The sequence below is a fragment of the Gorilla gorilla genome, chromosome 6, assembly GCF_029281585.2.
Source record: "Gorilla gorilla gorilla isolate KB3781 chromosome 6, NHGRI_mGorGor1-v2.1_pri, whole genome shotgun sequence".
Classification (NCBI taxonomy): Eukaryota; Metazoa; Chordata; class Mammalia; order Primates; family Hominidae; genus Gorilla; species Gorilla gorilla.
The window spans coordinates 153,241,483-153,363,378 of record NC_073230.2 but is presented as its reverse complement, the minus strand read 5'-3'; the positions used below and the strand labels follow the sequence as shown (position 1 = coordinate 153,363,378).

The window sequence follows — 121,896 nt, the reverse complement described above, 5'->3', positions numbered from 1 at the left end:
ATTGGACTTACAGTTCCATGTGGTTGGGGAAGCCTCACAATCATAGTGGAAGGCAAGGAAGAGCAAGTCACATCTTACATGGATGGCAGCAGGCAAAGAGATAATGAGCAAGACATGAAAGTGGAAACCCCTGATAAAATCATCAGCTCTCATGAGACTTATTCACTACCACGGGAACAGTATGGGAGAATCCACCCCCATGATTCAATCATCTCCCACCTGGTCCCTCCCACAGCATGTGGGAATTATGGGAATACAATTCAAGGTGAGATTTGGGTGGGGACACAGAGTCAAACTATATCAAACAGTAATGAATATTACAGTCCCAATCTTGCCTAAAAGATTGCAAAACAACATTGCAGTCACTCTAAGCCACTTTGTGCCATGTACTTTTGTCGCTCCTTGAGAAAAATTCTTCAAATGCATTAGAGAAAGCTTTAAACTAGATTTGGTAAGAAAATGGTGAAGAAAGTTCCTCAGATTTCAGGGCCAGATATCCAGGATTCTTATATATTCCCAAAGGCATATGCTTTTTTTTTTTTTTAATGAAACAGGGCACCCAGTTCTCCATCTTGTTTTATGGGAAGTTGAGCATTTGTTAGTTTATAATTGCACAAATTCCTTGATCTCAAATATGACTGTTTTCTCCTGTGCACAGAAAGAAGGACAGATCTCCCAGTCTTGGTCAACAAGTACCAAATATTCCACAGTATTCTCAGTGTATCAAAGAAGGTCTTTGCCATTTGAGTAAAATTAGAATTATGCCATAGGCCATGTAGGGCCCCGTATTGGGGATAGAGGATGAAGGGAGTAATACTCACTGGTTCTGAACATCTAAGATGCTAGTTCTCTGATGTTCCCAAATCTAAAACTGTTTTGCAGATGCATTTGATGATTTCCTTCCTCAGGGCAGTCTTATTTCCAACACCAAGCATTCAGAATATTATAATAAACAGGAACAGTGTACTGAAGTTATAATAGAATCTAATTTTAATGAAGACTATGAATTAAGGTCATATTTTGGATCTGCAAATGGTGTGTTTTTAGGGAGAAACAAGAAATAAGTTATACATGAAAAGGGGGGTGCAAGTATAGAAGTGGAAGGGGCATTGTCAGAAGGAGGCAAAGAGTGCAGGAGGGTATGCAGGGACAGTGGAGGCACGCACATATGTGGGGTACATGTAGGTGGGGTTTTGCACCACAGAAAAGCTATCATGGCAGAAGGTGAAGGGGAAGCAAAGCACCTTCTTCACAAGGCGGCAGGAAGAAGTTCTGAGCTAAGGGGGAAGAGCCCCTTATAAAACCATCAGATCTTGCAAGAACTGTCTCATTATCACAAGAACAGCAATGGAGGGAACATAGCTATTCACTGTTTATCCCATGAGAAGCAGGTAGTGAGAGGTGACAGCGTGCTGGCAGCCCTTGCAGCCCTCACTTGCTCTTGGTGCCTCCTCGGCCTTGGTGCCCACTCTGGCCACACTTGAGGAGCCCTTCAGCCCACCGCTGCACTGCGGGAGCCCCTTTCTGGGCTGGCCAAGGCCGGAGCTGGCTCCCTCAGCTTGCAGGGAGGTGTGGAGGGAGAGGCGTGGGCGGTGAGACCATCACCTATTGCTGAGCAGCAAGACAATTGCCTATTGCCAAGCAGTGAGTACCATTGGACCCCTTTCGCTTGCTATTCTGTCCTATTTTTCCTTAGAATTTGGGGGCTAAATACTGGGCACCTGTTGGCCAGTTAAAAGCGACTAGTGCAGCCGCCAGATTAAAGACATGGGTGTCAGGTTTTCTGGGAAAGGGCTCTCTAACAACCCCCGACTCTTCGGAGTTGGGAGCGTTGGTTTGCCTCGAACCAGCTTCCACTTTTCCTGTACTTCTGGGCTGAGCCTAGGGTTGACAGAGAGGAAAGCCATGCAGCTCCGGGGTCCCGACAACAAGTTGGTTGACCCTGCGGCCATGAGCGGAACTCTCAAATGCATGTTGCCCAAGCAAGTCTCGCCCATCTATCCTATCTATCCTGACCCTTGCTCCCTGGGTCCTAATGCCTGCCAGACAAACTTCCTCTCGCCTCTCTTCTCCAAGGTTAGTCCCGCTTCTAAAAATTGCTACCTGTCTCTGGTGCTTTTCTAGTTTCTTCTATAAGAATGATTGCTAGTATAAACTCCAGGACTTTGTTACCTTCTTTAGGCACCTGGGCTCACCAATCAGAAAGACATAATTTTTGCCCAAAGCCCCATTGTACTGGGGACTACTTGGAATTTAAGATCCCTCCTCAGACTAACAAGCCTAACAAAACCTATTCCTGAAGCTAGGATATGGGGAGCCTCAGAAATTGTATCCTTCCTATTCATATAAGTGAGGACAAAAGGTGTCACTATTCCAACCCTGGAGATCCCTTCCCTCCCTAAGGGTATGGCCCTCCCCTTCATTTTTGGGGCATAACTGCTCTGTAGGACAGGGGTAAAGTCCCAATACTAACAGGAGAATGCTTAGGGCTCTAGCAGGTTTTCGAGAATGTGTCGGTAAGGGCCACTAAATCCAACCTTCCTTGGTCCTCCATGTGGTCTGGGAGGAAAACTAGTGTTTCTGCTGCTGCGTTGGTGAGCACAACTGTTCTGATCAGCAGGGTCCAGGGACCATTGTGGGTTCTTGGGCAGGGGGAGAAACAAAACAAATCAAAACCGTGGGCAGTTTTGTCTTTCAGATGGGAAACACTCAGGCATCAACAGGCTCACCCTTGAAATGCATCCTAAGCTATTGGGACCAATTTGATCCACAAACCCTGAAAAAGAGGTGGCTCATCTTTTCTGCACTATGGCTTGGCCCCAATATTCTCTCTCTGATGGGGAAAAATGGCCACCTGGGGGAAGTACAAATTACAATACTATCTTGCAGCTTGACCTTCTCTGTAAGAGGGAAGGCAAATGGAGTGAAATACCTTACATCCAAGCTTTTTTTTCATTGAGGGAGAATACACAACAATGCAAAGCTTACAACTTACATCCCACAGGAGGACCTCTCAGCTTACCTCCATATCCTAGCCTCCCTATACCTCCCCTTCCTATTAATGATAATCCTCCTCTAATCTCCCCTGCCCAGAAGGAAATAAGCAAAGAAATCTCCAAAGGACCACAAAGACCCCTGGGTTATCGGTTATGTCCCCTTCAAGCTGTAGGAGGAGGGGAATTTGGCCCAACCTGAGTACATGTCCCCTTCTCCCTCTCTGATTTAAAGCAGATCAAGGCAGACCTGGGGAAATTTTCAGATGATCCTGATAGGTACATAGATGTCCTACAGGGTCTAGGGCAAACCTTTGACCTCACTTGGAGAGATGTCATGCTACTGTTAGTTCAAACCCTGGCCTTTAATGAAAAGAATGCAGCTTTAGCTGCAGCCTGAGAATTTGGAGATACCTGGTATCTTAGTCAGTAAATGATAGAATGACAGCTGAAAAAAGGGACAAATTCCCTACCGGTCAGCAAGCCATCCCCAGTATGAATCCCCACTGGGACCTTGACTCAGATCATGGGGACTGGAGTCGTAAACATCTGTTGACCTGTGTTCTAGAAGGACTAAGGAGAATTAGAAAAAAGCCCATGAATTATTCAATGATGTCCACCACAACTCAGGGAAAGGAAGAAAATCCTTCCTTCCTCGAGCGGCTATGAGAGGCCTTAAGAAAATATACTCCCATGTCACCCGAATCACTCAAGGGTCAATTGATTCTAAAAGATAAGTTTATTACCCAATCAGCCACAGACATCAGGAGAAAGCTCCAAAAGCAAGCCCTGGGCCCTGAACAAAATCTTAGAGGCATTATTAAGCCTGGCAACCTCGGTGTTCTATAATAAGGACCAAGAGGAACAGGCCCAAAAGGAAAAGTGAGATCGGAGAAAGGCCACAGCCATAATCATGGCCCTCAGACAAACAAACCTTGGTGGTTCAGAGAGGACAGAAAATGGAGCAGGCCAATCACCTGGTAGGGCTTGTTATCAGTGTGGTTTACTAGGACACTTTAAAAAAGATTGTCCAGTGAGAAATAAGCTGCCCCCTCATCCATGTCCACAATGCCGAGGCAATCACTGGAAGGTGCACTGCCCCAGAGGATGAAGGTTCCCTGGGTCAGAAGCCCCCAACCAGATGATCCAACAACAGGATTGAGGGTGCCTGGGGCAAGCGCCAGCTCATGTCATCACCCTCACTGAGCCCCGGGTATGTTTAACTATTGAGGGCCAGGAAATTGACTTCCTCCTGGACACTGGTGTGGCCTTCTCAGTGTTAATCTCCTGTCCTGGATGACTGTCCTCAAGGTCTGTTACCATCCGAGGAATCCTGGGACAGCCTGTAACCAGGTATTTCTCCCACCTCCTCAGTTGTAATTGGGAGACTTTGCTCTTTTCACATGCCTTTCTTGTTATGCCTGAAAGTCCCACACCCTTATTAGGCAGGGATATATTATCCAAGGCTGGAGCTATTATCTACATGAATATGGGGAACAAGTTACCCATTTGTTGTCCCCTACTTGAGGAGGGAATCAACCCTGAAGTCTGAGCATTGGAAGGACAATTTGGAAGGCAAAAAATGCCCGCCCAGTCCAAATCAGGTTAAAAGATCCCACCACTTTTCCTTATCAAAGGCAATATCCCTTAAGGCCTGAAGCTCATAAAGGATTACAGAATATTGTTAAACATTTGAAAGCTCAAGGCTTAGTAAGGAAATGCAGCAGTCCCTGCAACACCCCAATTCTAGGAGTACAAAAACCGAATGGTCAGTGGGGACTAGCGCAAGATCTTAGACTCATCAATGAGGCAGTAATTCCTCTATATCCAGTTGTACCCAACCCCTATACCCTGCTCTCTCAAATACCAGAGGAAGCAGAATGGTTCATGGTTCTGGACCTCAAGGATGCCTTCTTCTGTATTCCCCTGCATTCTGACTCCCAGTTTCTCTTTGCCTTTGAGGATCCCACAGACCACACGTCCCAACTTACGTGGATGGTCTTGCGCCAAGGTTTTAGGGATAGCCCTCATATGTTTGGTCAGGCACTGGCCCAAGATCTAGGCTACTTCTGAAGTCCAGGCACTCTGGTCCTTCAATATGTGGATGATTTACTTTTGGCTACCAGTTCAGAAGCCTCGTCCCAGCAGGCTACTGTAGATCTCTTGAACTTTCTAGCTAATCAAGGGTACAAGGTGTCTAGGTCGAAGGCCCAGCTTTGCCTACAGCAGGTCAAATATCTAGGCCTAATCTTAGCCAGAGGGACCAGAGCCCTCAGCAAGGAATGAATACAGCCTATACTGGCTTATCCTCACCCTAAGACATTAATTGTGGGGGTTCCTTAGAATTACCGCCTTTTGCCGACTATGGATCCCTGGATACAGTGAGATAGCCAGGCCCCTCTATACTCTAACCAAGGAAACCCAGAGGGCAAATACTCATCTAGTAGAATGGGAACCAGAGGCAGAAACAGCCTTCAAAACCTTAAAGCAGGCCCTAGTACAAGCTCCAGCTTTAAGCCTTCCCACAGGACAAAACTTCTCTTTCCACATCACAGAGATTGCTGGGATAGCTCTTGGAGTCCTTACACAGACTTGTGGGACAACCCCACAACCAGTGGCATACCTAAGTAAGGAAACTGATGTAGTAGCAAAAGGCTGGCCTCACTGTTTAAGGGTAGTTGCAGCAGTGGCCATCTTAATGTCAGAGGCTATCAAAATAACACAAGGAAAGGATCTCACTGTCTGGACTACTCATGATGTAAATGGCATACTAGGTGCCAAAGGAAGTTTATGGCTATCAGATAACTGCCTACACCCCAGGCGCTACTCCTTGAGGGACCAGTGCTTCAAATATGCATGTGCGTGCTCCTCAACCCTGCCACTTTTCTCCCAGAGGATGGGGAACCAATTGAGCATGGCTGCCAACAAATTATAGTCCAGACTTATGCCACCCAAGATGATCTCTTAGAAGTCCCCTTAGCTAATCCTGATCTTAACCTATATACCGATGGAAGTTCATTTGTGGAGAATGGGATATGAAGGGCAAGTTACGCCATAGTTAGTGATGTAACCATACTTGAGAGTAAGCCTCTTCCCCCAGGGACCAGTGCCCAGTTAGCAGAACTAGTGGCACTTACCCAAGCCTTAGAACTGGGAAAGGGAAAAAGGATAAATGTGTATACAGATAGCAAGTATGCTTATCTAATCCTACATGCCCATGCTGCAATATGGAAAGAGAGGGAGTTCCTAACCTCTGGGGGAACTGCCATTAAATACCACAAGGAAATTATAGAGTTATTGCATGCTATGCAAAAGAAAAGGAGGTGGCAGTCTTACACTGCCAAAGCCATCAAAATGGGAAGGAGAGAGGAGAACAGCAGCATAAGTGGCTGGCAGAAGTAGGGAAAGACCAGCAAGAAGGAAAGAAAAAAAAGAGAAATTCAGAGAAAGAAAAAAAGAGAGGAAGAAACAAAGAAGAACTTGAAGAGAGAAAGAAGTAGTAAAGAAAAAACAGTGTACCCTATTCCTTTAAAAGCCAGGGTAAATTTCTGTCTACCTAGCCAAGGCATATTCTTCTTATGTAGAACATCAACCTATATCTGCCTCCCCACTAACTGGACAGGCACCTGCACCTTAGTCTTTCTAAGTCCCAACATTAACATTGCCCCAGGAAATCAGACCCTATCGGTACCTGTCAAAGCTCAAGTCCGTCCGTGCAAAGCCATACAACTAATATCCCTATTTATAGGGTTAGGAATGGCTACTGCTACAGGAACTGGCATAGCCAGTTTATCTACTTCATTATCCTACTACCACACACTCTCAAAGGATTTCTCAGACAGTTTGCAAGAAATAATGAAATCTATTCTTACTTTACAAGCCCAATTAGACTCTTTGGCAGCAGTGATTCTCCAAAGCCGCCAAGGCCCAGACCTCCTCACTGCTGAGAAAGGAGGACTCTGCACCTTCTTAGGGGGAGAGTGTTGTTTTTACACTAACCAGTTGGGGATAGTACAAGATGCCACCCGGCGTTTACAGGAAAAGGCTTCTGATATCAGACAACGCCTTTCAAACTCTTATACCAACCTCTGGAGTTGGGCAACATGACTTCTCCCATTTCTAGGTCCCATGGCAGCCATCTTGCTGTTACTCGCCTTTGGGCCCTGTATTTTTAACCTTCTTGTCAAATTTGTTTCCTCTAGAATCAAAGCCATCAAGCTACAGATGGTCTTACAAATGGAACCCCAAATGAGTTCAACTAACAACTTCTACCAAGGACCCCTGGACCGACCCACTGGCACTTCCACTGGCCTAGAGAGTTCCCCTCTGCAGGGCCCCTTCTTTGCCCCTATCCAGCAGGAAGTAGCTAGAGTGGTCATTGGCCAAATTCCCAACAGCAGTTGGGGTGTCCTCTTTAGAGGGGGGATTGAGAGGTCACAGCGTGCTGGCAGCCCTCACAGCCCTCGCTCGCTCTCAGCGCCTCCTCGGCCTTGGTGCCCACTCTGGCTGTGTTGAGGAGCCCTTCAGCCTGCCACTGCATTGTGGGAGCCCCTTTCTGGGCTGGCCAAGGCCGGAGCCAGCTCCCTCAGCTTGCAGGGAGGTGTGGAGGGAGAGATGCAGGCGGGAACCAGGGATGCACACGGCGCTTGCGGGCCAGCATGAGTTCCGGGTGGGCATGGGCTTGGGGGGCCCCACACTCAGGCAGTGAGGGGCTTAGCACCTGGGCCAGCAGCTGCTGTGCTTGACTTCTTGCCGGGCCTTAGCTGCCTCCCCCTGGGGCAGGGCTTGGGACCTGCAGCCCACCATGCCTGAGCCCCCCCACCCCGCTGTGGGCTCCTGCACAGCCCAAGCCTCCCTGACAAGCACCATCCCCTGCTCCACGGTGCCCAGTCCCATCGACCACCCAAGGGCTGAGGAGTGCGGGCACATGGCGTGGGACTGGCAGGCAGCTCCACCTGCGGCCCTGGTGCAGGATCCACTGGGTGAAGCCAGCTGGGCTCCTGAGTCTGGTGGGGACTTGGAGAATTTTTATGTCTAGCTAAGGGATTTTGAATGCACCAATCGGCACTCTGTATCTAGCTCAAGGTTTGTAAATGCACCAATCAGCACTCTGTGTCTAGCGCAGGGTTTGTAAATACACCAGTTGACACTCTGTATCTAGCTAATCTAGTGGGGATGTGGAGAACTTTTGTGTCTAGCTCAGGGATTGTAAGCACACCAATCAGCACCCTGTCAAAACAGACCAATCAGCTCTCTGTAAAACAGACCAATTGGCTCTCTGCAAAATGGACCAATCAGCAGGATGTGGGTGGGGCCAGATAAGAGAACAAAAGGAGGCTGCCCGAGCCAGCAGTGGCAACCCACTCAGGTCCCCTTCCACACTGTGGAAGCTTTGTTCTTTCGCTCTTTGCAATAAATCTTGCTACTGCTCACTCTTTGGGTCAACACTGCCTTTATGAGCTGTAACACTCACCGCGAAGGTCTGCAGCTTTACTCCTGAAGCCATCGAGACCACGAACCCACCAGAAGGAAGAAACTCCGAACACATCTGAACCTCAGAAGGAACAAACTCCAGACACGCCGCCTTTAAGAACTGTAACACTCACTGCAAGGGTCCGCAGCTTCATTTTTGAAGTCAGTGAGACCAACAACCCACCAATTCCAGACACAGTAGGACATTGCGGGAGTTGCTTACATACATCATCTCATTTAATCTTCCCATTAGCTGATAAGACTGATATTTTGTTTTATATGAAAAAAACTGAGATTAAGATGAATATGTTCAGAAATGCAATGCAAAACTAAGTCTTCCCTACTGCAAAGCCCAAATTCTTTTCTTCGGCATTTGATAAATTATATTTTTGAGAGTCTTATATATATCAAATATCATTAATTTTCCCCTACCAATATACAGTTCATGTTGTGCCCTTCTCCAACCTAAATCAGGTATGCCCCGTGCCCAAATTCAACATGGGATAAATTACATGATCACATCTATAAAAGGACAATTTTACACTTATAGCTACATGTGCATAGAAGAAGTCAAAACTGAGTGTTGGGTTCATCAAGACTGTTTCCAATCAGATGAAGTCACTGAACAGCCATGAACTTTCAGCAAGCCAACATCCCAAGCTGATAAAGGACTCAGAATTGTGAGTAATCTGGTATGTCAGAACCTCAGTGTACCAAAGTACAGATTACTTTCTAAAATGGGGCATGATTAAGCCAAACATGTATGGACAAGAACTCATTTTTTTCCATTCAGAGAGGGAGTTTTCAATCACTACTTAGTATAACCACCTTGAAGCCCTTTTCTAGTGAATAAAGCCTTTTGATCCTCACCCTGACCCCCTCCCATTAAGTATTCAGTGAATTTTGTTGACAGTGTATACTCCTTTGTCTGGCAGGCAAGTAAATAGACTCAGAAGAGAGAGAGAGAGTAAGAGTGTGTGTGAGTGTGTGTGTGTGTTTAACATTCTGGTGGACTTTGTTTTATTCAGAGACATATCTGATTACTCTTCTCCATCTTGAATAAGGAGGTGAGCTTCTAAAATGTTTGCTCTTTCCTAAATTGTTAGCCTTCAAGAACAGTTAAGAATCTTGAATCCTTAATATACATTATCCTGAGACACATGCCCCAGGCAGTTCAGGGCATACCTGAGACACAGCTGTCTAAGATACTGGCTTCAGTCAGGCCAGAAGTAGCTGATTCCAGCTCTTTCAGTTGAAGCTGATGCTTTGGAAGTGATTATATTCCCTTTATGGAACTTCCAAGGAACAACTCTTCCTGCACTTACCTCTCCCAGACATAAGTCACAGAACTCCACCATCTGTGAGAGAAAAATCCCAGCTATTGGCTATGAATTGTTTTAATGCTGAGATAAAGGCTTAGAAGGGAACCAGCACCTGCCCAGCATCCTCTGTGATTAACATAACACAGAACACCTGCTAGACCATGGCGGCTATTCCAGTCCAAGTTTTATTTTTTTAATCATTCCCACATGCTTCCAAATAAGCAAGCCAATACTATTTTCAGAAAGCAAGATTATGCACTATGACAGGGCATTCATTCAGAAGTAGACATTTGCCAAGAACCTAAGTCAGGCACTAAGCTAGGCTGAGAGATGAAAATGTGAATAAGATGTCGAGGTTACTGCCCTTTAGGAGATGAAGACATCTCCATCAGGTGTGTAAGTCAAATAAAGACACTCTATAATAGTGTTATAAGAACATAATAAAATCATATCTTGTAGCAACTAACACTCAGTTCTGGTAAAATTTAACAGAAGAACTGGTAATTGAGTTGGGTCTTGAGGAACAAGTGGGATTTGGAAAGATGGAAGATACAGGGGAATAAAGTCATCCTAGACAAAGACAAGAGCATGTGCAATGCACTAAGACGTGAAAAAGTATGGATATGGTCAAGAGGTGGCATGCTGTCTTGAGTTACTAGAAGTGGGTGAGGTGTGGGTAGGAGATTGTCATGAAGTCTGCTTGTAATGTACTAAGTATGCTAAACTAATGAGTCCGAACTTTATCCTGTACACAGTGGAGAACTAGTCAACATGTATAGTTTGTGGGCACTTCATCTTCCAGCCAAAATGGGCAAACAGAAACCAGATTTACCCTACCATCCCAAACAATTAGAACACTTTACAAAATATGTAAAACAATGGTTTTCAGATATTGCACAACAGCCAGTACAAGACAATCATTCTTGAGAAAAAGGAAACAAGATGAGCCCACAATTACTGTGGCTTATTGTCTAGAGGAAAGTTCCAGATTTCAGGCCAGAGGGTGGTCTAGCTGAGTTGAGGATACAGAATTGAGAATTTGGGAAGACGAAGGTGGGTACTGGGAAGGAGAGCACCACCCGGAGAGGAGCTGAAGGAGAGAAGGATGGAGAAAGAGAACCCTCAGCTGGGTACTAATTACTACATGTGTGTGAGGAAACTACCCTAGCGTGGAAAGAACCAATGAAAAAGAAAAGGTAAAATAACCAGTGAAGTTCACACAGGGCCAGGAATAGTTTGGATTTCTACCAGCCAGAGTGGAAGGACATTGTAATTCATGGGGCATTGGGTGGAGTATTTAGAAGATATTGCTTTGGCAGGGAAAATTAGCCTTAGTTGGAATCCCTCTCTATCTTAGAAAACTTAAAAGTAAGTCTTGAAAAGGTGATAGTACTTCCAAGTAACAGGATACAGAACAAGCACACAAGCACACACACACACTTACATATACACACACCCTCTCACACAGTAAATCCGGTAAGGTAAAATTCACAATGTTACAATGTCTAGCATCTAGTAAAACACTTCCTGCTACGCAAAGCAGCAGAAAAAAATGAGCCATAATCTAGACAAAAGTATTGATAGAAATAGATATAAAAATAGTAGACAAGGGCGTTAAAGCAGTTACATAATTTTATTTCATCTATTCAGGAAGATAAAGGAGAATATTTGCATGTTTAGACATTGAAGATATAAAACACCCAAATCAAATGTCTAGGGATGAAAAAAATTAATGTCTGAGATGACAAACTGGATATAATAACTACAGACACTGAAGAAGAAAAAAATACAAAACTTGAAGATATAGCAATAGAAACTCTCCAAAATGAAACACAGAGACAAAAAAACAGTTGCCTTAGGGAACCATAAGGCAACTTCAGAAGGCTAATATCTGTAAAACTGGTGGCCCCAAAGAAAGGGAGAGAGAGAAGGATGGAAAAAAATATTTGAAGAAATAATCAATGAAAAAAATCTCCTAATTTGATGGAAACTATAAACTCACAAATTCAAGAAGCTAAATGAATCCCAAACACAAGACACATAAAGAAAACTACACTAAGGCACATCATAAACTATTTAAAATCAGTGATAAAAAGAAAATATTAAAATCAGCTAGAGACAAAAAGTCACCCGTGCAGAGAAACAAAGATAAGAATTGTGATAGCAGCTTTTTCTTTAGTGACAATATATAAGGTAGAAGAAAATGGACCAACATCTTCATAGTAGTATTCAAGAAACAACAAAACATATCAGCATAGAATTCTATACCCAGCTTTCAGAAATGAAGACAAAATAAACACCATTCACAAATATAAAAGCTGAAAGAAATTGTCACCAGATTTTTACTACAGGAAATCTTGAAGACATTGCTTTAACATGGAACATGATATCCTTTGGATATATCCAAAGGATAGAGCACTGGAAATGATAAATATGTAAGTAAATACAGAATACTCTTTTTCCTTATTTTGAAAATATTTTTTAAAGATAACTGACCATTGAAATAAAAAGTAACAATGTGTTGTGGGGTTTGTAACACAGAGAAGAAAACTGTATAATGATAGCACAAAGGCTGAGAGGGGAGACACAGAAGTCTAATGTTGTCTGTAATCCCAGCACTTTGGGAGGCCAAGGTGGGCAGATCACCTAAGGTCAGGAGTTCAAGACCAGCCTGGCCAACATAGTGAAATATTGTCTCTACTGAAAATACAAAAATTAGCCAGGTGTGGTGGTACACACCTGTAATCCCAGCTACTCGGGAGGCTGAGCTGGGAGAATCACTTGAACCCAGGAGGTGGAGGTTTCGGTGAGCTGAGATGGCACAACTGCACTTCAGCCTGGGCAACAGAGTGAGACTCTGCCTCAAAAAAAAAAAAAAAAAAAAAAAAAGAAGAAGTCTAATGTTGTAAGGTTCTTATATTTCAATGAAGCGATTTAATGTCACTTTAAGGCACATTCTGATAAATTAAACATATATCTTGTAAGTCCCAATGCAATCACTAAAAAAAAATCAATGAATTTTATAAATCAATAATATACTCAATAACCAACAAATGAGATAAAATTGAGTCATAAAAATATTCAGTGACTCAAAAATAAGAAGAAAAGAGGAAATAAGAACAGGTGTGACAAATAGAAAAAGAGCACTAAGATCATAAATTTAAACTCAACTATATATTTTTTTTTTTTTTGAGACAGAATCTCGCTCTGTCACCAGACTGGAGTGCAGTGGAGCGATCTCAGCTCACTGCAACCTCCACTTCCCGGGTTCAAGCGATTCTCCTGCCCTGCCTCCTGAGTAGCTGGAACTACAGACTCACACCACCACACCCAGCTAATTTTTGTATTTTTAGTAGAGACGGGGTTTCACCATGTTGGCCAGGATGGTCTTGATCTCTTGACCTTGTGATCCACCCACTTCGGCCTCCCAAAGTACTGGAATTACAGGCTCAACAACTTTTATATGTGGTCTAAATGCCCTAATCAAAAGGCAGAGATTGTCAGACTGAATTTTAAAAAGCAAGATTCAACTATATGCTGCCTACAAAGCCATTTTTTGGTTGTCTGTGCCCATCTTTGAAGACTGTAACAGCCTTAATGGGCTGTAGCTCTGACTATCCCTTTTTTTCTCAGCCTCTGAAAAGCAATGGCCTCTGGTGACTATGGACTTTACCAAAGTGTAATGCAAGTCTCATTGTATTCTCTAGAATGGACATTAAAATGCCACATTTTATCCCTAGTTTCTGGATTCTTCAGTTCTCAAAATGGCCAATCCATATTTTCAGGAAGCATTATAACTTAATGTGCTTACCAAATACCTGTAATGTATCAAATTGTGAATTTCCCAAAACTGCAATTTGTGCCATGAATCTGATAATTTTCTCTTTCTTCCAACTAAAAGGTCCACATTGTTAGTTCATTTATTCATTCAACAAACAGTTAACACTTAGAGCCCAGCCACTGTGCTAGATATGTCCTATCCACAGGTATACGTTGTTGAAACAAACTGGGATAGTTTCTGTACCCATGAAACTTAAAATATAGTAAAAGAGATAGATTGTAAACAAATAAACATATAATTACATGTTGTGTTAGGAGTTGTAATGGAAACAAAAAGAAAGTATCAGGAGGCAGATGTTAAGCAGATAATGTGGCTGAAGGACTTGACATTGAGGGATACCATTTAAACTCAGTCCTGGCTATGAACTAGTCACAAGAACAAAGAGAAGAGTTTGGCCAAGCACAGGAACAGCATATGTGAACACCTTGAAATGGGAAAATTTGATCTATTTCAAGTGCTTGAAGGATCAGAAGAGTCACCTGAGATGAAGCTGGGGTGGTAAACTGGAGCCGGATCACACAGGACCACAGCAAGAAGTTTTAATTTTCCTGTAAGTACACTGGAAAATCACTGAAGCATACAAATGGGAGAAAAACATATGTGACTTAATTTACTTTTTTTTTTTTTTTTTTTTTGAGACGGAATCTCACTCTGTAGCCAGAGTGCGGTGGCGCCATCTCGGCTTACTGCAAGCTCAGCCTCCCAGGTTCAAGTGATTCTCCTGCCTCAGCCTCCTGAGTAGCTGAGACAACAGGCGTGCACCACCATGCCCTGCTAATTTTTTTGTATTTTTAGTGGAGACAGGGTTTCACCATGTTGGCCAGGATGGTCTCCATCTCTTGACCGCGTGATCCTCCTGCCTTGGCCTCCCAAATTGCTGAGATTACCGGCATGAGCCACTGCACCCGGCCTTAATTTACATTTTAAGACTTTCACATGCAAATCTCTGGAAAATGGGTGACAGTGGGCTGGGAGTAAAAAGAGGGCAACAGGAATAATCTGGCAGTTTCTATAGACGCTGTGTGTGAGAGAGAAATCAAGGGTGATTCCAGCTGGGTGGAGGATACAAAGATGGGGAGGACAGGAGGAGTGACAAGTTTGGGGGTGGGAATCAGGAATTCAGTTTGAAAATCAGGTTAAGTTTGAGAGATGAGTTTCCCTTGCTCAGGAGCCCACATCAACAGAGAAGCTGAAGAACTGGACCTTGGTGCAGGATCTCTAAGAGCTCAGAGCGTAAACTAGGTCTCCTGACTCAAGAATGCATATCCAGTGATATCTAGTACATCTCTAGTTCCAAATATGGCTTTTCCCTCTCTGTTGCTCTGCTCTCCTTTTCCTTAGGACTGCTCTGAATGAGAGCCTGACTGAGCTCCAGGTTGCCCGCTCACAACCTACACTGCCTTGCACCACCTTAATAACATGTGCAGCATACAGCAATGCAGCTTGTAAAACAGAAACGATCAGAAGCCCTTTGCAGAACAAAGGCTGGATCTCATAGCCTATCCAGTTTGATTGCTTCCTTCCAAGCAACGGAATGACAGGTTTTGCAGGCCTAATTGTTTGTCAGGTAATCAATCTAGTCTGCTATCATTGTTTAATCTCTACGCCTCACTAAACGCAAGCCTAATATTTCACCATTCTCTCCTCCGTGCAAAGGAAGCTGCTCCCAGCTTCTAACCCACACTACTGATCTTGCCCTTGATTGACATCAAGCAAAGGAGATATTTAAAGACAAGCTCGAGTATCTTCAATTTTACAGATCTAGAATTGTCGCCATAAAGTTAGTGAGCTTAAAGTTTGTTGCCCCAAAAGGATAGAGGAACCTGCTGGCCATGACATGGCTCTCCTTTTGACACTAACATCACCAGACCTGGAGGGTACCTGCGACACCAGAGACAAGGATGGCTTCGAAGCCCAGGAGGGTGAGCTCATGTCCTGGAAGCAACAGCAAAATTGTGAGCACCACACTCTGAACAGAACACAGAGTTGTCTTCCCATACACTGAGGACTCTTGGTAGAGCATCCCCTGTTGGGAGCCAGTGACCCTAGACTCAAACATTGGAAAAATCTATCAAGCCACCAGCAGAACTGGTACAGCCCCAAGATACCAAAGGAGGAAAAAATACCTTGTTCAGGGACATTTCTTGCCTCTCACTAAAGCTGCCCTGCTGGCTGTCAAGTTTACGACCTTAGAATCCCGGACCCCTTCTTAAAGTTACCCTTAGCTATCCACTTGCCAGCCAGGCAGCGTGTCTATTCCTGTGAAATAAACAGCCTCATGGCTTCTCATGGGCTTGGGACTATTAAAAAAATATAGAGGGAGATGAATAACCAAGTGGAAGAGGTTTTTATTTTTTAAAAGCCATTAAGGGAAAAAGATGCAATCTGTATTTCAAATTTGCCTTTTTAATTTTTTAAAATGTATAATATTTAAGTTCAAAAGATTGCTCCAACAGTTGAAAAATAGTTAAATAACAGTACTGCCACTCAATAAATTCTGAAGACTTTGAAACAATACAGAACTGTGCTTTTCATAGTACATTTTAAGGGAGACATGCTTGAAATTATATATGGAGTGTAATTACAATCATGAAAATCATATACAAAACAGCAATAATGGAAAAAATGCTGTGAGGAAATGTGCCAAATTGTTAATAACTGATACTGTTGTTTGATGAGAAATAGCATCTTTTTCATTTTCCAGTTGTTCGGTATTTACCCTTTTTTCTAATAAATTTGCATTCCTATCATGAGACATGTTATTGTTTTACTTTTAGAACAAATTAGATATAAATTCTTCTGCTTGCTCACCCACACCCCTGTTAAAGGTGTAGATATCATTTAAATCTATATTTTAAAGTTACTATTAAGCAAAAGTTAATAATGCTACTATACCAAAACATTATTTCTGTGAATTATATTTAACCAAGTCCAGGAGAACCAAACTTGTGGTCAGAACACTGGGATCAACTTTTTTCCTGCTTTTTGAGATAATTGTAGATTCACATGCAGTTGTAAGAAATAATACAGGGATTCCATATACCCTTTCCCCGTTTTACATCTTCTGTCACGCCAGTACAATACCACACCAGGAAATTGACTTTGATACAGTCTGTGACCTTACTCAGATTTCACCAGTTTTCATGCACTGGTGTGTATTTAGTTCTGTGCAGTTTTATCTTGTGTGTAGACTTGTGGAACCACCACTATAGCCAAGATTCAGAACAGTTCCATCACTGCTACTACGCTTTTGAACTCACAGCCACTTCCCTCCCCTGCTCCCTAACTCCTGGCAACGGTCAACTTTTTGTCACTGAACAATGATCCATCCCCCATGCGGGATTCACTATGCCAGTATAGTGATGGATACAATCAAATAAACAGTGTAGCCTAGTGTTTAGGAGTGCAGGCAGGAACCAGACTAACTGGGTTCAAATCTGAGGTGGCCACTGTCACCTTCGGAGAAGTATTAAACTCTTTATGCTACATTTTCTTCAATAAGATGGGGATAATCATATAATAGAACTTCATAGGGTTGTTAGAATTCAATGAGTTGATACTTAGAAAGCAAGAAGAAAGCACCGGGCCTGAATAGATGCATGTTACCATCTAAGAACTCCCAATCCAGTGGAGAATACACAAAACGCTAATCAGTTCAGCCTGTATGCAGTGATGTAATATACATGTAAACACAGTACAAGGGGAGGACCTAGGAGGGGGCAGTTAATTCTGGCTGTGGAAGGCTGAGCCAGGCTTCCCCAGAAAGGGAATATTTGGGTTGGGTTTTGGAGGATGAGTAAGACTTTGCCAGGAAAAAAAAAAAAAAAAGTTTCATGCTGATATACAGCTTGATCAGTGACCCTGAGAAGGCATGGCCATTTCTAAAGGGTAAAAGCTTGGAACAAAAACCTGGAAGAGTGGGGGAGACTTTGGGGGTGGGGCAGGGGAGTGGTGGTGGCCAAAGAGGAAGCCTGAGTGAAGGTTGGGGCCGGGTTTTGAGGGGTCCTTGAATGCCATGCTATAATTAGCAACAGCGATTGCAATCCTGGAGAAGACTAGAATAGAATAGAAAGAAGAAAGTGCGTCCAAAACTCAGGCACATCAGGAGAATTACAATGGATGTAAAAGTACATTCTAAATTACAAAACACCAGCAGTGGCGATTAATTGTAAACAATAGCAGCAGCAGCAGAATGTTTAAAACACAGTCACCATTCTTGTTAAACGCAGATTATCCTGAGTGTCTGGGGCAAGGGCATTAGAAGTTACAACGCTAATTCACGCCAGAACTTGTCCTCGCCCTGCCCGGCAGTTTCCACTCTAGCCAGGTGTTCCTAATTCCCTTCACAGGCAACCTGAAACCATCCTTTACTGGGCTTTCAAAGGAAGCCCCTGGGCAGATACTTTGGCAGTTGCCAGTGTCTCTCCCAGTCTCTGGGACCATTCACTTTTTCCCTGTCATCGGTCCCCAGTATTTATCCAATCATCCGGCCATTTGCCCGGGCTCTGGCAGTGCCGGTCCCTGAGCACGTGCCTGGCTCAGGCTTCCCTTCGCTCTCTCTGCTTTGGACAGGTCATCTCTTCCTGGTGGTTTTCCAGGGGCCCTGACCTCCCATACCTTGCTGTGACTACGATCTCCCTGGCTGTGACTACGATCTCCCTGGCTGTGACTACGATCTCCCTGCAGATTTCTGCCTGTCTTTCACAACTTATTCTTGCCTTTCTGGTCCTAGGTGTTCCAATGACCTGATGCTGCCTACACTGGGGTGTGGCCCATAGAACAAGAACACATTACCTTGTGGTTTTGCTTCAAAAAATGTTCTCAATCAGCCGCCTTCTTCTGGTTATTTTTCTCATTATAGAGAGAGAGGGAGAAGGATCAAGAACACTTATTTCACTTACTCTTCATAGACTGAAAAAAATTAACTACTTTTTTTTAGTATCAGACACCTTTCTTTTTGTTCTGGCATTCTCATATCTGTGAGGGAAAAAAAGATTTTGGAAGAAATGACTCTTGCTAAGTGCATGGTGGTAATGGTGTAAAGTCTAGCTCTGAAAACTAAGAAACCAAAAAAAAAAATTAAAAATTAAAAAAAAACCTCCCTGTCCTCTAAACAAAGTTGAATTAGTCTATGAACTAGTCAGCTGATCACAAAGATGAAATACAACCAAACAGGACTTAGGAAGAAACAGCCCCAAGTTCCCCTAAAACAATACCTTGTTGTCCTCTATATAATTGAGCCGTCTCTTTGCTCTAGCCAGTATTTTAACTTCCATAACAAACCTCCTTCACTTGAAGTTGATCCATGGAAGATATGACTTAACAAGATATATCAAAAACACAACACCTTCCCAACAAAACTCACCAGACATTTTCCCATGCAATGTACATCTTAGATAAAATTCACTTGCAGCCAATAAAATTCTTCATGTAAATAAACAAAACATCCAACTATATTATTTGTGGAAAAAAAAAAACTTATTTCTGTGTTTGGAAAAATGCCAATTTTTTTTCTTCTTTTTTGTCACTCTGTCACCCGGGTTGGAGTGCAGTGGCATGATCTCGGCTTATTCCAACCTCCACCTCCTGGATTCCAGCAATTCTCCTGCCTCCGCCTCCCAAGTAGCTGGGATTACAGGCGTGTGCCACCACGCCCAGCTAAATTTTGTATTTTTAGTAGAGACAGGGTTTCACCATGTTGGCCAGGATGGTCTCAAACTCCTGACCTCAGGTGATCTGCCCACCTTGGCCTCCCAACGTGCTGGGATTACAGGCACTGTGCCCCACTGGGAAAATGCCAATATTTTAAATTCTCTAAGTCCCTATGCCAATCTGTTGTAGAGTCAGACCCTGTATCTTTCACAGTTTGTGGAAGGGTGCCATACAGCCTATGGGCAATTTGGATCTTTGCTTTCTGACCTTCACCCTGGCAGAGGGGAGCCAGCTAGAGAGAGGAAATACGACATAAACAATGGCAAAGAAGGATGACTTATTTTCGGTTTAATGTGACAGGATAATCTGTTAAGAAGTTAATTGCACCCCACTTCTCACTGCAGCAGACACCTCAGTAAAGGGCAAAAGGTCATTTCCTTTCCCCACACAGGCCCCTACCATCCCTTGCCCCTACTCCTATCCCCAGGATAGTTTTTAACTGACTTAGTTTTTGCAAAGTCTAAAAGTGTCTCAAACTCTGAAACGCACAAAAATTACCTGAGGAGATTCAAATGGATGTTTCTGGGTACCTCCTTGGACCAACCAATTAAGATTTCTGGGGATTGGAACCCCCATTTTAAACAAATTCCCTAAGAAATTCTGATCCAGGGGTTTTAAGAACATTCTTTGAGAAACATTAGGCCAAAAAAGACATACACACACCACCACTGAAATACCCAGGTGGGCAACACAGGGGAGCTGAGGATCCAGGGGAAAGACCCAGATCTCAGGGCTTGCCGTTCATCCTGGCAGTCAGGGGACACTGTCAGGTTTTAAGCGGAACTGTGATGTGGTAAACTCCACAGCTCATAGCCCACGTGTCGCCTTCTCCAAGAAGCTTCCATCCTAGTCCAGAAGGGGTTCCTGCTCCTCCGTACTCCATAGTAGCCTTTCATACTTCTAACTCACCACTGACCACACTACCCTGACATGATCATTTGATCTCCCCTCCACCAGTAAGCTTCTGTGAGCAAGGACGTGCCTGGGTTCCATTTACCATGTCGCCACCAAATGGTCCTGATTTTTCACCATCAAATTATCCTGGAAGCAACGTCAGTGCCCCACAACTGCTTGCTCACTTGTCCTGGAATGCTTCATTTCTAGCACAGAAACTGGGCCCCATCTATCTGAATGCCTCATAAAACAGAAGCTATCCGCCTTATGGAAGGCATCAGAATGAAACAGCAGATACCTGAAGTCTTGATCATATTCGAAGTTAATTAGTTTACATTTTTGTGTTTCAGAAAGAACTAAAGCTCTCACAATCCTCCAAAGTCCACATGTGTAGGCCAAGCCCCTCAAGGCAATTAAAGGAATAGGAAAATGTACCCACAGCTGATTTCAGCATGAAAGCACGTGGTGTCCAGAGTCTTTTAAATCCTTAAAGCAAAACACCTGGATTCTGTTCCAGGCCGCCCCGCTCCCCACCCAGCTCCAAGCACCTGTTTCTATCTGACCAGCCCTCCGACTTTCTACCCCTCCCCGCTCAGGAGAAGAGGCAAGAATTTTTAAATTCTGATTTTGCTTGTGTAAAGATGGTAAGAAACATTCCGTGAACCAGGAATCATAAGGCAGCACCCCTGTGAGATCTCCCCTAAGAAAGTCTCTTCCATTTTCAGATAATAAAACCGAAACACCAAATGGATGGAAACAGTAACCACACCGTCCCTGGCAGGGCCGCCCCTGGCTGTACCTGAATTTCCTCTGTGTGGACTGTACCCGATCTACGGAGTCTGTGGCTCTTTCAGCTCCTTCTTCATCATCTGGTGCAGACCTTGTGCGCTGGAGACCCTCCAATCAGTACGGGGGCCGAGCGCTGTGGCTCACGCCTGTAATTCCAGCACTTTGGGAAGCCCAGGCGGGCAGATAACTTGAAGTCAGGAGTTCTAGCCCAGCCTAGCCAACGTGGTGAAACCCCGTCTCTACTAAAAATACAAAAAATTAGCCGGGCGTGGTGGTGGGCGCCTGTAGTCCCAGCTACTCGGGAGGTTGAGGCAGGAGAATCGCTTGAACCCGCGAGGCAGACGTTGCAGTGAGCCGAGATCCCCCACTGCACTCCAGCCTGGGCGACAGAGCAAGACTCCGTCTCAAAAACAAAAACAAACAAAATCAGGAAGGGGACTTTGAAGCTCCTTAATACTGAGGCTTGGAGGGGCCCTAGCATGGGAGTTGGGCAACCCAGCGCTTCCCCTTTGAGGAGTGGCTCTAGAAATCGCCTTCCACAGTCCACAAGGAAGGGCTTTAGCCACGATCCAGGACTGAGTCCTCCATAGGGTGTGGGTGAGCCCCACGGCTGGGCCCAGCCCCCCGAAGACCACCGGGTAGCCTCGCTCCCGCCCCCAACCCCAGCCTCGCCCTCCAGCCCCGCCACGGGAGGGGCCGCCTGGAGGAGACCCGCAGCTGGGCCTGGGCTCCTGGCTGGCGGGGAGCGGAGCAGGCGGCGCCCAGGCCCGGGTCCTCCCCGCCCTCGCAGCTGCCCCAGCCGAGCCTCCTGGGCCGGCCTCGCCCTGGGGGTGGGGGTGGGGGTGAGGGGGCGCAGCCTCGGGCTACGGCTCCCCCGGCCCGGCCCGTGCGGGCTGCACACCTGCCCGCCCGGCGAGGCTTCATTAGGCCGCGCCGGTGCATCACGGGCCGGCCGCGGCTGCGGGAGTCCAGGCCATGGAACCCACAGAGGATCCCTGCCAGGGACCGCTGGGTGAGTGTGGAGACCTCCGTCGTGCGAGGGGGTCAGGCTTTGGGGGTTCGGGGAGGGGGGAGGCCTGTGATCACCAGGTCAGCGTTAGCCGACCTAAGAGCTTCAGTAGGCCGAGGGCCAGGTGGAGTCGGGTGGGGTAGGGTGGGAGGAGGCTGACCTCACTGCGTCCTGTGCTTTGGGATTGCAACCCCTCTCCCCGCTCCCCCGCGCCCCCCCCCCCCCCCCGCCTCCAGTCTCCCAGCGCGCAGGGGAAAGAACCCTGGGAGCCCCAGGACCCTTCTAGTCTTAGGTCTGACACCCGTCCCCTTCTTACTAGCGCACATCACTCCCACAGGACACGTGCTTACGGAGCACCCACAGTGCTGGGTACCAGGCTTTTTGCTACAGTACAAGCTCTCCTAAAATGCTGTAAAACAAATTTGTCCCTGCTTCCCCACACCACCAGCCAGCTTTGTCCCTTCACTCCATAGAGGCCTGCTCACCCTCTTCACCAGCCCAGACCCTCTCATGCACGTCGGGTCCAGCCTGTGTCCTAGGAAAGGACTTGGAACAGCACCCTTGACCATGACCTTTTTCCTTGACACTCTGTTACAAAGTCATTCCTAGGGCCAGGCGCAGTGGCTCAAGTCTGTAATCCCAGCACTTTGGGAGGGCGAGGCTGGTGGACTACCTGAGGTCAGGAGTTGGAGAACAGCCTGGCCAACATGGCAAAACCCCATCTCTACTAAAAATACAAAAATTAGCTGGGTGTGGTGGCACACACCTGTAATCCCAGCTACTTGGGAGGCAGAGGCACGAGAATCGCTTGAACCCAGGAAGCCGAGGTTGCACTGAGCCAGAATTGCACCACGGCACTCCAGCCTGGGCGACAGAGCGAGACTCCATCTCAAAAAAAAAAAAAAAAAGTTATTCCTTAAGACCTATGTCATGCAGTTTTCATTAAAGTAACAGTAGCTCTTAGTCGTTACTTAGCATTCATTACAAATGTTCCAATTTAGTTGGAAATAATAAAGCAGCTCCCTGAGCTGAGGGTTCTTGGAGTTATGAGTCAGTTGGGAGGTGAAAGTGAGGGGATCATTTGATGGCCCCAGGAAAGACTCCATGTGGTGATTAAGTACACAGAGTACGTGCTCAGGGTGCTGTGTGATCTTGGACATATTACTCTGCTGTCTCATCCTCATTTCTTCATCTGTTAGAAGGGAATATTAGCAGTGCCGTTCTTGCAGAGATTAAATATGCACTGTGCTAATCTTTGAAAGGTGCTTAGCGCCATGTCTGGAACATGGTAAGCTCCCAATGCATCAGTCAGCTCACAGAAAGGAAGGCAAGCTTTAGGGATGAGTGGTAGGGTTTTTAGTTCTAGCTGGGTCCCAGTTTCCTTACTCGAAAGAGAGGTTGACCAGAGAGTGAGATTCTGCTTTGCAGGGAGCAGGAGGAAGTGGATGTGCTGGATGGTAGTGGGGTGGGGGTGCGGGCGGGGGGGCACGTAGGGAGCTGAGGAGAGTTGGCAGAGACAGAGTTCCATGGTTCTCCCTGTTATCTATTTTGATGCTCTTGCCTCAGCTGCTGGAGACAATCGAATCCTGTCTTGTCCCTTCTCCAAGCAATAATGCCTGTTGTGCAGCAGAAACAGCATCCCGCCTTGGGAGAAGCAGAATCTCTGTCAATCTGTTTCTCTTTGTCTTCCTGGTCCATCCCCAGCCCCAACATGATCCCTTAGAGATACCTGAACAGTCCCTCAAACTCATACCCCTGGTGTCTGGGAAAAAGGGAACTCACAGGGAGTGAGTACCCCCAAATTAGGAGATACCATGAGCTAAGGCCATCTCAGAATTGCATAAATTTGTCTACATTTTTCAGAGAAGTTGAGTTATCTGATTTAATCCTCACAATAGTCAAGCTAGGAAGGTAAGTGTGGAATTATTACCCCATTTGATAGGTAGACAAATTAAAGCTTAAGATCAAACCGTTTGCAAAGCAGGAAGCAGCACTTCCTCTTGGTCCAGTTCTTCCTTCTCCCTGGTGCTAAGGTCAGTGGATGTTGGCTCCCCACAGGCCAGAAAGCTGGAGAGAAGCCCCTGGCTGCAGGACCCGGGGAGGAGGAACTGCTCCGGGGCTCAGCCCCTCATGCTCAGGACACTCAGAGTGAGGAACTGCCACCCTCCTGCACCATCTCAGGAGAGAAGAAGCCGCCAGCAGTCTCTGGAGAAGCCACCGGGGCTGATGCTGGGAGACTGTGCCCGCCCCCCCGCTCCAGGGCTCCCCACAAAGACAGAACTCTAGCCCGCTCCAGGCCCCAGGCTCAGGGGGAAGATTGTTCCCTCCCAGTGGGAGAGGTGAAGATAGGAAAGAGGTCCTATTCTCCAGCCCCCGGGAAGCAGAAAAAGCCTAATGCCATGGGTCTGGCCCCAACATCATCCCTGGGTGCCCCTAACTCAGCCCGTGCCACACACAACCCAGTGCCCTGTGGGTCAGGCCGGGGGCCCTGCCACCTGGCCAATCTCCTCAGTACATTGGCGCAGAGCAACCAAAACAGAGACCACAAGCAGGGGCCCCCGGAAGTGACCTGCCAAATTAGGAAAAAGACACGAACCCTATACCGCTCAGGTAAGTCCCTAAAGAGAGGAAACTGAAGAGATCTGGGGTTATCCTGGGGAAAGGTGGGGCTGTGTGAAGAATCTACCCCCAGGAGACCTGAGGGATGGGGTTAGTTTGTATGTCACTTCGTCCCGGATTCTCTCTTGGGCCGTGGTAATGCAACTATCTCTGACCCTCAGAGGGAAGGTTGGGTTATCACATCAGAAAATGAGGCTGGAGCCAGGCACAGTGGCTCATGCCTGTAATCCCAGCACTTTGGGAGGCCGAGGCAGGTGGATTACCTGAAGTCAGGAGTTTGAGACCAGCCTGGCCATCATGGTGAAACCCTGCCTCTACTGAAAATACAAACATTAGCCAGACATGCTGGCCTGTGCCTGTAATCCCAGCTATTTGGTAGGTTGAAGCAGGGGAATTGCTTGAACCTGGGAGGCAGAGGTTGCAATGAGCTGAGATTGCGCCACTGCACTCCAGCCTGGGCAACAGAGTGAGACTCCGTCTAAAAAAGAAAAAAAGAAAATGATGTTGGGACCAGGGTAGAGGAGTAAAGAAAGTAAACATACTGCTCTCTGCTGTAGCACCCAAGAGCGAGAAGGCCTAGCCCAATAGGAAAAAGGCTTTGGGAAAGTGTTGGGTTAGGGGCAGTGGCCCCATCTGTTGGAGATACTTGGTGAGCATCTCTCTTTCTCTTCACCTGCCTGTCACTGGCATTTGTCCTCCTCACACAAGTTTCTTCTTCTTTCAGATCAGCTGGAGGAGCTAGAGAAGATATTCCAAGAAGACCACTATCCTGACAGTGATAAACGCCGGGAGATTGCCCAGACGGTGGGGGTGACCCCCCAGCGCATCATGGTAAAGGGGGCCGGCTCACTGGTGGCAGGGTGGAGTGGCGGAGGGCCCACCATTGAAACACTCGAATTGCAGAGTGAGTGCTCAGCGGTAGCCTGGGTAGGAGCTGAATTGAGGCCTCAGATGTGGCTGTGTCCCTGACTGTTTCCAGAGTGCCACAGCCTGAGAGCATTAGGAGAGGAAGGCACTACAGAGACTTTTGATAAAACCAGCCTGACAGAGGGCTCAGAAGCAGAGTGCTGGAGTGACCTTCCAAAGTCCTGTAGCTCCTTGTGCAACAGCCAGGACCTAAGCCTCAGTCTCTGCCCCTCTTCTCCAGTTCTTCAAGCACCTTTCCCCCCATAGGTGTGGTTCCAGAATCGCCGGGCCAAGTGGCGAAAAATGGAGAAACTGAATGGGAAAGAAAGCAAGGACAATCCTGCAGCCCCTGGTCCTGCCAGCAGTCAATGCAGGTCAGAATTCCTCTTCTTTCTGTATCATCCCTGTGGGTAGAAGTGGGGTCCAAGCTGGGATCCTGAGGGTCTAGAAGGAGAGCATTGGAAGGCTAGGCATGAGTCCTAGGGTTGCCAGCTAAGATTTAGAGGGATTTTGGCTGCCATGGGATCAGGAAGTTGCCGGTGCCCTGTAGGAGGCAGAGTTTGGGAATTGGTGTCTCTCCTGGCAATGAGGCACCTGTGCAAATCCAGAGACCACCAAAGCTACAGTCTTCATTCTTCCTGACTCCAGCTCTGCAGCTGAGATCCTACCTGCTGTGCCCATGGAGCCAAAGCCTGACCCTTTCCCTCAGGAGTCCCCTCTGGATACCTTTCCAGGTGAGTTCCCACCTTCAGAGCTGGGGGAAAATGGCAACTAAAGATAGTGAAGACAGGCTTTGTTTGATGGAGGTGGGAGTGACTGGAGTCCTCCAGTGTTTCGGCCAGCAGGGCCTATTCAGGGGGGACCTGGGCATGGCTTGTGTCTACCATTCAGCAATGCCAAACCTGCCTCCCATTTCCTTACCGTTATAGCCCCTCTTTGCCTTCTGTTCCTAGAGCCCCCCATGCTGCTGACTTCTGACCAGACTTTGGCCCCCACCCAACCCAGTGAGGGTGCTCAGAGGGTGGTGACCCCCCCACTCTTCAGCCCCCCACCTGTGCGAAGGGCCGATCTTCCTTTCCCCCTTGGCCCTGTCCACACCCCCCAACTGATGCCACTGCTGATGGATGTTGCTGGCAGTGACAGCAGCCACAAGGATGGCCCCTGTGGGTCCTGGGGGACAAGGTAAGGAACCTACGGGGGTAGGTCACTCTAGTTATCTGGGCGGGGGTAGGGGGGTGTAGATGGAGAGAAGATAGACACAGAGAGGAGAGGGTTAACTGAGAGGAGCACAGAGTAGTACAGGAGATGGGGATGAAAGGGATAAGGGCATCTGGGGAATGACCTAGGGGGATCACAGCAATAGAGCAGAAACAAGGGCAAGATGCTAGGAGCAGGAGGGGGGAGAAGAGGCAGCTGCAGCAGCCTTGCAAGGCTGGGCTTACCATGGAGATGAGGAGGAGGTGAGAGGTAGGGACTCAGCTACTGTGGTAGGAACGGGGAGCTCCCCCACCCCTGCACCTCACCAGCTGTTCCTCTGTCCTTGCAGCATCACCCTGCCACCCCCCTGTTCATATTTGGAGGAGCTGGAGCCCCAGGATTACCAACAGAGCAACCAGCCAGGACCCTTCCAGTTCTCCCAGGCTCCACAGCCCCCGCTTTTCCAGTCCCCTCAGCCCAAGTTTCCCTACCTCCCCACTTTCCCCTTCTCCATGCCCAGTTCACTGACGCTTCCACCATCCGAAGACTCTCTGTTTACGTTTCCCTGTGGCCCCAGCGGGGGCACATCGCAGGGCTATTGCCCAGGTGCCTCCTCAGGACAGATCCTGATGCAACCACCTGCTGGGAATATGGGTGAGTTGAGGCTGGGAGAGAAGGTCCCCTTGAGATTGAGGAAGGTGGGAGGGGAAAAAGAGCCAAGTTATCTGGAGGGTAGACTGAGGCAGGTCATGGGTGGTGAATGAATCCTTCTGTTTGCCCCTAGTTCTCTCTATTAAGCTCTTCTCCCTCGAATTCTGCAGAGGCTGCAGAGCACAGTGAGGGTTAGCAGAGAACTCTGGAGTTTGGCATCAGGAAAACAGGCTTGAAGTCCAGCTCAGCCAGTTACTAGCTCTCCTGAGTCTCAGTTTCTGGGACTCTGAAATGGGACTCACAGTTCTATGTCAGGGAGGGACTTGGTGAGGATTAGATACAATAGGAGTGAAAATATTTGGCCTAGAGTAGATGGCAGCTAATATTCTGCTGGGCCACTTGGACCTCTGAAATCCCAGAAACATCTGTCATATTAAAACTAGATTCTAGCAGAAGGGGAGGAAAGATCAGGTGGTTCCTGGTCTCCTTGTTGCGTGTACGAAACAGCATTGGCCTGATCCATGGTTCACTTTGTGTCAATGTTACTAAACCACAGGACCTTGAGTGCTGGAGCCTGTGTGGTCCTAAGGACAGAGCCCGAGGCTAGAGTTGGACCCAGACTTGCACTGAGGTCCTAAGCTGCGTCTATGTGTGTTGGGGCACGGGGGGATCTGTTGTAGAACACAGTTAATGATAGTTGATACTCTCCATCCTGTCTGGTAATTCCTACACCCTCCGACCCCACAGGTACAGCCTCCTGGAGTGACCCCTGTTTGCCAGAGCTGCCCTTCCCTGGTCCGTTCTGCCCACAAGCTCTGGGGCATCCTGCAGGAGGGGATGGCTACTTTCCTGATCTATTTCCAACTCCCTGCCCCCAGGCTCTGGGCAGGCAGCCTTCGTCAGCTCTCTCATGGATGCCTGAAGGGGCCAGACCAGGGACTGGGCCCTTACTCAGCAAGGTAAAAGAGGAACCACCAGCTGCTTCCCTGGATCAGCCCTCAGCACTGGAGGAGGCCAGAGGGGATGACAAGAATAGCCATGTCCCCTAGCTGGGGGGTCAAAGAGTGAAAAGAGGCTGCTTGGTGGGATAGGATTGGGCTCGCTGAGAGGACAGGGGTTGGGGGTTTGGGAAAGAGTGTGGACTCTGTAGACTGAGGGGAGAGTTAGACATTTCCCCTGTGTAGGCTCGTCTTGTTGATATGAGAAGGAAGAAAGAGGGCTGGCGCTTCCCTTTTCTTTACACTCTGTGTGGGGGTCCTGAAGGAAGCAGGTGGCCTGTGTTACTTCTGAATGTTGTATCAGGTGTTTTTGTTTGTTTCCTATCCTTGCTTGACAAATGAGCTGGAGTGTCCACCATAAGCAGTAAACTAGTCCGTCCTGCGGTTTTCTCTGTGGTTATGTGTCTCCATTATGTGTCTCCACACTCACACTAATGAAGAGCTCCATTTTCGTCCTTTTATTCCACTTGGCTGAGCAGTTACTGGATGCCATTCTCAGGTGGGCACCACCGGGCATGACCACATGGAGGGCCTCTTCCCTGGGCTCATCTCTCCCACTAAAGAAGGAACTGGGCATCTTGGGCTTTTCCTTCGGTCCTCACATTTAACCATATTCTATTCCCAAACCCATGACTGACCCTGAGCAAATCTGAGTCTGGGCCTTTCTCTGGAAGTTGGGCCCCATAGGGACGGGATCACAAGAGAAGCCTGAGAATATCTGAAGTCACTTCTCTAGTATTGTGAACTATGACTTATTTTCCCACAGCTCTTGTTTTTGTGTATGGGGGGCGGGGCTGGGGAGCACTCCGAGGATAGCAAGTAGACAGTTCTCTCCCGCACAGGGGGATGTGACAGCATCCCCAGACTATAATGGCCCAGACCTCACTGGGCCAGGACGAAGGGTCCAGAATGTTCTCTGTCTCTCCCACCCTAGCTTGCAGAGGCACCAAAAGACACTTTGCTAAGCACCTTGAGAGATCACCCCCTAAAATGATCACCAACCATTTCATGCTTAACTCTCACCCATAGACTGCAATTTTACCTCCTCCATTTGTTTATGGTTACCGTTTGAGGTTGGGTGCTAATCTCGGGAGGTTTGGTTATAGGTTGAGATGTAGGAAGAGGAGGGAACAAGAGAGAACTTAACCAAAGATGGAGAATGCTCCCTAGATGTCTGCACAAGGGGTCAGGAGCTCAGGAAAGAATGGACACTGACTGAGGATGTACCACCCTCCTGTTTCATTGCACAGAGTGATTCTGCATCCACATTGAACTCGAATAGCTTCCTTCTGTCCTCTGGTGGTGAGCCAAATTAGGCAAATGACAAATTAGGCAATGAAGGAAGAAACATCAATTAGACCTTATTGGTTCTATGCTTGAGATCCTGCTTTAGTATGTTAAGGGCTAAAGGGAGCATGAGAAGGAGGGTAAACAACCAATTTGTATAAAAAGAGAACTGGGTGGTGCCTGGGAGAAGGGCGAGATGGGACTGAAAAGGACCAGAAAGATGAATGAAGGGTGAAGACAGTAGTATAAGCAGTAGCAAAACATTGACTGGGTGATGAAAGAGAAAGATAACCACAGAAGAAAAATCTATCCTAAAATACATCTAAACAGAAAAGAAAAGGTAAGGCACAGATCTGGAGATTGGAGGAAAGGGACCTGAGGGGTACTAAAGTAGGAAAGAACAGGTCAGGAAGGGAACAAAGGAAAGAGGCTAGGGGGTGGGAGAGACAGGAGATGACACATGAATCAGGAAGTGGAATGGAAAAAGAGCAGAGAAAGGCTGGGCGTGGTGGCTCACGCCTGTAATCCCAGCACTTTGGGAGGCCGAGGCAGGTGGATCACGAGGTCAGGAGATTGAGACCATCCTGGCTAACATGGTGAAACCCCGTCTCTACTAAAAATCCAAAAAAAAAAAAAAAAAAAAAAAAATTAGCCAGGTGTGGTGGCGGGTGCCTGCAGTCCCAGCTACTCAGGAGGCTGAGGCAGGAGAATGGGGTGAACCTGGGAGGTGGAGCTTGGCTTGCAGTGAGCCGAGATCGCGCCACTGCACTTCAGCCTGGGAGACAGAGCGAGACTCCATCTCAAAAAAAAAAAAAAAAAAAAAAAGCTGAAGGGACAGGAAGATGAATATGAAAAGGGGGAGAGTCAGTAAATAGTTATAAAGATCAATGTCCTCCTAATAGATAAAGAAGAGTAGTGTTTAGGGATTAGAGAGGTGTGATTAAAACAATAGATATGTGCAAGCCAATGAGAAAATGTCTCTGAAAGAATGCAGAAATCCACCAGAGGGGCAGAAGTCAGGAGAAAACCAGAAGGTCGACTTGGCGGATATGTGATGGAGATTGTAATAGCCAGGTTTCAGTACCCTTAATTTAGGGATTAGGATATGTATTTGTTAAATTATGAAATGTTTTATGATGCATAACAACTGAGTTTTTAAAAGTATATATTTACATATCTCATTTTGTTTTCACATTCTGTCTCATGAGGCTCATGAAATGAACAGCCTAAAGACAGACATAGGGCAAAATAGATGGAAGACTGTAACTGCTCTTTCTATTAATCACCAGAGAATTCTGTTGCTTTCAAAGCCCTACATGGTGGCTGGATATTTTCTCCTCCAGATCTTAATTGGTTCATGCTCCCGCTATTCAATGATTAGCAGCACCTTTGTATAGAGCAAATACAGCATCTAACACCAAGAATCGAACGGAAATCAACTTTGACATCTGTCCTTACATGCAACTCTTAGATAAAAAGTGTTGATTTAATAGTATACTAAAAATAAAATGAATTGAGAATTAAAAACAAACACTAAACAAAGAGAAAATCGTGAAAACTTCTTAGAAGCATGGAAACTTAGGGGTGAAAGAAAAAATCCAAGCTCCTGACTTGCAGGAATCTCTTCTACCCACCATTGATGGGGCATCATTCAGTATTGTTTTCCCAGTGGAGGGCCCGGGGCTTGGGGCTAACTCCCTTTCACAAGAACCTGCAGAATTTTTGAAGAGCTTTATTATAAAATTCTTCTACTAGAAATAAACCAATATCTTGTTTGATTGATCTGGGTTTTGTTTTCCAAGTACTACAAAAAATAAATCACAAATCTAAGGACTGTATATCATTCCTATTATAAAAGCTTTGCCTTCTACAGGCGATGGTGGGAGCTCTGTCTGCTAGCCCTCATGGGGCTCGGGCTCCAGGCTCTTTGCCACCCTGTATGCCTCTTTTCAAATAAATGTGAGTTTGCCCATGTTCCTTTTAGGAGTGGTGTCAGAAATGAAGCCTACTTTGAATGTGGTCTGGTCAACATTTTGGTACAGCTGTCATCTCCGTTAAATAGGATACCCTACAAATGGTGTCTCTATTAAAACACATTAGCATTTTTGTGCAGCTGGTTCATATTCTTGGTCCAAAACTATGACCTCTAGGTCATTTAAATAGAAGCTGTTTTAAAGGCAGTTCACCCTCCTCATTTTGCACTTGGAGGATTAACATTTCTAATCTAAACATACAGAGATTTATATGGCCTGTTCAGTTTCGTTTTGTTAATTTTAGCCCAATATTGAGCTTAAGATGCTCTGGAGTTCTTATATAATATTAGCCATTTTTTTTGCAGTTTTGTTCTGCCTGCAGATCTGATCAATATGTTTTACATATTTTATAATCAAATCATTAATAAATTAGTAAACAGAATATAGGTCAGCACAGGACATTTTGGTACTCCTCTTTGAAAATACTCCATTAATGGGTACTTTTTTTTTGTATAGAGGGTTAAACTAGCTACAAATCTTCCTTAACTGTATTATCATCCCATACCATCCTTTACTATCTCCCTCAAGGATTTAGGAATAAAACTCCTGTATGATTCAATAAAATCAAAAACATATTCTCTGTATAGCACTCTGATAATACAACATTCTTGTAAACCTAAATATATAACAAATGAGACAGATTAGTTTAGAACACCTGTTGTCTTTTCTGGCTATTTTTTACCTAAGTGTTCATAAGCCATTTTTCAAGAATCTCATAGAATTCCATAAGATTTTACATTAAATTTATTGTCCTTTAGTTTCAACAAATCATGTCATTGGAAATTAGGATATTTGCCTCTAGTAAGTCTTAGAAACCCTCTCTTGTCCTGTACTAGAAAACATATCGGATGATTTAAAAGTTATAAGGCTCCAATTTGGGTTTTTAAGTCCATCTTAGTATTATTTTTTTTTGTCCAACTCTTTTTTTTTTTTTTTGAGACAGAGTCTCACCCTGTTGCCCAGACTGAAGTGCAATGGCATGATCTTGGCTCACTGCAACCTCTGCCTCCCGGGTTCAGGCGATTCTCCTGCCTCAGACTCCCGAGTAGCTGGGATTACAGGCACGTGCCACCACGCCCAACTACTTTTTGTATTTTTAGTAGAGATGGGGTTTCACCATGTTGGCCAGGCTGGTCTCGATCTCTTGACCTCGTGATCCACCTGCCTCGGCCTCCCAAAGTGCTGGGATTACAGGCATGAGCCACTGCACTGGCCCAACTCTTTTAATTTCTAGAATATATTCATTTCTTTGGGAAGATAGTCTGAAATAAAACTCAAGTGCATCTGCTGTGTTTGTATTGTATGTTGACATTATGATGTCTGCCCGCAGGAGTACATTTCTCTTTTCTCTCTCCTTCCTGTCCCAAGTTTGGCTTTATTATTATCATTGCTAGTGTTACTGTTCGTATTGGTCTTCAGCATGCTTGCAGAGCGGAGTTTCTTCCAGGCTTCTCACTTTGAGATACCGTCTTTGGAATTCCAGTGTGTGCTTTCTTTTAACTTTTGCATTTTTTCAACCTTTTCAAGATCTGAGCTTGCCTGTGTAGCCAGCCACACTGTCACCTTTTGGATGACTTCCTTTGTCGCTGGTTGTAACGATGAGTGATTATATCTTTAGAATTTTGTTTCTGATAGTTCCACATCACTTTGAGCCATCCTCAGGTGGAAGAATCTTGCGCTTCTTACAGGAAGCTCTAGCTTTTGCTCTGGTTTTGCGTGGAGAGGGAGCAAAGTTTCTGCATGCTGGAATGGAACAATGGTCCAGGCACTCTGCTTAGAACACGAGGCAAATGCATTTCAGCCTTGCTCCTATTCCATCTGCTTCCTACCCTCCCTTCCCCCCACCCACATCCTCCTCGTCTAACAGTGCAACCTCAGGACTTTGCAGTTGGCCAGAGCAGAATCCTTCCTGGCAAACTCCAGAAAAAACAAACAAACAAACAAACAAACAAAAAATCTGTCCAGTCCTCCAATTTTAGCTTTCACTACTAATATCTTTCCACTAGATGGCAATCTACCACCAGTTTCACTGTGGCCCTAAACTACTCTGGTTGTTTACAGCAAGAGTCCATGCGAATCTTCCTGAATTCTTTCTCCAAAATGGCCCAGAGCCCCATCCTGTCAATAATATCGGGCTCAAAGTTGTTGAAGTCATTTGGGTTATAGCTTGGTTTTCCAGATTAAAAAAAGGATGTGCAGTTAACTTCGAATTTCAGAAAAACAAATAATTTTGTAGCATAAGCCTGTTCCCTGCACTATTTGGATATCTTGCATTTTTAATTTTTTTTTTTTTTTTTTTTTTTTTTTTGCTAAACCTGGCAAATCCTAGTTGTAGCACTTTGCTAAGGACATCTACATCCATGTTAGTTTTGCAGTTCAAACAGATAATCCTGAAGTTGGCCTCCATGTTTTACCCAACTTTCTTACTGTTCAGACGCCTAGGCAGTCCTGGGTTCATTGCTGGCATTTTAGTAACTCCTCACCCCATCCCTCACCATTAGGACTCTCATACAGGCTCTGCAACTGTCCAAAAAAATCATTTCCTTTCATGTTCTAAAACTGTTTGATCCCCATTCTATTTTTTGTTCCTGTAGGCTGAATATTTTTTTAATTTTGAGACAGGGTCTCGCTCTGTTACCCAGGCTGGAGTGTAGTGGTATGATCATGGCTTACTGCAGCCTTGACCTCCTGAACTCAAGCAACCCTGTCACCTCAGCCTCCCGAGCAGCTAGGACTACAGGCAAGCACCACCATGCCTGGCTAAATTTTTGATATTTTGTAGAGTTGGGGTCTCACTATGTTACCCAGACTAAGCTCAAGTGATCCTCCTGCCTTGGCTTCCCAAAGTTCTGGGATTACAGGCCTGAGCCACCTCACCTGGCCCTGAATCTTTTATATTAGTTATTCAGATAATTTTATGAGATAGCCCATTAGAATTAATTTTAAATGTCTATTTAAATATTATTTGCAGAAATGGAACACAAAACAGAAACAGGCTACAAAAGACAGTTAGGCTTTTGTTGGCCCCACTCCAAGTAAATGGTCTTTATTAGTCAACAGCAAATCTGCTTCCCTGGAAATGATGCACCTTCTTCAGTCACCCCCAAGTGCTGATATTCGAGTCCAGAGGGCCAGTCCGGGAGATTCAGTGTTCTTATGTTTGTAGTTTAGTTCATACTGTTCTTTCATAAATACCCTTTCATTTGAGTTTATAACAAAGCCCTGAGATATAGGGCAGACATCCATTCCATCAGGTGACAGGGGTTTACAGGCACAGACAGTACTGGGTGAGCACAAAGATAAACAAAATCTCGTCTCAGCTTTCAGGGAACTGCCACTCTCTCTGGGGAGTCTGACAATCACATGACCAGTTACAATACAGGGGGCCAATGCTGTGAGGTGCCAGCCTGGGAACAAAGAGTGGCAGGAACTCAAACGGAGGAAAAGCCACGTAAGAAAGCTCTAGAGTCTAAGACATTAAAGCTAGCTCGTGAAGGAACAGTGGAATCTGGATAAGCAGAGGAAGGAAGGATATTTCAGGCAGAAAGTATAGCCAGTATAAGACCACTGAGATTGGTAAAAGGATGAGAGAGATGCTCAGAGTGGTAGGGTTTGAGTGGAGGGGCTGGGGTGGCAGATGAGGCTGGCAGGGAGATTGGGAAAGGCCTCACACAATGCTGAGTGTTTGCATGTATTCTTTGGGCAAACAGTGGCACTGGCAGTTTTAACTCATGGGCATGACTCGCCCACATTTGTGTTTTAGAAAGTTGAACAGGCCGGGCACGGTGGCTCACGCCTGTAATCCCAGCACTTTGGGAGGCTGAGGTGGGAGGATCACGAGGTCAAGAGATTGAGATGATCCTGGCCAACATGGTGAAACTCCGTCTCTACCAAAAATACAAAAAATAGCTGGGCATGGTGGCATGTGCCTGTAGTCCCAGCTACTCAGGAGGCTGAGGCAGAGAATTGCTTGAACCCAGGAGGTGGAGGTTGCAGTGAGCCGAGATCGCTCCACTGCACTCCAGCCTAGCGACAGAGCGAGACTCTGTCTCAAAAAAAAAAAAAAAAAAAAAAAAAAGAAAGTTGAACAGAGAATGAGATTGATAGATGGAAAGAGGAGATGCAGGGACATAATCCAAGGCTGCTGAGACAGCCTCACTGAGAGATGTGTAGAGTAGGGCAGGGTGAAGAGAGAAGAGCGAACAGACTTGAGGAATATTTTGAGATGGAGTTTCGCTTTTGTTGCCCAGGCTGGAGTGCAATGGCACTATCTTGGTTCACTGCAACCTCCACCTCCCAGGTTCAAGCGATTCTCCTGCCTCAGCCTCCGAAGTAGCTGGGATTACAGGTATGCGCCACCACACCTGGCTAATTTTGTATTTTTAGTACAGACAGGGTTTCACCATGTTGGTCAGGATGGTCTCGAACTCCTGACCTCAGATGATCCACCCACCTCAGCCTCCTGAAGTGCCGGGATTATAGGTGTGAGCCACTGTGCCCAGCTTTGACGAATATTTAAGTCAGAATCAATATAATGTGGTAGATAATTAACTGAAAGAAAATAAGACTTTGGTAACTAAGAAATGCTATAATTGAGAAAAAATAATGGAGATTGTATTATGCCATTTTTGCATTGCTAGGCTGGGTAAATAAAAGAAGTTTAACTGGCTCACGGTTCTACAGGCTGTACAGGAACCATGGTGGCGGCATTTGCCTGGTGAGGGTCTCAGGAAGTGCAGGGTCATGGCGAAGGCAAAGGGAGAGCAGGAACAAGCAAGGGAAGAGGAGGAGGGTGCCACACTCCTTTAAACAACCAGATGACCATATATGGCATGAAATCAAAGCGAGAACTCAGTCATGATTGCAAGGCCGCACCAAGCTATTCATGAGGGATCCTCCCCCATGACCCAAACACCTTCTACCAGGCCCCACCTCCAACATTGGGAATTACATTTCAACGTAAGATTTGGAAGGGACAAACATCCAGACCATATCAGAGATGAAGCAAATTTAGGGAAAAGGAGAGCTTCGTTTATATATGTTGAGGATAAAATTCCTGTAGTTATCTGGTTAGATAAGTGGTTATCTGGGTAGAGTAGGGTCTGTAAGTTCCCCCCATAGGGTAGAACTTACAGATCTTTGTTGTAAGAAAAATATAGAACTAGGGTCTGTAACAGAGACAAGGACTAAAAAGACCAAAGGCAGCTCTTAGGCCTATTCAGCATAGAGAACACTAGTTCAAGTCAAGAGAAAGTCATGCAGGCACAGCACGTAGCAGGAAGAAAACTGGTCTTAGGCAGACTCACTATGTTTCCTACGGAAAGAACAACATAGTGAAGGAGCATTGGGCAGAAGAAAAAGTGGCATTGATAATGGGTCAGGGACAGCCTGAGAGTACAAGTAGAAAGAGCTCCAAGAGGTGCTGGATTGGGAAATGATCAAAAGCCCAAACAGGGCCGTAGGTCCTGGGGAGGGAGGTTGAACAGGTGTGAAAATATAAATGCAATTATCCAAATTCACAGAGCAAGAAACAGGTTTAAGTGATTACCTAAAAATGCCTTAACCAAGGTCAGGTGTGGTGGCTCATGCCTGTAATCCAGCACTTTAGGAGGCCGAGGTGGGAGGATGACTTGAGTCCAGGAGTTCAAGACCAGCCTGGGCAATATAGCGAGACACCCCTCCCCCCCGCCCCCCCGTCTCTATTTTAAAAATTATCTTACAATTATCTTTTAAAAAAATGAAATTAAAATAAATGCCTTGACCAAGTCTAGATAGAAGTCTTTTAGTTTTTTATTCTCCACTTCAGCAAGTGCAGATAGAAGAGTCTTGCTTTGGGAATGCTAATATATCTTCGAAAAAACTGAAAGAGCCTTAACAAGTAAAAGGCTATAAATGATAGCCAATTTTGTGTGCTTGTATGTTTTACAAGACCATCAGGAGCTGAAATAGCTTACTTAATCCAGAAATTGGTCCTTAGGCAAAATATTAATGATGATGCTAGCTATTTATTTGGCATTCATCGTGTATCTAGCTCTCTGCTAGGTAATTTTATTTCACAACCACCCTATAAGGTATTCTTTATTTGACAACTGAAAATCTGAGACTCAGAGACATTGAAGTTATTTGCCCAAAGTTGCAAAAGGAATACATTCTGGACATGATTTAAGCCCATTCATGAGGTGTCAACTGCAATAAGCAATGTCTAGTGATAGTTTTAGAAGGAGGTGTTAAAGAAGGTCAAAAGCTGGGATTGGGTGGGACATGTCAGAAAAGAGTGGGTATAAGCTAGATTTGAGTTAGAATCAAATCTTTCCACAGGCCTTGGGTCTGTGTTTAAATAACTTAAATACTCAGTACTGTTTAGTTTGATTTAAAAAGAAATAGACACATTATTGTGATATGTAAGAGGGAAGAGAGAATAGTCGTCAAAGGGAGCAGGAAGCTGAATGTTCCAAAACTAGAAAGGGAGTTGGGATGTCTGAGAAGAACAGGTAGTGAGGTTAGTGAACGTGTAACCTAAGGAGCAGTGTGAGAAACAGAGGGGGCTCATGGACGCTGGATGGCTAGGTTGGGCCCAGCATTATTACCTGGTAGACAACGAGAGGGGTAAATAATATAAAGTCAAATTTGAGACTGTGGAACACTCTTCCAGATAGATTGTGGGTGAAAAGACTGAGAGTAGATGGACCAGTGGGGAAGTCATTCCAGTACCCAGAGATGAGGGGACCGAGACCAAAACAGCAGTAGGGAAATAGGAAAGCAGTCAATGTGATCAATGCTGCGAAGAAATCAATGAGTTGACTGCATGAGTGGGGAGGAGAGAATGTCAAACGGACTCTGGGTTTCAGAGCCCAGGCATCTGGGAGTAAGATGTGCAAAATACACAAGCCCAGGGGAGGAGTTGGTGTCAGACCCAGGGTTGTGGCATCTACACCTTACTTGCTTCTTCATTCTGTAGCCTTTACATTTTATTTGTTTCTTCATCTCATTACCCTGGCAGGTTGCCTCACATACATTCCTACTGCCACAGTTTCATTATCTGAGAATGGAATTTCCACCCACAGAGATTCCAGGGTGCTTTCTGGTACACTTTCATTCTATTGGTTTTTATGTCATTCTTTCCACATAATTCTACCCAACGTGCCCCTTCTCAAGCTCCTGCACCCTTACCCCAGCCCATATTCTTCTAGCCTGCCAGGGATACAATCCTCTGTTTCTCAAAAGCCCCTTCATCTGAGCTACCAACCACAACAAGCATTTAATGTTTCCAAGCATTCCAATTTGACTATTTCATTATTTCACTTCATTGCCCCATACAAAACAGATTGTTCATTTTAGTCTGACTTTTCTTACTTCCTATAAATTACTTAAATTGGTGAGATCAGGTATATTTTCATACCCGATAAACAAAAAATGTTCCCAGAACCATATTCAAAAGATGACTGTCAAACGCTTTAAAAAAATATACATTTGGCAGGGTGCAGTGGCTCATGCCTGTAATCCCAGCACTTTGGGAGGCCAAGGTGGGAGGATCACTTGAGTTCAGGAGTTCAAGACCAGCCTGGGTGACATAGCAAGACCTCATCTCTACTAGAAATCAAAAAAATTAGTTGGGCATGGTGGCACACGCCTGTAGTCCCAGCTACTCTGGGAGGCTGAGGTGGGAGAATTACTTGAGCCCAGGAAGTCAAGACTGCAGTAAGCTGACATTATGCCACTGTACCCTAGCCTGGGCAAGAGTGACATCCTGTCTCAATATATATATTCATTTCTCTTGGTTTCTTAACTGGAACACACCTTATCTTTTTTCCCTTATATTTGTTAATGCAAATATTATTTTATTTAATCCATTTTTTTGAGACACGGTCTTGCTGTGTTGTCCAGGCTGGAATGCAGTGGCGTGATCATGGCTCACTGCAGCCTCAACCTCCTGAGCTCAAGCTATCCTCTCACTTCAGCCTCCCCAGTAGCTGGGACTACAGGTGCATACCACCACACCTGGCTAATTTTTAAATTTTTTGTAGAGATGGGGCTTTGCCATGTTGCCCAAGCTGGTCTTAAACTCCTGGGCCCAAGGGATCTGCCCACCTTAGCCTCCCAAAGTGTTGGGATTACAGAGGTGAGCCACTGAGCCCATCACAAGTATTATTTTATTTCGGGGAGGAAGCCCGGTCTTACTGCATAAATCCCATTTCTCCCAAAGATCTGTTTGTACTCTCCTCCCTTGAATCTAAGCAGCCACCTCTATACACACACACACACGTACACACACACACACACACACAGAGGACTCTTCAGTTCTTTAAGGCCCTGCTTGTGCAAGGACAATGAACTGCTTTGAAAACACCACCTTGATTCGTGTTTTCTGGATCATGTTGCCTGACTAAGCTCAATTCCGTAACCCAAACCTGCTTATTGACAATTCCACAAGTCTGACCACCACCTCCTCCTGCTCTCTCAAAAATATTCTGCCTGTGCATTTTCTGTTCACTCAACCTTTGCAGTGTATGGCAAGTCACCTTCACCCTTTGGGTGACGAGCACAAGCTCAGCAGGTCACTTGCTTACATCCTAGCAGTGGACATAGAGCTGGATAAATCTGTCCTTTATAAGCAACTGGCTGTATGACCTTAGGTAAATCACTTCCCCTCTCCAGGCCCCACTGTAACCAGTGAGGGTGTTAGACACAAAGACTTTCAAGGTTCTTTCAAATCCAGCAGTGGATAATTTTCTCATTTGCACCACACGTTGATCTCAATAAGAAAGTACTTTAGAACGGGCTGGCTGAGTCCCACTGAGGGCCCATCATTTCTTTGCTTTCTGCATTTCCCTTTTCTCCCTGAGACTGTCTGCTTCTGGGATAGACTACAGTCTGTCCTGTTGGGCTGCTATGACTCTCCCACAATATCCCACGGTCTGTTGCTCTTGCCCACCTTTTCCCCAACAGTCTGAATGTTCTCCCTGGTGCTCAGGAGCCCCTTGGTCCGAGCAGATGCAGAGCCCCCATCTCAGCACACCATGTGGACTGGCTGCCTCTCTCCTTCTGGGTTTCCATCTGCATTGTTCAGAGCTAGTTCCCTCTCTGAAATGCTCAGGTAAACTGCCGGAAAATATTCATCTGCCCCTTGGTGCTCCTGGAGAATGCTGTGAGCCAGACGCAGCCCCTCCCTAGAGCAAGTTCTACCCTCAGCCCATGACTCATTCATGGAGCAGCAGACACCAGCTACCCCCACCCCAGCAGCGCGGAAAAAGTTTGTAACGCACACCAACCCGGCTCCTTTCCTACACAGATGCCCCACTCACAGCCACTCAGAATCAACACCCTCACTCACTCACCTTCACCTCCAGAGTTCTGTCTGCGCCCTTAGCCTCGTTTTTGCGACGCTCCTTGGGAACTGCAGGGTGAATGGATGCTCTTCCAAGGAAGAAGCTAGGGAAATTTCCACTCCATGACTGTCATTTACAATGGGCGGGTCGGAAAAAATGGGTCAAAGACTATTAAGCATAGAGAATGTTTTCTAAATCTAAGCAAGAAGTGCATTTGAATCATGACTGAGTTTGGCATCTGTCTCTCTTCAGCTCATTTACTCATAACCTTCGGCCCTTCCACACACCTGACTTCAGAGTTAGAAGATTACCCTTAACTACAGGCTTGGAACTGCTGTAATCACACAGCTTCTGAGTCATGTTTACAGCCAGTGTGGCTCTGGGGTCACTGGACTGTGTTAGTGATAGAGCAGAGTTACCACCACAAAAGATATTTACGTGTAAGTCTGAAACATCAACAAGTATAAACCCGCACAAGTCTCAGTGGTGTGTCTTGAGGGGATGGGTGGGGAATAACTGTCTGTGAAGGGCCACTATATCAAAACACTGGAATTCTCATTTGACCCCATAAACAAGAGGAGTTTATGATAAGGGCAACATCACTAAATACTTAAAAAGCACACAGACTATCAAGAATAGACCAGGCCGGGCACGGTGGCTCACGCCTGTAATCCCAGCACTTTGGGAGGCCAAGGTGGGTGAATCACGAGGTCAGGAGTTCGAGACCAGCCTGGCCAAGATTGTGAAACCCTGTCTCTACTAAAAATACAAAAATTATTTTGTGGCATGCGCCTGTAATCCCAGCTACGTGGGAGGCTGAGGCAGGAGAATTGCTTGAACCCAGGGGCCGGAGGTTGCAGTGAACTGAGATCGCTCCACCGCACTCCAGCTTGGGTGACAGAGCAAGACTCCATTTCAGGGAAAAAAAAAAAAAAGAACAGACCAACATGAGGTCCCTCAGGGAATCAAGTTTATTTAAGGGGGTAAATATGTGTGCAAAGGAAGGGGGTAAATATGTGTGCAAAGGAAGGGGAACCAGCAAATGTAATCAGGGTTTTAAAAGACATTTTGTTGTTGTTTTTTGGGGGATGGAGTCTCACACTGTTGCCCAGGCTGGAGCGCAGTGGCGTGATCTCAGCTCACTGCAAGCTCCACCTCCCGGGTTCACACCATTCTCCTGCCTCAGCCTCCCGAGTAGCTGGGACTACAGGCACCCGCCACCACGCCCGGCTAATTTTTTGTATTTTTAGTAGAGACGGGGTTTCACCTGGTTAGCCAGGATGGTCTTGATCTCCTGACCTCGTGATCTGCCCGCCTCAGCCTCCCAAAGTGCTGGGATTACAGGCGTGAGCCACTGTACCCAGCCTTAAAAGACTTTTTAACCACTTCTATCCTAAAGGCTAATTTAAAACAAAATCAGTCATAGAACTCAGATTCATTTTATCTGTCATGGATATAAAAGTTATTTGAGACAAAAAACAAAATTAGGGAAAATAGACACATATTAAACTGTGTGCCTTCCAGATACTTGCAGGCTGGTCTTATTAAAATCACTATAAATGGCCAAGACAGAGCAAGTAGTGCACAGCTAAAAGCTAAAGGTCATAGTTAACTTTAAGTAAAAGTTGGTAGTAAAAATAAACTTTAAAAAATAGCTTTCTAAGCTGTGTGCTTAGGCAAAAATGACAGAAGTCCAGTGTGGTCAAGTGCACAAATAAAATAACTGAGCACACATCTGTATGATTTTAAGCTCCAAGCATATTACAATTCAGAAAAGGTTCTATGAATAGAACTATTTTTGTCTCCTGAAGACACTACTCAATGCATTGTTTTGCTTAAGAAAGCAACAAAATACTATATAATCATACATGCTTCAAATGCAGTTCTGTCCAAAAAGTCTTGGTTAATGATTGTTTTCATAATCTCTTTTAAGAAATGGCCATGTAATGGTTCCAGTAATCACTGAAGAAGTTGAATTCAATTCTGGAAATTTGAAGACGGAGAGGACAATGAGTGAACCTATATTCAATTTTTCTAAACCTATAGTTCAGTAATTCAACCGAAGAGACATTACTCATATCTAAATTTCTCTTTTTCTTTTTTTAACCAAGGACTTAAAAGACAAGTAAAGCCTAATGCTTTCTAATGTCCCAGATTAGGTGAGTATAACCCAATTAAATGAATACATATTAAAAATCTAAAGAATAGTTTTAGTTAGAAGTCTTACAGAACTTATGTTAAAAGGATGAGAAAGCCTTAACAACTTCAAGCAAAGCAGCAGCCATGCAACTCAAAAAATTATTTGCATTCAGAAGCTGCTATTGTACCTCTCTGAGAAAATAATGGAGAATTTGCCTTGAAAATAATATAGGGCTGGATATGGAACTGTTTGAGCCATATGGCCAGTATTCAAATACTGGTTTGTACAAATAGTTTGGATTATAATTATTGTTATTGCAATCAATATGAATCAATTATTATTTTATATGTTAGTATATGCAAATTATAGCATATACAAATAATATATATTATTTACTTTAAAAATCTGGCTTTTTGAAAAGAGTGAAAAACCTCAATTGAACTTCTCTAAAACCATCCTGTTTTGGATATTTTAGCAATGTCATCTTGTTTATGATAAAATAATATTAGCCCACAACTTTTTTTTTTTTTTTTTTTTGACATGGAGTCTCACTCTGTTGCCCAGGCTGGAGTGCAGTGGCACAATTTTGGCTCAGTGCAGCCTCTGATTCCTGGGTTCCAGCAATTCTCCTGCCTCAGCCTCCTGGGTAGCTGGGATTACAGGCACGCACCACCATGCTCAGCTAATTTTTGTATTTTTAGTAGAGACAGGGTTTCACCATGTTGGCTAGGCTGGTCTCGAACTCCTGACCTCAGGTGATCCGCCTGCCTCGGCCTCCAAAGTGCTAGGGTTACAGTCGTGAGCCACCACATCCAGCCTAGCCCACATCTTAATGGTTATAGTGATAATTTTTTTCAACATAAAGTAAACTGGCCAAACACAGTGGCTCACACCTGTAATCCCAGTACTTTGGGAGGCCAAGTCAGGAGAATTGCTTAAGGCCAGGAGTTTGAGAGCAGCCTGGGCAGCATAGCAAGATCCTGTCTCTACAAAAAAATTAATTAAACTTAAAACATTTAAAAATTAAAAAATTAAGCAAGCTAACATGTTGGGATATATTGAAAACAGTGTGTATTATTAAAAGGACGACAAATATGTCACATCATTGTTAAGTGGGCCTAGGACAAATTTTATAGCATCATTCTTACCTTTGTACAAGGCTGCAATGCAATTATACTTTTGAGCCTCCTAAATACGAAACAGAGTAGTAGAGTGTCAAAGGAAGGACTATTATAGATGAAAAGATGGCACAAAAGATGACTATGGTATTGTTATATACGGATGCTAATGAGAAAAAAATTTAGTCATATTCTTCAACTGAGACAGGCAACCTGAAAGAAACTAGAGAATAACACATTTGTTAGAGTTAAGTAGGGCTTTGGACGTTACTTGGTTCAAGCCCACGTTTTACATTTCAGGGCACAGAGACACAGAAGGGTTGAACTGTGGCAGTGTGGGGCCTGCAGTTTGGGTCTTGTGACTTGGATCCCAGGCCTCTTTCCATTCTGCCTTTCACAAAGAAGAAAGCTAAAGCAGCTGAGAAGATATTTTCGCAATAATTCAGGTCACAATATAAAATCATGGATGGTCGGAGTCAGATTTGCCCAATCCACCCAAACTAGTCTATACGTATACCTTATGGGTACAGCAAAGATGGGGTTTTCATCACCTATCAATTACTTCTAACTTTTTCTACAACCTCTGAAGCTGTAACAAGCAGAAAATCTGTCCAAACTCTCAGGGGTCAGAAAGCAGGAGTCAGGAACTGCCATCACCTATGCACCACCTTAGACTTTTATGACACCTAACCCCAACAGGCAGGAACTCTTGGGATTCCATGTTTTGAACCTTTTTCAGTGCTGAGGAGTTTGAGAAGAAAATACTCGGAGAAGTGCCAAGTTTATTAGAGTGAGAGAGTATCACCCTCACATTGCCACTAACAGACATAGATCTCAGAGACACACTGACCTTGCACCATAATTATGGCGAATTTCTAGGTTGGAAGATACCTTAGAGGTTACTGGGCTGACCCTCCCATCTGATGTGTTAACCCCTCTTAAACATCTCCCTCCAGGAGACTGAGGTGAGATTCTGTTTAACATACGGCTATCACTGAAACTCTGGCCAGCTCTGAATCTGCACCCTGGAGGCGGAGAATGTTTAAGCACTATAAGGCAGTAGAAGGAAAGTTCCTTGGCTCAGGCCCCAATGGTCCCCTTTTTTTTAATGATGAAAGGTTCCCAGAGTCCAGTGCAAAGTCCCTCGAAATCCCCCCCACCAAGCACAAAGCACGAAAGGAGGCCTGGGCCGAGGGACTGGGTTAGCTGGATTTTGTCCTTGAGCTTTGAGAAGGCCTAGTTCTCCATCCACAGAAGGCCTCTCTTGCAGGGTTCTGGGGCCAGCCCTTGCCATGAGCAGCTTGTTCTTCAGCTCACGAAACTCCTCTCAGAGAAGACTTAGGCTTGCTGTTCCACTAGCTGTAGTTTGGCAGTCTTGACTCGATGAGCTTCCTTCAGGTTCTGCGCACGGACCTCTGGGTTGGAAATGAACTCCACCTGCTGCACAGGAAACCAGCCTCGCTCCCCGTCTGAGAGCCTCACGCCCTCCAGCCAGCCTGTGGGCACAGGGTGAGTGGGAAGAATTACCTGGGAAAGGCTCACGATAGCTTCTCTGGATCACCTTCCTGGAGATTTTTCTGAATCCTCAGGCTGAGTGAACTGGGGAGCCTCCAGCATAAACCCAGCCTCCAAGTGTCCTAACATGGCGGCCCTGGGTGTGGCCAAGTCTACAGCTGTCCATTCCTGAGCCTTCACCACTGTTATGGTTGCATCGTGTCCCTCCCAACATTTATGTTGATGTTCTAATCCTCTGTACCTCAAAATGTGACCTTATGGGGAATGAGGTTGCCACAAATATAATTAATAAAGTTAAGATGAGGTCATACTGGAGTAAGGTGGCCATTAATCCAGTATAACAGCTGTCTATATAAAGGAGGAAAACTTGAGCTGGGCGTGGTGGCTCACGCCTGTAATCCCAGCACTTTGGGAGGCCGAGGGGGATGGACTGCTTGAGGTCAGGAGTTCAAGACCAGCCTGACCAATATGGTGAAACCCCATCTCTATTAAAAATACAAAAATTAGCCAGGTGTGGTGGCTCATGCAGCTACTTGGGAGACTGAGACAGGAGAATCACTTGAACCCAGGAGGTGGAAGTTGCAGTGAGCCAAGATTGCGCCACTGCACTCCAGCCTGGGCAACAGAGCAAGACTCTGTCTCAAAAATAATAATAATACATAAAATAAAAAAATAAAGGAGGAAAACTTGGACACAGACACAGGAAGGCAGCTAGCCACAGGAAGACAGAGGCAGAGATTGGAGGGATGCTGCCACAAGCCAAGGAACAGCTGGGGCTACCAGACTGGAAAAGGTATGGAAGGATCTTCCCTACAGGTTTCAAAAGACGCACGGCTCTGCCCACACCTTGATTTGGGACTTCTTGCCTCCAGAACTGTGAGAGAATGCATTTCTATTGCCATAAGCCACCCAGTCCATGGTACTTTGTCACGACAGCTGCAGGAAGTGAACACACTCCCAGCACTGCCCTGCCTGCAGTGCCTGGCCTGCTGCTCACGCATGCTCCCGCTTACCGTCACTGCTCTGCTGAGTCACCATCACCACGTCGGCTTTCTCCAGTGCCAACTCGTCGTTCTCTCGGGGCTTATAGGCTCGAAGGCACTGTACCTGGGGGGAGTCTTTGGAAGAGAAGAGTGTGAAGAGAGGTTAGCAGAGGCAGGGGATTGGAACACAGACAGGGACTTGGAGGGGGGTGGCGTGGGAGGACTTGAGATAGAGACAGATTTGGGCTGTTGAAAGTCACAGACAAAAGAGGAAATTTGAAAATGGTTAATAAAGAAATAGACATACCAGAAATGAAATGGACCAAAAATTCCACTTCTCCAGAGGAGACGGGTTGAGAAATACATTGTGATCATCTCAAATACCTGAGATCCAGCTAATGACCCATCTTCCCTCTGAAACCGTCCCTGACTCTAGTCTTCAATGGGTTCTGAACTCTTTTAAGACTGCTTGTTCATGCCAAGGCATTTATCCCTTATTTAACTGCTACATGGATGTGTTTTGCCTCTCCAACTGGATTATAAAATCTGAGTCTGTGTCTTATTCTTCATTTTCTTCCCAGCACCAGATGTGGAACCAAGAAAGACTTAACTAGTGGTGTCCCAGGTTTGACCTGGAGCTTCAGTTTCCTCATCTATGAATGATCAAGATGGTTATTGATCAAGGTTGATCAGATGAATCTTGAGGACATTCAAGATTTCTCTATTTCTATGTTTTTGAGAACTAGGGGACATGTCCATAGATCTGAAGCTCAAGAAAACAAGCCTCAGAGAATGCTTCACCTCTCAGTATTCCATCATATGTGGGTTTATGGCTCTTTTATGTTACCACACTGCCTTGATTCTCTTGTAAAATAAACGGAATACTGCACTACTATTTGCTTTCTCAAGATCCTCCCCATCTGCCATTCACAAGGTCAAAATGAAGGAGGAAGAATGCTCCTGCCCTCCTCACCCACTGGGGAATTGAAGCCAGCAGATGGAGTGCACAGTGAGCAAGTTAACAGCGTTCAGTTACTACATGGCTCTCCTACTTCATTCCCAGGGTTCCTTGTAGTTGTTTGTTCTTTTCAGTCACTAAAGGTCCAGGGTTGAGATCAGATTCTCTCTGGATTTAAATTAGGGAATCTTTGCTGGAGGACAACTGTGGGGCTGACATGAGAGGCATAAGAAGCCCAGTCTTGGTGTGAACACAGACACATACATAATGTGTGTGTACCTGTGGCTCCCCATGGGCACCCAGAAGCCTGGGGTAGGTGACCTCAGGTCATCCTCTTAGGAGAAGTGTGGTCAAGATAGATCTGGGGTGCTATCCTCCTGCACACCTCCCACCACTGTCAGGCTTTCTTCCCCTACCCCCACAAGACCTTCAAGCAGGTAAAATCTAGGCAAAATAATGTCAGTTTAGACTTAAGGGGGCAAATATTTTTAAAAAGAGCAAACTATTGCCCAAGGAAGGGAATGTATGGGGAAGGGGGACTGCCATAGTGATGAGCAGTTTTAGGCGATATATTTCAGGTTTTTAAGCTCTAGAGGCCAATCTTCCACCCTGACATTTTACGGAATATCAATAAACGGAAGCCTAGAGTTCCCACCCAGCCCTTTAAACTCCTGTATCCAAAGGTGACATCTGACCCTGCTTGCTTTTCTCTCCCTCTTAGGCCCTCACTCACTGTAACACTCCAGAAGGTCCAACTCCTCTCTTGGCATGGCCAAGGCTGAGATCCACCGAAGCTTTTCACTTCTGAGAAAACAAAGCAGGGTCATAGCATCAATTGTGGGGGTGTAGGAGGAGGGCCAAGGATGGGGATGGCAAAAGACTGTGGGAAGGACTTATCTAGTTCCATGACTTCTATCAAAAACTATATAGGACTCTTTTTGGTTGGAAACATGACACAATCTTGAACTATATGTGAATGTGTCTTGTCACACTTTACTTTTCCTCTTCTCTTTCCAGAATTATCCTCCTAATGCCTTCTCATATCTTCCAAGTTGGGGCGTAAAGTTCATTAGTCATAAAGTCTGGAGATTTTCTGTTTTGGAAATTGTGCTAAGCGAAGTGTTCATGTCAGTTTAGATTCCCTCCATCATTCTGCATGATTCTTGACACTCGCTTGCCTATCTCCCTTCAACCAAATATCTCAGAGATGAACATTGTTTCATAATAATAATTAGATCAGGGAGATATGTCTACTGTTTTATTTGTTGTTTTTGCACGGTGTAATCCAAGCTTAGGTTTGTAATCATCTGAAGGTTTCTGCATTCTGTTAGCCTCTGTGCCCAGTTGTGCCTAGGTAACTGGGAACGGACACTATTACTGTTCCAGGCACAGTGCCCAAAGCACCAAACCAACAACATGCATCTGCACCTGATTATTTGACTTATGTGCTGTTTTGCACACAAACTCCGATACTAGTCCTTCTGTTAAATAAATGAGAACAGGTGTTATCGGTCCCACTCTGAAGTATCTTCCAAGGGACAAAACTGAAAAAGTGTCTACAACATAGGGATCCTCAAACACTTAGATACGTCAAACTTTTAAATGACTGTTCATATATCTTTTATAATAGCAATAACACCTACAGGCTTTTACATGTTCATTATTGCAGGCACTGTGTTCCAGATTTTATAGGTACTATTAATACTCTCAAAAATGTATGTCTGTGTGAATGTATTTTATTTTATTATTATTGAAAACATGAGCAAATCAGCATTCTCAACACTATGGATTTCTGGTCAATAGAGGACTGGTTTGGAAGATGGGAGCACAGAAAGTAAAAGTCACCCAGCACTTGTCTTATTCACATCTGTGCCCACCAGCTGGGGCATAGAAGGGTTTCTGTCTCAGGCATGGAGGCATGTGCTCACAGATACCAGTATTCCAATTCCTTGCTCACTCCATACCAGTCCTTCTCCTTTCTGATACTACACAGACCTTGTCCTTCTGGAGTAAAGAGTATAAAATAGATGCTAAGCCTCGGTGGTGACTTTGTACCCTCTCCCACCTCAATCTCCTGCAAGTTATCCATTAGTTTTAGGAGTCTGAATTTCTCTATGGTGGTCCCCAGTCCAGAATGGGCTAAACGAGGCTGTGGCTGTCTTCTGGACACATTTTCTGCCTTGGTCTCACTTCTTTTCTAGGCTGCCCATCTTCCCCCACCCCCAGCTCCTCTGCCCAGCCCCATCTCACTGAGTCTCCGTGCGGAAGAGGAACTCGGCCTGGGCGCCCTGAGTGTTCTGCCGCAGAAAGAGTCGGAACAGGTTTTTGTGAGGTCCATGTAGCTTCATTTCACACTTTTCCCCCCGAATGGAGGAGAAGGGAGCATGGTCAAATACCAGGAATCGGCTACCCCTGCAAAATACAAATCTTTTCAACCTGATTCTAGAGTTTCCATACTTCACCTACCCTCATAACCTTGGGTTCGAAATCCCTACATCTACAGCCTGCAAATTCCCACAAAAACCATAAGATGGTCCTAACTTGCTCCCAAGATGGTAGCTCCAGGGTCCTCAGGGATTTGTCCTAGTCTGGCAAACCACACACCTAGTGCAATGGATACATTACCACTTTAAAGAGGTGAAGAGATGGAATTTATATACATTTCCCAAGAACCTTAAGACCAGAGACTTAAGATCTGGAATTAGCTAAGTAACTCTAGAATAGCTGGTTGAGGCCAGTCCAAAGAAGCCACAAATAGACTCATGTGAGAATGTGATAAGCTAATTTGCTACATTTTGCTCTGTGTCTATACCATATTACATGTCCTGCCATGTGGTCTTATGATATAGTTTGATGGGATCCCCTTTTTGCTTTGGGCTTGTTTTTCTCTTCTCTAGGCTATGACCTGGGCTCTATGGGTTAAGCCATTGAGAAGGGCTCTTCTAGGAACATGACCCTTCTCTCTCCCTTTCAGACTCCCCTCTTTCCTCATCCCCTTCCCCTCTTGTGCCCTGGCCTGCCACTCCAGTCACTGACTCTCGGGGCCGAGACAGCAGCAGACAGTCATTGAAGAGGTGCAGGTGGACTGGACGCGTGTTCAGCTTCCTTCGTAGCCCTGGGGAAGCACTGAACTCCAAGGCTGTCAGCTCCCCACTTTTCACCAGCCAGCGTGACTGAGAAATGAGCGGGAATATCTACAGGGTAGAGGAAGAGAGAGAAGGCAGTGTCACAGATGGGAGAAGCATGAGGTTTGCTCCCAGTCCCACCCTCCTCCTCATGCCACTTCCATGCAAGTTCCACCTTGAACAAGCATCTCTTCCACATCTGCCTTCTGGCTCATAACCCATCACTTAGATTCTCTCTCTCTCTGAACCCTCTAACTACCACTGTCCACTGGTGTGTGGCTCCCATGGTCGTATGCTCAGGCAAATAGAAGATGCCTATGGTCCAACTCAGGATAGTGAGTGTGTGGGACAGCTCTGCCCTAGAAGCCTGAACTGAAGGAGGGATGGAAGAGTCCAATCAGGGTATGTGATGGAACAAGTCAGTGAACACTATATGTGTCTTAGAGGTTAAAATAAAACATTAGAGGCAGGTCTGGTATCAATTCCATTTTTTATACCAGAGATATTTGAGCAGCTGGAATCAAACATGGGGCTGAGAAGAAGAACTAGGTGGGGCGTCTTAGAGCTGGAATTTGGTTAAAGATGAGGGTGTGGTCTATGCTTAGTATGTGAATAAGGGATTTTCCTTCTTTTTCAGGAGTGTAAAGATAGTATGTGTTCTAAGCACGGGCGTGGTGGCTCACACCTATAATCCCAGCACTTTGGAAGGCAGAGGTGGGCGGATCACTTGAGGCCACGAGTTGGAGATCAGCTTGGCCAACATGGTGAAACCCCATCTCTACTAAAAATACTAAAATTAGCCAGACATGGTGGTGCAGACCTGGAATCCCAGCTACTCGGGAGGCCAAGGCACGAGAATCGCTTGAACCTGGGAGGTGGAGGTTGCAGTGAGCCAAGATCGCACCACTGCACTCTAGCCTGGGGCGACAGAGTGAGACTCTGTCAAAAAAAAAAAAAAAAAAAAAAAGATAGTATCTGTTCTAAGTTGGAATTTGAATGTGGAATGTCTATTTTAGATTTGTATTTCAATGAGGGATGCTGGCTCTAAATTTGGATCCAATCTTATGTGGGTTTGATTATACTAGAAAGAGATTTGATAAAGTAATAAATGACTCAAGCACCAAAACATTCTTTTATAAAGGCTCATCCTGAAAAGTTCTCTCTCATTTGCCCATTTCTCAAATGCACCGCCCTTGTCCTCAGGTAACCGCTGTTCCTTTTTTTCTTGTTCTCCTTCCAGAGTTTCCTCGTGCACACACAAGCAGATACCTGTATAGATTTGTATCCTCCCACTTCTATACCAGAGGTGATATAATATACACACAATTCTTTACCTTCATCTTTTCACTTAGCAGTATGTCTTGGAGACCCAAGTAGGCCTCCCAGAAATAGGACAGAACAGAAGGTGGGCAGAAATGAGGGGAGGGGCTGGGGATAATGTGAGCAAGGTGGTTCCAGGTTAGGGGGTGATCTGCAGGACATGTTAAGGGAGTTCATGGGCAGGGATGGGGTGCATGGGACCGACTCACTTTGCACTCAAACTCAATCTTCTGGCTCAGGTAGATTAGTTCCTCTGTCCGTCGCATACTCTGGACATTGTTATTGCAGTCCCGGATCAGCTAGGGGGTGCAGAGAGTGAGGAAAGGGGAAGGGCACTGTGTTAGAGGCTTTGACCTTTGAGTCTCCTACAAGCAATCTGGAAATAGGTTATGACAGCCTCGGTCATTTTTACCAGGCTGGAATTGGGCAGGCAGTATCAAGCACAAGTCCTAGGCAACTTTGTATGACTTGGCAGAACATTCCTGGACTGAGTAAAAGTGAGACTGAATGTGGGGGTGATGGTGGAGAGGGCACAGTCCCTTGATGTGGAGTGTGCTCGGTGTGGGAGAGGTGGCCGTGGGGTGTGTATGTCTGGAAGTTTGGCGGATGCAGGGAGGTGGCTAAGCTCTCCCAACAGGGTCCCACCTCCCATGCTCCCTGGAGTCATGGGCCTAGGTGGGAAAGACCTCTCTGAGAAGAACACACAGAGGGTCAGAGCGGAGGTGGCGGCTGCCTACCTGCTCCAGGGCGTGGTGTGCCTTCGTGGCCTCTGCCTCCTCCGAGGAGCCAGGCTGTGTTCTCTTCAGAATGTTCTATTGAACAGACAGTAGGCAGGAGTGAGATGGGAGGAAGAAATGGGAAACAGGAAGAAATGATTGGGGGCTGGTGAATGGAGAAGCCCAGGGACCACATTTTAGCAGCAAATATTTCTAAGCAAGCAGGCAGTGGGCAGCAGGGAGACAGGACTTGGACACCTGGCAGAAGAATGGTTGGTCCTTTGTTGTGGGTCTTCCTGAGGGCATCCCTTTGAGTTAAGGGGAGAGGATCAAGGTAGCATCTGCCCTACCTGGAGCAGCAGTTTGAGGCGGGTGATGCGTTGGAAGGGCAGAATCAGAAAGGACTTGAGGGAAAGGCGCTGGCAGACGGGGTCGCTCTCCAGCTTCTCCAAGACCTCCCGGAAATTGCTGTTGCTATTCCTGCACGGAGAGTGAGCCTTAGGGGAGGGGGGATGTGGGGAGCAATGGGGGATGCAGTGAAGGCGCAGGGAAGGGAGGTCAGTGGAGTATCTGTGGGCTGGGAAAGAGCGGTGGGAGCTGATGTACAGGGCGCTCAGATGTGATGCTGGGGGAACCAATACAGAGGGCGGAATGGGGAAGGTGTGCTCTTGGGATAGCCCTCTGGGCTGGGGACTGGTGCATGGTCACCGCAGGGCCTACATGGGGATTAAATGGGGGTTGAGTCTCACATCAGGCTCTGGAAGGTGCGTTCCTGATAGGTCTGGTTGGTGACATAAGGCAGGTAGACCCGGCGGAAGTCTGGGGCGTGGTTCAGGACTACGTCACATACTTGGAAGGAGAAGATATTGTTCTCAAAGTTCTCTTCCAGGTCTGAAAGGAACCTGTACAGGATTTAAATGAGTCTCATAAGACTTCTGGACCTCAGCTAAGCAGCTGACTGGCCCCTGATGTACACTGAGCTGGTGACTTCTTCACTCCATTAGCCAATAACTTCTATTGACTCTCTGCTCTGAGCTCCTTGCTATGCACTAGAATTCGCTCCAAAACTGTCCTGAGTTTGAGCCTGATTTAACACTTTTATTCTAATATTCCATTTCTCATTCTTCTTTTGACCCTGTTCAGGTTTTCTGATCTTTAGATGGTTTTTCCACCTCATCTCCAATGCAGTGCATGACCACAGTAATCCAAAGCCTCAACCCAGGAAGCATTGCTCATTTACTTATCCATTAATGGATCTATCCACCCACAGGCACTCTCCTCTTCTTGCCATTCTTCTTCCTATAACCATCGGGAATCATGGAAGAAACTGAGGCCCAATTTCTTCCCATAACTGTGAAAATGAAAGGGTTTCTAAGAGGGGGAAAAATAAAGGAACATTTAAAGCCTAACAACAGTGAGGCTGAGTGAGTGGTGTTTAGGAGAAGGGGAGTCTCACGTGGCGCTGACGTCTCGCACATCCTGTAAACGAGAGAAGAGCCATTGGTGCTCCTGGTTGGAAAGTGTGGCCCGGAGTGAAGTTGAAAGTTGGAAATGATCCACAGCTATGTTTAGACTGCGCAGGTAGGAGGCCTCTGACACAATCAGCTCAAATTTGACCTACGAGGTTGGAGATGAGGAAGATTAATTAAGGATTTTATTTACCCTCTGGAATATGCCAGCCACTGTGTAATGTTTTGGGGATAGAGCGGTGAGCAAGGTCCTTTTATGGTTCACAGTCACACCAGAACCCAAGTTGATCTGCGGGGAGGGGAAGAGCATCTGAGTAGGATTTAATCTAGGGTACAGGTACAGGCCTTCAAAGGTATAAAAGAAAAATATGCTTTCAAGAAATCTAAATAACAAAAACAAGAATAAAAAATGAGTAACAAAGTGAGATGAATATGTTAATTTGCTTCACTAGGGTAATTCTGTTACTATTTACATGTAGCCCAGAACATCATGTTGTATATCTTGAATATACACAATGAAATTTATATTAAAAAAGCTAAGTAGACTGGGCGCAGTGGCTCATGCCTGTAATCCCAACACTTTGGGAGGCTGAGGTGGGTGCATCACTTGAGTCTGGGAGTTCAGGACCAGGCTGGGCGACGTAGAGAGACCCTGTCTCTACAAAAAATACAAAAATTAGCCGGATGTGGTGGCGTGCACATGTAGTCCCAGCTATTTGAGAGGCTGAGGCGGAAGGATTGCTTGTGCCTGGGAGGTGAGGTTGCAGTGATCCCAGATTGCACCACTGCACTTCAGCCTGGTGACAGAGTGAAACCCCATCTCAAAACAAACAAACAAACTAACTAAACTAAATAAATTGAGCATTTTTTGAACCAAGTGTACAGCAGTAGTGGCCAGAGATGAAGCTGCAGCAGTCGAGGAGGCCTGAAGGGTAATGTAAACAATGTAAAATTGTTTGGACTTAAGACAATGGGACAATGAAAACAGGCTTTACATAGGAGAATAACTTGACCAGATTTGTTTTTTATAAAGTTACTATTTTTTTTTTCTTTGGAATTGAGATGGAGTCTTGCTCTGTCACCCAGGCTGGAGTGCAGTGGCACGATCTCAGCCCACTGCAACCTTCGCGTCCCAGGTTCAAGCCATTTTCCTGACTCAGCCTCCTGAGTAGCTGGGATGACAGGCATGCACCACCACGCCCAGCTAATTTTTGTATTTTTTAGTTTCACCATATCGGCCAGGCTGTTCTCAAGCTCCTGACCTCAGTTGATCCACCCGCCTCGGCTTCCCAAAGTGCTGGGATTACAGGTGTGAGTTGCTGCGCCCAGCCTGTTTTTTATAAAGTTATTTCTAAGCAGAATGAGAAGAAAAGATGAAAAGAAGCAAAAGCCATCAATGTTAAGAAACTGTTGTAATAATTCCACATGAGAGATGAAGGCCTGAATAGCCATGGAGCTGAAGAGAAGTAGATTAATTTTATAATTATTTATGAGGTAGAATTGGAAGGGTTGGATTATTTGCTAGAAATGGGGCCTCAAAGAGAAGGAAGGTTCAAAGCTAATGTTTTGTACTCACAGCAAAAGCTTTTTGAGTCGGGCACCTGGGTGAATGATGGAGTCATTTACTGAGCCAGAGAACTTTGAAAAGGCATAGATTTAGGGGATGAAGGTGATGAGCTCAGTTTGAGGTTTGAGGACAGATGAGAAGCAGGAGACAGAAGCAGGATATCTGAGAACAAGATGGCGCAGCTGTGGTTTAATGCATGCCCAGCATGTGAGAACTTGTCTGGAGGTTCCAGCAGGGGGCGCTATGACTCATGACCATGCCTCTAGCTGGGCTCCTCATGCTTTTCATCCAAGCATGTGGCCTCAAGAGAGATGCCTGGATAGAAAAGAGAAAGGAGACACACTCTGGTGATGACTTGGATGACCAATGACACAGCCAGATGACCCTCCCATACAACAACCCTGAACAGGGCCACTGAAGGCTCATTTGCATCCTTGCTCTAACATTCACTACACGACTGACTTTGGGTGGCTCCTTTAACCTCTCAGAATCTCACTTTTCGTGTCCTTTTATGTGGATATAGTGACCCCCATCTCACTGTGGAAGATGTAACAGTCGAAAGAAATGGAGCCTGTGAAAGCACTTTGTGAACCCCAGAGGTACTACTTTATAAAATGAATGTGTGTGTTTAAGAGATAGAAATGTAAAGCCCTTTCTTCTCACAAACATGAGACCAGGGCTGGAATAGGAGCCCTGCTGGACTTCCCAGCATGCTGGAGTTGGTAAAAGAGAGCTAGAACTCGTGTCATCTCCCACTGTTTGGTCAACAAATATGGGGAAGATGAGTTATTTTCTAAATATCTTCTCTGTGCTTAAAAATTTGCAGCCACAACAGGGCTCTCAAGTCTGAACTTTGCAAAGTCTAAAAATGTATTCTCTCTCTGACTTGGTAAAAGCATTGTCTATCCATAAGTCCTCCTGGCCCAAATTTTACTCCTCCCTGCCTCTGAAAGGCAGAGAGTACAGCACTAATATTTATCAAACTATACATCAAATATTACTGCTAAATTAGATATGCATTATTTCATTTAAACCATTCGGCAACCCTGAAAGGTAGGCATTATTATCCTCAATTTGCAAGTGAGGAAATTGAGATTTGGTGGTGTTATAAGGCTGCCTAAGCTAGTAAATGGTGAAGTCATGTTTCAAACCTAGGTCTGGCTTACTTAAAATGAAAAGTCAACATTTTTTGAGAAATTACTATGTACCAGGCATTCATGTTTCTTGATTTCTTGCAGTAACTGTTTGTATCTCAGTTTTACAAATGAGGAAACCTCAGTTTTACAAATGAGGCTTAGAAAGATCATGTCATTTGGCCAAAGGTAAATTGGAAATATTGAAGTGGGCTCTGGGGCTGGGCTCAGTGGCTCATGCCTGTAATTCCAGCACTTTGGGAGGCCGAGGCGGGAGTATTGCTTCAGCCCAGGAGCTCGAGACAACTGGGCAACACAGTGAGACACCATCTTTTCAAAAAATTAAAAAATTAGCTAGGCATAGTGGCATATACCTGTAGTCCTAGCTACTTGGGAGGCTGAGGCAGGAGGATTGCTCGAGCCCAGGAGGTTGAGGCTGCAGTGAACAATGATTGTACCACTGTACTCCAGCCTGAGTGACAGAGCAAGACCCTGTCTCTAATAAATTAATAATTTAAAAAAAAAGTGGTCTTCATATCCAGGTCATTTCTTCCAGAACCTAATTTCTTAAACATTATTCTATTCCATTGTTCCATACTGTCTTTCTGGGAAGAAAGGTTTTACCCCATATTTCAGACAAATTAATAAGAGGCGCTCTCCATGTAAAACTTACTAATGGTAATAGCTTAGAATCAGACAAACAGCCTCTAGTTCAGTCTTGCTGTTGGGAGTAACAACCAAGCAGGGACTGATGATCACTCTAAGGCCCCTGTTAGATTGATGGACCACAGGACAGCTGCAAGGGGCCCTCTTCAAGGGACCCAACAAAGAGCCCCAGAATGTGCCTTGGCTAAAGAGGAAAACTGTAGTGTAGCCTGAAACCCTGGTTGAACAGGGAAGCTTTCCTCTACCCTGAAACAGCAGTGATGATGGGATTAACTCCACATTCCTCCACACAAATTCAGAGGCAATGGCCACCATGTATAGCCCAGACCAACATCAGGTAGGAGCAAGTGGCCTATGGCATGAGGAGGTGAGGATGAAAGGGGAGGTGGTGAAATCCAGAAAACAATTCAACTTCTTCAGAATGGACATGACCCACAGCTGTGGCATGTACACACGCCTGTGTGGTGGGGACAGCCGACTCTTGGTGGCAGTGGTGAGCAGGAGAGAAGGATGCTAGCAAACAAGACCTTGTCATCTTTTCTGTAGCCCCCTCCCCACCATGGCCTGCCCAGTACCTCTTGCAGCTTTTGGTCTTCATGGGTCATGGAGAGCAGCACGGTGCTGTTGCGCACCACGGGGATTTCCTGCCAGAGGGAGCCGCTGGAGGCCATGGAAAGCCGCTGCAGGTATGACTCGGAGGAGACCAGGGCCTTCCGAGGCTGCCGCGGAGAGCTAGGCCCGGGTGTCTCGGACAGGCTCTCCAGCCGCTGCTGGCTCTGGATCTCCTTATTCAGGACAACATCACTATACTCCTGGTAAAGCAGCTGGGCTGCAGGGCAAAGAAGCATGGGAAGGAAGAGAAGCAGGAAGAAGGGACGGTGAGCGGAGGCAGGGAAACAGATCTTCTGCAATGCCTTCTCACTAGGGACATCCCCACCCCACTGCTGACAGCCACAAGCCCCTCTCCAGTGCTGGGCAGAATGCCCACCTGGGTCTATAGTTCCACTTCAAGGTACTCACAGGAGTTGATGAGTTTGGAGCACCGTCTTGAAAAGCCTCCCATCACCTCCTTTGGTTTTTTCTCCCTGTGGAGTAAAGAAGGGCTCTGGGGTACCTACTGGCCATTAGACACAGAGCACCCCAGGTGACTGTGGGGGACAAAGTCTCTAGCCTCTGGGATGTGTGCTGGGATGTCAAGACCAAATCCCCTGGAGAGGCACAGAGTTGCAACTTGACCCACTTGGGCTAACATGGAGCTTTTGTGGGGTTTAGTTCACAGCCATAGGGCTTGGGAAGATGGATGACTCGTAGGCTCGGCTGACCGAATGAGGTAGATAAAGACAATCTCCCTAAGCTGGCATCCCGGCATCTCTCTCTTCTCCTCCTTACACCAAGAAGAAACAGGAATGAGCCATTCGGGGTCTCAGAACCCTTATCAACTGAAATCCTCACTAGGGGACTCTCAGTATCCCAAGTGAAGAGAGTACAGTGTGGCTGTTAGGGGAGAGGGTGACTTACCGAAAAACAACAGTGTCTGAGGGTCCTGGATGTTTCTCCACAGCTGGACCTCTTGAATCTAAAAGTGGAAATGGGGAAGATAACTGAGATTTCAGAGGGATAGAGAGAGCCAAAGAAGACCTACAGCAGGAGATGTAGGGGTCCAGAAGGGAAAATGGGCTTTATTGGGAAACTGGGAGGGAAGAAAGTGGCAAAGCAGAGAGCGTGAAAGAGATCAGTACCAGTGACTTCCTGAGCCACGGGTCAGGATGGGACTGGGACAAGTACAGAAGGCCTTTTCTACTACCCAGGAGGAGAGCAAGCAGGGACTGTAACTGAAGAGTAGAAGGGAGTCCAAAATAACCTTGGGACATCCAAAGAAGGTGCTGGTTGAGGGAGAGACAGGGAGATAGAGGGGAAGAAGAAGGAAGAGCATCCCAAGGAGCTTGGAGGGCACTTCGGGGCTCTCTCTGTGTTGAGGTTAGGCACACATGTGAGCGAAGCCAGCAGAGAGAATGTTAGGAACCCTAGGGACAGAAGATGGGATGAGGTGGGAAGAGCTGGGAAAAGCTTGGTCTGATGTGTCACTGTGGTCCTGGTTCTTGCTCACCTGAAGAGCCCTCAGGCAAGATGGAAGGTCTGCGCAGGCCCTGCCGGCTCCAGCCCTTGTGCTTGTTGGCCCCCTCACTAGGAACCACAGCCTGTCCACTGCTGTCCCCTGGTGGCCTCCCTGAGTCCCGCCTGTGGGGCCAGCTGGACGCCTTCTCCAGGTGCAGATGGCTGGGTTTTTCTGGCTGCCTTGCTTGGCCCACAGGTGACCTCCCTGGGCCACTGGCTCCTTGCTGAGGGGTTGTCCTTCTCAAAGGTTCTCTCGCAGGGGCCTCAGGGTGTTCTGAGACCCCTGCTTCATCCTTAGAGGTGGGTCCCTGGAGCTCCGGAGCCCAGGGAGCGGTAGGGGAAGAGGGGCATAGGAAGTTTGTCATGTTGCTGAAAGCCATGCCAGGGGACACTTCGCTCTTACTCCTGCTGGTGGAAGTGAAAGACTCTGTTGATCTAGCTGTGGCTGGGGGCCAGGAGGTGCGTCCAGCAGAGGCAGGGAGGGGGACTGTCCAGTCTTGACAAGCAGGTCTTGTTTTGGCATGACCCCCTGAGTTCATATGTCCTCCCCGAGTGCTCCTGCTCCTCCCCCTGGACTTTGGGGGCAATGGGGGTGGTTCGGTGGGAGGGTCTATGATGGGTAGTGGGGGTAGAGGCCTGTAGATCCTTGAGCTACCAGGAGCAGAAATGGGAGGAAGGTGGGGCTGTGGAAAATCAGGGGTAGGGGGTAGCGGCTTGTTGTATCTCCACCTGGGGGTGGCCTGAGCATGGTGGGAGCTGTCTGGGGTAGATGGCAGAGGTCGGTGCTGCCTGGCCACAGCGGAGTCAGAGGCTTGAGGAAGTGGGCCTTTATGGGGGGCATGCAGCCCTGAACCTAGGGCCAATGGAGGAGGGTGGCTATGCTGCTTCAGCGTGGGAACCACTACACGAGCATGGCCATCTGTCTCCACCATGGAGGGATGGGTGTCCCTCCTCTCTGGGGGAGGAGGGGGCAGAGGTTCGTGGATCCTCACATCCTCCATGGAGACAAAGGATGGGGAAGAACCGTAGGCAGGAGACTCTGTGGCAAAGGCTGGATTATGTGGGGAGACCGAGGGCTGGATGCTGGGAGGACTGCTGGGCCTCTCTAGATTTGAGATGGATTCTTGAGAGTCCTGCTTCAGCGTAGATAAGGCAGTAGGGGATGCTGAAACGGTGCTGTAGTCCCTACCACTCCTTCTGTCCCTTCTTGGGGTCACAGAGCTGTAGATGGCAGGTTTGGGGGGCCTCTGGGGCAGCTCTGAGTGGGAGCAGGAAAGCAACATTCCCACCAGGTCTGGAGTCTGCTCTGTCCTGTGAGAACCAGGGAAGGAGTCACTCCGTAAGTGCTGGACGGTGCCTGTGGAGTTGGCTGGGAGCCTCGGAGGGCTGGTCCCAGTGGAGGGGAAGCCATGGAGGGCAGCCGGGCATATCTCAGAAGTCCCCCAGGGAGATGGGTCATCCATTGAGAGAGGGGCACTGGCAGTTTCTGGAGCACGTGCAGCACAAGAGGTTTCCCTCCTGGGAAAGGCAACTGGGGGCCTGGCAGATACCGAGGCAGGTGTGATGGGGTAGGCTTCAGCAGGACTGGGAGGAGCTGAATCTGGTGTCCTTGGAGGAGTCACAGATGCACTGGCAAAGACCACCTCAGTCCCTTGGCTGGACGCTGTTCCCTTCCTCAGCCTGGATCCCTCTTGCTGGCTGTTTTGATCTATTTCCTTGTCAGGTGACTCCTCAGTCGAAAAGGAGCCCAGTAGAGAAATGGGCTGGTGAGAGCATCTGATGGGCTCTAGTGAGGGAGACAGAGCTGCGGGGGACAGTTCCTCAGCCCTGGACTCTGTCTGAGTCCCGGGAATCTGAGTCACGAGATATGAGGCACCTGGAAACAGGTCACAGTGAGGAGAGTCCTCAGGGGCTACCAGAGCGGGCATTGAAGGCCCATGATGCTCATTCTCCTCTTCCCTGCTCCTCGCTCCTCCCACTGCCCCCAGCCTGTCCCCATCCCAACTCTCTGCCTCTTTCGCCTCCTGCCCGCTGACTGGCACCCCTTTCTCTTTTACACCATGATCTTCTTGCTTTCCAGTTACTTCCTCTGATTTTCCCAAAAAGGTTTGACTCTTTTCGTCCTGAGAGTCCGCCCTATTCTCTTCTGGCACCTGCAGCTCCCTCTTCCTCTCTTCTCCCTGTTCTAGACCTCCCTGACCCTGAGCCTTCCTCTCCATATCCTCCTGCTCCCACTCACCATCATTCAGACCCTCTGGTTCCCCAGTGAGCCTCATTCTTTCTCCTTGTCTCCCAAGCATCACATCTTGTACCTGTTCCTGTTTTTGCTTCTGTTCTCCCTTTTCATCATTAACCTGCTCTATCATCTGTTCCTCCCCTACTAATAGCCCATTGGCACAAACATCCTCCCTCAGAGTTCCTTCCCCCTGAAATCCTGCTTCCTGCTGTCCCTGCTCCTCCAGAACTTGGACCTCCTGGGGATGCAAGAGCCCTTGACTTTCCTGCAGCTCCTCAGATGGCAGCTCTTCCCCCTGCCTGATAGTCCCACTTTCAGAGCCTTCATTCTGGTTGGTCTCTGCAGGATGCTCTTCGCAGGGAGAATAATATCTGGTCTGACCAGAGTTATCTGAAGAGGTTTCCTCTTCTTCTTCTGCCTGTCCAGATCCCAATGTCAAAGAAGTAAGTCCTGGCCAAAATTCCACCTCCTCTTCTTCGCTTCCCAGGTCACTGGAAAATGGGGCCATGTCTAGATGCTCACTCTGAATGGGGCAGGCCCAGAGCTCTGGGGGAGCTAGAGTCCTTGCTTGTCGGCCTGCTAGGCTCTGGGGTACTGCCTCCCAGTCTTCCGGAGTGTCACAGGCCTCAGCCACAAGGCTTTCCTGATTGGGCTCCACATCTGCAGAACCTTCCTTGGGAAAAGAGGGCATCGTCTCAATTGCATAGTCACACACATCCCTTAACTCGCTCTGCTGAGTTGCTGAGAGTCTGTGTTCCTCTCTCCACTTATAGGATGGGTCCTCATCTTCTTGAGCTTCAAGCCCCAAGGCAGAGACCTGGCTGCTCCTCATGGGAGCCTCAGGGATAATGCTGAATTCCTCTATGGCAGAGATGGGAGGAGAGGCTCCATGCTGGGCCTCCTCAGCCTCCATCAGGGCTGAATCCTAAGGAGGAATCAAAGACAAATGTTTCTAACAACTCTGCTTTTACCTATCAGAGGAAGAGACCATAAAAAAGAAGAGTGATGCATTTATTTGGTTCCATTTAGGGTCATTCTTTGAGACAACAGGTTCTCAACAAAATAAGCAATAGCCTCTAAAAAACTTGTCATTGATGTATTTATTTCATAAATATTTTCCTAGCGACCCTGTTAAGTGTGGGGCATTCAGTAGTGAATGAGATAAAGATCTTGTCATCATGGAGCCTGTGGTCTTGTGAGGGAAACAGGTCATAATGAACAATTAAATTATAGCAGAGGACCATTGTCAGAGAGTGCCCAGAAGCTCCCAGTTGTCAGTTCTCTCTAGACTCCATTATGTCATCTTCTGTCTCTCCCTGTCTACTCTTCGGACACTAGGAGTGACTCATCCTCATATAACCCCCAGACACAGCAAGGGACACACCTCAGATCTATTAGGCCAGAGAAGCAGTGTCAGGAGAGGGTCTTCCTCTTAAGCTGTGGACATCAGTTAAAATAGGCCAGGCTATGATAGCCAATGTGTGAGGTGCTATGGTGTCATCTTCTTTACAGAGGGTTTGGAGTTTACTCATCTTTCTATTTTCCATAGTGTCTACTACAGCATTGTAACTAACAGTTTTGTTTCCAATTCTAGAGGTAGCTGTTGTAAAGTGGGATGATAACAGCCTTATTGGATTAGTGTTGAACTAGACACATTACCACCTTGATGGAGGACCACAGAAGGGTGCTTTCTGCATCACCTTACTCTCCCCTTGGCCTCAGTATCCATATGAACTCTTCTCATTAATTCTTTTGACCTTCCTGTCTTTTGATTTCGACCTTCCTGCCTTTCTTCTCACTTCCAGCAGAACACCTCATCTCCTATTTTGCAAAGAAAATAGAAACTGATGGAACTGGGTTTCTCTCACCTCAATTTCTTGCGATCCAAAGCAACCTGTATTTCCACTCTTTCTATCTTCTGCCCTCAGTCAGGAAAAGACGTATCCCTCCTTTCCATACTCTGTCATTTCTAGCCTGCTTCCCCAGGAACCCTGTGCACTCATACCTTCAACATCCCTGCTGAACCACCCCTGGGGTATGGAAGCATTCCCACATTCTTCTCATCTTTCAAATGATTAGAAGGAGTTGCTCTTATCTGCTGTCTTCATACTCTCACATCCCACCTGCCTCCAACCCAGCTTTGATAGCGGCATTCTGCCAATATTCCCTACAATCGACATGTTGTTAATTCCAAAGAAGACCTTATGGATCTTCATTTTGGGTGGTTCTTGTCAGTATTTGACAGTACTGAGGTTAGAAATACTCTCTTGTTACTTGTGGTATTACATTTTCCTGGTTTTACCCCTTCAGTTTCCTCCAGTCTTTTTTTTTTCTTTCTTTTTTTTTTTTTTTTTTTGAGACGGAGTCTTGCTCTGTCACCCAGGCTGGAGTGCCATGGCGCAATCTTGGCTCATTGCAACCTCCACCTCCGGGTTCAAGCGATTCTCCTGCCTCAGCCTCCCGAGTAGCTGGGACTATAGGTGTGTGCCACCACACCCAGCTAATTTTTGTACTTTTAGTAGAGACGGGGTTTCACCATTTTGGCCAGGATGGTCTCAATCTCCTGACCTCGTTATCCACCCGCCTCGGCCTCCCGAAGTGTTGTGATTATAGGCGTAAGCCACCGCACCCGGCCTCCCCTGATCTTTTAACTAGGTTAAATTGTACCCCTCTTTGTAGCACTTACCAACTATAATTCACTTTACTTTTCCTTTGTAGCATTTATACAATTATAATTATATAATGATGTGTGTATTTTGAGTTACCCTCTATTGCAACCAATAGATGGTAAAATTTATGAGATTAAGAACTATGACTTGCTGAATTATCCATACTTAGCCTAATACTGGCCTATACTCAGTGTTTAATAAATATTTTTCACATAAAGAATGAAATTCAGGTCAGAATAAAATGTGATCCTTTTACTTCAATGGAAAATGCCCACCTTTTCCTAAAATCATGATTAACAGTTTACACAGAACTTTAAACATTTAGAGCTGTATACACAACAAATTAATTTTTCTTATTTTTCATTCTGAAACACTAAGGTTTTCCTGCATACATGTCATTAAAAATAATGAAATGCTTTTTAAAATATGTATGTGCCATACATCTAAGAGTCATCGTATAAGATGGGTACCATTATTCTGCCCATTTTACAGATGAGAAACTGAGTTTCCCAATGCACTTTATATATATAATCCTGACACTCTGGGAGGCTGAGGCAGGTTGATTGCTTGAATCTAGGAGTTTGAGACCAGCCTGGACAACCTGGTGAAACCCTGTCTCCACAAAAAATACAAAAATTAGTGGAGCATGGTGGCACGTGCCTGTAGTTCCAGCTACTTGGGGGCTGAGATGGGAGGATCCCTTGAGCCCAGGAGGCAGAGGCTGCAGTGAGCCAAGATCACATCACTGCACTCCAGCCTAGGTGACAGAGTGAGACTCTGTCTCTAAATAAATAAATTAATTAATTAAAATAAAATAAAATTCTTGTTTCCCTCCTGGCCCAGATTCCCCATATCTAATCAATCACCATGTGCTATTGACCTCATCTGCTAAATATCCCTTAAGACTGTCCACTTCTGTCCCATCCCTCTCCACTGGTGCATGCTGCTACCGTCTCGCCCGGGCCACTGCACCCGGCCACAGCTTGGGCACTGGCCTCCACCCATTTCACGCTATTCCAGTCCTTTCTCCATACAGCACCTAAGTGAGCTTCAAAAGCACCAGTTCTAGCTTAGATTCTTCGGCAGCCTCTGAACGCTCTTGAGATGAAATCTAAATCTTCAGCATGGGTTATACTCCCTGCACAACCTGGCTCTGCCTTCTTCTCTAGCAGCCTATTCACCTGTCACCATCTGTCCCTGCCCCCATCCCCCCTCTCCCACTGGCTTTCAGTGTCTTTAGCTCACTTCTCTCTCTGTCTCTCACCTGTAGGCCTTTGCAGACACTGCTCCTCTGCCTGGAATCCTCTTTTGCAACAGAGAATCCTTTGCTTCTCCTCAAACACACCTTGCACTTGTCATGTCATATTTAATGTCTATTTTCCAGGCTAGATTATGAGCACCATGATGGGACAAACACTGCCATATAACCCCCTCTGCCTGAAGCCTAGTTGGCCCTCAACAAAGATGTATTGTATGAATGAATGACGGAAGAATATAGAGTTAAAAGAGTGTGGATCAGTGTTTGGTAGTGCCTCTCCGGTATCTTTGCTGGTTTTAAGACAATTGTAGAAACCATTAAATTTATTTGAACATCCATTTTCTTATCTTTAAAAAGGAGATAAAAGGATTCCTTCACAGTTCTAGTAAAGATTAAATAAGGTAACATAAAAATGTACACTGCTATCTTTAAGGGTCATAGAAATGGTGGCTGTGGTAAATACTGTTGATCTGAGAGACAGAGAATAAGTGTAAGAGAGAAACACAGGATTCATAAAGCCGGAAGGACCTTCAGAGACACACAGAAACTGCTCAATTTACAGATGAAGAAACTAAAAGTCAAAGACCCTAGACCCTTGCTCAAGTCTCTTAAGCAAATGGTATGGGCAAACCTGAAGCAAAGTTGCTTGACTTAAGTCTCCTGTAAGCACTTAGAGGTCCTACTGAAAGAAAGCTGGAAGGCCATCAGTCCAGAGAAGACCCCAGAATTATATGGACCCAAGGCTGCACCTGACCGTGCACCGTTCTTGTCTGGTCCAGGCTTAAACTGAAAACTCACCTGCTCAGAATACTGTCCTGCTTAGCCACTGTGTACACACACATACACACACACACACACACACACACACACACACACACACACTGAGCCATCCTTACAAACTCTTGCAATAGAGCCTGACATAACCAAACAGGCAGGTCCCTAGCACACTGCAGAGTAGTATGTGACAAGATTCTGGCCATCCCAGAGACAGAGATACCATCTATATGGGGCAAAGAGATATGTCTGACATAATTGTACACAGGCAGAAGGACTTTTATGTCCTTTTCCAGTTAACTGACACCATGTGCGATTGGCTCCCTATGTCTAGCCCTTAAGTACAAAATACTATAATCCCTATGGGTGATTCTGTGATGTGGCCCTATTCTCTCAACCACACATCGAATAATATACTTGCTCACTTTAAGACACTTTCTGAAACTTGGCCTAAGGAGACCATGGGACTAAACCTGTAGTCTCTCCTCACTTACATCTCTATGGTTCAGGCCCTCTCCTCCATATACACCATCACGTCTTCAAAACAAGTAGCCTCTAAATAAAAGTGTGTTTCTGCCATATCTAGGGTATATCTATAAATACCATGCGCTACCTGGACATTTTCTGTTCCAATCTAGTGGCACAGTGCATGCCTGAACCTGCAAGCCCATTGACACCGTTCCTAACTGTCTTTTTTCATTTGGAAATATCAGTGGTCACCTGCTCAGCCACCAGTTACCGCAAAGGGAGAACATACCCCACGTTCCCTATACTTGATCCTATCTCAGTGATCCCGTTGCAATCAGGCATGACAAAGCTAAAATGTGACAAAGTGAAAGGAAATCTGTAAATCATGGTCTTACTCACGTAAAGGCATCAGGAGGGAGTTTTTTGCAATGCTCATTACGTTAGAGTGCAAACATCCTCATCTCCTTCTCCACTGAGGGTGAATAATCACTGTTTATCTGTGTACAGGCAAAGCCAGGGCATGGGATTATGGGGATACGGCCTTGCTTCAGACCACAGACATTTTGCATCCACATAACCTCACCCACATGTGACTTCTTGAGAGGCAAAGCTTCAAGTCATCCCTTTAACACAATGTGTGACAGAGCTCACTATCTTCCCTAGAGCCCCCCCCAACACCTTAGCTCTTGTCTATTTCTAGTCACTAGAAACAACACTGTATTTCAAGGATACAACCCCTCCCCAATCAAACTGCCAAATCTTTGAACTGAGACTCAGTGCCATATATATATTTTTGAGGACCATGCTTCCTGGATTTTCTAGCAAGGTTGATTTCAAATATTCTGACTTACAAATCACTAAAATAATATTGAGGTTAAAATAAGATCACCACATAGATATATAACTTTATTCACTGTTTGACATCACTGCCCTCAATACTACAAAGATATCAAAACAGGGGTAGCTTTCTGGACCACTGACTACTACAATGTGTGTTCTATCCATTGCAGGAAAGTCCCACCATGCCAGTGAACGCTGTAATACACATTTATCTATTCTCTAATGTCTGAAAATGTCACACCAACTGCCTTATAGACCAGATGGTTTATATAAGAACATTATCAGTGTCAATGCTGACTTACACTCTACAATCTCATCTGTGGTCCTGGTGGCATCCACAGAGATAACATTAGTGTGAGTGACGTGTTTGTGTATTAACATAGACCTTGAGGGTGACTTTGTTCCAGTCTACCTTGCAGGCACTATAAGTGATCAGCTCCTGCTTACTCCACAGACACTGTGAGTGACCCAGCCCCTGTCTACCCTAGAGCTGTTCGTCACCTGTTTGTCTATACCACTGACACTTGAGTAATGCTGCTCCCGTTGAACCCAAGACCCTACGAGTGACTCCATTCCTGTCCATACCACATAGCGACTGATCTCTCCAGACACCACAAATGACGTATTCCTGTCTATCCCACAGACACCACATGTAATGTGGCCACGGAACCTCAGACAGACCGCGTTAAGGGCACTGATACACTCTCAGGACCTCTAATACATGAACACTCTTCTCTCTATTGAGAATCACTATATTCTGTTGATGAGAGGGATTCCTTTGCACTCCTCCTGATTTCTCTCTCCTCCCCACTAGGACCATGACATACATTCCTCCTGCATATCAGTCTCACCCAGAACTGACACACCCTCATCCCATCTTCCCAGCTCCCCAGGACTCCTTCACTAGCCATGGCTTCAGTTTTAGGCCCACAGATTGGTTAACAAATGACACCCATTTTGCTAAGGCCTATGCCAGGAACTTCTTCATGCTCCAAATGTGGATAAAACAAGACGTCTGAGACAGAGGCCACATCAAGAGCTTTTTAGCTGGAGCTGGGACCTCTGGATTAGGCCCAAGATGTAAGGCCAGACAGTGGAGTGCAGTAGGGGAGCAAGCTAGGGAGGAAGCTCGAAAGGAAAACCACCCTCTCTCATCTGTTTGACACACCCTTCTCTCTCAACCAGACAAGAGTCCTGGCCAGAGTTCACTTCTAGGTAGACAGGAGGGCAAATCTGTCTTTGGAACCCAAGATCCAGGAAGGGAAGAAAGGGACTGAGATCTGGAAATGACGTAGTATCACAACTGGCTGTCCTCCGGTAGTCTTGCCGGAAGGCAACTGCAAAAGATGCTCAGGGGTTCTAGAGCTCTGCGTCCGCATTCTAGCACCCCGACCCCTACCTCAGCCCCCAACTCTAAATAACTTCTTTCCACCTTGCTAAGAATGCAATGTTGTGATTCACATCAAGCTTTAGGATGCTCCCCATATGCAGGGAACTGGGGTGAGGGGCAGGGCAGGATTCACTGTTCCAGGTTACGGAGCTTTGGTTAACACGGAGAGAAGCTACACATAGACTCACACAGTATGCAAATACCTATGGAGATACATAAGGAAAGGCCCCGGCCTGGTTAAGGAAAAGGAGCCGATAAAACCTCTCCAGGTAAGGAACAGCCTAGAAAGGGAATCTCAGTTATTCCTTCTGATATGGCTTAGCTTTCCCCAGGGCGCCTACTTTGAAGAAAGAGCCCTGATTATCGGCCCGGGGAACGTCTGGGGGCAGGGTGCCCATTTCCTAGGCGGGACCCGACCGGAAGCAAACTTGTAGGCAACAACATTTCCTCTAGTTCCTCTCCTCTTCCCCACCAGGGTCCTCAGCCACACACCCCGAGCCCTGCCTGCGGGCCCAGCCCCCCCCACCCATTTCCGGAGCCTGCGCCCCGGACCCAGCGGGGGCTGATCCCTGGGAAAGGCCTGGCTTCTTCTTCCTTCCTGTCCCTGCCCCACCTCCGCCGGGCTCCACAGCCGCCGGGATCCCAGGGCCGAGACGGGAGGAGGGCACCCACCTGGTCGGTGTCACATGCTGCTTCGGCCCCAGCGTCCCCTCCAGGTCCCGGCGCCGGCCGCAGTCCCCAGGGCCGTCCCCAGCGCAGGCCCGGCCGCCCCACCCGCGGCCCGCCCCTGGCCGCCCGACGGGAGGGAGGGATCGGGTTCTCCTAGGAAGTTTCAGGTGAGGAAACAGGGACACACCTTCCCGGAGGAGGGGCAGGGCCCCTCCGCGCGCGAGCCCCATTGGTGTGAAAGAAGCTCCCGCGTCAGAGCTGGGAAGTGCCGGGCCGGCGGGGAGGGGAGCCCGGGCGCACGGGCCAGGCCGCGGGCTGTCCCAGGGAGCCCCGAGGGCGCGGTGCGCGGGCGCAGGTCGGGCGCAGGCGGGGTGACCCGGGGAAGGGGCGCGCACAGAGACAGAGGGAGCCAGCCGGGCCCCGCGGTGTCCTCGGACGCTTCCGAAATCTCCCTGCGTGTTTGTTTCTTCGGAGCTTCACCGGAGCCTGACTCTGGACCCGGCCTGTCTGCCTGCTGCAGTCTGTATGTGTTTGTCTTTTGCCTTGGCCGTGCCTCTGGAAGTCTGACATCCGTGGTTGTACATGTGTCTTTATCTTCAGGCCTCAGTGGTTTTTGGTTTGTTCGTTGTTGTTGTTTTTTTTTTTTTTCTGAGACAGAGCCTCGCCCAGTTGCCCAGGCTGGAGTGCAATGGCGCGATCTCGGCTCACTGCAACCTCCGTCTCCGGGTTCAAGAGATTCTCCTGCCTCAGCCTCCCGAGTAGCTGGGATTACAGGTCCGCGCCACCATGCCCGGCTAATTTTTGTATTTTTTAGTAGAGGCCGGGTTTCGCCATGTTGGCCAGGCTGATCTGGAAACTTCTCACCTCAGGTGATGCACCCGCCTCGGCCTCCCAAAGTGCTGGGATTACAGGCGTGAGCCACCGCGCCCGGCCAAGGCCTCAGTGTTGATTTCTCTTCCGTGATGTCTCCTCCTATAGAATAAAGAGTGTCTCCTCCATCTCCTCCTCCGCTCCCTTCTTCGTTTCTCTCTCTCTCTCCCTCCCTCCGTCCCCCTCCCTGTCCCTCTCCCTCTGCCTCTTCCTCTCCCCTCTTCCTTCTCCTACTTAGGGCCTAGAAGTGTGCCTCTCTGAAAGGACATGCCCGTGTCCTTCTGTATTCCCGAGTTTATTTTAGAATGAGTGCATATCTCAGGGTGTATGTTCCTTCTAGGGCCTGTGTGTGTGTGTGTGTGTGTGTGTGTATGTGTGTATTTAAATCTCTAAGCCCATGTTTGTGTGTTTTCTTATGCCTGTATTTTTTTTTTATTCTTTCAGGGAAACGTTGTGTTCTGTTAGTCTTGGAGGCCAGGGCTGAGTGGGTTTATCTCTGTGCCCCTCCAGTGACTTCAAAGAATGCCAAAAGTCTCTCGAGTGTGCCTGTGTGCACACACAGACACACACAAAGTAGGAATCCTTTACCTGGGGGACAGAGATTTCTGTTATGTTTGGTTGAATCTGACCACTCCCCAAAGCCATTCACTACTCCAGGGGTTTCCATGGTGACATAAGTCAAGTGAAATATTAATGGACTCCTTGCCTATTTTGCTCTTAGGAATGCCATGGTCTACAGCCCAAACAGCTTGGCTAGACCATTTCCAGATCACTGTGTCCATTGGCTGTTGCCAATGATCCTGGTTGAACGTGTTCACTAGTTATTTTGAGGTGGCTGTAGAATAGAATGTAATTAAGGAAGTATAGCCTCTTCTGTAATAGAGTCCTGAACAGCTTTATGTTCAAAAAGTGTGCTACTTCTGCCATGTTACTCTGAAGGATTAAGTCTTAAACAGTTCAGCAGTTTTCAGCCTACTCTAAGCTGCCATGGAGTGTATGGGAAACAATAGGAAAAATTGGGATTAAGACTCAAAAATCTAGATTAAGAAGGGCAGGCCTTGCATGTGTCCTAGGCTCAGCAAAGGGGTAAGAACTGGGAGTACAGAAAGGCAAAAAGTTCAAACTGGGACTGGCTCTACTTCTAGGCTGGAATACAAAACTCATTCCCAGGTATGAGAGGGTCCTTGATTTATACCGAGTGAGCAAAGTGAGTAAACTTCTGATCTAGGGCAGAAACTGTTGACCTCTGGGTCGGGTGCAGTGACTCAGACCTGTAATCCCAGCACATTGGGAGGCCTTGGCTGGTGGATCACCTGAGGTCAGGAATTTGAGGCCAGCCTGGCCAAACATGGCGAAACCCCTTCTCTACTGAAAATACAAAAATTAGCTGGGCATGGTGGTGGTCACCTGTATTCCCAGCTACTTGGGAGGCTGAGGCAGGAGAATTGCTTGAACCCAGGAGGCAGAGGCTGCAGTGAGCTGAGATTGCACCACTGCACTCCAGCCTGGGTGACAGAGCGAGACTCTGTCTAAAAAAAAACAAAAAAAAAATTGTTGACCTCTGGCATATTTCATGCTGCCTACTGGGGGTGGGCAATGGGGTCAGAGGTACCAGAACTGCCTCCTGAACCAGCCTGGTTATTCTTTCTGCTTCCCTCCAGCTTCAGTTGGTTCTCCTTGGTTACAGCGCTCTCTCTCTCTCTCTCTCTCTCTTCTCATCAACTCGACCTCCTCCTGTTCTGCCAGCTCTGGCTTGTCAGCATATTTTTTTTTGAAGTCACAACCCTGGATTCTTGTGCGCTTGTCCAGAGAGTTAGCACACAAGGCTTTTCCTGACTTTTCAACTAGTAGGAAAGTTACAACCGACCATTTAGGGAGTTTGCTCTTCCCATCAAGCCTGTTCCTGTCTGCAGGGTGTATTTGCATGTGGAGGTCACTCTAGCTCTCCCAGGTATTCTTCCTTTCACTTTGCAGACTATGGTTCTCAGCATTTTATTTTTTTTTTCTTTTTCATTTCTTACTGCGTGATCTTGGTGACTGGGTTTCTTAATCAAGCCTGTCATCCCATCCTGAGATTTTGATATTTTATTTGGGCCTATATTTCCTCTATAAAGGCCTAGAGAGGAGAGAGAATGATGCCATGGAAAGAGAATGAGATTTAGATTCAGACAGGGGTAAATTTGAATTCTGCATTCCATTTACTTAATGTGAAATCTTGGGCATATTCACCTTCCTGTGCTTTCTCTGAATCTTCCTACATTTCATTTCCCTAATGTCTTAATTGGGGATAATAATATGTAATAATACCTATGTCACTGGATTGTTGTGGTGATTCAATACTGTAATATATAGAAATCACCTTAGTATAAGTACCTGATGTGTAAAGGTGGTCAAGATGGGTTAGTTTCCTTTCCTAGCAGTGCCTGTCAGTGATGCATGTGGAATGAATACATTTATAAGAACAAAGTGATAGGGGCTGGGAACAGTAAATAGATTCAAATTGAAGCTATTTTAAAATGAAAGCCCTATTAGACGAGGCTGAATAAAAATAGCTTCTGGAACTTGGGACTACTTTAATGGACAATAATGCCTTTAAGATCAAGTTATGGGGCTTGGGGAGAGGCAGGGAACAATCCTGTATAGTTCTAGGTATCAGGACTAAAGGAATGACAATGACCTTTTTTGAAGCAGGAACTCATCAGCATTATCCCTGGGGCTGTCATTGTCCTGACTAGATACTGTCATGGTGCCACCATCCCACATGACTGGCTGCATTGTTCCCACGTGGTGAACTCTCTCTGACTCTCAGCTGGTCCAGTGCTAGTTCTTGGAACACTCCTAAGGCCTTTCTGCCTCTGCTTTTTGCCTGATCCTGTGACCCAACATCGAACCTTTCGAACTGATTTTGAACTCAGTTCTTCTCTTTTTTTTTTGAGATGGAGTCTCGCTCTGTCGCCAGGCTGGAGTGCAATGGCGTGATCTTGGCTCATGGCTACCTCTGCCTCCTGGGTTCAAGTGTTTCTCCTGCCTCAGCCTCCTGAGTAGCTGGGATGACGGGCATGTGCTGCCACACCCGGCTAATTTTTGTTTGTTTAGTAGAGATGGGGTTTCACCATATTGGTCAGGCTGGTCTCGAACTCCTGACCTCATGATCTGCCTGCCTCAGCCTCCCAAAGTGCTGGGATTATAGGCATGAGCCACCGTTCCTGGCCCCAGTTCTTCTGTTAATGGGGCTGACCATGGTCTCTCCATTCACCTGTGTTGAAGCCAGGCTGGCTTGGCCACTGTGGTTCTTAGCTATCTTCTTCTATTCTGTCTTTTTGTTTTATTTTATTTTATTTTATTTTATTTTTCAGAGATGGAGTCTTGCTCTGTCCAGCCCAGGCTGGAGTGCAGTGGCACGATCTAGGCTCACTGCAACCTCCGCCTCCTGGGTTCAAGTGATTCTCTTGCCTCAGCCTCCCCAGTAGCTGGGATTACAGGTGCGCACCACCATGCCTGGCTAATTTTGTGTTTTTAGTAGAGATGGGGTTTCACTGTGTTGTCCAGGCTCATCTCAAACTATTGACCCCAAGTGATTGGGATTACAGGCGTCAGCCACCGCGCCCAGCCTATCCTCTTCTATTCTGATGAGCATAGTTTTATTTTCTATCCTTGGCTTCCCCTTATTTATTTTCTCAACCTTTGCACATTGATTGGCATGAGCCTAAATTTAATGCCATTCAAGGCATACATACTAATTGCCTCATTCATTTTTTCTTCTATTCATTTACTCAGTATGCATTCTTAGAAACCAGATATACAAAGACAAGATCTCTGCTTTCAAGAAGCTCTCAATCTGATTGAGGAGAGAAACAGGTAGCAAATAATGACAGCAGAGCATGGTAAGTGTTATGCTGAGATGGACACAAAGTACAATGGAAGCATAAAGGAGAGAATAGGTGGCACTGCTTGGGGAATCAGAGAAGCCTGAATGGATAAGGTGGATTATATATATTTTTTTCTTTTTGAGATAGGGTCTCACTGTGTCACCTAGGCTGGAGTGTAGTGGCGCAATCATGGCTCACCGCAGCCTCAAACTCCTGGGTTTAGGTGATCCTCCCACCTCAGCCTCCTGGGGCTGGAACTAGAGATGTGTACCACCATGCACACCTGGCTAATTTTTGGTATATTTTTGTAAAGACAGAGTTTTGTCATGTTACCCAGGCTGGTCTCAAACTCCTTGACTCAAGCAATTCACTCACCTTGGCCTCCCAAAGTGCTGGGATTACAGGTGTGAGCCAACGTGCCCAGCGAAGGTGAGATTTGAGTTGACTTGTCTTTTAAAAATATTCTGTTACTGGCCGGCGTGGTGGCTCATGCCTTTAATCCCAGCATTTTGGGAGGCTGAGGCGGGCGGATCACGAGGCCAGGAGATTGAGACCATCCTGGCTAACACAGTGAAACCCCATCTCTACTAAAAATACAAAAAAAATTAGCCAGGCTTGGGAGACTGAGGCAGGAGAATGGCGTGAACCTGGGAGGCAGAGCTTGCAGTGAGCCGAGATCGCACCACTGCACTCCAGCCTGGGCGACAGAGCGAGAATCTGTCTCAAAAAAAAAAAAAAAAATTCTGTTAACCTGGTATAGAGGAGGATATAGGAAAAGCATACCAATAGCAGAAGTGAAATATGCAAAAATACAAGCCTGAGCGCCCTCTGTTCAGGGATGTGCAAATAGTGTGGGTTTAACATGAGATGTGGTGAAGAAATGGCAGAGAATAAAGTTGGAAGGGTAGTCGGGCAGCCAAATCATGAAAGGCCTTGTAGGCCATTCCTGCTACTGAGTTTGGACTTCATCCTTCCGGGGATAGGCCTCCTTGGAAGGGTTTCAAGCAAGGTCATGATGAGATCAGATTATAAGGTTAGATTTAAAAAAAAAAGCTCTGGGGGCAGTTGAGAGAATGGACTGGTGTGGATAGTGAAGTGGAGGGGCAAGGAAGGCAATCAGCTGTTGTAGCAATTAGATGGATATTGTAGTCATGGAGGTAAGAAAAGAAGACACCTTGAACGAATGCAGGGGCAATGGGAAAATAAGACAGGGAATGGATTTTAGTATTGTGCTGACTGTTTTTTGAAGATAAAATGATTAAGTCAGATTTGAAGAATTGACTGTTGGAGGTGAATAAAATGATGTCCTCTCTGAGTACTTCTCTGTTCGTGAGAGGACTCCTTGAGGAGTTCTGCTCTTGATTTTGCAGGGGCTGCCTCTAGAGCTCTGTGTTTTATTTGCAGAAAGAAGCTTAACTATTAATACTTTGCAGCTTGCTTTGAACTTGCATTTCACAGCCTGGCCCTTTTTTTTCTCAATGTTGCTACTTTGCTTTCAAGATGTAGAGGCCTACTGGCCAGATAGACACATGAAAGAGCCTTGCCTAGGAGTTTAGTCACAGCTGTCATCATTTGTGTCCAGGAGCCATGGGCTTCAGCTTGCCTGGTTTAATCGGCACTACCTGTTTTTCTTTTTTTTAATCAGTAGTGGTAAGAGTGGTAAGATGGGTGGTTCTGGGAAGGGTTACTGAGGAAATGGTCTGTTTTGCTTGTAAAAAGAATGTTTCTATTAACTCAGACATTTAGAAATTCACTTATTCTCAGAGATATTAAGTCATGGGTGTAGGAAAAGGATGGGAGTTTAAGATGTGAAAGAGACTAACTCGACCTGAATGAATGAATGAATTGTGAATTTTTAATAATTCACAGTTGTGTTCACTTGTGAATTATTAATAATGTATATAACAACTAAGTGTGCGGAGGGTCTCAAAGTATAGTTTGTGGATGCGCGGGTGATCCGGCTGTGACATCTGCCACACCATAGATCAAAGTGTAGTTTGTGGTACACCTGCATTGGAGTCTCCAATTCGCTTTGTGAGTCATTCTTTTTTTTTTGAGATGGAGTCTTACTCTGTTGCCCAGGCTGGAGTGCAGTGGCATGATCTTGGCTCACTACAACCTCTGCCTCCCAAGTTCAGGCAGTTCTCTGCCTCAGCCTCCTAAGTAGCTGAGGTTGCAGGCGCCCGCCACTACGCCTGGCTAATTTTTTTGTATTTTTAGTAGAGATGGGGTTTCACCATACTGGCCAGGCTGGTCTTGAACTCCTGACCTCGTGAACCACACACCTCAGCCTCCCACGGGTCATTCTTAAGCACAGTAAAGCTTAGGACTCAGGGTGTTCCAGTTTGTATAGAAGGAAGAAGTACAGTGGACTGCAATGCCTGCTTTAAGGATATTAGGGAAACAAGAAAAGAAACTTTTGTGCCAGGCCACTGGGTATAAAGTTTTATGACCCGAGGATGGAAGGAAATTAGAAACAGGGATTGTAAGGCCAACAGGGAGAAAAGCAGAGCAAGTATTCAACAATTTCATTAGACAGTATGTGTAATCAGTTGTAGTTTAACACTGGACATGCATGTGTGATGTAATTTTTGAAGTTATGAAAGTGTAAGCAATCTTTTGTTCCGAGTTTACCCCTGGATGCTGGGGGCAATGAGGGATGAGCCTGGTGCAATGAAGAAGTAAATTGCTGCACAGCATGGTGCCTCAGGCCTGGAGCTCTTCACATCCTTTAGAGCTGGATTAAGAGATGCTGTGTTAGCTCCAGCAAAGGTCACTAGGAGTCCTTGGGTTAAATTTTTTTTTTTTTTTAATCCACAAATTCTTGTAGTTCATTGAACTTCTTTAAGAGGAGGAAAGCCCAACTTGGGGTCAATAAATGGTATAGTAAATATTTGTTCAAGTTCTAAAATGGACTATCATTTTAAAGAGTTGATTAGCAAAGTCGAAAATACCTGATATTCTCCATGGTTTGTATCTGTGGGAGATGTTTGGTGGAATGGTCAGGAGGAAGAGATAGAAAGAGTGCCATTGCCTTAAAAAAAAAAAGGACAGCCCTGGCCGGGTGTGGTGGCTCACGCCTGTAATCCCAGCACTTCAGGAGGCCGAGGTGGGCAGATCACCTGAGGTCGGGAGTTCAAGACCAGCCTGGCCAACATGGCGAAACCCTGTCTCTACTAAAAAAAATACAAAAATTAGCCAGGCTCAGTGGCTTGCACCTGTAATCCCAGCTACTCGGGAGACTGAGACAGGAGAATCGCTTGAACCCAGGAGGTGGAGATTTCAGTGAGCCAAGATTGCACCACTGCACTCCAGCCTGGGCAACAAAGCAAGACTCCATCTCAAAAAAAAAAAAAAAAAAAAAAGAACAGCCTCTTACCAGCTCTGCTGGGTTCTGAAAGATGAATAGGTTGCCTACCCTGATGTCAAGGAGCTCACAGTGTAATGGATGTGACAGATGAACAACAGTGTTGAAGTGCAGTGCACTTTATGCTAGAGGTGCCATGGGAGTTTGGAGGAGGAAAAGATTATCTCGTCGGTGAGTTTATAAACCAATGCCAAAGTGATGATGCCTCTGTGTGATGCTAATAGGTCAGCAGTTACACCATCACTCTTCCTAAGTCTCTAGACTAGAGGCTCATATTTTTCGAATCTCCTGTACAAAGACATTTTTAACTTGAGTGCGTGTATCATAGAAAAATATGTATGCTTCCAGATCTCATTCAGTTGAACATTTCCAAAACGTCTGGTACATAATGTCTGAGAATGCCCAGGTCCTCCTGGAGGCTGGTTATAGCTATGGTGAGGTGTTGCAGTCATGAAGAGGGAGTGGGTCCTTGCCTGCCTGCCCTACAGTGAGCAATCCCTAGAAGCGCTGTTATTCAGGTTGTCTTGCTTTTTGTCTTTTGAAATGTTTGGATTTGGGATGTTTTGGAAATTTCCCCATCCAAAATTTTTGGAAGATAGGGATGGGGTTGAGAATGATCCCTGTTCCTTATTATTATTATTTTTTTTTGATACAGGGTCTCGCTTTGTTGCCTAGACTGGAGTGCAGTGGTGCTATCATGGCTTACTGCAGTCTCCATCTCCCAGGCTCAAGCAATCCTCCCACCTCAGCCTCCCGAGTAGCTGGGACTACAGGTGCACACCACCATGCCTGGCTAATTTTTGTATTGTTTTGTAGAGATGGGGGTCCCACTTTGTTGCCCAGGCTGGTCTCAAACTCCTGGGCTCAAATGATCCACCTGCCTCAACCTCCCAAAGTGCTGGCAGGATTACAGGCGTGAGCCACTGCGCTCAGCCAATTCCTGTTCTTTTGAAATGGAGTCTTGCTCTGTGGCCCAGGCTGGAGTGCAGTGGCATGATCTAGGCTCACTGCAAGCTCCACCTCCCTGGTTCATGCCATTCTCCTGCCTCAGCCTCCTGAGTAGCTGGGACTACAGGCGCCCGCCACCACGCCTGGCTAATTTTTTGTATTTTTAGTAGAGGCAGGGTTTCACCGTGTTGGCCAGGATAGTCTTGATCTCCTGACCTCGTGATCCGCCCGCCTCAGCCTCCCAAAGTGCTGGGATTACAGGCGTGAGCCACCGTGCCCAGCCCAATTCCTGTTCTTAAAGAGACTATAACCAGTAAAGTTCATTTAGTGGAGTTCTGACTCTACTGTATTTGTTACCAGAAAGAGGTTCTGATCCCAACCCCAGGGGAGTGTTCATGGGCCTTGCGCAAGAACGAATTTGGGGCAAGCCCGTAAAGGGAAAGCAAGTTTATTAAGAAAGCAAAGGAATAAAAGAATGGGCTGTTCAACTGAGTATACTTACAGTTATTTCTTCATTATATGCTAAACAATGGGTGGATTACTCATGAGTGTTCCAAGAAAGGTACAGGCAGTTCCCAGAACTGAGGGTTCCTCTCCACTTTAGACCCTATAGGGTCTAAAGTTCAGACACTGCCTGGCATTTTTAAGTTGTCTTGGCACTGGTGGGAGTGTCTTTTCGCATGCTAATGAATTATGAGTAGCGTATAATGACCAGTAAGGATGACCAGAGAGGTCACTTTCATCACTGTTTTGGATTTGGTGGGTTTTGGCTGGTGTCTTTACTGTATCCTGTTTTATCAGCAAGGTCCTTGTGACTTGTATCTTGTGCCGACCCCTATCTCATCCTGTGACTAAGAACGCCTAACCTCCTGGGAATGTAGCCCCATAGGTCTCAGCTTTGTTTTATCAAGTCCCTATTTATGATGGAGTCACTGTGGTTTGAACACTTCTGACACAGTGGCTCTCAAACCTGGCAAATCAGCAAAATTTCCTTAAAATCCATCTGTCTATCTGTCTATCTATCTATCTATCTATCTATCTATCTATCTATCTATCTATCTATCTATGAGACAGAGTCTTGCTATGTTGCTTAGGCTGGAGTGCAGTGGCGTGATCATAGCTCACTGCAGCCTTGAACTCCTGGGCTCAAGCTATCCTCTCACCTCAGCCTCCCTGGTAGCTGGGACTACAGGTACATACCACCATGTACAGCTAATTTTTAATTTGTTTGTAGAGATGGGGTCTCACTACTCTCTATTTTCCCAGACTGATTTTGAACCCCTGGCCTCAAGGGATCCTCCTCCCTTGGCTTCCCTGGGTGCAGAGGTTACAGGCATGAGCCACTGGGCCTGACTGTTGTTTGTTTTTAAGATGATTACGATTAGGATGAGAAGCCAGGTTTAGGAATCCTGATAGAAAAGCAGTGGCTCTTTAGCAGAGGCTTCCATCATAATCATCTGATCAGCATTCTGAATTTGCCATTGCCCTAAACCCATGGAGTTTTAATTCTGTAGGTTTGGGGTCAAACAGAACTATTTGAAAATAGCTCCTTGCTGATTTGGATGCCTAATAATGGTGGAAACTCTCTGACCCACAGCAGTGATTTTTAAACATCTTTCATCCTACCTCCTGTCAATAAAAAAATTTTGAGCAGGCATTTCCCCAATATATGCATGTTTTATTTATTTATGAATTATATATGTGTACTTCTGTATGATATGCAAACACAGATGTTTTAAAATAATGAGGTACAAATAAATGTCATTGAAAGTTCTAATATTTTTATCTCGTTCCCCCAGTGGATACACTGAGGATCCCATTGTGTAGAACATTGAGAGAAAGAACAGGGCCAGTGGTTCCATAGTTGACCCCAACTCTTATTTAGCTGCTACTATCACGGGTAGCTGTCTGAAACAGAATCACCAGTTCCCACCCCAACCAAAGCACTCCTACTCCATTCCTTAATTTATGCAGTCATTCAACACATGTATAGGTTTAGCAGACCTAATCCCCAAATCCCAAATCCAAAATGCTCCAAATTGTGAAATATGATACTCAAAGGAAGTGTTCATTGGAACATTTGACATCTGGGATTTTTGGACTTGGGACGCTCAACTGGTTAAGTACCTGCAAATATTCCCAAATCCAAAGAAATCCAAAATGCAAAACACTTCTGGTCCCAAGCATTTCAGATAAGGGATACTCAACCCATATTGTGCAAAGCATTGAATGAGGGGCTAGGGATATAGTTTTGCACATGGTCTTTGATCTCAAGGACCTAGGTTATGCCCGCACAAACATTAAACAAATGATTATTTAATATTAAATTACTATAATTTTGATGGATGCTAAAAAGTGCGAACTCAAAAGTACCTGAGACAAGTCTCAAAGAAAGTTTAGAAAGTTTATTTTGCCAAAGTTAAGGATGTACCCATGACAGGGTTTCAGGAGGTTCCGATGACGTGCCTGAGGTGGTCAGGGTACAGCTTGCTTTTATACATTTTTGGGGAGACATAATACATCAATCAATACATGTAAGATTTACATTGGTTCAATCTGGAAGGGTGGGACAATTTGAGGGCAGGGGTAGGAGGGCTTGGAGGTCATAGGTAGATTTATAAATTTTCTGATTTGTAACTGGTCAAAATAATTATTATCAATAGAAAGGAATGTCTGGGATATGTTAAGGGGTTGTGGAGACCAAGGTTTTATCATGTAGATGAAGCTTCCAAGTAGCAGGTTTCAGAGAGAATAGATGGTAAATGTTTTTTTTTTTTTGCCAGGTCATTCAACATTTATTCAACCAAAAATACTAAGTCAGCTCTATACAAACTAATGGAAGGATACAGCTATGCAAATATAGAAGAACACTAAAGTGTTACATGACAGATGTATGAGGTAGGTATTATTTTCATGCGCGTCCGTGTGAAGAGACCACCAAACAGGCTTTGTGTGAGCAACATGGCTGTTTATTTCACCTGGGTGCAGGCGGGCTGAGTCCGAAAAGAGAGTCAGCGAAGGGAGATAAGGGTGGGGCCGTTTTATAGGATTTGGGTAGGTAAAGGAAAATTACAGTCAAAGGGGGTTTGTTCTCTGGTGGGCAGGAGTGGGGGTCACAAGGTGCTCAGTGGGCAGGAGTGGGGGTCACAAGGTGCTCAGTGGGCAGGAGTGGGGGTCACAAGGTGCTCAGTGGGGGTGCTTTTGAGCCAGGATGAGCCAGGAAAAGGACTTTCACAAGGTAATGTCATCAGTTAAGGCAAGGACCGGCCATTTACACTTCTTTTGTGGTGGAATGTCATCAGTTAAGGTGGGGCAGGGCATATTCACTTCTTTTGTGATTCTTCAGTTACTTCAGGCCATCTGGGCCTATACGTGCAAGTCACAGGGGCTTGGGCTCAGAGGCCTGACATTCCTGCCTTCTTATATTAATAACAAAAATAAAACAAAATAGTGTTGAAGTGTTGGGGCGGCAAAAATTTTTGGGGGGTGATATGGAGAGAGAATGGGCGATGTTTCTCAGGGCTGCTTCAAGCGGGATTAGGGTCGGCGTGGGAACCTAGATTGGGAGAGATTAAGATTTTAGTTTCCTGACTCGGGACATGTTGAGTAAAGCTAATTTGCCAGTCCTGGGTGGGGGCAAATCCTCGAGCTTGATGTGTAGGGAAGGAAGGGGGCCTGAATAATCCCTGAGGAATAGTAGAATAGCAGATGGAACACTGAGAAATTATTTCCTTGAGGATAGATTTCCACGATGGAAAGGAAATGAGAGGTTCTGAAAGGCGGGCTAGTGGCTTGTACTATAGCATAGCCTGCCTTTGCTGGTGTGTGGCGATTAGGCCTGGTGGAACTGCCATCAATAAATCAAGCGTGATCAGGGTGAGGAACAGGAAAGATATGGTCAATGTTTCTTATCAGGCCTTAGGTCTGTGTTGATGTTAATGCCAGTCGGCTCTTCCTGAATTCCAAAAAAGAGGAGGGCATAATGAGGTATGTCTGACCCCCACTTCCATCACGGTCTGAAACAGTTTTTCAGCTTAACTTTGGAATGCCTTTGGCCTAGAGGAGGTGTCCTTTCAGATGGTTGGGAGGTCTCAGAATTTTGTTTTTGATTTCTGAAAGTATATATATATAAAACCTGAGAATGACCTCTTCTGGAGGGTTTGAGAAATCTGTAATTTGGAGGCAGGAGTGTCATTGAAGGAAAGCTAGAAAATTTCAGATCTGGAGGACAGAGGTGGAAATCCCATAGCACAAGATGAAACTGAAGATGTGAGCAGAGACCAGGGATCACGTGGGCCTAGTAGACCATGTTAAGGAATTTGATCTTTATTTCGAGGGCAAGGTAATCCATTGAAGGATCTAAGGGAGAGTGACAGGGCCAGATTTTCATCTCAAAAAGATCACTTAAAGGTGCAGCAAGTTGTATCAATTCTTTCCCTTCTTTCTCTTTTTGAGATAGGGTCTCATTCTGTCACCCAGGCTGGAGTGCAGTGACGTGATCATGGCTCACTTCTGCCTCAACCTCCTGGGCTAAAGCCATCCTTCTACCTTGGTCTCCCCAATAGCTGGGACTACAGGCATGCACCACCACACCTGGCTCATTTTTAATTTTTTTTGTAGACATGGGGTCTCACTATGTTGCACAGGCTGCTGTCAAACTCCAGGGCTCAAGTGATCCTCCCACCTCAGCCTCCCAAGGTGCTGGGATTGTAGGTATGAGCCACTGCACCCAGCCTATTCTCTCCTTTCTTATCTTTTGCTTGTATTTAGAAACCTTTGCTTTTACAGTTGCCCTCAGATTACACTCCCCTTTTCCCTACTTTCTATGAACTCTTACAAGTCCTCCAAGATCCATCTCTGTTATCACCTTCTTGGTGAAGCCTTTTCTTATTCTCTCCTCCAAACATCCACACCCTTTAGAGCTAATGTATTTTATGTATATATTTTTTAATTTATATGGTATACATGCTGCTGAAGTGAGCACTAGAGCTAATCTCTATAAAGGCACTTTGTAGGTTTTATTGCAGTGTACCTATTTTGGTAAATTGGGGGAGGACAGTTGCAGAAAATAGAATTCCTTGAAATCTTCATGGCACGGTATCATTTGGTTTCTTTGGTTTGTTCAAGCTCCTGCCTTATTTTACTTATTTCTTTCTTATTATAACGAATTCTGCACTGTTTGTATGTGTTTTTAATTTACATAAATGCTGTCTTTTATCGACTTTACACTTTTTACTTTTTAAAATTAGGACGAGTTTTAAACATCTACTCATTTTCCTTTGTGTATGTGTAGTCTTTTGCTTCTAACCAGTGCTTGGTGTTCCACAGTCTGAATTCATCATATTTTACCTATTCTCACTTTCAGTGGTGGCCACCCAAATCCTTTCACCTTCCCTGTATCACAAATGATGCTGTAATGGGCAGCCTTGTATACATCCTTTACGGACCTGTGTGAGAATTTCTGTGGGATGTGAACATCCAAGATCAGAATTCTGGGGTTGGAAAGTGATGGTGTGCTTATTTAGCCAGATCCTGGCTGTTGCTCCCTCGAATGGCTGCACTGACTGTGTGTTCATCACAGTGCAAGAGTCTTTGTAGCCCCATGTCCCCAACAACACTGGGCATGTTTTGATCAATTGAGTAGCTTCAAAGCGGTATTACGCTGCTGTTTAATTTTCATTTCTCTGGTTACTAGTGGGTTGAGGATCTCAGTAAATTTGTTGTCATGTGATTATTCACATTGCCTATCATGCCTTTGTCTACTTTTCTGTTGAGTTACTGTCATTTTCCTGTTGCCTTGCAAAACTTTCTTGTATCCTTGCAAAACTTTCTTGTTGCCTTGCAAAAGCCTAGGTGGAAGGATGGCTTGAGCCAAGGAGGTTGAGGCTGCTGTGAGCCAGGATCATGTCACTGTACTCCAGCCTGGGTGACAGAATGAGACCCTATCTCAAAAAGAAAAGGAAAAAGAAGAGAAAGAGTAGATACAGTTTGCTGCACCCTTAGGTGATCTTTTTGAGTTGCAAATCTGGCCCTGTCACTTGTATAATCTCAATGTTAGTTATCTGTAAGTTTTAGATATTGAAAACATTGTCTCCTAGTAATCTGAACAGAAATGTGTAACAATTTTGCCACACATTAATTCTTCTATATTATCTTAACAGCTTTATTTTCCATCCTGAGTCTATTTTTTAGTCTAATGATATTGAGTAGATACTTAATTATGTCAGTCTATTATGTAAGTTTTTAAACTCCAATGTTCATCTTTTCTTGATTTGTGCTACCAACTTTATTATGTATTACATTCTTATAAGTAGATGAGTCTGTTTCTGACGCTTGCTCTCTGTTCTGTTCTACTTGTCCATTTAAATGTTCTTGCTCGAAATTGTTTCTATGACAGTGGCTTTGTAGTACATCTATGGATTTGGTTGGGACACTCCCTCCCCTACTTCTACTTTTCTCCTCTTTCTCAACATTTATTTAGTTATTTGTGGACCTTTATTTTTCCATGTAGATTATAGAGGTTTTCAGAGATCCTCAGAAAACCCAACTGAAATCTTACTTGAGGTTAATTTGGGGGAGAATTGAGATTTTATGATAATAAACCACCCTTCCCAAAAGTATAGACTGTCTCCCCAATTATTCTTCTCATCTTATATGTTCTTTAGACTAATTTAAAACTTTTTATTTTTTTATTAAATAAGGTTATCAATACTTTATAGATTTTTATGCTATTGTGAATTAAATCTTATTTTTGAATTCTGTTTTTCTAGTGAGTTTTCCTTGTCTAGAGAAATGTTCTTGATTTTAATTTATTCGCTATGCTGTGTTTCTCAAGAGCAGAGGCTGCATCTTTTGTCTCTGTATTCCCAGTGTTTAAAACATCACATGGTAAGTGATCAATGAATGTTTGTTTGTTGAATGAATGAATGAATGAGCAGGATACATAAAGCAGAATGGGCTGCTATGATATTTGGGTCCATATAGAGGCTTCATGGCAACATCCACGACAGTCCCAGTAGACACCCCACCACAAGGACCAAGGGAAGGGGCAGCCAATTCCTTTACATGGCTATCTTCCTCGGTGTGATCAATTAATTCCCCAAAGTGGCTCAATTAGCCTTAGTTGGTACCCTCCCCAGTTTTCCTCAGACCACATAGATGTTTTTGAACATAGCTTTTTGCTATTTACTATGGCTTCTTCTGGACACCCACTCTTAGCTCAAATTTACACATGCATTTTGGAAGCCTTCACTGCCAGAGTGGTGGTCAGACTAAAAAGCTTGACTTGGGTCTCCAAGCCGTAGTTATGAAGTACCATAGGATTGGTTGTCTTCCTGGTACTTTCTTCTCCTCAGAAATGAAGCAAGCACTTAGACCTCTTAACTGCTGATGAGCTGAGCTTGGATCCCTAAAAGTGGAAAAGAGAATTTGAATACCAAGACCCAGCTACCCTTAGGACTGGAGCAAGGTTGGACACAGGTATAGGTGCTCTTGGTAATGTTAGACAAAGGCAAAGGCAACACACAAAGGAAAGTTAGGCTTTTAAAATGACAGTTCATTTATTTTACAAAAATTGTACTGAGTGCAATATAAAGGCCTTTCACAGTCTGACTCCTGCCTTCATTCCTAGGCTTCCCCTTGGTCACTGTCTTTTTCTGTCTCTACCATACATGCTTTGTGCTCAAGCCATACCTGATTGTTTGTCAAACCATTATATGCCAGTTCTTTTTTTATTCCTGGATCTTGCTAGACAGTATTCTCTGTGTCTAAAATGCTCTTCCTACCTTTCTCTGTCTATTTATCAAACCTCTATTAATTCTTTTCAATGATGAATTCATGTTACCTTATCTCTGAAACTTTTCCTGACTTCTCCAAGTAGAATGGTTATCTTTCATTCTGTGGCACCTTAACGTATTCAGTATAGCCTTCTGTTAGTACATTTTTAATGCTGTGATATTGTAACTAATTTATTTTTATTTTCTTGTCTGCTTATTTTCCATTGCAAGCTTCTTAAGATTTGGGACCATACATTCTCTATCTTTGTGACTGAAAGCTGAGCATAGCTTCTAGTATGCAGTAGGTGATCAGTTAGCAAATAATTGATTAAGTTGAACAAATAATTGAGTAAGTTCACCATGAAGAGAATGAGATTTTGATCCTATACTGGTCATGTGGTTCTAGAAAAGCAACTAATCTTTCTATTCATCTGTAAAGTAAATTTATATATGTATTTGCTGAATTGTGAAGATGTTATATTAGTCATCTTGGGTTGCTGTAACCAAATCCCATAGGCTGGTTGGCTCAAACAACAGACGCTTATTTCTCACAGTTCTGGAGGCTAGTAAGTCCAAGATCAAGATGCCAATAGATTTGACTCATGATGGGGGCTCTCTTCCTGGCTTGCAGATGGCTGCCTTCTCATATTCTGCAGAGAGAAAGGTCTAGTGTCTCTTCCTCTAGTTATAAGGGCACTAATCCCATCAAGGGGGATCTACCCTCCTGACCTCATCTAAGCACAATTATTTTCCAAATGCCCCACCTCCCAATACCATTGCATTGAGGTTAGAGCTTCCTATGTGAATGGGAGGGTGGAGGAAAGAACACAAACATTCAGTTTATTACATATCTTATAAAATATTATGAATCTGGTTAAAGTATTTTCAAAGAAATGTTTTAACTATGGAGACCAGATGAGTGAACAATGAACCTTGCCATAAATATGACAGCAGAGAAAAAATGACTATCCTTGATATGATTTGGCTATGTCCCCACCCAAATCTCAACTTGAATTGTATCTCCCAGAATTCCCACATGTTATGGGAGGGACCCACGGGGAGGTAATTGAATCTGAAATGCTCTTCCTATCTTTCTATGCTTATTTATCAGTCCTCTACTAATTCTTTTCAATGATTGATTCAGTGATGAATTCCCATGCTATTCTCATGATAGTGAATTAAGTCTCATGAGATCTGATGGGTTTATCAGGGGTTTGCACCTTTACTTCTCTCTCGTTTTCTCTTGCCACTGCCATGTAAGAAGTGCCTTTTGCCTCCCACCATGATTGTGAGGCCTCCCCAGCCATGTGCAACTGTAAGTCCAGTTAAACCTCTTTTTCTTCCCAGTCTTGGATATGTCTTTATCAGCAGTATGAAAACTGACTAATACAGTAAATTGGTACCAGTGGAGTGGGGCGCTGCTGAAAAGATACCTGAAAATGTGGAAGCGACTTTGGAACTGGGTAATAGGCAGAGGTTGAAACAGTTTGGAGGGCTCAGAGGAAGACAAGAAAATGTGGGAAAGTTTGGAACTTCCTAAAGACTTGTTGAATGGCTTTGACAAAAATGCTGATACTGCTATGGACAATAAGGTCCAGGCTGAGGTGGTCTCAGATGGAGATGAGGAACTTGTAGGGAACTGGAGCAAAGATGACTGTTGTTATGTTTTAGCAAAGAGACTGGTGGCGTTTTGCCCCTGCCTCAGAGATTTGTGGAACTTTGAACTTGAGAGAGATGATTTAGGGTATCTGGCTGAAGAAATTTCTAAGCAGCAAAGCATTCAAGAGGTGATTTGGGTGCTGTTAAAAGCATTTCATTTTAAAAGGGAAACAGCATAAAAATTTGGAAAATTTGCAGCCAGTTGATGCAGCAGAAGAGAGAAACCTGTTTTTTGAGGAGAAATTCAAGCTGGCTGCAGAAATTTGCGTAAGTTACAGGGAGCTGAATGTTAATCTCCAAGACAATGGGGAAAATGTCTCCAGGGCATGTCACAGGTCTTCATGGCAGCCCCTCCCATCACAGACCCTGAAGACTAGGAGGAAAAAATGGTTTTGTGGGCCAGGCCCAGGGTTCCCATGCTGTGTGCAGCCTAGGGACTTGGTGCCCTGCATCCCAGCTGCTCCAGCCATTGCTAAAAGGGCCGAGGTACAGCTCTGCCCATGGTTTCAGAGGGTGCAAGCCCCAAACCTTGGCAGCTTCCATGTGGTGTTGAGCCTGCAGGTGCATGGAAGTCAAGAATTGAGGTTTGGGAACCTCCATCTAGATTTCAGAAGATGTATGGAATCACCTGGATGCTCAGGCAAAAGTTTGCTTCAGGGGCAGAGCCTTCATGGAGAACCTCTGCTAGGGCAGTGTGAAGGGAATGTGGGGTTGGAGCCCCCACACAGAATCCCTACTGGGGCACCACCCAGTGGAGCTGTGCGAAGAAGGCCACCGTCCTCCAGACCCCAGAATGGTAGATCCACCGACAGCTTGTACCGTGTACCTGGAAAAGCCACAGACCCTAAATGCCAGCCCGTGAAAGCAGCCAGGAGTGGGGACTATACCCTGTGAAGCCACAGGGGCAGAGCTGCCCAAGACTAAGGGAACCTACCTCTTGCGTCAGTGTGACCTGGATGTGAGACATGGAGTCAGAGGAGATCATTTTGGAACGTTATAATTTGACTGCCTCGCTGGATTTCGGACTTGCATGGGGCTTGTAACGCCTTTGTTGTGGGCAGTTTCTCCCATTTGGAATGGCTGTATTTACCCAATACCTGTACCCCCGTTGTATGTAGGAAGTAACTAGCTTGCTTTTGATTTTACAGGATCATGGGTAGAAGGGACTTGCCTTGTCTCAGATGAGACTTTGGACTACGGACTTTTGGGTTAATGCTGAGATGAGTTAAGACTTTGGGGGACTGTTTGGAAGGCATGATTGGTTTTGAAATGTGAGAACATGAGATTTGGAGGGGCCAGGGGTAGAATGATATGGTTTGGCTGTGCCCCCACCCAAATCTCAACTTGAATTGTTATCTCCCAGAATTCCCAGGTGTTGTGGGAGGGACCCAGACCCAGGGGGTGGTAATTGAATCATGGGGGCCGGTCTTTCCCATGCTATTTTTGTGATAGTGAATAAGTCTCAGGAGATCTGATGGGTTTATCAGGGGTTTCTGCTTTTGTTTCTCTCTCATTGTCTCTTGCCGCTGCCATATAAGAAGTACCTTTTGCCTCCCACTGTGATTCTGAGGCCTCCCCAGCCATGTGCAACTGTAAGTCCAATTAAACCTCTTTTTCTCCTCAGTTTTGGGTATGTCTTTATCAGCAGTGTGAAAGTGGACTAATACAATCACCCTCTTCTTTGTTCTCCTTTCTATTTCATCTCTAATTTTTTTTGGCATTTGGAGGGTGCTATACATTGCAAAAGTTGGGGACTCACTAATTCCACTACTCACTGTATATCAAGGTAATCTGTCAGGGGTTTGGTTTTATATAAGAAATAAATGAGTCCCCAGAACATACAAGTTAAGATTATTCAATCAAGGGAGGCAGTCATTACCCTTTAACCTCTGAAAGAAAACTGCAAGTAGGCATCAAACTAACCCTGAGATAGGAGAGAGTAGAAGTTCCCACACCCAGTGAATTGTAGGACATTAGGTAATTATTGGTGGGAAGTAAATTTGAGTGGGGAACTGAATTTCAACTGACTTTTGTCCTTGAAGATGGTGCTTCTATTTTCTCAAATTAGAAGGTTATGAAAATTGCATCTGAACAACAAGTTGTATTAGCGTAAGTTCTAGAAGAAACTGAGAAAGCAAGGCTAGTCTGAGGAAAATTTATACCACTCACATTTCCCTTCTGAATTGGAGAATAGAATTGAATAGCAAAATCGTAACCTACCTTTCAAAGATGCATTTTATAGTGAAGCATATTTTGTGAACTTTTATATCTTCTATTCTTATTTTTCTATTGCCCTATTTTAAAATCTATCTTGAATTTATTAAATGTATATGTCTCTGTTTATATATTTATGAGTAATATGGTAGACTTTTTGGTATCAGATGAGAACCCAACACACACAAATACATACTGACACATACAAAGATGTTTATACTGCCTCTTACATCTGTCGGAAGAGAGAGGGTTCCAAGAATTCATGTGATGAGGGCTTAAAGCCAAATATTTTTGTTACCATTTTATACATATATATTTTATTTTTTTTCTATTTGGGAGAAGCTAGAAAACACACATTACTTTTTTCTGTATCTTTTCTGTTTTAGACTAAAATCTGCTGCTATTCAAAGAATAAATTGTATCTTTGTGTATTCTGATAGACATAATAAGTAAGTTGTATAAGTAAGTTATAAGTATGTATAAGTAAGTTGTATCTTTGTGTACTCTTCTTCTGATAGACATAATAATATAAGACAAACCCAATAACAGCATGCTGTTTATTTTGAACACAGAAATGTCTTTAGTTCAGCCTAACTCTGTCCTTCCTTTTTGCTGATAGAAAGTCTTCGGCCTCATCCCTCATCTCACGTCCTTGATGCCTATTTCTTGAGGTGTTCCATCCACTGTCAAAGTCCCCAGTCAGTGATTGTTCTTAGGTATGAGTATTCTTTTCCATCCTAATTCATATTATCGCACTCATCTTCCAAAAGGCAGCCTCTACTCCTAGAGCAGCACAACAGGTTTCCTTCTCTACTCTTGATGGTGAGCCCAGAGTACCTTGTTGTCTCTGTGGCCCTAGGCTTCCACTTACCCTGCCCTTACCTCTGTGGCAGTGGAGAGGATATGGTAGCAAAAGAGAGCGGGAGTGATCCACCATGTCCAGTCATCCTAGGGGATTGGTTCCAAGGACCCTTCCCACCCCCTACAGATACCAAAATCCCCAGATGCTCAAGTCTCTGACATAAAATGGCTTAGTCTTTGCCTATAACCTATGCACATCCTCCTGTACACTTTAAGACATCTCTAGATTAATACCTAGTACAATGTAAATCCTATGAAAATAGTCGTTATACTGTGTTGTTTAGGGAACGATAACAAGAAAAAAAGTCGGTACATTTTCAGTACAGACACAACCATCCATTTTTTTTCCTGAATTTTTTGATCCATTGTTGGTTGAAGCTATGATGTGGAGCCTGTGGATAAGGAGGGCTGACTGTACAGCTATGTCACATTTTTGACTGCCAAGGCACAGAGGCACAGAATAAAATAGAGAAAAATGGAGACAAGAATAAAGATGAGACCGGTGTAGTGGCTCACGCCTGTAATCTCAGCACTTTGGGAGGTGGAGGTGGAAGGATCTCTTGAGCCCGGGAGTTCAAGACCAGCTTGGGAAACATAGTGGGACCCTATCGCTATTTAAAATTTTTTTTTTTTCTTTTTGAGACAGAGTCTCGCTCTGTCACCCAGGCTGGAGTGCAGTGGTGTGATCTCAGCTCACTGCAACCTCCACCTCCCAGGTTCAAGCGATTCTCCTGTCGCAGCCTCCCGAGTAGCTGGGACTATAGATGCCCACCACCACTCCCGGCTAATTTTTGTGTTTTTAGTAGAGGTGGGGTTTCACCATGTTGGCCAGGCTGATCGCAAACTCCTGATCTCAAATGTTCCACCCACCTTGGCCTCCCAAAGTGCTGGGATTACAGGTATGAGCCATCACGCCTGGACAGAAAAAAATTTTTTAAAGAATAAAGATGAATAGGAAGGGAGGTGCCATTCACTTCAGCAGAAACATCCTTCTATTTCCCTTGTGATGCAAATAGTCCCACCTCTATGACTCTGTCAGGAGAGGGATACTGAAGATGTTAAAGTCATTAAAACAAGATATTAAAAAAAATCAGAACAGTTTAATCCTGTCCTGTTAGAGATGATCAAACAACTCCAAAGAGGTGATGACTTAACATATTTCTAGGTCCAAGTAGTGGCCAACCGGGGCCAGCATCCTCCCAGTCACCCAGGCTGCCAACCAAGGTGGCTGAATACTTGCTTGAGATTGCCAGCATTTGTGATATCATCACTGTGCATAATTTCAAAGTAGGATCCTCATTGCTGTGGGCTATAAAATGGACTCTGCCCACCACACCCCCCAGCCAAAACTTGGCACACTTAGATGGAAATGGAAAAATGGTATTCTAAAACATTCTGTTGCATCATTATTTGTACCCCTAGGCAGGTGTGATTCATGTGGGACAGAGTGGCAAGGAAAGGCTCTATTGAAGGGGCGAGCCTTGAGCTGCCCCTGGGTGGAAGTGTGGGTGGCCATGGGAGCTGCATTTCCATGGTGATGGGAGCTCTGGGCCACTCCTCAATCCCATGTCTGACACACACACACACACACACACACACACACACACACACACACACACACACACACACACAGACAAACACACACACACCCACCCCTGATAGTAGGAAGAGCAGTATTTTGGACAAAGAGGAGGCTGAAGGCTGCATGACGCCTTGAGACATCAACTCAGGTATGTGTGGAGGTGGCGGAAAGTATTATTACCTGGAACAATCTTCACCCTTTAGGCCTAAATCAACCTCCACCTCCACCGGGACGTTTTTGCACAATGTGTTTCTTTGACAGACTCACCAGAGCGTATGCACATTTGGTTCTCAATTAGAAACATATTTTGTATTTTTAGTTCCTAAAGGAAATGTGAGTTTTGTACTTAGCAGAAGCTATAGCACCATCTTGTGGAAATAAATGCATTGGATCACAAGCTTGCTCTGAAAATTTTAGTCATCTTAAAAAAAAAAGTAAATCTTGATATGACTTCATCGCTCTAAATCACTCTTGGAATGCACAATCTATTAGTAGCAAAAGACTTCTCATATATTCTAATTGTATGAGGGTGGAGTTAGCATTCTCCACCAGCTGCAGCTTTCTTTCTGTTTTGCTTTCGAGGTAGGGTCTTACTCTGTCCCCCAGGCTGGAGTGCAGTGGTGTGATCATAGCTCAATACAGTCTCGAAGTCCCAGGCTCAAGCAATTCTCCTGCATCAGTCTCCCGAGTAGCATAGTGTGCCACTATACCCAGCTAATTTTTTGTAGAGATGGGATCTCTCTATGCTGCCCAGGCTGGCACTGGCGACTTTCTTCTTTTTAGAATAATTACTGTACTTAGGATCCAATATTCTTCCCATCTCATTTCTTTTAGAATGTGTGTCCTCAGGTTTGGATTTTAACCATGTCCCAAGGGATCTTGCCTTCTAAATAAAGGGACACTCACTGGGTACCAATGCTCTTTTCTGTCTCCTCTGGTGAATCAGACACCTCTCTTCTTAATAGAGTTCATTGATAAAGGGCTTGGGAAAAGGAGGTCCCTTCATTATTGAGAATCTAAAGCATTGGATTGGGAGCCCACAGAAGAACTGGAACAGAGGCTGAGGCAGGAGGATCACTTGAGCCCAGGAGTTCGAGGTTGTAATGAACTGTAATCGCACCACTACACTCCAGCCTGGGTGACAGAGTGAGACCCCATCTCAAAAAAAAAAATGTCCCTGGAAAAGGTTTTATTTAGAATCATGAAATCATTGAATCATTTAATAAATAATGAGTCTTTTTAACATAAGTAGTATACCCTCCAGTAGAGGGGAAAAAATGCCCAACGTTGTCAACCTTTCTTATCCCTAGTTTGATCTGCATCAAACGTGGAATTGATGTAAAGCTTTGGGGCTTCACCAGGCTCCCCTCTGAACAGTCTCAGGCTTGATTAGAATTTAAGGCTGGTGTGAATTTTGCAAATTTTAAAGATCTGTGTTTATCTTCAAGACATATTTTGAAAAAATTACACATTGACATCCTTCAAAAAAGCTAAAAGCACAGAAGTAAATGTCTGCCTCCACATGTTTCCCAGCTATCCAATTATCTTCTCTCAAGGCACCAATATTACAAGTTGTTTGTGAAATGCTTCCAAAAATATTTTGCACTTACAGGAAATATATTACATCAATGATAGTCCACAAAATATTTCAAAACTTGCATTTTTCATTTAAAAATATAGGTTGAAGATTGTTCTATATTAGCACATAGTTTCCTTATTTATTTTTCAGCTGTACAAGATTTTATTGAATGGGTGTAGTCTCCTGCTGAGGTTTTTCCCAGTAGTTTGGCAGTACAAACAATGCTGCAGTGAACAACCTTTACATCTGTTGCGTAGCACACATGCTAGTCTACCTGTGGGATATATTCCTGGAAGTAGAATTGCTGTGTCAAATGGTGCATTTGTAATTGTGGGAGACTTTGGCAAACTTTTCTCCATGGAGGTCATTTATACCAAATTACAGCAATGTATGACACTCCATGCCTCACTAAATGTATGTTTTTAAAACTTTTTTTTTTTCTGAGACAGGGTCTCACTCTGTTGCCCAGGCTGGAGTGCAATGGCGTGATTACAGCTCACTGCAGCTTCGACTTCCCAGGCTCAAGTAATCCTCCCACCTCAGCCTCCCACAGGAATGCACCACTATGCATGGCTAATTTTTTACTTTTTGTAGACAGAGTCTCCCTATGTTGCCCAAGGTAGTCTTGAACTCCTGGGCTCAAGTGATCCTCCCACCTCAGCCTCCCAAAGTGCTGATATTACAGGCATGAGCCACCACACCCAGCCTTTAAAACTTTTTGACTTTGCTAATGTAATAGGTGAAATATTATATTTCAGTGGTTACTGTTGTCATTTTTGCAATGTTCCTTTTATGAATTTGGTTATAGGAACTCAAATTTTTCATGAGGCCTGGTCACCTAGTCAGTTATCTTTCTCCAGAGCTATTTTGGCAAATACATTGATTTTTTTAAAATTAAGTTTTATGAATAGATATAAATGACTCAGATTTCAATCAGCTTTCAAAAATTTTTTTTTTATATTCTCCCTTTCCTACTTGTCCCCAGTAGTGGATTTACCATGAAGCTAGCAAAGCTTAAGCTTAGAACCCCTTCCAAGAGTCCCTTCCAAAGCTCTGAACTAATTTTGTATTCATACATTCACATTCTTTTTCTTAAAGAAGCTGCCCCAAATTGTATAAGCTTCAGGCCTAGATACGCCGCTGCTTGTCACCATCTTCCCTGTTTTCAACCTCTCTCTTCTTAGTTTCTTCTGTATTCCTCTAGAATGACTTTATGCATATGTAAGCACATCTAGATAGAGTTTATCCACCCCCTTGCTTTTTTCTTGCTTTTCTGAATGGGTCTTGGAGATTTTTCAATGTAAGATCTAGAGACCATCCATATTGTTTACTGTTGGTTGATAATTTTATGGTATTCCGTTGTATGAAGATACTGGTCTTTACTTAATCAGTCCTGTATTGGTGGAACTTAGTGGACATTTGTTTTGTTTGTTTTTTGCATTAAGAAAAGCTCCTGGCAGGTTTCAGAGACTTAAATGACAGCTAAAAATCTGGTAGGATTACAGGTTTCAGAAGTGATAAGGTTTAAAATAGATGAAATTGTTGGGGGAGCCCTAGCCTCCCTTCCTGCACACCCTCTTCAGATATCTAGGACTCAAAGTCTTATCAAAACAGGACACTTATTACCTGCTAGTCACAACCTATCTATATGAACATATACATCGGCGTGGGAAGTTTGTCTGTGATTGTGAAACAAGATTGTCTTGCTAAAGACATTCTGAATATCTGAAGGCAGGAGGGAGAGATAATTGTAAGGCTTTGAGTGCCTCTAAAATCCTACTGGATAGTTGTTGGCTTCAAAAAAGGGCAGATATCTTCTGAGGTCATAGTATTCCATCAGTGGCATTGCTACAGCCTGCTAACTGACTTTCATTGCCCACACGCTAACATTTTGTTCTGCTGTATCTGATGGGGAAGGGTTGAGCCACGCAGGCATGGAGTGCTAGATGTCTTCTGCATGCCAGAACAGTTCATTACTTAGTATTTTAACCCTTCATTTACCTGATTTTATATATTTATTTATTTTTGAGACGGAATCTCCTTCTGCCACCTAGGCTGGAGTGCAATGGTGCAATCTCGGCTCACTGCAACCTCTGCCTCCTGGGTTCAAGTGATAATTCTGCCTCAGCCTCCCGAGTAGCTGGTTTTACAGGCATGTGCCACGACACCCGGCTAATTTTTGTATTTTTAGTAGAGATGGGGTTTCACCATGTTGGCAAGGCTGGTCTCGAAGTCCTGCCCTCAAGTGATCCACCTTCCTTGGCCTCCCGAAGTGCTGGGATTGCAGGCACGAGCCACCGCACCTGGCCTTTCATCCACCTTAGTCATCACTTCCTTTCTTCTCTTCCAGTTCAATGCAAACACCATGGGAAACACATTTGGGATAGCTGGAAATTCAGCCTGTTTATTCTCTCTACCCCCTTAAAGCATGGAATGGCTGATCTCCTATCACAACCCACTTTTTGAGAACAAAGGATCATGCACCTGTCTGATTTGGTTACCTCAAATCCAGTCCTATTGCCCAGTATTACCTTTTGTTCATATGTCCTTGTTTGGCTCTTTCCTAGAACTGCCTTCCCTGGGACTAAATTGTAGTGGGTTTTAGTTTAAGATACCACATTAAATTTTTTAAAACATTTTTAATATTTGTGGGTACATAGTAGGTGTATATCCTTTACCTCTTTTATAAGTGATCAGGTAAATAATACATAGAGAAAGTAAGGAAGGAGAAAACAAAGGTGAGAGAAGAGAATAGATGGATCTCAATGCTTCATGATTAAGAATAACTTTTAGTACTTCTTTTCAGCTTACAAAGTGCTGTGTATATTACCTTTTGTGAAGCTCACATTTCCTTGAAATAAATGGGGTGGTGTCTTATCACCATTTTACAGACAGGGAAGGAAAATAAGGATAAGGCTGATCATGGCGCACCTGAATCCAGGTTTATAGGATTTCCCAACATCTTGAGACTTGATGGTTCAGGGTTGACTTTGTCTGGGTCCCTCAGAAGGTAATCAGGGCAGTAGCAGTTTCAGAATTTTTGTACTGAAATGCGGGCTAGGGGATTTGTCTTGAAGCTCTATTTGGATTGTATTTCAGATAAAATTGAAAAAAAATCTATTGTCTGATAAAATTGAAAAAAAATCAGATAAAATTGAATTCAGATAAAATTGAAATATTCAGGTAAAATTGAAATATTCAGATAAAATTGAAAAAAAAATTCTATGGAGGTGCTGATGATGGAGATCTGTGGAGGAGTCTCAAGTCTCTTGGTCCCTCCACTTCTTTTGAGTTTTACTATTGTCCTGAAGAGGCAGAGAGCTAGAAACTCAGAACCTCTGATTCCCTGTGGCACAGGCTGCTAGATGTTTATCAAAATTGTTCCTCTTATGCCTGGGTACACGGACCACATTTCTCAGAATCACTTGCATTTTTTATCGCCATGGTGACCAAATTTTAGCCAATGGGATGTGAGCAGAAATGAAGAGTCCACTTTTGGGCCAGGTCACTGAAACTTTCATGCTTTTTCTTCCTCCAACACACATGACAATCATGGGAACCGTGTGGAAATGAGGGCAGATCCATGAGGTGTAAGGACCCTGGGTCCCTGAATCACCAATTGATGGCGTGATGTCTGCTGGTCAGGAAAGCCTTCTCTGAACAAGCAATGAACATTGGTTTACTGTAAAATTTTGAAATAATGCAATATTCTTTCCCATGGTTCAGTCTACATTTTGAGAGGTCTCTTCTTTAAGTCTTTAATGTGTATTATTTTAAACATTTTCCCATGCTTCAGTATATGTCTCTCTCTCTATATTCTCACACATACACATATCTATAGGTTTTTAAGTGAATGAGAAAGCACAGTATCAATATACTTTGTTTCCTCACTTCACATTTTGTGAAAATTTTGCTTATGGTAATATTAGTTTATATGTTAACTGTACATTAATATCTAATTAGATGTTAATATACTAATAAAACTTATTTATATTAAAAGTTGCATAATATTTCATTGTATATATTTGCAATGTTTTATTTAATAACCTCACTATTGATATTAGGTTATTTATCAATTTACAAATATTGCTTCTGCTTAAAATATATTTACATGTATATATTTATGCATATGGGACTATTTCTGTAGGATATGTTCTTAGAATTGAAATTGCTGCATCAAAAGGTATGCACATTTTATTTTTTGAGGCTGGGCACAGTGGCTTATGCCTGTAATCCCAGCACTTTGGGAGACTGAGGAGGGAGGATTGCTTGAGCCCAGGAATTCAATACCAGCCTGAGCAATATAGTGAGACCCCATCTCTACCAAACAACAACAACAAAATTAGCCAGGCATGATGGCTTGCACCTGTAGTTCCAGCTACTCGGGAGGCTGAGGTCGGAGGCTGTTTTCAGCTCAGGAGTCCGAGGCTGCAGTGAGCTGTGATTGCGTCACTGTACTCTAGCCTGGGCAACAGAGTGAAACCCTGTCTCTGAAAAATCAAAACAAAACTAACAATTTAGTTTTTGAAGAGACATGACCAAATTTCCCCGAAATCTATTAAGACTGTGGGGGAAGTATCCACTTGCCTACATGCTTAGCGATGCTAGAAAGTATCCATCTTTTAATTTTTGTCCATCTAATGGGCGAAAAATGGTATCTTGTGCTTTAAAATTTATTACTTACTAGAGGAACTATACATCTTTCATTATATTTATTATTGTCTGTCACTTGTTCTACTGTAAATAGTTTATCTGTCTCTACTTGTATATGTGTGTTTTTTTCCAATAAAAAACTGGTTTGTGTATTACTATTTTGCTTGTTATATATATTGGGGACTACATTAGCTATATTTTAATCATTTTCTTAAAGCTGATTTTCTTTTCTTTGTGTGTGGTAAAGATGGTGGACTTTTTAAACGTTTTGTTTTTTTCTGCCGGGTGCAGTGGCTCATGCCTATAATCCCAGCACTTTGGGAGGCTGAGGCGGGTGGATTACCTGAGGTCAGGCATTCAACATCAGCCTGGACAACATGGTGAAACCCTGTCTCTATTAAAAATGCAAAAAATTAGCCAGGCATGGTGGTGGCCGCCTGTAATTCCAGCTACTCAGGAGCCTGAGGCAGGAGAAGCGCTTGAATCGTGAGGTGGAGGTTGCAGTGAGCCGAGATTGTGCCATTGCACTCCAGCCTGGGCAACAAGAGCAAAACTCCATCTCAAAAATAAATAAATAAATAAATAAACTTAAGTAAAATAAGTGTTTTATTTTTTAATTGACAAAATTATATGGATTTACCATGCAGAAAATGATATTTTGAAATGTATGTACGTTGTGGAATGACTAAATTGGGCAAATTACCATATGAATTATCTAACACACTTGTCATTTTTATGGTGAGAACACTTAAAATCTACTCTGTCAACATTTTTCACAATACAATCTATTGTTATTAGCTATCATCACCAAGTTGTACAATAGATCTCAAGGCTGATTTTCTTGATCCTTACTTAACTGTTCACAGAAAAAGATTCTGTAAGTCCAGGATAGAGGGAGGCCATATGACCCAGTGGTTATAGAGTCAGGCTCACCTGGATTAGAGTCCAGGTTATGTCAGATACTTGCTGTGTGACCATAGAAAAGTTTCTTACTATCTCTGAACCTCTATCTCTTCTTTTGTAATAATAATAATAATAATAATAATAATAATAATAAAAGTACTAACTCATAGAATTGTTATGAAGTTGAGACATGATAATGATGCATGTACCTTAGCACAATGCCTGACATTTCATAAGCTCTCAGCAAATACTAGCTCTTAAAAGTATATCTACAATGTGGGTAATATGGGTACAAAACTAGATATTTATGTTTTAGTCTAGTTCCTAGAACCATTCCCAATAAAAGTTATTCCTAGTAATATTCTTTCCTTAAGGTGGGCATTTCGTGTTAACTTTTAGCCAGTCTTATGAAATTTCTATTTCCCAGAGCACTAAAATAGTCAACTAATTAATTACTTCAGTATGTACTATTTTTTTTTTCCTTTTTTGAAACAGAGTCTCCCTCTGTCACCCAGGCTGGAGTGCAGTGGCATGATCCCGGCTCACTGCAACCTCTGCCTTCCAGGATCAAGCGATTCTTGTGCCTCAGCCTCCCAAGTAGCTGGAATTACAGGCGCATGCCACCATGCCTGGCTGGTTTTTGTATTTTCAGTAGAGAAAAGTTTCATCATATTCACCAGGCTGGTCTCAAACTCCTGGCCTCAACTGATCCTCCCGCCTCGGCCTCCCAAAGTGCTGGGATTACAGGCATGAGCCATTGTGCCTGGCCAGTATGTATTTTTGGGGTTCTACTGTATTTCAGGTCTGAGAGATTCAGTTAGCCTCAGAAGTCCATTTCATTTTCTCTGTATGGAATTTATTTTATACTCCTTTGACAAAAATGAAAATCCAAATTAATATGAAATGTGAAGAAACTAATAAAGACAGGGAATTAGAAAACAAGAGGTGACCTTAAAGTTTTTCTAGTTCAATTCTTTATTTTATGTGTGTGGAAATGGAAGTCCAGAGGAGTTAAGCAACTTTTCTAAGGTCACACAGTATGTGAGGGAATTGTCGTGAGAGCCCAGACATTCTCATGCTGAGCCAGTATTCTGTTGACCAAATCATACTGTGTTCAAGGATTCACTTCTTCTTTTGGCACAACATGATTTCAAAAATTAAAAACAGAGAAACACAGCTTGGAAAAACACAGATAAAAATGAGCCAATGCTATTTAAAATATATGAAGAAAGCAAGGGATGTAAGACACTTCTCTGCTGGCTGCGAAAACATGAGAGCTGTGAAGTCCAGTGAGACAGCATTCCAAATGTCTTTCCTTTTTGTCTATTCTCAAGAACCCGTATTTAACAATGGTACTCTACACTCACAGCCAACAGTAAACACCAGTCCTACAGGTCGGCAGTTGGCAATCCCTGGTCCACATGCCAAAGATGCTGCAGGTGCCAATCTAAGGTGGCAAGGAAACTGACTACAACACACAAATTCACATCCCTTTCATTTCCAGTAGTTATTGCCTACAGTTGTCTCCACCCTCTTGCCAGAGTTTTCAAGATCAACACCCTGACATGACTTCCTGTGTAGCACGAATACCATCCTGGCCTTCTGGAATCACAATTTCAGTCATTTGGCACACTTCTGTGAGAAGGCAATGGCCGTGGACTCCTACGATAAAACATAAATAAGTATTCCCAGCATTTTTAATAGTAAGTGCTAAATTTCAAACCTAAATTGTTTCTTTTCTTCTCTGTGATCCTAGAGCAATAGGATATTCTTGATTATTAATATCTACTGCATAAGAATATGCTAAAAGGATGAATTGGACAAACCAAATGCACAAGATATCCAACCTTAAAAGAATAGGCCAGGCGCGGTGGCTCGCGCCTGTATTCCCAGCACTTTGGGAGGTCGAGGCGGGTGGATCACCTGAGGTCAGGAGTTCGAGACCAGCCTGGCCAACATGGTGAAACCCCCTCTCTACTAAAAATACAAAATTAGCCAGGCATGGTGGCCCACGCCTGTAGTCCCAGCTGCTCGGGAGGCTGAGGCAGGGGAATCACTTAAACCTGGGAGACAGAAGTTGCAGTGAGCCAGTAACTGCACTCCAGACTGGGCAACAGAGGAAGACTCCTTCTCAAATAAATAAATAAATAAATAAATAAATAAATAAATAAATAAAAAGAATAAAGGGTAACACATCCCTAGGCCTATATGATGTGAGTAGAAATTTGAACACGACCACTCATTTGTTCATTTAGTCAAAGTTTATTGAGTGTCTACTATGAACAGGCCTGTTGCCAACCATGCAGGAGATGAATATCAGGAGGTCCTCTACAAGAGAGTGGCTCAGAATTTATTTACAGTCAGACTGCCTGGTCTTGAGTCATGTTTCTACCACTGAATGATTTGGCGACCTTGAATAAATTAATTAATTACACTAAACTTTATTTCCCTCCCTTTAATGTTAGGATAGTATTAGTACCTACTCCACATATTTGATGTAAGAATTTTTCTAAAGCATTTTATGCAGTGCCGACCACATAGTAAGTGCTCAATAATTATCAGCTACAATTAAATTTCTACTGTAGTATAACCTAAAATTAGAGGGATTTAAAGAAGTTTAGAAATCAGAAGATGGCTCAACACTGAAAATCTGGAAATGGGGTCAACAGATAAAGTGTGCTCTATGTATTCCATGTTTTTTGTGAGTACTCACTCTGTGTTAGGAATGTATAGGTGTAAAGAGATGAACCAGTGCTTGTCCTTCCCTTTGTGAAGCAATGAATGAAACATAATTGAGACATGTAGTGTAAATCCCAGGTTGAGGATTACAAAAAGTTGGAAAACAAAACCAAAATCTGAATTCCTTGACCATGGGAGAAGCCTCTTGTTTTTTCCAAGTGAACGGGCTAGGACCAGATTCAGAGACAGGCTCCCCGGGAGCCTTTGCCAGCTGACTCGCAGAGGTTCCCTGAGTCTGGGCCACAGCTCATGCTCCTGGTCCAGCTATGCCCTCCAAGAGTGAGTGGCCTCCTGTGCCTCTAGGTGGGACATGGGGAAGCCATGAGGGCAAAGGCGTAGGTGACCTACCAGCACCAATGCTCTTCCTGTTTAAAGAGCAATTTTGGTTCCAGATCAGAAAGTTTAGCAACCCTGACAGGATTAAAATAACTTCTGACAGCAGGGTAATAATAACAGTTTATCTTATGTTCACATAGCACTTTTAAGTCTTCAAAAAAAAAAATATGTCCATTTGCATCTTGCTTTGGGTTTTCAGTGGCACTCTGTGGTGTCCTAAACAGCTTCCATATGCATAATTTTCAGATGAAGGACTGAAGCTTAAGCAGTGTAAGGGACTTCTCTGCAAAAAACACAGCTAGCAAATGGTACACCTGGAACTAGAACCAGGGCCTCCGGTACGCACCTTGTGTATTTAAGGGGTAGGCAGCATTGTGGGCTTCCTGGATGCCTGGGCCAATCCTAAGAGAGGACTGCACACACAGAATTTAGGGTCCACACAGGCAACCGCCTGAGCATGATTTCTGCACACCATGATTTCCTGCTGCTCCTCTGGTACCAGGGGAGTATTTATCCCTTGAAACCTACCCCTGGTATTAGAGCTCCTCACCTTCGTCCTGCCACTTGAATGTATCCCTTCCCAGTGTTAGTTGCAATGCAGCATGCAGCATCTGCCGTGAAACTAAACAACCGTTTAAAAACTGTTCGGCAGCAATGGAATTACAAATTGTATATCCAGTTTGGGTACTTTTAAAAAATTTAATAAATTATTTTATTTTTATTATTGTTGGGGACAAGGTCTCACTCTGTCACCCAGGCTGGAATGCAGTGGTGCGATCATGGCTCACTGCAGCCTCAAAATCCCGGGCTCAAGTGATCCTCTTGCCTCAGCCTCCCGAATAGCTGGGGATATAGGCACACGTTGCCATGCCCGGCTAGATAATTTACAAAAACACTTTCTAATGTTCTTCAATTGATGAACCATCAACTTAAAACTTTTATCCATTGTTTTTGGTTTCACCATCCTGCCCGTCAAGAGGCTCCTCCTCCATCTCTGACCCTTGGAGTCACAGTTCCTTCTTGCTACCACCTCATCTCATTTCATGCACCAGTATAAAAAAAGCTGTTTTTGTTTGTTTGTTTGTTTGTTTGTTTTTCCCCCAGCTTTAAGTACTTTTCTGTCTGGAGCCCAATGCCTATCTTTGGCTAGAGATTGAAAATTGCTTTTCATCTCTCCTCCTCTCCATCTTTGGAAATTTCATGATCTCTTTGATTTTTATATAATGGTTACGATTATGGGTTCAGCAGTCATATTGCCTAAGTTTGATTCTGGACTAGGTACTTATTAGCTGGGAGCATTGGTTAAATTATATAATCTCTCTATAGTTTTGTTTTCTCGCCTAAAAATAGTAGTAATAGTCTCTACCTCATAGGGTTTTTATGAGGACTTAAAGAGCTCTTACTTGTAAGGTTCTTGGAATAGTGCTTCACTAAGCACTGTGTGTATGTGTGTGTGTGTGTGTGTGTGTGCGCGCACGCGCATGTACGTGAGCATGTGAGTGTTGTATGTGAACTAGAGATGTCTTTGTTCTGGATCTTACCACCCAGAACCAAGTACAGTTCTAAACTTACTCTCTAATCTCATTGAGAACAGCCTCTACTCCCACCCTGTCTGTGTTCTGTGTTCCTCTGAATCTCTTAACCTCCTTTGCAGCCATGCTCACAGGACTCGTCAAACAGGATAAGAAGCCTTCCATAAATAATCTCTGACTCTCCTGGCCTCATCATGGCACATTCTAGATGGGGAAGAAACCCACATTCACTTAACATATCCTACGTTAGGATTGGTTAGACTTATTCTTAATTTGAAATGTTGCTAATAAAGTCCCACATTGTCCTGGTTAAGTAAAGAAGGCTTGGGAGCCAGATTGTTTGGGTATGAGTCTAACATTTTCCATCTGCTTAAAGTTCACATCTATAAAATGGGATAATAATGGGAAATGAATTGGCTATAATGATAAACTGAGGTTATCTCTATAAAGTACCTATCAATGTGCAGTGGATGGCGCAGAGTAATTTATAATAATGCTAACTATTAACATTATTATTAAAACGCTTTTTTCCATTGAATTGTCTCTGTGTGGGGCTTTCCATTCATCCCCAGCAGTGAAAAGTTGTGTGGCGGTACTAACTTCCTCTAAGTGAAGAGCATGTGCTTATTCAGAGACAATCATAGACAGTCCCCTGGAGGAGGTGAGAAGAGTAGAAACAAGTGACCATCACAATCTCAGGGCAGGTTGGAAAGTGGATTTTGTTGTGTAATTGCTTCAGATTGCCAGCTGAATGTTTATGGATTCACTCTCTCTGACAACAGAAATTGTCAGACAGTTTGTAGGATTTTATAAAAATCAATTTCCCTCCAAGCTGAAGTAGGCACTTAGGTACATTTACTGCTTATAAGAAAGGTAGTACAATTGAGGGGAAACATCCAAATGAGGATGAAAATGGACAGAGGTATCAATGGGTTCTGGAGTCTCTGCCTGTGGCTGTATTTTTAAAAACTTTTTATAGATATGACTTTATCTGGTAATAACTGCTATTCCTCTACTACTGAGCATACCTGACTAAGTCACAGGTGGAGTGTCTGTTTTAAACTTCTGGACTCATAGCAGTGTACAAAATAAATCTTGCCCCAACATTCTCAACTCATTAAGTGCTTAAATTAAAAAATGTTAAGTATAACAAATGCATCAAAAACTAAATACTTCCCAGGCAGGAAAAAGGAATGCTTTGCAGAGTCTCTTGGTTCATTCAGTCTCAGATATAAAGAGAGTAGTGAACTTAGGTGGTGTTTGGTACCAAGATTCCAGGAGATGACTGAGGAGGGAGAGTCAAATGTCACAGCAGTTAGGAATGACTTTCCTTGCCCAGTGCTCTCCTCAGGGCACCCTTGACCTCTCTGTTCCTCAGGCTGTAAATCAGGGGGTTCAGTGTTGGGTTGAAAAAACTGTAAAATAGAAAAAAGACCTTCTGCTGCTCCTCAGGATGGCGGGACTTGGGGGCCATGTACATGATGATGGCACTGCCAAAGAAGAGTCCCACCACGCAGAGGTGGGAGGAGCAGGTGGAGAAGGCCTTTCTGCGGCCCTCCCCAGACTGGATCCTCAGGATGGCCACCAGGATGTGAGAGTAGGAGACAAGCACCAGGCTGGGTGGCCCCACCAGGAAGAACACGCAGGCTGCAAAGATGACCACCTGGTTGAGCCAGGTGTCAGCACAGGCCAACCTGAGGACAGACAGGATTTCACAGAAGAAGTGGTTGATTTCATGAGGCCCACAGAAGGGCAGTCTTAGGATGAGAACCACATGGACCAGAGCCAGGAGGGAGCCACACGTCCAGGAAGTGACGGCCAGGGTGATGCAGACTCTCCAGGTCATGATGACGGAATATCGGAGAGGGTGGCAGATGGCCACGTAACGATCGTAGGACATCAGCACCAGCAGGAGACATTCGCTGTGTCCATAACTCAAACAAAGAAAGGTCTGCGTCATGCAGCCAGCAAAGGAGATGGGCTTGGCTGGATGCAGGAGGTTCGCCAGCATCTAGGGCACCGTGTTGCAGGCGTAGGCGATGACGACGACAGCCAGGTGTGAGAGGAAGAAGTACATGGGGGTGTGGAGTCTGGAGTCCAGTGAGATGAGCCCCAGGATGGCCCCGTTCCCCAGCAGGGTGAAGACATAGAACAGGGAGAAGAGCCCAAAGAGAAGCATCTGAATCCTTGGGCCCAGGAGAAATCCCAGTAGGAGGAACTCTGTGACCATTGTCTGATTTTCCCCCATTTCCCTGTGAAAAAGAAAAAGATCACTTAGGACCAGATTGTCAAAAAACACCTAGACATTATTTTATGAATTTAGTCATTTTTAAAAGATAAACTTTTAACATTAGTGATTGAGCTACACATTAAGTTAATTACTGATTGTAAGTATCCAGTGTTATAGAAGGGATTGTGTCACCAGTGATAGGATACATAGAGCCATTGACACATCATGGGAAGAAAGAATGTCGTACCAAAAGTGGAAGTAAAATGACCATCTAATAAGGATTGTCTTGAAGCTGCACATATAAAAATTACTAAGAGAATTCCTGAAGTGTAGAAATAATCAGTAATGGAAGAACTCCAAATATGGGAATTAGAGTAGTCCTAGAAAAAAAGATGATGTAATCCCAATTTCTCAGTAGAAATATCAACTATTGTGCTTTCAACATCTGAAATCAACCTTTGCACTCTGGAGCAGTTTATATAATAACAGAAGAAGTAGAAAGACAAAAAACAACTTTAATGACATTGTGATTGTTTGGGTTCCTAAGAAGGAACTAATGGATGTGCTACAAATGGGTTCTAATTGCAATCTTTATTTTACAATGGGTCATAAATAGGAACCGATAATTGGTGATTTGGCAGTTAATCTACTGATTGATGCACAGTTACTGATTTACCAAAAACTGGTTTTCAATAACAACTCACAATTTGTAGAAATTAGATTTTTCTGGGCTAGTTTGTACATACATATCATTTAAAACATTCACAATGCCTGAATGTTATGTTTGCCACTGCGTTATATATCATTTCTTTTCTAGTCTCTCCTTTCACTTTTGCCAACCCTTTGGTAAATTTAATCCATTTGTGTTTAAGTAAGATGTTCTTTTTACATGTAGAATGAAAGAAACTATGGAGAAAAAATTTAAATGAAGTATCTTTCAAAAACACCAGAAATGACCATTCATGAAAAATTAATTGTGCTTCAGCAACGTAAGAATTGCTAAACACTTTACAGGTGGCTAATTAAAACTTTTTTTGCAAAGAGCTAATTTAGTGACTTCATTATTTTGCAGATTATTATAGCAATAAATTGTCAGGTAATTGGTATTTGTGAATTGGTGATGTGCCAAATAATATTTGGGTTTTTGTCCTTAAGTCCTAGATAACATTTTCCTCAATATACCATGTAGAAATCCAGTATTTTGCCAGTGCAAATGTTTTTGTTAGTGCCTTTGCTAGGCAAAAATAACCTGCGGCTGAGCCGTTGAACCTGCTTATCTCTGAAGAAAAAGCTTCTCTGGATTAAGGGGAACTTCTCCAGATTAAGGAAATACGCTGCTTTTGATAAGACCCTGGTCCAGCTGTCATTGGAGCAAAGACATGGAATCACCCTAAATGTCCACCAACGATAGACTGGATAAAGAAAATGTGGTACATATACACCATGGAATACTATGCAGCCATAAAAAAAGAATGAGATCTTGTCCTTTGATGGACATGGATGGAGCTGGAGACCATTATCCTTAGCAAACTAATGCAGGAACAGAAAACCAAATACCTAATGTTCTCACATATAAGCAGGAGCTAAATGATGAGAACACATGGACACATAGAGGGGAACAACACAGTACTGGGGCCTATCACAGGGTAAAGGGTGGGAGGAGGAAGAGGATCACAAAAAATAACTAATGGGTACTAGGCTTAATATCTGGGTGATGAGATAATTTGTACAAAAAACCCCCAAGACACAAGTTTGTTTACCTATGTAACAAACCAGCATTTGTACCCCTGAACTTAAAAGTTAGAAAAGAAAAAGTTAAAAAACTAATCTAATTGGAACCCTAAAGAACGTTCCCACTGGATCCTTTTCCAGTGGTAACAAATGATTGTATACTTATAAGAATTATCAATAAATTGTTGATTATTATCAGCAAGACACAAATAAATTCTAGTGAATATTGTAACTTCATAACACATGGCCAAGGGTTATATTTTTTTTTCAGGATTCTATTAAAAAAATACTCTGCTAGGCCAACCTTTTACATTTAATTGGAAAACACGCAAAGCATATGAAATATTTGGTTGTGAAATGCATTTGAATTTACACCTTATAAAAATCTTTATTTATTTATTTATTTTTTTGAGACGGTCTCCCTGTGAAACCTGCCCTGGAATGCGGTGGTGTGATTACAGCTCACTGTAGTTTTGACATATCAGGTTCAAGCGATCCTCCCCCTCAGCCTCCCAAGTAGCTGGGATTACAGGTGCATGCCACCATACCTAGCTAATTTTTTTAAATAAATATTTTTTGTACAAACAATGTATTATTATGTCACCCAGGCTGGTTTCAAACTTTTGGGTTCAAGTGCTTCTCCCACCTCGGCCTCCCAAAGTGCTGGGATTGTAGGCATGAACCATGTACCCAGTCTACATCTTATAAAAAACTTAATTTCTTTATTTAGTCCTTCATTATTTCCTTTTGTAACTTCCCAAATGATTATACAAAGAAAAAAATCCACTATGCAGAAGTATGAATTTCTTTGAAAGCTAGATGGAGAGTCAAGAAGAAAGGAGAGCTTGGTGAAGACACTCAGATTCTTTAAGGACAATTGCCACATGGGTTGAAACCCTGATTTCTTTTACAGGACTGGGTTGTTAACACACTCCTTGTGAACAAAGAAAAGGTGCTCTCACTTTTGTAATCCTGACAGTAAATACTTACTGTGTGGACAAATTAATCAATAAATACAAATGAATAAATGAATGAATGCATAGTTTTTTTAGCCATCCTTTGACTGAATCTGGAATGTCTACTATAATCTGAATACTTGAAAGACACTTTTATTTTCTTTTTCTCCCCCATAGTTGCTTTCATTCTACATGATACAAAGAACATCTTACTTAACTCAATGGATTAAATTTACCAAAGGGTTGGCAAAAGTGAAAGGAGAGACTAAAAAAAAAATTAAATATAACCCAGTTGCAAATGTAACATTCAGGCATTGTGTATACTTTCAGGGGTGTCCAATCTTTTGGCTTCCCTGGACCATGTTGAAAGAAGAATGATTGTCTTGAGCCACACATAAAATCCACTAACACTAACGATGGCTAACGAACTTAAAAAAAAAATCACATAATATTTTAAGAAAATTTACAAATTTGTGTTGGGCCACATTCAAAGCTGTCCTGGGCCACCTGCAATTTGGACAAGCTTGCTTTAAGTGATATATATGTACAAGTTAGCCATTTAAAAATTTGGCAAATTATTTGATGACTAATAAATTAACCAACGTTTCCATGGCTTCTAAGTAAATATGTAAGACTGAAATCATTTCTTTACGCATGACCAAACCTGTCTACTTCAAAAGGTAAAACTTAAGATCTGATGAGCTGACAAACTCCTTTCTAATGAGTCACACAACATTCTTAAAATGAAAGCTATTTTTAAATCCTCAGGTCAAGTAAAGTATTAGATGATTTATTTTCAAGAATCAGAAATATTTGAGGCTGGGTGCGGTGGCTCATGCCTGCAATCCCAGCACTTTGGGAGGCTGAGGCAGGAGGATTGCTTGACGCCAGTAGTTTAATACCAGCCTGGGCAACATAGTGAAACCCTGTCTCAAAAAAAAAAAGTAAAACAGAAACAAAAAAAGTAGCTGGGGGTGGTGGCACATGCCTGTAGTTCTACCCGCTTGGGAGGCTGAGGCAGGAGGGTTGCTTGAGCCCAGGAGTTTGAGGTTGTGGTGAGCTATAATAGAACCATTGCACTTCAGCCTGGGCAATAGAGTGAGACCCTGTCTCAACAAAAAGAAAAAGAAAAAAAGAATATTTGTTAAAACTAATACACTCATAACACTCCTTTGTCTTTTTTTTTTTCTTTCTCTTTTTGAGGCAGGATCTCGTTCTGTCACTTAGGCTGGAGTGCAGTGGCGCAATCATAGTTCGTTGCAACCTCAACCTCCCTAGGCTCAGGTGATCCTCACACCTAGCCTCCCCAGTAGCTGGGATTACACATGTGCTCTACCATGTCTGGCTACCTTTTTAAAAAAACTTTTTTTTAGAGATAGGGTCTCACTGTGTTGTCCAGGCTGGTCTCAAACTACTGGCCTCAAGCAATCCTTCTGCCTCAGCCTCCCAAAGTGCTGAGAATACAGACATGAGCCACTGCACCTGGCCTCAAATATTCTTATTACTCGGGAGTAAAGCATCTAATACTTTATTTGACCTGAGGATTTAAAAATAGCTTTTATTTAAAGAATATGATGTGACTCATTAGGAGTTTGTTGGCTCATCAGATCTTAAGTTTTCCTTTTTGAAATAGACAGGTTTGGTCATCTGCAAAGAAATGATTTCAGTCTTACATATTTACTTAGAAATCATGGAGATGTTGGATAATTTATTAGTCATAAAATAATTTGCCAAATTTTTAAATGGCTAACTTGTACATATATATCATTTAAAACATACACAATGCCTGAACATTATGTTTGCAAGTGGGTTATATTTAATTTTATTTTTAGTATGTTCTTTCACTTTTTCCAATCCTTTGATGAATTTAATCCATTTGCATTTAAATGAGATTTTCTTTGTATCACATAGAATGAAAGAAACTATGGGGTGGGGGTGGGTGGAGAAATAGTAGTGTCTTTCAAGTATACCGATTATAGTAGGCAAGATTTAAGCAAGCCAGAAATTCTAGATTCAGCCCAAAGATGGTAAAAAACAAACAAACAGACAAACAAAAAAAAAAAACACAAAAAATGATATTTAGGCATTCATTCATTCATTTGATTTATTGGTCTAGTAAGTGACTAAAAAGGTGAAATACATTTGACTATATATTGTGCCTGGAGTGTGGTAGGTGTTCAATAATTATTGACTAACTAGATAGCAATTTGATTAAATATGAGAAAGCAAAACATTAATGAACTCTCCACATTCTTCTGTGAATCAGGTTCTCAGGCAGAGTAAACACTGAAAGAAACAAAAAAAGTAGCAATTAAAGAGCCATGGGCTTAGTGGTCAGATGCACATTTATTAGTTATATGACCTTGAGCGCATATCTTAGCCTCTCCAAACTCGTTTCCTCTTTTTTAAAAAGGAGAAAAGTGATAGTACCTATTTTATGAGGTGGTTGTGAAGATTAATTGAGATGATCTGTGTTATACATTGAACACATTTCTGGTATGCAGTGAACACTTAATAGCTGAGATCAATTATTATCAGTCTTTAACAATTTCTTGAGTAGCCTGAAGATTGTATGAACCTGACAAGCATTGCCTCTTCAAGGTTCACAATAGTCCCTTAAAACCATGATCCTCTAAAGCTGATTTTGTAGTCTTGATTATGGCAGTGGAAGTCAACATGTTAATTTTATGGATGATGTATTCTTTCTTTATTTAAATCTGGCATTGATGTTTATAGCTTTGTTGCTTTCATGCAGTTACTTCTCCATCATATAAAAAAATAGCTTAATTCTCTACATACATACATTATTTGTGACAATATGTTCAAAGAAGTTAGCATGAACTTTCCCTCAAACTATCCCCATTGCAGAAAAATAATCAGCACATATTTAGAGAGGAGTGAATTTCCTTACCAATGTTTGTAGTGGATGTGAAAGTTAACCAAGACCAGGAGCTACAACATGTCTAGGAGGAATTCATGGTAAAGTAAAAAAAGGCAACCTGGTTAGCTCCCACATTTGGACTCAAGGATCTCAGAAGAGTGAAGCACCTGAAGGTTTCTGGGAGTTTCTGTGGGAGCTGCAGAATCTTTGCTTCTGTTTCTGATTGAAAATGTATCAGAATCCTCAGAAAAGGAGGTGTTATTCTCTGATGTGCTCAGCCTGGTTGACAGCTGAGGGATCACTGGAGGAGCTGGGCCATGAAACCTCCTGCATGCTCATCTCCTTGGGGAAGGAGAGACAAGACAATTGGCTTCTTCTATTTCTGTTCTTAACCGCAGCAGGATGCACAATTAAGAAACACAGACAGCCACAGAGCACACCTCTGAGACAACATCTTTCATTATAGTCCCGGAATGCTTGGATTTCATGAATCCCAGCACTGCCCTTGTTCCCCAAGCTTCAGATGGTTCAAGTGAACCTGTCAGGAAGCAGAACCAGTGTGACAATGAATAAGCTCCTGGCAGGAACCTCTGTAGCTCAGCCTCTCCCTGATGTAATCTGGGTTACTTGTGTTGCAGCAGAACTGGGAAGAGAGGACCCTGAAAAGTTAGCTGGTTCCAAGTGACCCTCCAAAGTATGGAGATGCTTTGGAGAGCTGGTGAGGGAGGCACAGAGCAGACTGGGGAGTCCACAGAGGGGCCAAGGTGTCCCGGTGGGGCTTATTAGAACCTGCCTGAAGGGAGGGTCTCCTAAGACACAAACCACCACTGTAGATCGTGTATTAGAATTATTCTCTAATCTTTACTCTGAAAGGGGAAGAGTGCTGGATTCAGAGCCCACCTCAGGGGAAGACAGGACCCTCTCCAAGATGGTTTCCCTAGAAGCTACTACCTCTCCCTGGAGGGTGGAGATATTTGCTGGTCAAAGGTATTTTCATGTTTATTTCTACTTCTTTCTTCTACTGGACATAGGAGGATTATGAATTTTATATTAAGCAATTATGCAATTTACAAACTAATGAGTTTATTACAATGTGGTCTTTGACCTGCTGGGGTTATGGTATAAACCCAAGGAAAATCTTGCCCAGGTAATCAGGGTGTGAGAACACGCTCACCTGTGTTCCAGCTGTATATGTCCACAGTGAATTGCTTTGGGGACACACAAAAATGCTCCTGATCATATGAAAAGTCTAGTGCCTAGTAGGCCATCCATAAACATTAGAATCTTTTCTTTATTTTTCTTTCCACACCCCGGTGAAGTGCAACAGATATAAATGACAAGCCTGTGAAAACAACAATTTTAGAACTTTTTTCCATATTCCTCATCATATGAACATCAGTTAGAAAAAGTCATTTTAAGGTAGAAAACAGAAAATGTGAGCTAAAACAAGTTAAATATAAGGTTTTTATGATGCCAAACAAACAAATTTAGGAAATGCATCGCCTCAAATTACATGATTTATCACATATCAAGTTGAAGAAGCTTAAGCTTCTAAAAATGGTCAGAGTAAACACATACAAAACGTAAAAGTATACGAAGGAAAATAACACAGACAGAACAGTCCGATCTTAGTAGAAATGTATGTGCTTACAGATGTTTGCATGATACGCCAGTATGCAGAAATCAGGAAACTGCCTTTTGGGAGCAAGTAGTCAACTGAAAGTTCTGTGAATAATGGCTTTAGAGAATTCATTTCTATATAACCAACACCTTAGGAACGTTGGTTATAAACACACATTTGAGGGTATAAAAATTAAAAAGATAGAAAATAATTAGTAAGTAAGTATAACATTTGGGAATGTCACACAAACAAAAACTTAGCAAAAACCCTTTAGGAACATGAATATCAATAGCTATAACTCAAAATTGTCAATATTCTGTTAAAATTAAATTGAAATAACTTACGTTGAAGAGAGTAAAAATGACACAAAAGTATATGAAAGAACTCAGCACATAAATGACACAGCCAATATTAATTGAAATGAGAAATATTTACATGATCTTCCAGCATTGGGCATTTGATTTCATTGAACATTTATGCTTTAAGTACTTTTAGAATTTGACCACAGAGTTCATTTGAGAGTAATACAGACAAAAGCTAACATAAGATGGGTGGATTTAGCCACCTTACAGAGTAAATTATCGTAAGAGATGTTTTATAAAAGAGCAGCTAATAATCGGAGAAACAGCCAAGACATAGGTAAATACATCTTCAGGATGGCATGACAGAAATGGAATGAGAAGAGAGTGAAAATGCTAATGTTCTCAATTATATTTCATGAATAATTATGAGTTAAAAGGGCAGAAGTTCATCTGAAATCCTTTGAAACAGAGAACAAAAGAGAAGTAATTGTAAGGACTTACTTTTAGGGTTTGTTTCAGCTGCTAGTGTTACCTTAACTAAGACAAATTCCTTAAAAGATGTGGGGTCTTCTTCCCTTGCACAATTGTCTCTGGACTTAACTGCCAGTATGGGATTGCATTTCCCAGCCCTTTTATATTTAGGTGGGGTCATGTTCTTACAAAAGGTATACAAGCAGAAGAGACTTGTGCAGCTTCCAGGGCTGCAGTGGAAGGAGGGCATGCATGGAGGAGGAGGGTATGCCTCCTCCATGTTTGGCCTTCCCATCACTGGCTGGAAGTGAAGGCCTACAGGGCTCTAGGATGGTGGGACCATGCGATGGAAGGTGCCTGGGTCCCTGCATCACCACGTGGAAAGCTGTCTGTCATCCCTGCCTAGGACTTTACATGAGCAAGATGTAAACTTTTATTTTGTTAAATCACTGTGATTTGGGAGTTTACCTGTTGCTGTTTATCCTACCTAATACATTATTTAACATTATTATGGTGATGAGAGGAATAAGGAAGGGCTAGTAACTCTAAAGCTAAGGTATTAGGAGCTCTCGAGATCAATTCATATTATAAAAAGCATCAACATATGGCATGAAATACTGACTTTTTGCTTATGTCATGCAGTTATCTTAGAGTCTGAGGAGTCATGGTTTATTTTGTGTGCTATTTGGTTTCTCATGCAAACTATTTTAATTAATAATATAGGTTAACTTACTTAAACATAGCCCAATATTGAATAATAATGTAAGTGATACAAAATGATATTTTTGAGGAAACACTTTGATACAATTTAGCACAATCCAACAAGATTCTAAACTGCTTTTAATAATTGCTTAATTTTGTCTTTTACTTAAATATATGAGAAATGTGTACTGTTTTGAGAACTTAAGGGGCCAGACGTTTTTTGAGAAAAGGCTTTTTAGAAATTCTAACATTAATATGTGTTTCCTGTAATATTATTGAAAAACATAGAAGTGTTTATTTCTCCTAGTTCATTCCTCTGCCTAAAGCAACTTCTGTTGACTACTTAATGTGCATCATTCCAGATCACGAAATTAAATACAGATGTATGTAAACACACATGTGCATACATGTGTACTCACATACACATATACAGGTGTATGAATTTATGTATAGCTAGGAGATTTCCCTGCACAAATGACAGTCTTATAAAAATGTTACTTGCTTTCTTCATTTAGCTATATTTGATGAGCTATTTTCATTGCAGCTCATTTTAGATAATACTTGTTCTATTAGCTGTGTAACATATTTTTCATAATTTAGTAATTTCAAAATTAATTAACACTTGATCTTTTGAATTTTTGAAATCAATTTAATACCAAATCCATGTACACATTTCTTTGTGCAGTTACATATGTAAGTATTTCTGTAGAATGGATTCTTAGAATTAGTATGCGTGTTTTAAATGTTGGGTAAATAATTTCAGTTTTTTAAATCCAAAATGTGTGCCAATTTATACCTCCACCAACAATGTGTGAGTGTCATCAACATCACATGTAACACCATTTTCCCCTCACAATCTATTGAGTAAAAAAATGATATATCATTTTATAGTAGATTTCCTGATTGAGATAGATGACATTGTCATATTTATTGGTATGTTGTGTTTATTCTGTTGTCTGTATCTACATATTTTTGTCCATTTTTCTCATGGGTTTGTGTGTTACCCTTTTGGTTTTTTCATATATGTTAAAATATATTAGCTGCATTACTATCCTCTTTCTTAGGATGAAATTTCAGGCCAGTCAAAAATTCAGGCTCATTTTTCTCAAGCTTTTAATCATGGGTAGAAAAGACTCCATATGTCCAGGCTGGAGGAGACTGGTATAACTTAGTATAATAGTTACAGACATAGTCTCTGGCCTTTGGAACACCTAGAGAAAAGTCCTCCTGTGCCACCTACTCGCTGTCTGAGGTGTACTTAACATCTCTGTGCCTTGATTTTTTTCATGTATAAATTGTATATAATAGTAATGCTTCCCTCTGGCAATTGTTATGAAGATTAGATTAGACATAAATGCATATGTGTAAAACATTGTTTGATATGAAACAAGTACTCAATAAATGCCAGGAATTAATATTATTATGTCACTTGTGCAATGCCAGCACAAATGTACAGATCTGGGAAACTCTGTGAATAAAAGTTATTCTTAATCTTTTTCAAATAGGGTAATGAAACTGTTTTTACTTCCTTAGAGAGGACAGTTAATGTGAAACTTCTTTTGCCTTATTCTGCAAGTCTTATGCCATTCATAGTTCATACTGCATAAATATATTGAAATCAATAATTAATTTTGTGGTTACTCTTGAATTCCTATTTGTGAGGCTCAGGAGTTCGTTATATTCAATTATTCTCAAAAATTCCATTTAATTTTGTCTCCTATGTAAAAGAAAAACAACATACATTCTAGGAAGTTAATAAAAAGGCATAGAATTTGAGAACTAAAAGGAACTTAACAATCATCTAGTCCAACATTTCATTTTATATGTGGGGAAACCAATGTGCAGAGGAATTAAGTGACTTCTCTAAGGTCATGCAGTGAGTAGGTGGTAAATTGGGAGAGGAACCCATAATTTGGTGAAATATATATTTGGTCTTTGTCCCCATTTCTTGGCATACAGTTTCGAAAACTCTAGGAATCCCCAGAGTGATAAGAGTATCTTTTGTATGTTCTATGGTTTGAATGTGTCCCCCAAAGTTCATGAGTTGGAAACTTAATCTCCAGTGTAACAGTGTTGAAAGGTGGGACCTCTAAGAGGTGATTAGGTCATGAAAACTCTGACTTAATGCATGGATTAATGGTGTTGTCTCAGGAGTGGATTTGTTATGTGGAGATTGGGTTAGTTACAAAAGCAAGTTTGTCCCTCTCTCATCCTCTCACCTTTCACCATGCAGCAAGAAGGCCCTCTGCAGATGCTGACACCTTGATATTGGACTTCCCAGATTCCAGAACTCTGAGAAATAAATTTCTACTTTAAATAAATTACCCAGTCTGTGATATTCTGTTATAGCAACACAAAATGGACTTAGACAGTATGCTAATGAGATGACTGCTGGCAGGGAGCTCTGAAATAACTTTAGGATAGGGGCTGGTTACTACAAAAACAAAGGCATGTTTAGTGGGTTGGGACTTTCAGCCTATACCTCAACCTCTGGGGAGGGGAGAGGGCCTGAAGTTTGAGTTGATCACTAATGGCCAATGATGTAATCAATCATGCCTGTGTAATGAAGGCTTTACAGAAAACCAAACAGGGTTTGCAGACTTTCTTGATTGCTGAACACATGGAGGTTCCTGGAGGGTGGTGTGCCCAGAGAGGTCATGGAAGCTCCATGCCCCTTCTCCAATACCTCACCAGATGCATCTCTCTCATCTGGATGTTCATCTCTATCCTTTGTAATATCCTTTGTAGTAAATGGTCAAACTTAAGTAAAGTGTTTCCCTGAGTTCTGTGAGCCACTTTAGCAAATTAATTGAGCCTAAGGAGGGGGGTCATGAGAGTCCCAACGTATAGCCAGTTGAACAGAAGCACAGGTCGCAACCTGAGGCTTGCAATTGCCATCTGTAGTGTTGGGTGGGGGGAACAGGCTTGTGGGATCTGACACTGTCTCCCAGTAGATAGTGTCAGAATTGAATTGATTTTTAGGGCATGCAGTCGGTGTCCATTGCAGATTGCTAGGTGTGTGGGGAAAAACCTCAACATATCTGTTGTTAGAAGTAAATTGTTGCGTGACTGTGTGAGTATAAGCAAAGGAGTAGGAAAAGCACCTTTGGTTTTTTCAATATTTTAGAGAATCCAGATGTCTTGGCTCTGAGCCAGTCATCTGAGGACCAAACCAGGCTGTGCCTAGTAGTGAACCTCTTCTCTTGACCCAACAAGATTACAAAAATTAAAAACAAACAAATAAACAGAGACAGGTCAAAAAAAGTAAACAAAAACCAAAACAGCAAGTCAAATGAAAGCAGGGCTCTTAATCAAAGTTCATCAAGAAGGTAAGAAAAATTGATATGGTCTGGGAAAACATCAGAGCTGTGAGACAGCATTCCAACTCTTATTTTTCTCCCACTTTTTCTTTTCTTTTCTTTCTTCTCCCCCCCCCCCCCCCCCCCACCCCGTTGAGACAGGGTCTTGCTCTGTCACCTAGGGTGGAATGCAGTGGTGCAACCATGGCTCACTGCGAACTCAACAACTCAACCTCCTAGGCTCAAGCAAGTTTCCCATCTCAGCTTTTCAAGCAGCTGGAACCATAGGCGTGTGCCACCTCACCTGGCTAATTTTTTTATGTTTGAAGTTTTTTGAAGAGACGGAGTTTCACTATGTTGCCCAGGCTGGTCTCAAACTCCTGGGCTCAAGCAATCCTCCTGCCTCAGCCTCCCAAAGTGCTGAACTACAGATGTAAGCCATTTTGCCTGGCCTTCACTTTTTCTTAGGAACCATAGATTTAACAATGAGTCTCTATATGATTAATATTCAAAGTGTGGTCTATGGATCCGCAGCGTCAGCAAGGTATGAGAGATGATAAGAAATGCAAATCTCTGCCTATTTCATTTAGACCTGTTGAATCAGAACCCGTATTTTTGCAAGATCCCTGAATGATTAATATACACATTGACATGTGAGAAGCACTGGTCTACATTACCTAGCAAAGAGTAAAGAATGGTCCTACAGGTCAGTGATGGCAGTGCTCACTCTACATACCAAGGACACCATGGGGGCCAATTTAAGGTGGCGCATGCACTGACTTCCACTCCCAGGGTGTCATCCGTGTCATTTTCAGTAATTACAGTGCCTAATACTCTACTCTTTGGCAAGACAGAGGAGGGGAACACTCTCTCCATGGCTACTGTGCCAGCACAATCACGTTGTGTCATACTATAACCATAGGGTTTGGCAATTTGGGACAGTCTTTTTGAAAGACCTATAACCTTTGTTCTATATGATAGGAACAAATATATATCATCCTAGTTTTCTTTTATATTAGTCTCGAAATATCCTCTCTGAATGTGTTTACAGTTTCTCTGTGGCCACTGACAGATGAGATGTAGTTTATTGATATTCATCTCAGAAGAAACTTTTGCAAAAACTGAATGTATCTGGAGCTAAACATGATTAAATTGACTGACACTGTAATTACATATTTTATGGAGATCCTTTTTTAAAAATATAGAAGTGTGGACTACATGATTACTCATTTATTTATTTAGTCAACATTTATTGAGTAACTACTATGAAACTGGCCTGGTCTAGCCACTGAAGATACAAATATCAATAGGCCCTTTCCAAAAGAATGGTTCTCAGTTAATGTAGAGTAGATTGACTGGACTACAGTTTTATTTCTACCACTTGATATTTCGTTGACATTGAGTAAATTAGTTAATTCTCTAAACCTCGATTTCCCCTCTATAAATGAGGATATTATTAGTACTTAATTCACAGTGTTGATGTGAGGATTATATCAAAAACATGTAACATATTGTCTCGTACACAAGTGCTAAATAATTTTTAAGCTACAATTTCTACTATTCTGTTATTCAAATAAAATGATTTAAATTTTAATTTTAATTTAATTTAATTTTTTTCCGAGATGGAATCTTGCTCTGTTGCCCAGGCTGGAGTGCAGTGGCGTGATCTTGGCTCACTGCAAACCCCGCTTTCCAGGTTCAAGCAATTCTTCTGCCTCAGCCTCCCAAGTAGCTGGAATTACAGGTACATGCCACCATGCCCGGCTAATTTTTGTATTCTTAGTAGAGACAGGGTTTCTCCATGTTGGTCAGGCCGGTCTCGAACTCTTGACCTCGTGATCTGCCCGCCTTGGCCTCCCAAAGTGCTGGGATTACAGGCATGAGACACCACGCCAAGCCCAAGGATTTTTAAAATACAGAAATCAGAATATAGTTTAACACTGACAATTGTGTCTAAGTACTCAGCAGATAGTTAAAGGTGCATGAATTGGTGCAACCAGTGCTTAGTGAGTGCCTACTAGGTGCTAGGCAATGTGCTCATGTTACTGATAAATGAATGAATGGATTCCAGTTCCTACTGTTGCGGAGCTCCCCATCTTAGATGTGAAATTTGATACCTACCTGAGCAATGTTCTCAGGTAAGCTTTCAGGTAAATACCACCTGAAAGATTATAACCATTTTTAATATCAATAATGAAACTGAATTCCTTTTTCTTGGGGCTGTTTTTAGATAAAATGCTATAAAACATCCATTTTAGTTCTCATCAATTGGTAAGGCACTGCTGTAACACTGCATTGTCGGTCTTTCAGTGTTGTCTGTTTCACTCTCCATCTCAACCCCAGAGTCCTCACGGCCATGCATCCCTGACCCTTGGAGTCACAGTTCTTTCTTGCTACCACTCCCCCACTTTTTTCACATCTCTGTTTAGAGTCAAGCTGCTTCCTTTAGAAGATGTATACCCCTTTCTATCTAAAGCTGAATATCCATAGTTTGGTCTTAATTATGTGTTTTCTTTCACTGTCACGAGTTCTTTGATCTTTATAGAGGCCGTGCTGTGTAGTGGTTATGGCTATAGGGTCAGGGATCAGATTGTCTTAGTTCAATCCTGGACTGGGTAATTGTTAGCTGTGAGGTACC

The 121,896-nt window shown here is 44.1% G+C and overlaps 3 protein-coding genes and 1 long non-coding RNA gene across 4 annotated transcripts; 1 reads left to right on the top strand and 3 right to left on the bottom strand.

Moving 5' to 3' along the window:
- Positions 1-15,465: 15,465 nt before the first annotated feature.
- NOBOX (NOBOX oogenesis homeobox) lies at positions 15,466-28,454 on the top strand. The gene is made up of 10 exons (XM_004046422.4): positions 15,466-15,550; positions 21,016-21,140; positions 23,737-23,819; positions 24,071-24,642; positions 25,376-25,578; positions 25,825-25,931; positions 26,206-26,291; positions 26,511-26,739; positions 27,104-27,408; positions 28,153-28,454. The coding sequence occupies exons 1-10, from the start codon at positions 15,466-15,468 to the stop codon at positions 28,452-28,454; spliced, it is 2,097 nt and encodes a 698-aa protein (XP_004046470.3).
- Positions 28,455-32,481: 4,027 nt separating this feature from the next.
- LOC134758878 (uncharacterized) lies at positions 32,482-43,493 on the bottom strand. Its single transcript, XR_010134551.1, has 3 exons — positions 42,918-43,493; positions 41,059-41,175; positions 32,482-33,466 (listed from the first exon to the last, which is right to left on the bottom strand). It is a non-coding gene; the product is annotated as an uncharacterized lncRNA (long non-coding RNA).
- A 970-nt stretch (positions 43,494-44,463) lies between these two features.
- ARHGEF5 (Rho guanine nucleotide exchange factor 5) lies at positions 44,464-70,288 on the bottom strand. The gene is made up of 15 exons (XM_031013232.3): positions 70,182-70,288; positions 59,867-63,035; positions 59,278-59,335; positions 58,780-58,844; positions 58,335-58,588; positions 54,381-54,541; positions 53,674-53,826; positions 53,275-53,404; positions 52,946-53,020; positions 52,418-52,507; positions 50,800-50,957; positions 50,014-50,175; positions 48,497-48,567; positions 46,836-46,940; positions 44,464-45,803 (listed from the first exon to the last, which is right to left on the bottom strand). The coding sequence occupies exons 2-15, from the start codon at positions 63,021-63,023 to the stop codon at positions 45,646-45,648; spliced, it is 4,797 nt and encodes a 1,598-aa protein (XP_030869092.1). The 5' UTR covers positions 63,024-63,035; positions 70,182-70,288; the 3' UTR covers positions 44,464-45,645.
- Positions 70,289-106,380: 36,092 nt separating this feature from the next.
- Positions 106,381-107,313, bottom strand: OR2A1 (olfactory receptor family 2 subfamily A member 1). The gene is given in 1 exon segment (XM_019031793.4): positions 106,381-107,313. A coding segment is annotated over 1 exon segment (933 nt).
- Between the last annotated feature and the right edge of the window lie 14,583 nt (positions 107,314-121,896).

Coding starts and splice junctions, on each gene's coding strand:
- ARHGEF5 (XM_031013232.3), bottom strand. CDS start 63,023: ATGGAGGCTGAGGAGGCCCAGCATGGAGCCTCTCCTCCCATCTCTGCC. Junction 53,405..53,673: donor CGCACCTTCCAGAGCCTGAT/GTGAGACTCAAC, acceptor CTCTCCGTGCAG/GAATAGCAACAGCAATTTCC. Junction 46,941..48,496: donor GGACCTTCTGGAGTGTTACA/GTGAGTGAGGGC, acceptor TCTCTTCCAAAG/ACTCCCCCCAGGTACAGTGC.
- NOBOX (XM_004046422.4), top strand. CDS start 15,466: ATGGCTCTCCTTTTGACACTAACATCACCAGACCTGGAGGGTACCTGC. Junction 25,932..26,205: donor CCTGCCAGCAGTCAATGCAG/GTCAGAATTCCT, acceptor TCCTGACTCCAG/CTCTGCAGCTGAGATCCTAC. Junction 27,409..28,152: donor ACCACCTGCTGGGAATATGG/GTGAGTTGAGGC, acceptor CCGACCCCACAG/GTACAGCCTCCTGGAGTGAC.